At 40.4% G+C, this 144,179-nt stretch overlaps 1 long non-coding RNA gene across 1 annotated transcript; it reads right to left on the bottom strand.

Moving 5' to 3' along the window:
• Nucleotides 1–36,192: 36,192 nt before the first annotated feature.
• LOC141982223 (uncharacterized) lies at nt 36,193–107,737 on the bottom strand. The gene is made up of 4 exons (XR_012637989.1): nt 107,684–107,737; nt 50,715–50,770; nt 45,326–45,515; nt 36,193–36,214 (listed from the first exon to the last, which is right to left on the bottom strand). It is a non-coding gene; the product is annotated as an uncharacterized LOC141982223 (long non-coding RNA).
• Between the last annotated feature and the right edge of the window lie 36,442 nt (nt 107,738–144,179).

A 144,179-nucleotide genomic window follows, 5' to 3' on the forward strand; every position in this document is an offset into this window, starting at 1 on the left:
CAGAGCTTGTATTGAAGCATTCCAAAGCTAAAGTGCCCTGAAGCATTTCATAGTAAATGCTATTTATGAGGGAGTTTGGACACTTATCTTTCCCTTTCTCTTATGACTGTAAGTCTAATGGTGTATTTGTCTGCAGCTTCTGGTTGGTGGCCCTGAAGGCCCCCTCCAGGCCTGTTCAATGCCTGACCTTCATCATGTGGAGAAAGAAGAGATCTAGGGAGGATATGTTCTGTGAGATCCTCCAATTCTGAATGGCCTCAGACCATAAACAAAGGAATTGGAGGGGGCATCTCAATATGACCATGGAGAGAGTGATTGCTGCAGAAGAGACAAAATAACTGAGAGACGTTCTGGGAAATGCACCAAGACATAATGGATTTCCTCAGGCAACAATCTCAAATGTTGCAGTCACAGCATTATTGATCTACATGCCCAAAAACATCGGACTCAGCAGCCTTTCCAAACTTTGGGGAACTACATGGTGGCTGCTATCTACACTCCCCAACAAACAAGGTGGCAGCATAGTATACATCCTTACCCCTACTACTCCAGTCCAGAGAACAATAGCTCCATGTGAAAACCAGAGGTTGGTTTATATGTAATCACAGCCTACTACACTGTAGTAGCTTTTACATACATGGACATAAACGTTTACTGTTTACTTACTGTTTTTAAAGAATGGCTCACCCTGTTACAGTGTCAATAAAACTTTGTTACCTTTGTGTGTTTGTTTGCACTTTAATTTTGTTGCCTGTTTCTTTGAACACAATGAACTTCTCTTTTTGGAAACTCAGAGTGTCTTTGAGTTTACACCAAGCATTGCAGAATTCATAGCAGAAGGCAAAGACCCACCCATATTTAATCTCAGGAAGTTCACATGAGAGACACTATTTCATAAAAGCCTCAGATAACAGTACTGTGGCTGACTGTTAAAATGCTTTTGTGAGGGCCTCCGTCAGCCATATAGTTCCACAGTTGGCTCTTCTTACAGTCCTTGTGTCTGGCTCTTCAAATGCAGCAGACAGCCAGTCCACCTCTCCCCTCCATCCTGGTGGCAGCTTTTCCCCCTTCACCACACAGATATTATGGGATACACAACATGCAGCTATAACAATGGACATGTTTTTCTCGCTGAGGTCCAATCTAGTGAGCAAACGGTACTAGTTCCCTTCAAACTGCAAGAAGCACATTCAACAGTTATTCTGCACCTGCTGAGCTGATAGCAAAATCTTTCCTATTGAGGTGCTGTTGAGATGGCCCATATATGGCTTTATGAGCCATGGGATCAAGGGATAGGCTGGGTCCTCCAGAATCACTACTGGCATTTCAACAGTACAAATGATAATCTGCTGGTCAGGAAAGATTGTCTGTGATTGCAGCTTTTTGAAAAGGCCTACTTAATTAAATATGCTAGCATCGTGTACTTTTCCTGACCAGCTGTTGTGATGGATTTGTGATGTGCATAGTGACTGGACTGAGTCCCTCATATAATTTCAAATTGATTGCTGAACCACAGAAAAGGGATTGCCTTTTTTGGAGTTGGGATGATCTCTGGTAAACTTATTGCCATGCGTGTAGGTTCTTTTATGGTTTTAATGTATTTTCACTGTAATGCTTTCCTCTTAATAATAAATGTGCTTGCTTAGAAAGGGCTTATACCTGTAGGTAATTAGGTTGTTTTTAGCCTCTAGGAGAAAGCAAAGGGGGGTTGCTTAGGCAGTTTGACTTGCTGGGGAACTTACACTGAAGGCAGGGAACGGTGCAACCTGAAAATACCCTGGTCAGGAGGAAGAGAGACACATCAAAGAGAGGTTACAGCTGGAGAGCTGGAAGCCTTAGAGTGGGTGCCCTTGAGGGATCATAGAGGAGGAATACAGGTGCAGTTGCTCTGAAATGTGACAGGTATGATGGAAGAAGGGATTATGAATGGGTTAGGAGCATGGACAGTGGATCCATTACTTGTAGACTCAACAACCAACCCCCCATTTGCCCTGACAACCCCCAGATGGTATACATATAGAGAGCCAAGTGGTTCAGAGAGGGAAAATTCCATTTGCCTTGACCCTTACAGAGCACCTTTATGAGAGCTATGTGCATGGATGAAGTATTTTCCCATAAGGCAACAGGGGGTTTTCCCCCATGTATTTCCTCCCCATTCCTCTGCCATAACACCCTCCTAGATGATTTACTTTTATAAGCTAAGAGCAATCAGCTACACTTGTCTTTCCATCGTTTTTGACTTTTTCAGCTTTGATTCCACACCTGTAAATATTAACAAAGAAGACTGAGGAGGATGTGTCACAATTAAACTGTGCTTCATTTTTTGAAGCTTAAAAAGAAGGCCATGGCAAGTAACACAGAATATGCCCTAGAGGCAACATTTCTCTAAGATCACTAAGCTTTTGTCATTTAGCCTGACTGAGCAAACGTGTAGAAAAATGAACAGCTGTCACTATATTTCCACTTTGTTGATGGAAAGGAGCAATGTAATTTCATGTGTGGTTAATAAAGTGTATTTTTAGCTTTATTAGCAAAACATCATTCTAGTCTAGACCTTAAAATACAAACTGTGCCTTTAAAATGGTAAAAGTGTACAAACATTCTCTCATTAAAGAATTAGTATTTATTTTTCATATTTCAATTCTTGTAATATTTATTATAATATGCTCTGTAATTATAAATAACACGGTGACATCTTATATATCATCTTTCCCAAAAGAACCAAACCCTACCAGCTATGTTGATTGTTATTAATAATACTTAGATCATATGTAGAGCTTTTCTTCTGTATGATAGATTTCATAGTGCTTTACAAAAGAAGATGGCTGTATCAGTTTCTCCATTTTACGTATGGGGAAACTGAGGCACAGAGCACTGTCTTGTCTTACCTAAGTTTACACAGAAGGTCAGTAGCAAAGTTTAGACTAGAACGCAGATTTTTTTTGTCTTCCTGGGATAACTCTCTAACTGGTGTAAAGTGTCCATTTATTTTAATAGAGCCATGAGAGCTTCTACCAGCTAAGGATCTACTCCCCTCCATCCCCTTGGTATCCTAGCCCCTAGTATCATGCTGCCTCTCTAATCTCATATGATTAAACCATATCACAATTTCTGGCTGTACTAAGTTTCAAGGTTGGTACTTCTTTTAAGCATGTATGCTATGGATGTTAACAAGAAAGCAGGTTTTTAGAAAATATACCACTGGAATGAGTCTTGCCTATTTACACAGTATGGTCATGACTTATTCGGATGAACGGCTTTATTCCTAGACATAAGAGTACACCCTTGGCCAAATACATTGTTTGATAGCTATAATTAATTATAATTCATTCTCCTGAGAAGAGCATGTAAAGTATGACTTTAAAGATGCTCTGTTGCACTAGAAAAGGCACCAGTTCCACATGAAATATGTGGTGGTAAGTATAAGGGACTGCTGCTGACCTCTGTAAGGCAATGAAAAGTTTGATAATTATTGGAAGAGAGTTGCATGTTCAAATGACAATATTAATCAGCCATTTTCATTCCTAAAAATCAACTTTGTGGTACTGTCCATTTTGTTATTGTTAGCATTAATAAAACAATCCATATAAATAAAAAAAATCTCAGCTATAAAACCAGTGATCACTAATGATCTTTCAGGATGCTAGGGCACTTGGCAGAAACATAAGGACAACAGTGCTATTGTGCTGCCCAAATCTTTACATGGCCTGTGACATTGGCCTATATCAACATAGGGGTTAAGGTGCCTAAAGTCACAAATTAAGGCACCACTGCCATCCTCACAACCCCCACTCAGCTGCTGCCTAATCCTGTAGGCACTCAAAGGCAGCTGAGTCAACACCTACTTTTCCACTGTAAAGTTTGCTAACTGCCTACCTTACTGCCTCTGGGCATGCAGATTGCTGTTTCAGGCAGGCACCTGGACAACTGCCTATGACAAAGCCACAGAGTGAGCCTTTAACCAGTTAGGCATTCTCCTTCCTATCTCTATTTTATCTGCAAGGCCCAATCCAGTAGGCATACTCAGAGCGTGCCAAACTCTGCACATAACACCCAGGGCTAGGCAACCTCCCATTAAGCTTTACCCAGGTTATGATTTATGGTATTCGTCTGGGATGGGAAGATACCAGTTCATTTCCCCCTCTGCCTCGTAAGGAGAAGGGACTAAAACAGGGGTCCTTCACCTGTCAGGTGAGTGCCCTAACAACTATACCGTGGAATATTCCGATGTGGATCTATCACAGTATCTCTTGTTCAAGCCGTTCCACTTTGTATTAAATAACTGAACATTAAATGGGTCAGACAAAGAGTATGAATGACTCTATAGTTTCCTGGTACTCACGTGAGAGATGTGGAACCCCTCTTAAAATCCCTTCTCATCATCAGGCAGAGGAAAGAATTGAATGGGGGTCTCCCTCATCTCACATGAGTACCCTAATCACTGGACTAAAGGTAATGCTATCTACTCCCCACTGGCTATTTTGCGTGGACTTATGCATCCGCCTAAGCTGTTCTCACAAGAAACAGTTTAGGTTCCTGATTCCAGGAGAGGAGTTCCTGGCTGTGGCTCACTAGCACAGATAGGTGTGTTCCTGAAGCCCGGACTTAGGCATCTAATTCTGTGAGAGGGACAGGACTTAGGACACATCGCTATCCTCAGCCTCTGCTATTGGCCTATTTAGACTGCTCCCTGCCTAGTATGCTGGCTTTTGTGGATCCTATTCTTAGATGTCTGTTTCTCCCCACGTGTTGTGTAGGTAGCCTAGGCACCTAATTCAGAATTTGGGAATCTTAGCAATTTTCTAGGCAGTGTCACAGCTCCTAAGTTCCTTTGTGGATTTCAGGCCTTACTTACTTATGTCCTGAACAGGCTATACAGCAGTAATGAGTGAAATGATTCCGACCTATTCTGTAGAATACTTTGGGTTCCTCTCTATAAAACAGTGTAAAATAAATGTAAGATTACTGGGCCCCAATCTTTCTCCCATAATAGTTTTGCCCTTGACTTCAATGGGAACAAAATCAGTCTGCTTTTCCCAACTCAGAAATGGAGGAAGCTTGGGTTCAATGGAACTCACCAAAGCTTGCAAGGTAAAATTAAGGTTAAGGTAAGGGCAAAAATATATAGGTTGTTTTTGTATGTTTTATTTGAACCCTTCATTCAAAGTGATTGCTGTTGTACATTTATAAATGTGGTTTTTGCATGGTTCCCAATTATGGGAACAAGAGAGTTTATTAAGATGAACTGTGTAATGCCACAAAACTTTTAGGTAATTGTGAATCTAATATTGTGTAGATTCTCAGGGAACTCTCTTGTGAGAAGTGGGATGGGTCTGAGCTATGTTTCTTTTTGCCTTTGCAAAAACAATCCTATAAGATTTTCTGATGGACTAAAAGAATTTCTAGATGACTGTAAAGTAATCCTATAAACCTAAATCACATGCAACATTGTCCTACAGGATTTGCGAGGGACTAAAATGTTATATTGTAAAATCTGTAATGCTTCCTCTAGAAGCTATAAAGTGATAGAAAGCTGACCCTGTAGATATTGATATAAATATCTGTCACAAGATTCTTGGAAGAATGTATAAATAATTGGCCTTGTAGCTGTAATTCTCCAGCATCTTATGCTAACTCAAGAGCTATTTACCTTGGTTTAAAGGGCACTGTCAATCTATTTAAACCTCAAATTGAACTTTCAGAAAGAAAGGCAATTCTTCTGGATAATCTCTGGAGGACACTTTTAATTTTTAACTAACATTTTATACAGTAAAACCATTGCTTTCGTCTGCAGTCCAAACATAACTCTCTCTATGATATATAAATACAATGAAATACAAAACATCCAGATTAACAGAATTTTACAGTAATGGACTCAGCCATTGATCCTAGAATTACAGCCCTACTGGAGATAGGAAGGGAAGGAGAAGGTGCACCACTTGAGAGGCAATGTCTGGAGACATCATATCTGTGGGAGCCAAAAGATGACATAATGGGGAAAGCATGAATTTATTTATTGTCTTATATTGCAATAATTTCTAGGCACTTTAAGACATGAGTAGGACATGAGAGTTCATCAGTAGCCCATTGAAATTAATAGGAATATTTCCACTGAGTTTTATTAGCTTTGAATCAGTCCCAGAGCACCTGCCCTGGAGACTTGAATAAAATAAGACATTGAAAGATGCAGGAAGGGGATACAGCATACAAGCAAAGGGCCAGATTCTAACACCTGTACTTACATTGAGCAACACCTTGCTCCACAAGTGGTAGTCAGGGGAAGTCTGTCCATTTACTTCAAAAGGTGCTGAGTTAACCCCCAAATGTGGAAAGTAGGTTTGTGGATTAACTCAGGAAGATTTTTTCCATTCATGCCAGCGGCCCAGACTACATATTTTGAAAGGCATTGTGTTGGCTTTGTATATGACTATATCTGCAGGCTCCATTCTGCTTTATGAATACCATTTTGACTGTAAACGGTGCTAAAGCTTTCACTCTTGCACAGAAGCCTCCTATTTGTTCTGAGACGCTGTTGGAATAAAGCCCTGCAGCTAAACCTACTCAGTCTGCTGACAGCCTAATGAGCACAGCTGGGCTGCATCAGCTAGACCGCCTGACAGAATGCCTCACTTGATCAGCTGAAGAAACTAGCAGGCTTGCTCTTCAGTTCAGCTGCAGCAGTAGTTCATTGGCTGTTTAGTGCATTTGCCTGTGGCTGAGAATAGTACCTGCATGCTCCTGGCTTGCCTTCATTCTTACCTCACTCCAGGTAACCCAGCTCTGATGCCTGTCTCTGACTTTACCCACTAGGTATGACTACTCATGTCCCAGTCCCTGCCAGTCACCCAGGAGTTATTAGGAGAAATCTTAACACCTAGAAGAACAGCTAACTATGGGAAAGGCATCAAGAGTCCTTAGCTTAGATGTCCTGCATTCAGATAGCTCTACTGTAGGAAAAAAAGGCGGACTTCAGTCCAGGAGAACTAGCTCTCTCAATTTGGACCCTGGGGTGACTGGAGCAGGAGTTAAGCAACTGATCACCTGCCAAAAGTTCTGAAACAGCTTGGGGAAGGTAATCACCTTACAGAGGGGTCCAGAACTCTATTTAAGGACTTGCCCTTTGCAAGCCTGGTGTCTTTCTGATCATCCATCCAACAGTTGCCAACAGGAATATGGAGCAGGGGGAGTGATGTTCAGAAAAGTTTCCTAAAAGGGCACTAACCAAAACCTAAAAGGTTCTCAGAGAGGTGAGATTCCTGGAGAGAGGGGTTTTATGTACAGGTGTTAGTTTTGCTTAGATCTTGTAACTCTTGTGCTTTTTCTGTGAGTAAGGTGTGTATGATTTTAGTAGTTCCTTGTTTTACCTGTCATGTAGTCCCCAAAGAGTTAAACTGTAAACCAGAGTACCCATGAGGGTGGGGCTTTGGGGAGAGTGTATTGGAGCTACTGGGGAGACATGAGCAGTAAGCAGTGGGCTTCAGGCATCAGTCATATGGACCATGGTGTCCCACATCCCAAGAATGGGTACTAGACATGAGATCTGCACCCCATGAGTATGCCAGAGAAGCTGGACATAGAAACAGTGGATGGACACTGCTCAGACCCAGTAGACATAGAAGTATCTGTGATCCAGAAGTTGGGTCCAATACAGAAGCTTAAAGTCCAATCACAAGAGGGAGCTCAGCCAGGGCTGTAACAGGTGTGTCTATATTTTCCCCTGCATAACGTTCTAACTGCAAGCCAGTGTGCTAGGGGCTGTACCATAGCCACATCTGCTTGTGAAATCAGGGTTTATAGAAGCATAGAAATGCAGGGCTGGAAGGAACCTCAAGAGGTCATCCAGTCCAGGACCGCATATACCTAGACCCCATCCCTCACAGGTGTCTCTAACTTGTTCATAAAAACCTCCAGTGACTGGAATTCCACAACCTCCCATGGTAACCTATTCCAATACTTAACTATCCTTATTGTTAGAAAGTATTTCCTCATATCTAACCTGAATATACCCTGCTGCAGACTAAGCTGATTACATCTTGCCCTACCATTGGCAGACATAACAACAAATGACAGTCTTCTTTGTAACAGCCTTTTATATATTTGAAGACTTATCAGATTCCCCTTCTTTAGATTAACATGTCCAGCTTTTTCAACCTTTACTCATGGAAGATGTTTTCTAAACCTCTAAATATTTTTGTTGCTCACCTTTGTTTATATCTTTTTTAAAGTGCAATGCCCAAAACAGGAGACACTACTCCAGCTAAGGCCTTGCCAGTGCCAAGTATACTGGGATAACTACCCTCCATGTCTTACACACAACACTTTCATTAACAGAAAGACATATGCCTTTTGTGCTGCAGCACAACACTGCAGAATTATATTCACTTTGTGATCCACTATAGCCCCTACATCCTTTTCTGCAGTACTTCTGCCTCGCCAGTTATTTCCCATTTTGTAGTGGTATTTGATTTTTTCCTTCCTAAGCATAGTACTTCTTACTTATCTTTATTGAATTCCATCTTACTGATTTCAGACCAATTCTCTAGTTAATCAAGATTATTCTGAATTCTAATTCTGTCATCCAAAGTGCTTAGAATTTCTCTCAGCTTGGTGTCATCTGCAGATTTTATAGCACGCTCTCCACTCCAACATCCAAATAATTAATGAAAATATTGACTAGAACTGCACCCAGGATAAATCCCTGTGGGATCCCACTTGACATGTCCTCCTAGTTTGACAGCAAACCATTAATAACTCCTCTTTGAGTATTGTCTTTCAGCCACGTGAAAGTAATTTCACCTAGACCATATTTCCCTAAGTTTGTTATGAGAATGTCATGGGAGACCGTGTCAAAAACCTTACTAAATTCTAGATGTATCACATCTACTGTTTTTTCCCCTGATCCTCTTGGCTGATAACTCTGTCATAGAAGGAAATTAGGTTGGTTTGGCATGATGTGCTCTTGAGAAATCTATGTTGGCTATTACTTATCACTCTATTGCCTTCTAGGTGCTTAGAAATTGAATGTGTACGTATCTGTTACTTGTTCCAGTAACCTTCCATGTGGATTAGTCCGTAATTCCCCAGGTTCTCTTTGTCCCCCTTTTGAATGATAGGTATTATGTTTGCCCTTCTCCCCTCCTTTGGGCTCCTCACCCGTCCTCCATGAGTTCACACAAATAATCACTAATATTTCAGAGATTGCTTTGTTTTCCTTCAGTACTCTAAGGTGAATTTCATCAGGCCTTGTTGACATGAATACATCTAATTTATCTAAGTATTCTTTAACCTGTTCTTTCCCTAATCTTGTCTGAAATCCTTCTTCCTTGTTGTTAATATTAATTGTGTTAAGCATCTGATTTATGTTGCAATGCAGTGTATATCTGACCTCTTTGACTGACACATATCGGTGTTCTGAACAAAATGACTTGTTCTCAGGTGTCTGTAATAGGGAGCATATGAGAAGTTTAGGCAGCTTCTGAAAATGGAGAGAATTGGCCAGATTTGGGGAGCATTAAGGAGCAATGTGATATTGAAGACTCAATTTGTCTAATAAGAAATTATCAGGCTTTGGAGAGTCTCAGAGAGGAGGACGAGCCAGGAGAGTATCAAATGAGTATGGGGGCAGAAGTAGAGATTGCTGAGGGAGGGTGACCTGATAGGGGAATGGGAGTGGCCAGAAGATTTGAGAAAGTATCTGAAATTATTTTATTCTCCCAGAAACCTCCAGCAAAACTGGACAAGTTAATCCTTGGATATTTCAGCCCAGATCCTCATCTGGTATAAAATAGTGTAGCACCACATAAGCCAATTTACAGCAGCTGAGAGTCTGCTCCCTGATTAATGTGGGAGTACCACATAAGGGCATGTTATCCCATATGTTTCATTTGCTGGGAAGTCAGATAGGATTGTTCTGCCTTTAAATGTATGTGTATAGATAGATAGGTAGTTTGAAGGCCAAAACTATAACTGAGTTTAAAAAGAATGTACCTAAAAGTTCATGGAGGATAGGTCCATCAAAGATTATCAGGGACTCAACCCCATGTTCTGGATGTCCCTAAGCCTCTGACTGCTAGAAGCTGGGACTGGACGACAAGGGCTGGATCGCTCACTAATTGTTCTGTTCTCTTCATTGTTTCTGAAGCATCTGGCACCATCCATTGGCAGAAGACAGGATACTGGGCTAGATGGACCATTGGTCTGACCCCGTTCTTATGTTCTTATATCTATCTCTATACATTTTGTGCATTTCATCTGGGGTAAAGATGTAAAGATTCCCACTCTCTGCAAATTGCTGACAAATGTGAACAGCTTGTCTCTGACCTTCTTCACTCATGCAGCACAATTAATTCTGGCAGGTTTTCCTGTGGGATGGACTATTACACTATACTTATGTAGCCAAAACAAGAATATGTCTTATAATATTGTTGACTCTGAAAATGTTTTGACACTTTTTGTTGCTGAAACTTTAGTAAGGACTCAGGATCACACAGAGGTATTTTGCAACTCTCCATTAAAGTCCTGTATTCAGGAGGCATTGGGTACTTTTAGGTGGGGAAAAAAAGTCAGAATGACTATATATATAATTAGCAGGTTTTAAGTCCATCCAGACCATAATTCTCTCACTTGTACCTTATGTAGTCATTTTACACTTGAGCAAAACTGAATAATGAAAGGTTTTACATACCCATTTTACACAAGCATAGTAACTGCACAAATGAACAAGACAGTGCAAAATCAGATCAACTACTTTCTGAACTGGCAAACTTGTACTTATTATTTCCCTTAGTTTCCCCACTGTAAGAAAAAACACTATTTTGATAAACTCATGTTATTATGTTCTACACTATTTATAAGGATCTGTATGGTATCTGCAATCCTTTACGGTACTCCTGTACTATGGCTACCAGCTTTTTTTATGGCCATCCAACATCTTGACAGATGAAAGGAAACACAGTGAAGTCAGTCAGTCTGTGGTGCTTGACAGTAGTGTGGGAGAAGAGCCCAATGTGCGAGCAGCAGACCTTCATACAGTCACTACAGGTCCACTTACCAGATGGAGATTAGAGCACACTCTGCTTCCTGGCTTGCCTATGGGCCTCAGCCTTGGCTCTCTCGTTCTCTGTGATGACTGCCCCAGCCTTGACCTGGCTTGTCCAGACTGAGTAGTTATGGGCAGGGTTTACCCATTTGTCAATGGGAATGCTGAATTTCTTGAGACCTTGCTTAAACTTGACATTGTATAGGAGCTTTGGCCTTCCTCTGTGCTGTGGATAGTTCTTGAGTTGGCTATAGAGTACAGCCTTTGGCAGACAATCTTGCGGCATACACTCTACCTGTCCCAGCCAGCGAAGCCTGCAAGCATAGTCTGCATATACTGTAGGCCGGTTCTCTCAAGGATCTCTTTGTTAGTGATCAGTTGGTCCCAAGTGACTCCAAGAATTTTACTGAGACAGCAAAGGTGGAAGCTGTTCAATCTCTGCTCTTGCTTGGAATACATGACCCAACTTTCACAGCCATAAAAGAGGATACTGAGGACACAAGCGTGATAAATTGACACTTATGTGTTAGCAGCTTGTTGTTCCAGACATGTGAGGTAAGTTTGGGAAAGGTAGCAGAGGCTTTGTTGATTCCCATATCAAGGTCCCTATCAAGGCTGAGTGAATTGGTTAAAGTTGTGCCAAGATAGCAGAAGTGATCTAGTTGTCCAGAGCTTCATTATTGATGTAGATTTTAGATGGGATGTTGGTGCTCTGTGACATGACAACTGTCTTGTTGATACTGATTACCATGCTGAAATTGAGTGGGTGTGCCTCCATGTGACCTTGCTGCCACTGCTGCCAGAAAAAAATAGGCATTCAAGACTATCTGCTCACAAGCAGCTTAAAACTGAAGGACATGCTGGGCATTTTCATTGAGGATACCTGTGCTGTGTTGGTCAATTATGTCCCCCAGCAGTCCCAGTCCTTACCCACACAGGTATTGAAATCACCGAGAACCGTAAGTCTGTTCCTTATGGGGACATTCTTGATGATTTGTTTCAGTTGAGAACAGAACTCACTTTTTTGCTGTTAGGAGTTGTTGCTCTGTAGATGGACACAAGAGTCAGGGTTCCTGAGTTCATATTCACATTCAGCTGCATGATCCTCTTAGTGATAAATACTGGAGGGAGGGGTACCTGCACTGAAGACAGACTTATTGACAGCAAATCCAAAACCGTATATCCTTGCTTCATTTTCAGGTTTCCCAACCCAGCAGAAGTGGTAGATTACTTCATCTAGTGATCCAGTTTCCAAAAGTCTTGTCTCACTGAGGGCTGCAATATTGACACCCCATTAATGTAGTTCTCTATCAATTTTGGCTGTTTTCTAAAATTCAAGGTCTTTCAGTTCAAGTCTGGTTAACAAACAATGATTAGTTGAGAGCCAGGAAAGAAGAAAGGGAGGTTTTTTTAGCCCACCTTTTCTAGGGCCTTCCCTGAATAGGGGTAAGCAGGCCACCCTCGGACCTCTGAGCCGCTGCTGATGCCTGGGTCCTTCCCCACCAGGACAAGCAACCATCAAGCACACCTTTGATGTGTAAACCTAGGCAAAACAAAGAAGGAAGAGGTTGCCATAGGCCCTCCACCTTCTCTCTCATCGGGGACTATAGAACCCCAATGGCAAGATGAAGGTCAAGATGATTCATATAGCCCTGCTGCAGCTTCTAGCCAGAACATCACTCCAAATTAAAAGAAGCACCCCTCCCCTTATCGCATCCGCCAACAGGACTCTGGCTCATCCGCTTTTCTGGGGACATTTCCTTCACCCAGGGAGTCCAACTACCCCACACTTGGGCACCATTGGAGCTTCCTTGGGTGAAACAGGTTTACTGACCAGCACCTGACACTTGCAAGAAAACCTAAAATGGCAGACTCAGAAAGGTGGTGTAAGCTAGATACCTACCTTTTTAAAGACCACAGAGAAGCCACTGATGCACCATCACATATCTAAGATTGGATGTTAATTGCTGTGAAGGCAGTGGCAGTGGATGCATGTTGTCCCTTATAATGATGGAGGTAGCTTTAATTAGTCTTTCTTTAAAAAAAGAAAAGGAGTAGTTGTGGCACCTTAGAGACTAACCAATTTATTTGAGCATAAGTCTTTCTTTATTATTTTAAATGTTGAAATAACTGACAATTTTCTTGGTGCTATGCATGAAGGAAGACATAGTCCATGGCCCTGAGGATTTTCATCTGTGTTCGGAATACAAAGGGGAGCATCAGCAACAATAGAATTAAACAAGTCATACAGAGTAAAATAATGGTTTACAATAGTTTAAACACCCTTCTTTAAATGAAGGGTTACTTTTCAAGACTGTCAAAACATACTGTTTTTGTTTCTAAATAGTGCCACTCTCCTTCTTCCATTGCATAACTGAGTCATCCTGGTTATGTAACAAATTATAAAGTGAATAGCCATGAAAACACTTATATCTTCTTGCCCCAGTTCTTTAACATTTTCCTGAAATGGAATATAGAAAAGGAATTTTAACTCAGAGCCTCTTTTACTTTTAACAAAGAGCCTTTAAGCAAAGCTTCCTTCCTTCTTTATAACTGAGAGTAAAGCATTATGCAGTACAGAGGCCTTACATGGAGCTTAGCTAGCACCCTGAAATGGAATATATTCCAACTCCTAGAAAGAGAATATCGCATAGACTTTAACTCTAACTTTTCACACATGGAAAATGTAGTTCATAAGTGTGTAATGTCCCATTCTTTCTTTTGTGATTGAATCTCACTCTCTTTCTACTAGCTAGTAGCAACTGTTACATTATAACCACCAATTATTTAAATTAAATTACTCAATTAGAAACAGAGTTTAAACACTGTAGTTACAAATACTTAAGTGATAACAGATCATAAATTGACCTTGGGCTCTTATTACCACATCAATCTCCACTACACACCTGTTTTTGTAGTATATTTTGAAAACATATTTAGGGATAATTGTGATACTCATAGTGTCACAACAATACCTAAAGAGAATAAAGGGTGCATTCAAAAGCTGCAGTGGTAAAACTCCCTGTGGGAACCTGCAGAGGACCTGAAACAACAGATGTACTGGAAAATAATCTGGATTTTTAACAAGGCCCATACTATTCCTCAGAGAGAGGTTTCCATAGTAAAATCTTGAGTGGATGTGCGGGGAACAGAAGACAAGTGTATTTATTACTAGATTTGAAACTAGATATAGCCAGACAGGAGGCAAAAGCAGTCCTAGTGGAAGATAAGAGGACCTATAAAGTGTAAATCTCTGGACTGAGTCTATCAAGCTCTCCAGGCTGCCAGGACCACAGCTGACTTCCAGCCTGGTTGCTAGGCAACCCAGCAAGATCAGCTAGGTTAATAAGTCTTCTGATTGGGCACGGGTGACAGTAGACTGCTATCTGAGCCTTGCAGTGGCAGCAACACAACAGCTATTCTATCTGGACCACACTCACGGCTGCGCTTGCCCTGGTCCAGCTTCCAGCCACTTGCTCCAGCCATTGTTCCTATCCTCCTCCAGTCTGCTTCCATTCTCATTCTAGTCCCATTCCAGCCTTGACTCCTGTCTGCTCCAGTCCAGTCTTTCCCTCCCTTCCCTGCTCCTCATTCTGACTTCTTCTGTTCTGACCTTTGGCTAGGCTCCTCAACCCTGACTCTAGCTTCCTGGTGTTTGACTCCTGTACCTACACCTGCCATTACTCCAAACTGCCACTGCAATCACCAGGCAAAGTCCTGCTCCACCCATTAGGTAGGCCACCCATGCTCTGGCAGCATGCACAGCTCTGCACAGAGGTGATGCATGATTTGCTTATTTAATCTGTGGCTCTGAAGCACCTGTTCTTCTGATATGTGCTGAGAGCTTAGTGGCCTACACCTTTTATTTAGAGGGTGCAAGTGTCTCCTGTACCTTCCTCTCATCTGCCTCAACTCACAAACAGGCTCGTCATTTGTGCCTGTACCTCGACCTGCTGATTTCCTGTACCTCTGATTGCTGTCTTTCCCCTCTCGTCTCCCACCTCCACTGCCTAAATCTCTATCTTTACTCTTGTTGTGCACTTGCCTCCGAACTCAAGTGTGTATGTGTGTTTGAATAGGTGTCTATGTATATCTTGCTTCAGCCACTGCCTCCTTTAAGTGGCAGAAGATGAAAATGGAAATAGAACCTCAACCTGGGTACGATACGGCAGTGGTTATCAACTAGGGGTACATGTAGGTCTTCCAGGGGATACATCAACTCATGTAGATCAGTATTTCTCAACCTGGGGCTTGGGAGCCCCAGTGGGGGTCACAGGATGGGCTGGGGGGGTCATAAGCACAGGGCCAGCATTAAGGGGTGGCAAGGAGACAAATTGCCTGGGTCCCCACACCACAAGGGACCCCACAAAGCTAATTTACATGTTTCAGCCCTGGGTGGCAGGGCTCAGGCCTCAGACTCCTGAAAGGAGTCTGGAAAGGTTGAGATCCACTGCTATATGGAGTAAATACCCATTCATACATGTCCAACTATAGATGTGCATATGGTTTGTACATGTCTAAACAGCCCCTCTGAAAATGTCTGTGCATATCTTCTTTTCACACACTCACTTGCACATGCATATCTAGAGCTTCATGCATTCAACTTTCTGAAAATGAGACCCATGAAGTTCTGGCACTTGGGAGAGTCTGTCTACCACCCTGGTGAGCTAATATTAATTAACAAACAAAGATACGTGTCTTTTATTTATCTAGAGGTCTTTTTTTCCCTTCTTGCCCAAAGTGCTCTACATAATCATTCTAGACTGTTGTAAGTTATGATTAAAGATGTTGCACTTTGTCCTTGCCACTGAAAATACTAATGGATAATTCTCAGTGTAAACCCTGTTGAAGAGACTGGATCATTTTTGTTCAAACTAGGCTCGGTCTCTGAAAAGTGCTAGTCATATATGATGAAACACTCATTTGCCAGCGCATATCTCGGGATTTAAGTATCCTAGCACCCAGGAAAGACAGTTCTATAGAATATGTCAGTCATTGACTTATATTCTTCTTCACAGCATGATTTTTACACATTATGTGCAGCTGCAAAAAAAAAAAAGTGAAAAGAGATTCGCAGTTGATGCTGCTGCAAAAAGTTTGTACTGCTACAAAGAGAAACTCAGAGTGTGTGCTGTATGAAAGATGAGAGATAAACTTCCATCTGTGCTGCTATACTTTAAGAAGAAAAATTCTGACACAAATAATGGCATGGTGTGTTGTACTTAAAGTAGATTTTTTTGTTTGTACTCCTGATTATAAAGCAGTACTTGCAAGGTCAATTATCATCTATGTTTTCATGAAGATATGCAGTATTTATCTTGCTAAGGATTTAACTTCTCATTTACTTCATATAGCATTGAAGCATTTGAAGAACCAGGGCCCACTTGTCTAACTTCATATTCCGTGCATTCTCTAGCTGTGCACATCATAGGACACAGCCCTTACAGAGCATGCAAAGTTCTGAAATTCAAGACACAGTAACAATTTAGGGGGCAATTCTGCCACCTCTAGTCTCAGTTAATAGTACCCTCCTTTACGAATGGACCTATTGATTCCTTATGGAGTAAGGGACCGATTTTTTAAGTGCAAATAGGCACCTTATATCTTTAAAAGTCTGGCTGTAAGATGCTACTCAGAATGAGAAAGGGTGTTAAACTGGGCCCCCTAGTAACTGCATGGGAGCTCAGTTGCAATGGAAGTGGTCCTGAGTGCCTGCCCCATTTCTTTGGTTAACTTTGCTAACATCAAGTTGATGGTCTGTGATTGCGAGAACTCCTGTCTATATCACAATGGTGTCCTGGTCTATAACTAGGGCTCCTAGACACTATTGTAACAAAAATAATGTATAATAAACAATATTCATTCTTTGGTTGTTTACAGAAAGTTGCAGCAGATAGAGAATAACTAAATCCCCTGGGCACATTGCAGATATTTGTGATAAGGATATAAGAGTTCATACTGTAAACTACAAAATCTTAAGTCTGATACCTTAGGAAATGAATGCTGAACCAGTTAAAAGAGCGCTGTGTTATCGTGGCAGCTATGCTATCTCCACCATCGATATGCAAATGTATCAATTCTCAGTGCTTTGAGTGAAGGTTGTCTGTCTTATTATCCCCTATTTTATTATAACTATTTACTTACACCTGTTCTAGTTTTAGTGCCTTAATACTGAGACTTTTATGCTTTCTTTGTATATTACATATATTGTGAACCGCCTCACTTTGTCTATTTTAAGATGTATTACATTTCAGTAGATTCTTAATGAAAGGGAGGATTTTTTTTCTGAAAATAATACAACTAGACAATTGTCTGCATTTAAAATTTAAATAGTTTTCAAGGTAAGAGTGATTTTTTTCTATTAGGAACTGTAAAAGATTACAAAAATGCAGGATTAGTACAACAAGAGTTTTGCTACAAAAGATGTCAACTTATAATAGTAGATCGGCATTCAGTACTTTTGTCACATGCTTGGAAAGAAACTTAGGAATTTAGCTATGTTAAACTGATTTAGCAAGGCTCTATAATTGTTCATAGCTCATCTTAAATAGTCTTGCACCATAATGCAACAATGTTAAACTTTTAATGGGAACACGCTAGACAATTATTAAGGGAAGTTGGAAAAAAACATTTCAGGCTGATGTGCAATCATACAATATTTCTGGTTGATAGCAAATCAATTCCTCCCACTCAAAAATACTTAAGAATATGTGAACTAGTCTGAGGAAACAATAAGCACATTTCCACCTTTGTATTTTTTCAGGACTAATTCTCCCCCCACTATTTTTCCTTCCTGTCAACTTCTGCACTAGTGGTTTCCAGTTCTACTGGGAACCAGAACCGGAGAAAAGGGATAAAAAGGGCTATCCTTGAAGCATTTCAAGTTCTACCAAAAGCATTTTCTTACAAGGTTACCAACTAAATCTTTCAGATTGCAAAGCTATGAATAACATGAATAAGCACTGGACAAACAGCTGAACTATTTTTTGATGATGGCCCATCTTTCCTATAGTCTGAAGAACCCAGAGAACATGTCATTCCAGTGGTTAAGATCATGTTGGAAAGTCTCTGAATGTCAATTGAAGGGGTCAGGATGATAGAAGTGGGCCATCAACTCTGTAACTCATAACCTTCTGTGACAGAACCACAGTCTTTTAATTTTCAGGGCCTGGGTCAAGACCTATATTTGTACATTTTTTTTTTTTTTGCCTGAAGGGGTTTGTTAGCTTAAACTATTTTTGTTCTAGTTGAGTGAATATTGCTGGTTAGTAGAGGAATGTTTGTAGGTTGCTACTGTTACCATTCTTATTACTGTTTTAGTATGTATATTTATGGTAGCCCCCTGAGATCCTGATTAGGAGTCCAGTGTGGTAGGTGGTCCACAAACACACATGAAGAGATGGTACCTTCTCTGATTCACATTTGTTCTGGCCCACTAGTCAGTCCTTCAGAACTCTGGATCCTTAAAGTGTAGAAGCCAGTTTTCTCAAGTTTTTCTTTAAAAACAAAATAAAACAAAAAACAGTATATACTACACTTAGAACAGGAAAAGTCTCTGTTCCTCAAAAAATTCACCACTTGTAGCTGTTTTTTTAAAAAGATAATTAAAAGTTTGAGGAGAAATGACTCCTTTCCTTTACAAGAGATTGGTGGGCTTACCGTTTGACACCCCTTTCTTGTATATATGTAGAGAAGGGAGGACCAAGAGTAACTGGCAGTGGATTGCCCTGGCAGGAAGTGACTTTGGAAAGAGGTTTTTGAGTAGAGAGCTTCCTTCCTTGCTTAGTCTCAGGGGTAAGGGTAATAGGCAGATTAGTAAAAAGGAAGGAAAAAGTTATTTCAAGCACTCAGTTGTCTAGACTGTTTTGGTTTTGCACTGGGCAAGTGTATTGGTTTGTGTATATACTCTTTTTCATTAGTTTTATATGCACTCAATATAAATCATGAGATCCTGCTTGTTCCCGAGGCTTGTGTCCCCAGAGCTTATGTCTCCAGTACCATTTTCTGCAAATACTTATTTTCTTTCCTGAGTACTGCAGACTTAGTACAGCATATGCTTTTTTGAGAAAGGGCAAGTTGGAGGGAGGAGTAGAGGCAGAGTGGGCTAGTAAGCAGAAATAAGTTCTCTTTACATGATGACCCTCTGAAGAAAGGGCGAGTAGAAGAAGCTTTACATGCCTCAGGAATGTAGCTTAGAGACCAACTCTGCAATGAACCTGTAGGAGTGGAAGAGATGATATTAACAGAGATGTATGTAAAACTTTCCAATTTAGGGAGACACGAGGACACTGCTCTGACTAGGGGAGCTTGTAATAAATTGGGGGAAAGACAAGGCACTCCGTGACCAGGATGATCAGAAAAGGACTATGATGTGGGATAGAGGTAACTTCATTTTAAATGTTGTAAGTTATTTTTCTGGCCAATAAATAGCACAGTTGCTTCAGTTTTGTCACACACAAATAAGACTACATGATTTTTTTTTTTTTTATTTTTTTTTGCCATTCACTCTTAAATAAACAGGATGCCGGTTAGCCTTCCATTATCATTTAGCCGTTAGTATTGGTGAACATGTGCTGATTGTCTTCCCCGGGAGACAATGGAGATGCTAGTTTCATAGGAGGAAAAGCCAATGAGTGGCATCCAAGAGCAGTGCCAAGGTCACATATGGACTTTGGAGAATCTGCCGGCCCTGACCTAAGATATGCTAACATGGCACAGGCTTTCTCCTTGCATTGAGGATTCTGCCTAAACATAGGGACTCTGGTACTCCAGGACTCTCAACACTCTGGGGATAGGAGAATGGCTATCCATTCTGTAAGCCAAATGCTGACACGTACATAGTAAACATTTTGTTAGTATTAAAAAAGAAAGAAAAAGTTCATGTTTATTTAATTTAGAGAGCAAGCAAATTCTCTCACACAATGACATCATAAATGTATGACTGGAGCTAAAGCGAGTCTTGAACTATAAAAAGTCCCATTATAATGGAAATGCTGAAAATATTTTTTTCCAGGTTTTAAAGGTCTCTAATGCACATCATCTCCTCCTCCTCCTCTTCCTCCTCCTCATTTGTAGAGAGAATCTTTAGAAAAGATAATACAGCCCTAAAAGTGCAAACTGACTTTTAAAAATGCAAAAGATAAATACTGAATTGCTGATTCAACACATACAGGCAGACCTCAAGAGATGGCCCAGTCTTCCTGTATCATTCATGGGAGGAATGCTTTATTAAAAATGAACATACCTTCATTCTTTATCAAATTCTGTTTCCTTATAGATTGAAATCAATATTTTTTACTAAACCTAGAATAATATAAGTGGTTTATACGGCAGAATAAAAACCAGACATCTCTTAAAATGCTGCACTGAGATACAAATCAAAAAGGAATTACTTTTCTCAACATAAAAATTATTTTTAGTCGGACCACTTGGAGTATTTAACAACACTGCAAAGATCAGAATTTTAGTCTTTTTTTTTCCTTCTGGGTTTGTACAGCACCTCGCACAATGTGGTTCTCATAATGACTAAGACTGCTACATCATATGGTAATACAAATAATAGTTAAAAAGGCCCTACCTTATTCAGAGCACAGTTTAAATGGCGCACAGTAAATGAAGCAGGGGTCTATAGTTAAAATGCTAAGGAAAAATAATGTAATGTGTAAAACATTACTACATTATTTTTATCCTTAGCAGTCAGACTATGGATATATATTTATAGATAACTGAATAAGGTATATTTAAAAAATAAGTATAACTGAATGTCCATAGAAAAGCTAATTTATTTATTGTTGGTTGATAGTGATTCATCTTCAATGCCATTTTTCTCTTCTATTCTAATAAGTTTCAGGAAAATAAATGTTGCACATCTTCTTGTTTCACTATGCATTGTCTAACATGTGCAATGAATGAGGCAAGGGATCTGCCAAAATAAAAGGATGTGATCATGAAATTGAAGTGTGTATCATCATGCATAGGTATAAAGAGTAGAAAGCATAGGTTGTACAAGCATCCTTTACTTTTTGGCACTTCTTGACTTTTGGGTGCTTAACTATGTAATCTTATTGTTTTCCTAATCTATTTTTATAGACTAGAAATATTTACACAACAATTTGTAATGGATTCAAACAAGCTAATGATAAGTACAAAACAAGGACATTATGAAATGTGGATTTTTAACTTACAGTAATAACCACCCTTTAGAAACTGTTATAGTAAGGTATATAGAGTCAAGAGCTAGTGTCATAAATGTAAAGGGAAAGGTAAACACCTTTAAATCCCTCCTGGCCAGAGGAAAAACCCTTTCACCTGTAAAGGGTTAAGAAGCTAAGATAACCTTGCTGGCACCTGACCAAAATGACCACTGAGGAGACAAGATACTTTCAAAGCTGGAGGAGGGGGGGAAACAAAGGGCTCTCTGTCTGTGTGATGCTTTAGCCAGGATCAGAGCAGGAATGCAGGTCAGAACTCCTGTAAAGAGTTAGTAAGCAATCTAGTTAGATATGCGTTAGATTCTGTTTTGTTTAAATGGCTGATAAAATAAGTTGTGCTGAATGGAATGTATATTCCTGTTTGTGTCTTTTTGTAACTTAAGGTTTTTCCTAGAGGGATTCTCTGTGTTTTGAATCTGATTACCCTGTAAGGTATTTACCATCCTGATTTTACAGAGATGATTCTTTTGCTTTTTCTTTAATTAAAATCCTTCTTGTAAGAACCTGATTGCTTTTTCATTGTTCTTAAGATTCAAGGGTTTGGGTCTGTGTTCACCTATGCAAATTGGTGAGGATTTTTATTAAGCCTTCCCCAGGAAAGGGGGTGTAGTGCTTGGGAGGGGGGTATTTTGGGGGGGAGATGTTTCCAAGTGGGCACTTCCCCTGTTCTTTGTGTAACACTTTGGTGGTGGCAGCGTTTAACCTAAGCTGGTAAGAATAAGCTTAGGGGGTCTTTCATGCAGGTCCCCACATCTGTATCTGAGAGTTCAGAGTGGGGAAGGAAGCTTGACAGCTATATATTTAGTCACTGAACAGTTAATGGATAACTGACCAGAGAAACTGTAATGGGAAGGAGACAATCTGTTATACACATTGTTCATGTCCTCAAAAAATGAATTCCCCTCTTCATGCAAGGCATAATCCACAAATATATAATGGTAGTACCGAGAAGATCACCTGTGTTAGTCACCAGCAAGACGTAGAGAGAAGGTAGGACCATCCAAGGGCATTGAGGGGACTGGATGCTTCTTTCTGGTTAGCTGGAGACCTCCACTCTGTGAGTGCTAGGAAGTTCAGCTGGCAGATGGGATGTGGTAGTGGCATCGCAGCTGTGAGGGCTAGTTGGGTTGGGGGACAGAAGGCAAGAAGGCTCACTGCTGACTCCAGGATGCCCTAGACAGACCCAAGACCAACACCCTGCCTGACTAACAAGGCTTCCTTTCTCCCATGGAGCCCCTGAACTCCTGCCTCCTACCAGCTCCCAAACCAAAACTCTGCCCCGAAGACCTAGCAGGAGCCCCTGCCTTGTAGCCAGATCCAAGGTCACAGAGACACCCAGCCCCAACCCTTGCTTTCTAGAGAGAACCCAGCTACATCTCTATCATCTACTGTTCCTAGCCACTACTTCCCCGGCTACAGATGCTAGCCTTCCTCCCAGACAGCATCTGCCCATCTACTCCAGCACTCAAAGACATCCCTGAACTCACTCAGCCCCAGCAAAAACCAGCGTTATCTGACATCCCAGGATGCACTCCAAATAGCACTCCCCCTTTCTCAGCATGTACCTACTGCAGACTCCACCCTGGAAACCGAGATACCAGCCAGAACTCCCTCCAAACACACACCTACCCCAACATCCCTAGACACTCTGTTACCTCCCTATCTGCCCCTAACCTCATATCTTCTAATTTTTGTGCAGGCCATTGTCCTACTATAAAATGAAGTACATGGTCATGTATAAATTACTTGAAAATGTTCAGATTACAGCATGGGATTCTAAAGGCCAGTTTGTGAACTGCTTATTGCCCTGATGTGTAGTTACACAAGTAGTCCTATTGGCTTCAATGGGATTACTCCTAGGACTAACTGCTCACCACTGCGAGTGTGAAGTTCACATTCTGGACCTAAGTTTGCAAATATCGTCAGTCATCTTTAAGAATAAAAACTTAAGATTTCCATAATCTCACTTTTGTGTCAAATCCTGATTTTCTTAGTAAAATTCAGAACTAGCTGGACTTGACAAAGGTCCAAGTCCCACGTTCTTTTTATTATTATTTATTTTATTTATTTATTCTCAGACTCGCCTCCCTCTCCTCCACCTCACTATTAATACTAAAAAAGGTTTAGATAAACTGACATCATAGAATATCAGGGTTGGAAGGGACCTCAGGAGGTCATCTAGTCCAACCCCCTGCTCAAAGCAGGACCAATCCCCAATCAAATCATCCCAGACAGGGCTTTGTCAAGCCTGACCTTAAAAACTTCCAAGGAAGGAGATTCTACCACCTCCCTAGGTAACGCATTCCAGTGTTTCACCACCCTCCTAGTGAAAAAGTTTTTCCTAATGTCCAACCTAAACCTCCCATTTGTTACATTTGTTACAGTAAATTCCTCACATCCCTGCAAACACACAATAAAAGAAGAAACATGGCGAAAAAACAATAATAAAAACTTCAGTCTTTTTTGTTGTTTTTATTCCCTGTACAAGAGAAGAATGACCATGGAACTAACTTCTTTCAGAGCTCATAAGAACTGCCATACATACCAATGGTCCCATCTACCAGTAGTCTATGGCCAATGCCTAGTGCTTCAGAGAGAATGAATAGAACAGGGCAGTCATCAAGTGATCCATCCCATTTTGTTCACTCTCCGCTTCTGGCAGTCAGAAGCAAGGAACACGATGGATATAGGGTTGCATCCCTGACCATCTTGGCTAATAGCCATTGATGGACCTATCCTCTATGAACTTATCTAATTCTTCTTTGAACCCAATTGTAGTTTGGCCTCGACAACATCCCCTGGTAGTGAGTTACACGGATTGACTGCGTATTGTGAGACAAAGTACTTCCTTTGGTTTGTTTTAAACCTGCTGCCTATGAATTTCATTAGGTGACCCCTGGCTCTTGTCTTACATGAAAGAGTAGATAACATTTTTTTTATTCACTTTCACTTTTATAGACCACGAACATATCCCTCCTTAGTCGACTCTTTTCCAAGCTGAAAAGTCCCAATCTTTTAAATCTCTCTTCACATGGAAGCTGTTCCATACCCTTAATCATTTTGTTTCCCTTCTCTGTAACTTTTCCAATTCTAATATATCTTTTTTGAGATTGGGCACCCAGAACTGCATCCAGTGTTCAAGGTGTGGCCGTACCATGTATTTATATAGTGGTATTATGGTATTTACTGTCTTATTATCTATCCTTTCCTAACGGTTCCTAACATTCTGCTTAGCTTTTTGACTGCCACTGCACATTTTGCAGATGTTTGCAGAGAACTATCCACACTGACTTCAAGATGTCTTTCTTGAGTGGTAACAGCTACTTTAGACCCCATCATTTTGTATGTATAGTTGGGATTAAGCTTTCCAGTGGTGCTTTACTTTGCATTTATCAATGTTGAATTGCATCTGCCATTTTATTGCCTTGTTGCCCAGTCACTCAGTTTTGTAAGATTCCTTTGTAACTCTTCACAATCAGCTTTGGACTTAGCTACTTTGAGTAATTTTGTATTTTCTTCAAACTTTTTGCCACCTCACTGTTTACTCCATTTTTCATTTATGAATATGTTGAATAGCATTGGTCCCAATATAGACCCTTGGGGGACACCGTTATTTTATCTTTCTCAATTCTGAAAACTGACCATTTATTTCTACCCTTTGTTTCCTGACTTTTTACCAGTTACTGAAACATGAGAGGACCTTTCTTCTTATACCATGACTGCTTACTTTGCTCAAGAGCCTTTAATGAGAGACCTTGTCAAAGGCTTTCTGAAACTCCAAGTACACTATATCTACTAGATTGGCTTTGTCCATATGTTTGTTGACCCCTTCAGAGAATTTTAACAGATTGGTGTGGCATGATTTCCCTTTACAAAAGCCACATTGACTCTTCCCCCAACAAATCATGTTCATCTCTGTGTCTGATAATTCTGTCCTTTACTATAGTTTCAACCAAATTGCCTCACATAAAATTTAGGCTTACTGAACTATAATTGCCAGGATTGCCTCTGGAGTCTTTTCCAAATATTTGTGTCACATTAGTTATTCTCCAGTCTTATAGCACAGCATCTGATTGAAATGATAGTTAGTAGTTTTGCAATTTCATATTTGAGTTCCTTCCGAACTCTTGAGCAAATACCATCTGGTCCTGGTGACTTATTATTGTTTAATTTATCAACTCTACTGACACTTCAATCTGGGACAGTTCCTTGGATTTGTCACCTAAAAAGAAAGGCTCAGGTGTGGGAATCTTTCTCACATCCTCTGCAGTGAAGACTCATGCAAAGAATTCATTTAGCTTCTCCACAATGACCTTATCTTTCTTGAGTGCTCCTTTAGCATCTTGATCATCCAGTGACCCCACTAATTGTTTAAGATATTTTAGGATGTTAGTTCTTGAATCTTTTGCTAGTTGCTCTTCATATTCTTTTGAGGCCTGCCTAATTATACTTTTGCACTTGACTTGCCAGAGTTTATGCTCCTTTTTATAATCCTCAGTAGGATTTAGCTTCCAATCTTTCAAAGATGCCTATTTGCCTCTAACTGCTCCTTTTACTTTGTTTAGACATGGTGGCACATTTTTGGTATTCTTACTATTTAAAAAAAAACAATTAGGATATATTATAATTTGAGTCTCTCTTATGGTGTTTTTTAAAGTTCCCATGCAGCCTGCAGCAATTTCACTTTTGAGAGTATACCTTTTAATTTCCATTTAACTACCTTCCTCATTTTTGTGTAGTTCCCCTTTCTGAAGTTAAATGGTAATGTGGTGGGCTTCTATGGTATTCTCCCTCCCCTCCCAGATAATAAATATAATTATATCGCTGTCACTGTTATCAAGCAGTTCAGCTATATTCAACTCTTGGACCAGATTTTGAGCTCCACTTAGGACTAAATCAAGAATTGCCTCTCCCCTTGTGGGTTCCACAAGGAGTAGCTGCTCCAAGAAGCTGTCATTTATGGTGTCTAGAAATTTTATCTCTGAATCTTACCCCGAGGTGACATGTACCCAGTCAATATGGCGACAGCAGAAACCCCCCATTATTATTGTGTTTTCTATTCTTATAGCCTCTCTAATCTCCCAAACCATTTCACCATCCCAGTCAGGTGGTCAGTAGTATATTCCTACTGCTATCTTCTTCTTATGCAAGATTATATGGTACAGTTTGATTAATTTAAGATTTTGACTGTATTTGACTCTATGCTTTCTTTCACATATAGTGCCTCTCCTGCACCAGCATTTTTGGAATACTCTGTCATTCCTATGTATTTTTAACACTCCTGGTAATGTTATGCTCCATTGATTATCATTGTTCCCTCAAGCTTCTGTGATGCCTATTATATCAATATCCTCATTGAATACCAGACACTCAACTTCCCCCATCTTAGTATTTAGACTTCCAGCATTTTTATACAAGCACTTATAAAATTTGTCACTATTTAGCTGTATACCATTATCTGATGTATTTTTTTTTTCATTTAACTTTGTTTCTCTTCAGTTCCTAACTATATTTTATCAACTTCTATCCTATCCTCTTTACTAGATATAGAAAATGCATGGTAATAGATTCTCCCCTAATGGATGGCTCTGTTCAAACTGTATGCTCCTCTGCACCCTGTCAGCTTTTCTCTAAGCCTTCATTTAAAAACTCATCTTAAACCTTTTTAAATTTACATGCCAGCATCTGGTTCCATTTTGTTCTAGGTGGAGCCCATCCTTCCTCTAGAGTCTCCTCCTTTCCCGAAAAGTTCCCCAGACCCTAATAAACCTTAACCCCTTCTCCCTGCATCATCATCTCATCCACACATTGAGATCCTGCAGTTCTGCATGTCTAAGTGATCCTGTATGTGGAACTGGAAGTGTTTCAGAAAATGCTACCATGAAACATTTTTTGACTTAGTTTTCCATCAATAATTTGTTTACATGTGGATAGACACCCTTCTCATATGGGAGCAAACAAAAAGCACTTGCTTAACTTTAGACATATGAGTAGTCTCATTGACACTGACAGAACTACTCATGTTTCTGAAATAAGGGGTGTCATTTCACAAAAATTCCAGGGTGGGCATCTGGGGAAGGATGTGTCAGACTAGAGAATATGATATGTTGTTATATACTGAAAAGTCTTTGGGAGGCAGAAAGTGGAAGTCATAATGGAGCATATAGACCTATGAAAAGCCTTGGGGGTGGAGCAGGGGGAGAGGCAACTGCCCAGTAGCAAATGATAATCCTGCTTTAAGTGAAACACATGCTTAAATACTCTCCTGGATCAGAGCCAAGTAAGTCAATTGTGATACAAACTGGTGTGAGAGAAAGGAATAAGGATCTCTCCACCTTACTTCAAAGGCACCTAAGTGTTGTAAGGATCCTCTAATAAGGGCATACTAACTCTCTAAATGCAAATTCCCAGCCATTTGCTGAAGCTAAATGAATAATACCAGACTAACAATTAAAAATGAAGGTTTCCTTTTGCCCCAGACTGACAGTCCTAATTAACTGTATTTTCTGTGTGTGAATTTCTTTTTTCAAAGTTTTTTACCCAATTATTTCATTACCAAGGAAATAACTTGCACATGACTTGTTGCACAGATCAGCAGTACCAGCAACAAGCACAACAGACCTTCATTCTTGATTATATCTTCATGATAAAGGTCCTGAATCAGCAACAGACTTAAGTTTGTGCCTAACTTTAAGCAATCCTGTCAAACTTAATGTGAATACTTGGGTACTTAAAATTATGCATGTGCTTAAGTACCTTGCTGAATTGGTGCCATTTTTTTTTTCACATGTGTGGGAGAGATTCTTCAAGCTTTTTCAGTGACTGGGCACATGTTGTTTGTATCATAACAGATAACACTCCAAGAAACTCAGGACCACTTCTGATTCAGTAGCAAATGAAAGTGTCCTTTGAATTTCAACCCAACGCTTTGCAGGAAAGAACACAGAATCATAGAATATCAGGGTTGGAAGGTACCTCAGGAGTATCTAGTGTCATGTTTTATCTCAGTTTTTTTCCACCTCTATGAAATTTCATCTGACTTGGTCACCCTCAGGTAGATAATCTGTCAACAGGAATAATTTAGCTGAATAATATTTGGTCAGTGTGTATTAAGGCCAGATTCACTAGGGTTCTACCCTGCAAGGCGCTGAAAGTACTAAGTTCGCTTTGATAACAGTTGGAGAAGAGGGTGCTCAGCATTGAGAAGAAGGGCCTCATTACCTTACAGGAGCCGGCACATCAAAGTCAATGGGAGTCAAGGACACCCAACACTTTGCAAGGTCAATTCCTATGCTTGTAGTAAAATGGAGATGTTAAGCAACAAGCCACATGGTGTGGAACACTGTGATGGTAATCAGTTCTCCGTTTCAATAACTTATGCATATCCTCTGAGGTGCTGAGTGCCCGCACCTCCCATTAATTTCAGTGAGAGTTGAGAAGATTCAGCAAACTCCAAGGCTGGGTCTTGGTTCTTTGGAATTCAGTGGAAAGTATTTTAGTACCTTTTTAAATATCATCTTCAGCTTTATTCCCCTCTGGGAGTCCAAGAAGATGCATATTAAGTCTAGGAAAACTTGTCATGATAAATTAGAGAAGCTTGACAAAGTCCATCACTGTGACCTTTTTTGTAAAGCAGGATTCCAATTTAGGAAATGTTATTCTCACTTTTCTCTATTACTCTAGTATGACCAGATATTTTACTTCAATTCTACTTTAAGGCAGTCCAGCTGGATAGTAATTTTACTCCTCTGACTTTTTAAAATATTTTCTTTAATTGCTTTCAAGGGATAGAGTTGTTGTGACTGTTTTCTCCCCAACTTTTTGTTTGTTCAGTCTCAGAATTTTCCGCCATGCTTGGCTGGAGAATAAATGACTGTAACTCTACCTGACTCTGCTTTTTGTTCACTGTGGACCAGGCAGTTAGCCAGTTTCCATTCTCCTTTAGGAGGCCCTGTTTCTCTGTTCTTTACTGCAGAAAGTTATTTGGTACAGATAGAAAATGGAATGGAGATCACGACTGCCTTCCCTCTATTTTACAGCTGTTTATTCCAATACTGACTAAAGAGTTGGAGAAAGGTGGGGAAAATGTCAGGGTTTTCTTCTCTATGATGTTACTTGCCCTGAAGCTCATGGCAGAGATGGAATTTCTATTGCTGCCTTCATAATAGTGAAATTTCATTTGTTGCCAAATTCACAAATTCTGGAATAAATGGATTGGACAAATCTGAAGATTATTAGTAATATGGGTAACTATTTCAATGGTGGCATGTGCTGGTGTCACCTTAAAAATGAATTTTAAGAAAAGACAAGTCAGTATCTCAACGAGTTTCTATGTAACCCAAGGGCCTCATCCTGTTCTTATTGGAGATGATGGCAACCCCCCTCCCCCCAACGACTTCAGTGGAATCAGAATCCAGCCCTACATGAGGAGAGCATAGGATTGTAAACACAGAGATAAAGGCAATAAAGACAAGGGTTAAAGCTCTCTGGATGCTTCTTTATATAAACGTGTAGTTGATTTCTTTATAAAAGGAACAATATTTTGTACTTGGTGTTGTTAATGTTATTTACATTTAATGACCAAGGGAGCAAAGTCAGGCATGGCCAGGGAAATGGAGTTGAGCACATAAGGCTAATTAAAAGGAGGGAATCTTGAGGGGTTTGAGGGAGGAAAGGGAGGTGGACTGACATATAGGATCTGGTTTTGTGGTGTGGGGGTTGACATGGGAAAAGACACGAAGGCTCAGTCTTTCAAAGTATTTAGGTGCCTAACTTCCACTGAATTTAATGGGATTTAGGTACCTGAATACCTTTGAGGATCTGGATCCAAGTCACTTGTGGGGGAATAGACTAAGAAAGAATTAAGACATGTCAAGATGGGAGTGCAAGGCACAGGAGGAGATGGGAGATGAGAGGCAAGGGGTTCAGTCCCTGGATGTGATGGAGCAAAGTTCAGTGCAGCTAGGAAAGAAGCAAAGGTGAATCTAATCCACCTTCCACAATCTTAGTGTTGGCTGGGAGGGCAAATTGGTGCCAAGCACAGGTAAGAGATGTCTAAGGGCTGCTGTACTCTGCACTGGCTTGTAATGGCATGTGATGAACCCTTCCCATCCCTATACATGCAAGTACTCTTGTATTCACAGTACATCACAAAAAGATTCCTCAGCCATTTTGGGGGCGCTTTAATATTAATGTGTACTGCTCCCCAGTGGCACAAAGTAGTCCTAACACAGGACAAAATATTTGCCCAAGATGTAGCAATCAAAGAATCTATTGAAGGAAAGGATGAAGTCTGTGAATCTGATGCAGAAGAATATTTTAGGCCAATGCAGGAATTCAGAGAGAGGTGGAGACAACACAGCTGGTGAGGAAGAAGATCTTAGCTGCATGTTAGATGGGCTTGAAGGTTGTCTCGTGCGAGACTGTAAGGCCAAACAGCTGGAAGTTGCTATAGTTTGGGTTAGAGATAAGTAGGGAATGAACAATGGTTTCTAGCAATTTTAAAGAGCATTCAAGCACTGTAAACTTAGTTTCCTTCAGCTTTATTCCTAGGTTAAAATGTCTTAATGCAGCTCCAGTTGATCTTATGGAAGATACTCAAAGATGAGGATTTAGTTTTTTAAAGAGACTGATTCCACTGCAGTTATACTGAGAACAGTTTTGCTTATGTAACATGATGAACATCCATCTGAAAGAGTAAGTGACATTTCTTGCAAGGTAGATTTGGAGATACATTACAAAAAATCTACACCTTTTAAAAATGTGTTGTACTCATAGAGCAACTAATGAATGGAGCTTTTCATAAGCATTATAATAGAAATTAAAATAAAAAAGTATAAGCTACTGTATGTTTTATCCTGGAAGAACAACAATAAAACATACTAAAATATGAGATGGAAAAGACCTAGTCATCCATTTCATCTCTAATTTCAATGATTGCAGACTATTAGCTGGCTTTGTTCTTTCAGAATGCAGGAGGACTGACTGAAAGGAAATACTTTGTGTCAACATAGATAAGATGAACAATTGTAAATGAAAAGGTCCTTCCTTATAAGCTTTAGTCATCCACATTCCATTTTGCAAGAAAAAAAATCTAATGCTGATGTAAAAGCCATTTTGCATTCTTTTCTCCAGGAAGTATTAATGAGTGTTAATCTATAGTGACCTACATTGAAAATGTAAAGGTGTTTTTTGTTTTTTTTTTTTTTTTTACCATTTTTCATGCTAACGCAGTTTGTTTACTCCTGGTTTAATGCTGAGGAATTAGCTGTAAAACATTTCTGAATGTGACACATTTATGGAAATCATTCTTATACATATGTAATGGAGGATTCTGTGGTTCATCTTTGCTTATAATGTGTGAATCTGGTTGACATTTGTCATCTAGCCTGATATGGGAACTAATACGGATTAAATCTGCCATGTAAAGTCATAAAATTAGAAGCTTATAGAGATAAGGGACAATGTTAATTCACTGAATGCAAAGCATAATTGTTTTATTTTGATTGTTATCAAATATTTGGTTTAATCAAACTTGTACCTATTGTGGCCCTGGAAAAAAAATAAAAGGTCAGTGTAACTAACAAACCACCATAACCTTCCTGGCAAAGTAAGCAAACTTGTAGTAAAACAATTTAACACTATTTACATTAGAGGTGCCAAAGGTGGCATCGCCTGCAAGAGATTGATTTGATCCCAAAGTGCTGGCTACCCATTGTCTTTTCCTAATGAAAATATCTATGTTCATCTCATATTGTACTTGGTTTCCTTTCCTGTGAACAAAGTATTCATTGATATTCATTATCCGGCATATACTAATAATGTTGCTTGTCCATGAATATTCATAAACATAGCTTATGTGAAACTATAAATATGCATTATTCAACCATGCACGCATCAGTGTTGAGATGTTGCAGATACTAAAGTATCAAGGAACACAAAACAAGCTCATATTCTTAAACATTACTCAGACTTAGTGAAATGTTTTTTAAAGTTGGATACGAGCTATATGAAATGTTAGTGAAGGCCTGACCTAGAAAGAAAATGTAGTCGTCTTTAAGTTTTTTGCTTATGTGTCAGTTGTGTTGCCTAGTAATGGTACTCTTGAAGTCAATGGAAATTTATCTTTGGACTTCAGTGGGAAAAGGGGTCATATTTCCAGTTCATACTCAGGTGAAACTCCCATTGACTTAAAGATTTAGGATGAAATCCTGATACCAAAGAAATTAATGACAAAACTTCCAGTAATTTCAAGAGAGCCAGGATTATATCTTTAGATCTCAGAGCCAGATTCTGATCTCTATTTATGTATGTTTAATTTGGGAGGAACTGCAAATGGAATGCAGCTTTGTGCTGGTTTAAGTGAGATCAGAATCTGTTCAACAGGTCCAGGATTCAAGGAAGTATCCTGATTCAAGAAAGTTATTTAAGCATCTACTTAAATCCTGCTGAAGGCAAGAACAAGTTTAAGTGCTATCCTGAATAGAGACAAAATTTTAAGCACATGCTTAAATGCTATTTTGAACTGGGGCATACTGTCTGATTCTTGCATTATACTGTGTTAAACTGCATGCGAACCTGACCCTCTGGCTTGACACCAAAAACTTCTAAAAGGAAACAATACCGAAGTGTCTGTTGTCTTTGAAGAAAGATAACATTGCCAGCTCAGAATAAACAATCTGACATTTGTTTTTTCAATTTTACTGTATAATAATACTACATAATAGCATTTGTGATCTGTATCTTTCTGGAATGAACTATAAAGTGTCACCTTCTCCTAACGGCTTTATCCAATCCTTTCTGTTTCTGCCTGTTCTTTGCGGCAGCATGGGTAGTTATGAAATAATCACAATATGTTACTTGTTTTAGTAGTGATTACAGTGATTTAGTAATGAAAGCATCAAATAAATATTTAGAAATTTCACCCAATATTACATGTATGTTAAACTTGTTTATAGATAGTAACTTGCATAAAGATTTATTTTTTAAAACAAAACTTATTTGAAAAGATTTCCAACAGAGTGCTTGCGGTAAAAGAATAATATTTCAATAATCTAGCTTTTGATCTACAAGTTTACATTATCGGTGGTTAATTTAAGCCTAATTCAAGTAATTTAATTTATTCTCATTATCTCTGTTACTTTCATGCTACTATTAGCATTTTCATTGTAACATAGTGTTTAACATTATTAGGATTTGAATTTCCTTCATGATTTTTCCTATAATATAACTTCTATCCTAAATATGAATCATTTTGCAATAGCAACTAGAATAAAAACCCTTAAGGTCTATTTCATTAAATACCCATTCATGCTCATGCATAATTAAAATTACTCACTTTCTTTTTGCATTTCATGTCTGATACTTGCATACTCATCCCTTCAGTGCTCAAGTTACCTGAATGGTTCTCTTCGTAAAAACCCTATTTTAATATAACCATATTAAAAAAACCCAACACCCCCCTCTTAGGAAAAGATGTGTGAGGGGATTTAAAGGGTGCTGAGAAAATGGCACAGATCAGGCATTAGCTCACTCTTCCCATGTTCACTGAAAAATAATCATGCTTGTTACTGTCCCTTACAAAATCCACTCTTTCCATTTCCTGAGGCAACATTTATACCCTAAGAGCACAAACTACCCCAAATGGAAAACTATCAGCTATTTATGTTAATATGCATTGCATTTAATGTGAAGTCCAAGGGCCCAATCTTGCAAGGTGTGAAGTGCTTCCAAAGAAGTGTTGTGTGCCATCAGCTCCCAATGACTGCTGTGAGATTTGCTGCTAATTGGGATGGTGGGGGGCGGAAATCTAACTAATTCTGTATTTTGGGGGGGCGGGGGGGTTGTTTTGTTTTTTTTATAATTTGATCCATCCTTTCAGATAACCTTTATTGGGTGTTATGAAAATCTAAGTTATCAGATCCTCAGTTGGTGTTCAAGCTGAAATAGTTCTTTTGTTTTCAAGTGAATTGAGCAACATCAGCTTACACAAGCTGTGTCCCTTAAAAATCTCACCTGTAGTTTTCACTATCTGAAGGAGCGAAATAATTTCATCTCGCCTTTTTACTTTTAAACCGGTCCTCTTCCGTTCTTGTATGTTTTTATTTAAATATTTTATTTCAACTGTTTTGTTTCTCTTTGCATTACTGGTGGAGGGGATTCTGTCAAATATTCACATTCAAATTATAGGATACATTGGATCTTGATTGTTTTCCTTTGCTTTGTGTTGTACAATTCCTAACCATTCCCATTTGACTTCAGTTTTCATTTCAGATACATTATCAGGCCTGCTGACAGGAATTCCGGGCCCCAGGGCCAGAGCCAGGGCCATCCTGTGGAGGAGAGGGTGGAAGCGATGAATCTGTCACTTCTGGGACCTCCCATCACTTCCAGGACTGACCCTGCGCTGGCCTGTGGGGGCCTCAAAGCACAGGGTCTGGCCCCGGAGCGATCGTGCATGCCAAGGAGCCCTGTGGCCCACCCGGGCAATTTAAAAGCATCTGGGGTTCCCGGCTGCTAGGCCCTTTTAAATCACCTGGGGCCCTGGGCAATTGTCCCCTTTCCCCACCCCTGTCAATGGGCCTGTATGTTAGCCATCATTAGAAGTTGCTAAAACAACTAACACTAAGGCTATGTCTACACTAGCACTTTTGTTGGTCAGGAGTGGGAAAAAACACCCCCCCCCCCCGACTGATATGGGTTTCACCGACAAAAGTGCTGATGTGGACAATTCTATGTCAGCAGGAGATGCTCTTTGCCGACGTTGCTACTGCCACTTGTTGGGGGTGGTTTAATTATGCCAACAGGCAAGCTGTCTCCCACTGGCATAGAGCGGCTACACAGGAGACCTTACAGCAGTGCAGACATAGCCTAAGGTTGAAATAAAATGGCATTGATACAGTAAATATGTAAGTTGTGACAGAGTGAAATATATCTGGGGCAAATTGTGAACTTCAGTTTGATGATATAGTCTACATTTTGGATTAGGATATCAATTTTTTGTTATGTGCTGAACTCATGTTCAACCTTGCCCAAGGCAAGCTTATTTAACTGCATTCCAAATGGCCTCCCTCCCCTTGGAGGGACTTAACATCTCCTAGAAGGATGATCTCTGAGAAGACCTCAGTCAAGGAGCCATTGACTTTGATTACCTCTCAGCTACTAGCCCATCCCCATGGAACAATGGACTATATTACACAGGAGTCCCATGGGGGGGGAGGGACAAGCATACATATGGAACACATCCAAAAAGAGACAGACTATATTTAAGGGAAGGAGGAATGCTTCTCTGTGAGGGGAGCTGTCCATCACCACCAGCTAGGAGAACTTGTTGGAGAAAGCGAGATGGGGTAGACTCTGCCTATCCTAAAGTGCTGAAGACCTTAGACTCACAGAAGGGGCGAAGTCTGACTAGGAGAGGGTGCTTCTCAGGACTCTGGTTATTTGGCAAAAGTCTGTAACTTGTAACTATTGTGTTTAAAAGTAAAGTTTCTGTGGTTAAGAAATTCCTTGGCTAAGCCTATGTTCCTTGCTTCCCTGCCACGTTGTCTCCAAAAAGGGTTAAACTAGAAGTTAGAGAGCCCAGAGTTAGTTGAAACTCTGAAGGAATATTCAGTTGGTGGCACAGGTGGGGTAGCGGTTTGCTTGAAGAAGGCTGAAGCATGGGTTCTTGGGTGTCCAAAGCAAGGGATCTGATGAGGTGTCTGAGTCTGGGAATGTGCCTTTGAGAGCCAGAGCTAGGAACAAGGACAAGACTTGGCCCAGTCCCAGTTAATTTGGAAGCATGTGAGTGTCCTACAACAGACTGTTGTTCATCCATACGGGACTGATCAGTTTATGATACAAGTATGAAACACACATGCAGTCAGCAATCAAGAGTGTAATGCACAGATGTGAATAATATATCTACCATGGCACTGAAGATTTTTTTTCCCTCCTCTCTTCTTTCTTCCTTTTTCTCTATAAACTAATGACAAAAAACAAAAACAAAAAACAAAATTCAAGTTGGGTACACTCTGTAATTTCCATTAAAAAGTTACCTTTGTGTGCACCATCCAGACAGTACTGAAGGTTGTAAGTCAGATCAATATGTTGTTTTCTTTTTTAAAATGCAGCCTGCTGTTTGAGGTTCCTGTGGTAACAGATAGAGAGCATTAACCTTGGATACAAAATACCCTCAGAAAAATAATTCTTTACACAGCTATAAGGATAGGGCTGTTTTTAAATGAACATGCGAGCTCAAAGGCCTAACCTACATATATAGAGAGTCAATAAATCAATCTGTCTTGTTCTGGGCTCTGACTATTAAATTAATATCTTTCCTGATTATCTTCTGCCAGGAATTCTTTGATTTTTCTTTGGCCAACCATTATTTAGAGAGGTCACAGCAGCAAATAATTTCTTTTAATTGACCGGCAAAAAAATCCATTGGAGTAATTTGACAATTAGATTTCTGTTCTCTTGTCAGCTGGACTTATCTCCTTTTCACTCTAGGTAAGCACCACTTGCTTGTTTGTGAGCATCCATTTGTAATGCTTACAAAATGAGCTCCTGTCAGCCCGTATCTGAAGATATTACTTTTTTCCCCCAAATGTAGCCCTTTACACAAAGCACAGGCCATTTGATAAATGACATTTGTCACTGCAAAAGCTTGAGCATTCTTTTAATAAAGCATACAGGTGAACAATCTTAACGAGAGTAAGTTATTTTCTCTCAGATAAATGTTGCAGAGAAAAGACAGCACGTTTAAAAGGACACACATGCCATCATAACCCAGCAAAAATACCTTTGAGTTAAATACGTAGAGAGAAATGCTATGCTTTTAAAGAAGAAGATCCATAAGTTTCATTTATGCATTGACCCCAGCATAAGGCAGGGAAGAACTTATAGATCCTGTCCTCTCTTTCTTGAAGAACCGGGCTAAGTCTGCTATTTAGACACGGAGAATGCAAAGCCACATCATCCCAAGGGGGGGTCTGTAGGAAGGATTCTGCTTTAAGAATGGTGTTGACTTTTCTGTCATTCAGATCTGATGTCCATTTGAAAACATATATGTTCCAGCTCCATTATAAGATATGGATGAGCTTTATGGCAGAATTTCTAGGTGAAATTCTCTGGACTATATTATGGAAGAGGTCAGACTATGTGATCAAAATGTTCCCTTCTGACCTTAAAATCTATTAATCTATAAATGCAGAGGATCCTGTAATATGACCCAATGGAATGTGGGTTCTCTGGGTTGGAAGGTGCATGGTGAGAATAGGAGGCAGCAAGTCTGGGGGAACCATCTGATGTTTGTGAATGCTACCCCTTATTTTAGTAGTTAGCTATTACAGTTAATGTTACTCTAACCCCCAATAACTCTTGGACCACTACTGAACCTCAGAAGAGAGAGGAGGGCCTTTGTTCAGACATAGGGCAGGAAGGCAAATTAAAGCCAATACCAACAAGAAGTGATGGGAGTACCACTGAGCAAAGTAACTCCAGGAATAGAGGACATGGAAGCCAGAAGATTTGCCTACAGATTGGAAATAATGTTGGGTTTATAGGCCTTACCCCAGGCTTCTTCCATGGGGTCTCCCCAGAAAAGAACATGCAGCAAAACTCAGCAGGGCAGATTCACCGTTGCAGGGACAGAGGTGAGATAGCTTGAACCTCCACTTGGCAGGAGCATCCAGGGACCAGTGCAGTCCCCAACATAGGCTAGATAGCCCTCAAGTTGCATGTTTGCTCCAATGGCTGTGGTAGGCTTTGCAAGGGTACAGAATCTCTGAAGAGGATGTCTGCCCAGAATCTCTGACAAGGATAGCTGCAAAGGGACACTCAGGCAATGATGAATTAGGACCAGTGAGTTTAATTTAACAGAGGCTTCTGTGGATCCCCCCTTTCACCCTTCCCTGCTAAGATTTTTCTTCAGAAAGGCCTAATACCTTTGTTTCCACACATGCTCTGCCATTATGTGCATTGTTCCCACCCCTAAAGTCAGAATGGGCTTGCCATTCAATTCCAAACTACAAAACATTTATATATAACTATACCAGCTCCTTATCTGTGCTCTTGTGACATACCTTGTTGCTTGCCCCAGATGAAGCTGATGGCTAAACACAAACAACCTCAGAGTATTAATTAATAGTACAAAAGCATGTCACTTAAAGGGCACACATCATGTACATCTCATCCAGCTTTCTTTGTAACAGAAAGTGTTGTCAGGTCAAGTAGATAAAATATAATATGGTGTCACCTGGACATAGATTCAAACCACAACAGTGTGTGAAGTTCAATTATGTGCCAATTCCTGAAATGATGTAGCTCATCTGTGAGAGACAAGGCAGGTGAGGTACTATCTTTTATTGGACCTACTTCTGTTGGTGAGAGAGACAAGCTTTTGAGTTTACACAGAAAGCTTGTCTCTCTGTCACCAACAGAAGTTGGTCCAGTAAAAGATAGTACCTCACCCACCTTGTCTCTCTAATATACTGGGACGGACATGGCTACAACACGGCGTAGTCCATCTGTAACAAGTAAAAAGAGAGAGACTAATCTCCCAATAATCAGAAAACCTTACTCTGGTTTCATTTGTTTTCGCTTTTCCCCCTCTGCTTAGGGAAGAAAGAGTAGCTAGGGTCCCAGATCCACACCAAAAAAAAAAAAAAAAAAGGCTGAGGCATTTTGATGCTCAGGGTCTGTCTTTGTACAAGCACTTCAGTAGCACAGCAGTGACACTGCAGCTAAGCAGCTGTAGTAGAGACGCTACAATGACAGAAGGGGGTTTTTTGGGCAGTAGTGAGTGGTGGTACAGACTTGCTTCCCCAATTAAATATACACATGGGATTCAGGTGGGTTTGTACTTGCAGCATCTAGCTGCCTCCTCTGCTGCTGCCCACACTACTGCAGCTGCATGACTATTTTTAGCCTGCTAGCTAAGATGACAGCTAACAGGAGTATGTTTATGGGAGCTTGGAATCACACTCCTACCCTGTAGCGCAGGTAAAGGCTAAGGCAGCTGAGCACCTGTCTTTCATCTGGTTTGTGGATCACTCTGGAGCTTAGGTACATGAAAAGTGCCCAGGACCCTAAAGTGAGGCAGCAGTGTGCATATTCAGAGTCCAAAACATAGGCATCTAGGGAATATTTACTGCACAAACTTAGGCACCAAGCAAGTTCAGGCTACTCGAAGGTTAGGCAGCAGCCGAGCAGGAGTTTTGTGGGTTGCAGTGGTGCCTAAAATTGGGGCGTAGGTGCCTAAGTAGCTCCGTAGATCTCACCCATTCTCTCTTTCCAGCTGGAGAAAGAGAGAAAGTTTATTAACCACTTCCCAATAACTGGCTGCATTCTAGTTTTTTAATCAAAATGTTGTGTGCTATTTACAGAAATCAAAGTATATTACGTCAACACTGTCACCTTTTGAGACTCTAAATTATCAATTTAGATTCCTAAAGTGGCCGTTAGAAGCCTAAATCCCTTTGTGGATCTAGCTCTTTATTCATTTGTGGGTAAATATAATTTTTAAGACTGTAGCTTTTACATGCACTTTATTGAAGTTCTGTCTTGGATACAAAATGGTCATCAATTGGTCAACAAAAATATTTTTAAACCTTTTAACATTAATTAGGAACAAGCTGGGAAAACATTTTTTTTACCCCCTGTACAAGATGCTGTTTTCCATGGGTTTAATAGCTTTAAACATGCTGCTGTAGTGATTCAGTGCAGGATTGAGTTTTGACACTTAAGTTCTTCAGCTTTCTTAAGGTGTAAGTTATGCCTTCTCCTTTTTACCCCTAGTTCCCTGGGCAGCAGAATCAGCACAGTTCTGTAGCACAGAAGGTAAGGTGAGGAGGTCTTCAACCCCTGTTGTGATAATTGAAAGGGGGATGGGGTAGCTCCCTTTTATGAACACCCAGCCAGCCAGTAGCTATAAAATCCCTCTTAGTAGCTGTTCTCTAATTGCTCTACCTGTAAAGGGTTAAAAAGGCTCACTGCTATGCATAGGTAAAAAGAAGTGAGTGGGCACCTGGCCAAAAGAGCCAATGGGAAGGCTAGAACTTTTTTAAATTGAGAAAAGGCTCCCCTTTTGTCTGTCTGTCTGTTGTTCTACTGGGGAGAGGCAGACAGGGCAGCAGTTATGCTGTAAGAAGCTTAGGACAGGTATGAAAAAATCATCCATATCGTATCTAGAAACTACTCATTTAAAACTCCAGATATGTAAGTGGATCAGGAAAAGTTAAGGAAGACGCGATTAGGTTTATCCCTTTTATTTCATTATGGCTTGTGGATTCCTCTGTGCTAACTCCAGGTGCTTTTGTTTTGCTTGTAATCTTTAAGCTGGACCTCAAGAAAGCTATTCTTGGTGCTTAATCCTTGTAGTTGCTCTTTTAAAATCTAGCAATAGACTGAGTTCCCAGATGTATTTTCTTTTTTTTTAAATGAAATTTACCTTTTTTAAGAACAGAATTGGATTTTTGTATCTTAAGAGGTTTGTGCACATGTTGTTTAGTTAGCTGGTGGCAACAGCTGATTTCCTTTTTTTTTTTCTTTCTCAGTTCTTCCCAGAGTGGGGGTGGGGGCGGGGAAGGGCTTGCGGGTACCCCACAGGAAGGAATTCCCAAGTGCGCCTTCCTGGTCTCTCAAAGGGGTTCTGCACTTGGGTTGTGGCAGCATCTACCAATCCAAGGTCAGAGAAAAGCTGTAACCTTGGGAGTTTAATACAAGCCTACAGTGGCCAGTATTAATTTTTAGAGTCCTTGCGGGCCCCCACCTTCTGCATTCGAAGTGCCAGAGTGGGGAATTAGCCTTGACACCTGTCCACTGCAGACCACAGCTCTACAGCTCCACATGAGCTGCCTGTATAGACACAATTTTGGCATTTGACAAGTGTATCTGTGAGTAAATGGATCCATCAGTCAAATCACATACAAATCACAGAAGCCACTTACTTTGGTAGTGGGTTATAAGCACCATGAGAAGCCATGGAAGGTGCAATGTGTATGTCTACACTGCATTTAAAAACCCACAGCTGTACTGTGCCGGCTGACTCAGGCTCATGGGGTTTGGGCAGTTTAATCGCACTGTAGAAGTTTGGGCTCAGTCTGAAGCCTGGGCTCTAGGACCCTGTAAAGTGGGAAGGTCCCAGAGTCTGAGCCTGAATGTCTACACCACAATTAAACAGCCCCTATCCTGAGCCCCAGAAGCCTGAGTCAGCTGGCCTGGGCCAGCCATGAGTTTGCCGCTGCAGTTTAGACATGCCATATGTCACTCATCAGTAAGATTTCCTTCCCCGCAACACCATTTCCCCTGAAATTCTCCAGCGCATAGCAAGTTTATCTGGGCAGTGAAAGAGTCTCTAACCACATAATTTTTAAGCTAGTCTTATGATTTGCTAGGGCCTGACTCATGCTTTTTAAACAGTTGGGGTTAACAATACTGCAAGTCACAATAAGTCTTTCAGGTAAGAAACCCCAAATGTTCTCCACAGCCAAAACAATGTCAAGCTGAACATTTTTTGCAAATTTAAAACAATGCGGTTAACTTCTTTCATTTAAAAGAAAACAAAGCACCTTAGCAGTTCCATGGCCTAGCTGAGACTAAAAGCAGGGACACTATGATATTACATTAAAGGATGTATTTGTTGTACTTTCAGCTCAGCTAGAACTAAGAAGGTTTAGAGTAGCTGCCGTGTTACTCTGTATCCGCAAAAAGAACAGGAGTACTTGTGGCACCTTAGAAACTAACAAATTTATTAGAGCATAAGCTTTCGTGGGCTACAGTTCATCGGATGCATAGAATGAAACATGTAGTAAGAATACACACACACACACACACACACACACACAGAGAAGGTGGAAGTTGCAACACAAACCATAAGAGGATAATTAATTAAGATGAGCTATTATCAGCAGGAGAAAAAAACTTTTGTAGTGATAATCAAGATGGCCTATTTAGACAGTTGACAAGAAGATGTGAGGATACTTAACATAGGGAAATAGTTTCAATATGTGTAATGACCCAGCCAATCCTCACACCTTCTTGCCAACTGTCTAAATGGGCCATCTTGATTATCACTACAAAAGTTTTTTTCTCCTTCTGATAATAGCTCATCTCAATTAGTTAGCCTCTTACAGTACACTTATATGTGTGTGTGTACACCTCTCCTCCATCCACTTCCAATAACTCTAAAGCACAGTGAACAAACCGAGAAGATCCAACAGCCTAGTGCAGCCTAGATAGAATTCCACAAACTTCTCCATTCCACTTGAAGACAATTGATGTAATTACTGTTATTTTTCCAATTATCATAACCATTCATATAGTAAAGAGCTTAATTACAGTAAATATGGCTTTTGAGGTAAACCCAGAAATTACTTAAAAGACATCATTAGGATGTGTTGTTATATTGTATATCAACAGTACAATTCTTTGTAAATTAATGACTCATGTCTTATAAAAATATGTGATTAAATGCAAAGCCAAAATTGAGCATATGCAGTAAACAATTTTGAAATTCTAGTGACTCTCTCAGAACATAATATTTATTTGTTCAAGGCAAACATGAGAGCTGAATTGTACTGCTAATGCATCTAAAAATATCTAATGGAGGGATCTAATGAGGACAGAAGGAAACACAAGATAGTGGTGATGTGCTAACAAAAGGGTTTTTATTCTAAAGTTTTCTGTATCACTCAGCAATACATGTCCTTTTTGATGGTGGGTTGGAGAATTGGTCCTGAGGTGGGCAAAGCTCTACTGACTGCTATCAACTTCCCCAAGCGAGCATGAAGGATTTGGGAGGGTGCAGGGCTCCAGGTTTCTTCCAAGTACCAGCCCTTCAAACTGAACAAAAACTAGGGAGGCAGGGGCAAAAGTGAGCTACAACAGGGCAGGACTTCCACTCTGTGCAGCAATATCTTGTCTCCATTTGATCTCCTCCTCCTCATGCAGTATTAGAACTACCAGCATGGGGTGATCCTCTAGGAGAACTCCATGCTACATCCTCCAGGGTGGCAATGGTGAAAGAGACAGTTGGGGATTTTCCCTTGCAGCAGCGGCTGTAGCCAAGTCATTGGTAAGTGCAGAGAGGGTACAACAGCTCTCTGAGTCAGCAGCACCTGGCTCAGTTCCAGCCTCACAGAAGGCTGCACATTTTAACAATAGAATGCGGCCCAGTGGGAACAATATTTAGCTGCTGCACCTCAGTGTAACCAATTTGTGAGTGCCATGGTCGGAGGCCAGACCAGTGTGGGTAGGGCTGGCTTGAAGATTTCAGGGGTATGTTCACAATGAGATTCTTAACGTGCATTCTATATTTCCCTGACTTGCTTTACATGAAAAGTGTGTGTTTGTGTGATGTTTAGGGTCCCCCCTTAGCCTCCTGCTGAAGAAATGGAGGTCAGCTGCTTGCTCCTTTCCACCCTAGAGACTGTCTAAAACTCTGTCTGTCTTTTTAGACTGTCTAAAAAGTTTATCGTCACAAGGAAATGTACTAGAGATTTCCTTTTAAAAAAAAATGAAGATTGAGATTCTCCTTCAAGAGGCTCAAGGGCTATGTGTATTACTAAAAGACTCACATGAACCTCCCTGCAGGGGATAGTTTTCTTATAGATAGTTTTCAAAATTAAGATTCCTAATTATATTAATTTCAGTTGCTTTAAATACATTAGTCATTCTGTCTAGGTTCACCTACTGCTCCCATTGCAATGGTATTTGGGCACTTCCACCCACATGCAGCCACATAAAATAAGGAGAATCAAATTATTCCAACATGCAGGGGTTGGAGGTGTAACACAGGGTAGCCCAAGTTTGAGTAACATTGGACACGTGGATCTGTCACCAACTGGATCCAACTGCCATTAAGCATGCTATAGAAAAGGCCTGCAGGATCTACAGAGGCTACTGTATCCCTGATAGTACAATAGATGGGGCACTCCAGTCCAAAGCTCACTTACTCTCACTGTGTGCTGGAAACAGGATTTTGGCCTTTAAATGCTAATCCTCCTTCACCAAGATATAAACAATACATAGACGACTTTAACAAGCACAGCAGCTAATAACAAATGCATTTAATCACTGTGGGCCAGATTGACTGCAAGACTCTTACTCTCACTAATCTGTGGTTACTCACATAACTAGTTCCAATGAATTCAGTGGGACTATTTAGGTGAGTAACTGCACATCAATATGAATTAGGGGCTCATAATCTGGTTTTATGGTTGCAAAACCAAATAACCACTCTGCTAAATGAGGATGCCAAGAATAAAAGAATCAAGATAAATGACCTGATTCCTGCATTAGCTTAACAGCTGAAAAATTTAAGGAAGTATGGATAAAAATAGGATGAACTGATCAAAACCCCATTGATATAATATTTATAACTAGCATTGTGTATACTTTCTGTAGCTCATAATACATACCACTTTAACTCTGCTATATTCCCTTATCTTTAATAACTGATACCCTCCCTTTTATAGTTGGTCTAAGAAAATGCCTTGTAATGTCATCAATTCCATTTATCTTCAATGAAAAGTTAGTAATTAAAAATACTGAAGTCTTTCAGGTAATATGAATATTTATATGTTCCATTTGTTAGCATCTTTGCCCTCACTCCCAGTGTGTCTAATGTCCAGTCTCCATCTCATATCCTCCTCTCTATGTCCCCTCCTTGACAGAGAGAAGCCACATTGCCCTTGACCTCCCCGCAGAAAGATGCCCCATTGACTCCCTCTGAACCTTCCTGTTGCTGCCACCACTACCTGTCACCCAAACCAGACCCTGGCCTGTCAGGCTGCCCTAATGTTCTGTTACCACCCACTCCCATGGTCCTGGCAGAGATGGGTTCTTCTCAGTCTCAGTGTGATTCCCCTCGAAAGTCAATCCCATTCTCCCGTACAGCACATTTTATAACAAAAACTAATTTAATCACATTTCCTTCTGTTCTCCAAAATGTGTCTGCAATCTCACCTGTGGCCTCCATCTTTTTTTTTTTCTATAAATCTCTTCTCCTCCACTTTGCAGTTAAATTTTGTTGCACACACATTTTGGAACCTGTCATCCTTTCTCACTAATAACCATTAAAGTCAGTGGGTACCTTCTGTGGCCTAGAACATCTCCTGCAGAAGATACTAGAGGGATGGTTGCCTCTGTGTACATGCCCTCGGGTTATGCTGGTGTCAGTCCTCATGGGGAGCCATTGGTCATGGCTCTTCTGACTCCTCTGACTCCTCAGATGCTAGATGGTAGTCATTGTTGTCATCGTCTTCCTCTTCCCCCTTGTCTGCCTGTAGTTAAAGGTATTCCGTTTCAGTTAAAGGTATTCCACTCTGCATCACAATGTTATGCAATGTGCAGCAGGACAGGAATATCTTAGGGGTAGTGTTGGGGCTGTATTGTAGTGTACCACTGAAGACATGGAGACACCTTCATCACAGCTTTAGGATGCCGAAGGCTCTCTCAATCACTGACTAGGTGGCTTTACAGACACAGCATACTGCTCCTTTGTTGCACTAGTCATGTTGATGGTGAGGGTGAGGAGCCATGGGCATAGGGGGTATGCTCTGCAACATGTGCAGGGCACTAGCATATGACTGGTAAGATACCTGTCCCCCGGTAGGATTGCCTAAGTGGTAAGTGGGCAGTGGTGACCAGGACTGTGTATGACTTGATCACTGGCAAGTAGGGGAATGTTGTGTCTGAACATGAGCGAGGGAGAGGAAGTTGTCTGATGTTTACCTAGCAGCCACCCATGCGGGAACTGTCCCTAAGCTAGTAGTTCATTCACTGCAGACTGTGACCACATATATACATGGCATGAGCCTGAGTCCTTGTCCACAACATCTGTGAAGACTATCTTTGCATTACAGATGACCATCATGTTCGTGGCCTAGGTTCTATGCCTATGGCCATAGATGTGCACATAGTGCTGGGGTTTTCTGATATTAACATAAATTATTATGATAGGAGTCATGGGGGGAGGGATAGCTCAGTGGTTTGAGCATTGGCCTGCTAAACCTAGGGTTGTGAGTTCAATCCTTGAGGGGCCCATTTAGGGTTCTGGGAAAACTTGGAGATTGGTCCTGCTTTGAGCAGGGGGTTGGACTAGATGACCTTCTGAGGTCTCTGATATTCTATGATATTAACATAAATCCTGTCTACAGTTCCTAGCACACATGGGAAGATTGCAATGTGGTAGACATCTACCATGTTTTGCCTCTAGTTGGCTTGGTCAGAGGGGAACTGGATGTGTTCTCCCACATAGCTGAGGACTACTGGAGTACCCTTGAGGCCACAAGTCTGGATGATTCCAATGGTCTAGGTAATGATGCTATGGAAAGATCCTGAGGATAGTATGGCCAGGGATATGCTGATCCATGTGGGGATGGAGCATGTATGGCACATGCATGTGTGGTAGAGCACATTGCATCGGAGGTAAGGGGGTTGGCTTTCTGCCCTGGGGCTGGGGCACCTCTTCTTCCATTCATCCTCTTGGTGTTGCTAACAGAGCAGGTCCTGTAGGCAAGATAGGCATCTGCACTCCTATCCCCAGGTGCTTTGTGTCTCACTCAAGTGAGAGATAGGAATCCACACACATGGAGTGAGGCAACAGTGTGCAGGCCCACAGGCAGAAATGTAGGCACTTGGAGAAATTTACATAGACATTTAGGGAACATCTACCCTGAAAAGTTAGGTGCCTACGGGCTTAGGTGGGGAATTATATGCATTGCAATGGTGCCAAAACCAGGATGGTACTAAACTAGGTACTTAGGTATCTACTGCCTTTTTGTGCTTTTAGGCCATAGTGCTTATGAGACCTGAGTTAAATATGTATAAACTGTTACTATAGAAAGTTTGAGAAAACTGCTATCCTCATTTTACCCTTGTATGATCAATAATATTTTTCCAAACGCAGTTTCATCTACTTTTTATTATTTTAGGAAAACCTTAAAAAGAATTAAAATAGAGGAAGAGACTTTGTGGAGAGGGGGGAATGGGGAGAGCAGGTAGTATTGATCAGGTCTGTTAGAGTTGCCATGATATCTGTATTTTTCAGGCTGCCAGTGTATGTCTTTTCATATATCTCCAGAAAGTTTGCTCTCTCTTTTTTTTTTTTATTTGGTCACAACATTGTACAGCTTCATATCCAGGCCTTCTTCAAGGTCCTGGTACATTGTTTATTGTAGGCTGCAACGAGAATCCTCTCACATCTTGGGGTGGAGGGGAGGAGCAAAAAACTATGCTCCAACAATGCAGGGTTAGGGTTAAGAGTTACTTTTACTTCAAAGTGTGTTGCAGGTGACTGGTTAACACACATGGAGGTTAGAAATTAGAAGGAGCATAGTGACTCATGTCTCTCTCTTTGAATATAACAGGAAGCTTCTAGTTCTTAATTTTCTTGAATATGTTTTGTTTGTGAGGTCTTATAGTCTTTAAGAGCTAATTTCTGTAACTCATTAAAAGTTTCTTGATTCATATGTGCAGTCTGTGGATTTTTTTTTAATTTTGCATCATTTTAGCTCTCATTGTGCTGCATGCTATATTTCCCTTTGAGTCAACCTTGTGCACTCGTTTTTGTTGACATTTGCTTCTCATATGCAAATAATGTTATATGTCCATACTCCTACCATAAAACAAGGTAACATTAAAAAACAAAACAAAACAAAAAAACCCTGAATCTAAAGTTCTACTTTATTTAGGTTAAACTTTGCTGTGGTTTCTACAGTTCATGAGGCAAAAATTAGAAATTAATATTTATGGGTTTTTTGCCTACATAAGGCTCACACTTCAGTGAATTTTTTATCTATTTTTGTTATTCTTTTTGCAATTTGTGAAAGTCAAAAGTGATCCCAAGAGATCATGTGTACTTGTATCTAAATAGCATTAAAGCTTTACTCAAGTTTGTCTGTGTGTTTTGTTTGTTTTTAAAAAAAGCTAGAAAGGGGGTCACTGTTGTCTGACATTCATCTCTTCTGCAAAGGTAGGAAGTGTTGCATACTAATATCCAGCCAATTGTTCATATTTTCTTGTTTGGATTACCCAATTATTACTCCACTCAGGCACTTCTTAAAATATTTTGCCCTTAATCCTGGGCTGCTCTCCAGCCCCTTTGTTTCTTTCCCACAATGAACAGTGATCCTACACCTATTGGATCCAGCCCCAGGGGATCTCCCTATGCAGCAGGAACCTTGGAGAGTGCAAAGCTGCGGTAGCGGCTCCTTACACTCCACCTGCCCACTGTGGCCAGCACCTGAGGCACAGCTGAAGGAAAGGTCTATAGCCAAGACATTCCTGCACTCCATGTGAGAAAAATACTTGTGGTGTCAGATTTACAGTACTGGGCCATAGAGATGAAGAAGAACCAGAATGTTTAATCTGAATGACTTAAACTATTTGGGAGTTTAGGCGATGTTCACCCTTGCAATGAAGGAGACCACACATGGGATTAAAGGTATGCACCTTTCTAAGTGTCTGCAATTCTTTATTTTATTATTATTTATATTTATTTAATTCCTGGAGTGCCAGACTGAACTTCTAGGTGGTCCTATCCAAGGGACTACAACTGTAATGGCTGCCAGATCACTCTGACACTATTTCCCAGTAGGCATTGAGTCAGAGAGGATCAAATAGACTAGAAACTCCTGCTGAGGCCAGTAGGGAGGCTTCTGTATGGAATGACCTGGACAAGCAGTTTGCTGGGCCACTGATGAGCCAGAGCTGTTCACCACCTCAGTGGGAGGGAACAACCTGACTCAGGCTATTTGTACATTTATGGTGGCACGTAGAGTGCAGGAACTACACACACACAGCTACATGCCCCCGTGAAAGGCAAGCTACATCCACATTTGTCATTCGGGTGTGTAGCTGCATGTGGCAGTGAAAAGCTCTGGCAGCGGGGGAAGGCTCTGGCAGCAGGGAGGCATTACTTGGGCATGCAGGGAACTGTGTAGGATACATAACCTGGGGGTTCAGGCATGTAGGGCACTGTACCCTACTCTACTCACCTAAGCCATACCTCACCATCTACACTGCTATTTGTACCCATGCTAGTTGGGTGTGCAGTGTCTGTACTCCTAATGTGGCTGTAAGTGTAGACATACCCACAGGCTACATCTACGCTTGCTTGCCTGGGTACTTGTCTGTGTACTGCTAGCATGTGTACCCTACACTTCCACGGAGTGTCTATAAATGCTGTGCTGGCCATGTGTTTATGATGTGCAAAGGCATAAACCCGCATCCACACTTTCCCTTTTCAATGTGCAATAGTAGCACTACTCTTTCAGGGACAGTATCCCAGAGTCTTTTTCATCACAGGAGACACTCTGGGAAGTACCTTGCTGTCTGTTGCTGGTACTGTACATTAACTTCACATATTTGGTGACAACAGCTCTCACTGATCTCACCCTTCTACCAAACTGTGTTGAATAGTGAGGAAGTCCATGACAATATGGTTCTGCTCTTCCTGTCGGATCAGCTCATACAGTTCAGTATCACATTCTGGACTTAATGGGTCCAGAAAAAAATTGAGACACTGAAGACGGCTGACTGAGAGGGTGAATGAAAATCCACTGCGGGCCCATGGGACAGATATTTTGAATGCCAAGATCACAATGGTATTCCCAGGAGAACTACATGGTGTGGTGGAACCACATCATCTTGGAAACCTGGGATGATGGCCCAATGAGGAAGCAGACTTTCATCAAGTTGTGCAAGCAGCTTGCACCAACCCTCCAGCAGCACTTGTTTTTGGAAACCCATAGCAGTACAGTAGTGGGTAGATATTTCCCTTTAGAAGCTGGCAACATCTGACAGCTATTGCTCATTTGAAAACCAGTTTGTGGATGGAAAGTCAACTGTTGGAGTGGTGACCGTACAGGTTTGCCATACTATCAATACTGTCATCTGCCCCCAGGTGGTTGCCATAACTGAAGTCCCTTAAATTATAGCAGAATTTCAGAAGATGGGTTTCTGAACTGTGTAGAAGCCATCAACAGAACACACATCCTAAAAGGATCCACTGAATACATGAACCAAAAACATTACTCTTCACCTGTTCTCCTGAGTGGACCACAAGGGTTAGTTCATGAACACCAACTTTGGACACATGGGAAAGGTCCATGATGTTAGGGTGCTCAGCAGGTCAGGATTGTACTGGGGAGGGCGGGAAAGACGGGACTTTATTCCCCAGAAATGAAATGGTTCTGTACACTGTTTCTGTGCTCACAATTATTTTGGGAGATCCCACATATCCCCTTCTACCATGGCTCATGAAGCTGTACCCTGATATTGCCAACCCGAACAAAAGAGAATTCAACTTTAGACTGAGTAGACACAGAACGATAGTGGAGTGCACCTTTGGGTGTCAGAAAGCTTGTCAGAGATGCCAGCAGACACATCTGGATGTCAATGTAGCCAATGCACTTCATGTTACCATGGTGTGCTGTGCTTTGCACAACATATATGAGAGTAAAGAGGTTACTAGTTACCTATTTCTTCTTTAAGGGCTGGCCATCATTCGGAGATCATAGCAGTGTTCGAGGTGCTGGAATGGAAAAATGAAGTAACTTTCCTGTTCTGTGGTGGACACCCAACCAGAGAGACATTTCTGCTCATGGTCAGCCCTCTACATCTTTCTGAGTGGAGGTGTTTGGTAAGCTATGAATGTGGATCCAGTACATTTGCCCTGCTGTTAAACCTGAAAAACCAGCTTGAATTTTGACTACACCGAAAATTTGCTGAAATTGTGCTGACAAGACTGAGGGCAATTCCAAAAGGAAATTGACTGTATTGTGTTCCCATGGAAGAGGAACAGAGTACCACAGAAAATGTCCACCCACCCCCTACTCCCCCCGCCTTGCCAGAAAATCCAGCCTCTGTGTCCAGAACACAGCATTGCAAGGGACAGGGAAACAGAGAGTCACATCACAAGTGTATTGTCTTTCCTGACCTTTTGGATTCACACCACAAGTCAGTTACCTCTCCATTGCCAAGGACTATACCAATGTGTTTAAGCAAGCTCCAGAGTAGATTCTTTACCTGCCCCAACTTCTCCCGGCTTCAGTAGAGTGGTTGAGTGCAGGGAGACACCAGACACTAGGGACTGGGAACAGTATTAAACTTTTGAAATAATCACAGGGAGAATGGACTGCTATGATGTTCCTCGGAAACCAAATGCTTCCCCTTCCCTTCCCAGACCTAGGTGAACCTGCACAAAAGCAACCAAGTCCACCCCCCACCCCTTCCATGTGGCTACAATTCAAAAGGGGAAGGAAAGATGGAAGGAAGGGGAGAGGGATAGTACTGAGTCTTTCTGCAGAAAAGGACCTAGGGGTTACAGTGGACGAGAAGCTGGATATGAGTCAACAGTGTGCCCTTGTTGCCAAGAAGGCTAATGGCATTTTGGGCTGTATAAGTAGGGGCATTGCCAGCAGATCGAGGGACATGATCGTTCCCCTCTATTCGACATTGGTGAGGCCTGATCTGGAGTATTGTGTCCAGTTTTGGGCCCCACACTACAAGAAGGATGTGGAAAAATTAGAAAGAGTCCAGTGGAAAGCAACAAAAATGATTAGGGGACTGGATCACATGACTTATGAGGAGAGGCTGAGGGAACTCGGATTGTTTAGTCTGCAGAAGAGAAGAATGGGGGGGGGATTTGATAGCTGCTTTCAACTACCTGAAGGGGGGGTTCCAAAGAGGATGGATCTAGACTGTTCTCAGTGGTACCAGATGACAGAACAAGGAGTAATGGTCTCAAGTTGCAGTGGGGGAGGTTTAGGTTGGATGTTAGGAAAAACATTTTCATTAGGAGGGTGGTGATGCACTGGAATGGGTTACCTAGGGAGGTGGTAGAATCTCCTTCCTTAGAGGTTTTCAAGGTCAGGCTTGACAAAGCCCTGGCTGGGATGATTTAGTTGGGGATTGGTCCTGCTTTGAGCAGGGGGTTGGACTAGATGACCTCCTGAGGTCCCTTCCAACCCTGATATTCTATGATTTTTTGTACTCCCATCATAAAATTGTTCTTTTCAGCCATGCCTTTTCAGAACCTGCACCCTCCTTCCTCTCCCTGCACCTCCCTCTCCCTACCAGTGTGCCTGTCCCAGAGACTATCACTGCCAGAGTCCTGGCTGAGAAGTGCACAGAAACAGGGGCATGGTCACTGCTTGTTAGTAATTTGTTACAGCTTCTGTTAAATGCTTTATGGTGGTTCATGAGATTTTGATACATTTTTAACTGTGTCCTGCTTGGGGACCAAGTAAGGATGCAGCAGGGGTAGTGGGTGGCCAGGGGGGAGAATGGGACTTCAGGTATGTATTACCAGAGCAAGTGGGGATACCTCTGCAGGGTGCAGGGGTGTACTGTAACTTACCAGCCTTGGATTCTGATTCCTGCAGCAGCTTGGTATCTTCCTCAGGATCCTTGATGTGTGTATGGGCAGGAGCAGGGAGCGGGACTTCCTCAACCAGGTCTGCTGGGTAAAGGTGCCAATCACATGCTCCTTTTCCTTCAGGTCTCCGAGACCACCTTCTGGGACTTCCTCTGAGATCCCGGCTGCCTCCTCGCCCTGCCCCTCATTGACATCCATCATAGGATGAGGCTGGGGTGGGGGTTGAGAAAGGGAGTTGTGAGTTACTTCAGGCTCCACACTTCCAGCTATGTAGAGAACCCAGTCCAGCTCATCGTAGCACAGACGTGCTAAGTCCCTTCCTGGAGCAATTATTAGAAGCTGGTACTGGCGCCTGAAGTGCTTTATGCACTCCCTGGCATGGGGATAGCATTGGGTGAATGCTTACCTGCTCCAGCCTCTGTAAAATGTAGCGGAACAAAATATGTTCCTGCCGATCTGTGCAAAGTCGTGGAGGATGGTGCACTCTGATCACATGTTGATCAGCACCCGGGTATGCTCGAGAGGCCAGACAGCAGCTCTTGGAATATGGTTCATAATCACCTGTGCTGATCAAGAGAGTTCACAGGAGAACTGATCTGAGGTGCACAGAGCCGGTCACTATTACTTCTGGCAATGAGTGGTCAGGGACTTTTATACCTTTTGGGTAAGGGTCAGGCAGCAAAGAGATCAATGCATTGTGGAAATAGCCTTGGAGGATTATTCATACCCATGACCTGGTACACACTCTGTGCCCCCATTCGCACTGCACTGATTAGGTGTGAGGCCATACCACAGCAGAGGTGTGGGCTAGTCTTCAGGAATGTGCTTCAGGGCTTGAGATATGGACAAGAGGGGAGCTATGGTACAAGAACAGATGTGTAGACATAGCCCTAGAGACAAAGAAACTAGTTTTCATTTCCATTCTGAATATGGGAGCTGGGAGAGAAGCAGAGCAGCTCAGGGAATCTCTGATTAACTCCCCTCCCTACAAAGGGAGTCTATGAATTGCTGTGGGATCTAGTGCATGGGTCAGGCAGTTCCAGCCCTGCAGAGACTGGTGTATAGTATCAGAGTTCTGACCTGGTACCAGCTACTGAGATCCATCTGATAAGGCCTCCACAGGACTCCAGACCAGGGAGCCAGAGAGCCTAATTGGAGTGGACATTGCCCCATCCAGGGGCAAAAACACAGTAAGAGGACACTTTCTCTTTAAGCCAGCCAACGTTCACAACCCTGCAGCACTCGTCTCGGGACTCAACTGCAATGTGCCATCTTCCTGTGTGACAGGTTTTCACAACCAATCTGCCTGGGCCACAGTTGATCAGGCTGGGGCCACAGGATCTTTTTAGGGAGGAGATGACGAGGCACACCAAGTATCTACATTTTAAAGCTTTATTTATAAAATAATAACAGCAGAGAGTGTTGGGAATGCTCCCACGACACTCAGGGGAATAAAGAAAGCATTAGTGCCCCAAGCTCTAACCCACTTTCATACTCACATAGGCACTACCGAAGACTGGCCAGGCCTGGGTGTAATGTCAGAAGGGGGACGGGGGAGGGAAGAAGGCGGACGGGAGTGCTGTCCTGGGCTCAGGCTGTCCAAGGATCTGCTGTGTTCTCCGAATTGCTCCAGCTCTCAGGAGGGTTTTAAGCCCTGGGCTCCTTTCGGGTTCTTCCATTCCGCGACCTCTGTTACTGGTGCACTTTGGTGCACCAAACCAGCTTGCTGTGGCCTTCTCAGTTTCCCAAAACATCCCAAAACTGCAGGTAGCAGCTGGCCTTGGGCCGAAGTCAGCTTCTTATCTTTGGACTGAGCTTGTGAGCTGCACTGTTGAGTTAACAGGTTCTCTGCTCTCTTCTTTCTCTCCCCCCCTCGGCCTCTCATACTTGCAAAGGAAACTTCCACTCCCCACTCACACACCTCTGACCCTCCCCAAAATGCTTTGTGATGCTTGCAACAGAGTTAGCAATATACAGTGCTGATTTGTCTTCCCAAGGGACTTCCTAAGGGGAGGGGGCCATTGGATTCTGACACCTGTGTTGGTGCCAGAGAGGGTGCTAGGTGTTGGGAATAGTTGTATGTCTTGGAAAGTGGGGAAATGGTTTATGTATTAATGTTGAGTACTTACTAGTTAAGTTTAACCCTTTCCTTCCCCAGATGCTATTTACCTGTTCCAGTAAAGTCCCCCTTCGTTATACTTTCGGGTGTGTCATTTCTCTACTGGGGTTTTAGATCAGGCAATAGAAGGCATTTAGATCCCAAGGTCCAAACTTTGATTTCTGCTGCTGGCAACCCATCCGGGGCATGAGCATTACACATGTATTGCAGTATCTGAACTTTTCAGAAATATTATGGCAAAAAAAGATCTGATTCTGCCATGCAGTACATTCCCATTCAAATATATATCTAAGGAATCTGCCTAATAATAAAATAGAGCTTTGGTTGTTGTTGTTTTTTTTATTTAGTAACCCAAAAGACTATCACAATTGTGTCAGTGTTGGTGGACATTCATTAAAGTTTCCCATGTTGTGAACAGACATGTGCAGTCTTGCTTTCAATTATGGGACCAAGTTACATAAGGATTATTTACTCATGACTTGTTCAACAGAGAAGAATATGCATTATGCCATTTCTGTAGACTTTACTAGTCTGCTTTTCATTGTTTGAAATGTTTGCTTTTCAATTATTGAAAATAGAAGTGATAGCCACAGTCCAACATTGACATAACTGTAAAAATACATTTTTGGCTGTGGAAACAAATAGTTTTATATTTATGACATTGTGTACGACACATTTTTGCTCTTTGAAAAACAATAAGATTTATTAGATCATTTTTCCTCTGCTGACAATGCTTTATATATGGTTAAAATACAGATAAAAGAAGCTGTGCATACCAATGTAAGGAAAAATCCAATAAATAAAACAAAAGCTCCACCAAGAGTATGATTGCAGCAGTAAAGAGATTCAAAGAGTCGATAACAATAGCAGATTGATTAAGTTTCATTAAAGGTATGTCACATGATAATAAGTCATAGAATCACTGACAAGAGTTCAGGTAAAGAGAAGGTAGCTATAAATTGTAACAAACACAGTAGTTCAATATGAAAACACCTTTTGAAGCAAATGAAGTGGCAAATAACATGCAGAATAATGAATATGAAATAGCACTAAACAAAAACAATTCACAGCAAAGCTAAAGATGTACACACTCCTGAAAAGCTTACTGTCATGTAATCCAGGATTTATATACCCAACTTGGTGAGGTAACACCAAAATACACACACACACACACACACACACACACACACACACATATATATGCAACAATATCTATTACAAAAAAAAGAGAAAGAGCTCGGAGTTTCTTATCGGAAGAAATTACCCCATTATGAATACCAGATTAAGTACCAGGTTTCCTCTCATCTGCATATATCACCATACTTAAAGGATGAAACCAGTGGAGGGCGGGGTGGGAGAGACGGGAGTAACACACAAACTGGAGGGAAAGGAATAGCAAAAAAGAATGACTGAATATTTTAGCTAAATCCATGCTAGGTCTGCCACAGAATGAATGTTATGTTTTTGGGTCAGCTTCATCAACATACACACAGTCCGGAATCTTAAAAGTACCTGACTTTCAGAAAGTGAGCTTGCAGGTGGACTGGTGAGGAGCCAGTAACCTAAGAAGCCTCAGCTCCACTACAGCCCACCAGGTCAGAGAGCCGGGGAGCTGGAGAGTCTGCTTGATAGCTCACTGGCTGGCAGGCAAGTGGACTAGTCAGCCTACCTGCCTGATTTCCCTCCAAAATTTGGATGGAATCGATGCATTCCAACTGTACTTTTTGGTTCCATCAAATCAGCAATTTCTGATGGCAAAATGTTCTATGGGAAATTTCTTAACCATCTCTACTTATGATCTCCAACTCCAGAGGGCAAAAGGTGCAGGTGAGTCACTAAGGGAAATGGGGGAATAGGGGATGAGGCAGAAAGTCTTGCAGGGAAAACCTTATAACCTTCCAGGTCAGGGGGAGGCTCAAGTTAAAGTTTATGTTTGTTCTTAATTTAAGAATAAAGGAAAACTCCAGGAGGGGAGGGGTGAGTTCTGTACACTTACACAATGTATCTGTGTGCGCATGCACTGTACATCAAGGACTCAACTTGCTCAGTTGGTGTTGTTGAAAATTTAGCCCACAGTGCACACTACTGAGCTTACAGAGGTAAGCTCTAAGGCTAAACCACATACAGCAAGCAGAGAGCTCTGAGGCTATATACATACAGCAGGGGGTTCTGATGAGATCATGATAACCATGACAAAAAAATTCAGAGCCCTACAAGGTATATGCAGTATTCTTCACTTTTTCCACTGTAGCAATTATTATATTAGTTGGCTCACACAGAATTTGTTTGTTTGTTTGTTTGTTTTACACAGACACAGTGCTCCTTCCTCTTTGAAGAGTCTCCTTTAAGGAAGTTTTGTTTGTTTGTTTGTTTGATTGTTTTTGTTTTTTTATGAGAGGAAAATCAAATACATTTTGAATTATTTACAGTTTGATTTCAGGACAGGTTAATATACGATTTATCACCGAGTATGTGTATGGAGTTGGGATATGATAGAAGATAATATTTAATAAATGCAAAACTGACTGTCATTTACATAGAATACTATTTTCTCTTTGAGTATATTGTTAAATTACTTAGAGTTTACCGCACAATTCAAAATAACTTATGTGATAAGCTTTCAGAAGGGATGTAGATTAAAAACTTTTTTCAGACACAATTTGCATCCACGTTATTTTTGTTTGAAAAATGACTGTCAAGTATTTGCTTCTCCAAATAGCTGGCTTGCATTTGCAATCGGGTAGTTTGGGGGCCAATACTGTACAACGTATGGCAATGGAAGCAGGATAGAGGCCTAAATGTGCAAACACTGAGCTATGCACCTAAAATGTAAAGTTTGTTGTCCTTTCCCTTTCCTTCACTCTATCTTTTTGTCAGTTGTATATTTCTTTGTATCTTTGTATTCTCCTTCTTCTGTTTTCACCTGCAACATTTTTGTAGAGTGTTCAAATTTTCATTCCTTTCTTCTCTCCCTCCATTATAATATTTCTGTTCAGCTATGTTACATTCATACTGCACAGCACATTGGTATGGAAGTGCACCACTCCCCTTCCTCCCTTATTTCTATGATATGTGCGGCTTCCATCTCAGTCCTCCCCTTCAGGTCTCCCTCTTGTATCTTTCTTATCCCTCCATTTCTTTTCACAGCTCCCCAGTCACCCCATCACCTACACCCAATGGCTGTACACACAGATCCCATCATTCAAATTTCCCCCAGGTACACACTGCCTCCTTTCCTCTTGCAGACACCCTTTCCCTTATATAGACACACGCTGTCAACTGAATTCACTTCAATAGCAGGGTATTGATATGACAAAGAGCACAGGTGTTCCCAGCTGTGAAAATGACAGAACCCCTCGGGTCTCTGGCACAGATAGATTAAATATATTAAGCATCTCCTCAGGATAGTGTGTTTGGGGTTTTATCCTTTTTGTCCATGTGTTATTCATGCTCATTGCTGATTTTGTGGCAGGGTGCTGCATAGCACTGGTGCTAGCTTAGCAGTCTCTTTCTCTTTACACAGGGTTATGCATAGTTTTTCCTCCACTGCTTTGTGATGGAAAGTACAGGATCGTTTCTGATACTATGAGAAAAGTCCTTTATATTTTGGACCCTGCAATAGGAAAGCTCTTTCTATTTTAGTCCCTGCTCTGTCACACTGGCCTTCCAGCATTTTTCCCTCAATTTGCATTGTGCTTTGCATATGCCGGTTTTCACTTCTACTTTATGTTCATTGATTGTGTATTTGGCTAACTGCTTGGAAGCAGAAGAGGGGGAAATGTGATGATGAGCAGAAGGAACCAGATACGAAAGAGGGAGTGAGCTAAAGCTCAGAGAGGGTTTGGGATTTTTTTCCCTTGCTTTCTCTCCTTTTTCCCCCACCCTGTCAGTCTTTGTGCCATAGGCATCAAGGGCTAGCCCTGTACAGCAAATACTGTCTGTATTTCTAGTACATATAGTATGCCTGCTTAGCCTTATTTTCAGTGTGCTGCACTTCTTTGCCTTTGCCAATATCTCGGTTCTTGTTTCATTCAACATCTTCTCTTGGGCCCTGCAGCTGTTCTGCTCTTGGATCTTGTTACCTGGCATTCTTTCAACCTAAAGCTCCCGGTATCTTTTACTCTGTGCGAGATAGTGCCAGGAAATTATCACGGGAAACATGGCTGTCTGACCGATAGATGGCTGGCACAAACTGGACAACACAAGAGTGCTTTCACTTAAAGCTAAACTTTACTTAGTCTCAAGCACTTACACACGTCCGCAACAGGTTAGTAAACCCTCCCCTCTCCCCCAACCCTCAATAATAACTGAAGCTGGGTGTGGCTCTCAAGTGGCTCAGTGACAGCTTTCCGATAGCCAATCTTCCGTCTGTTGGTGGGGACCACAAGGTGCGTTCAGAGGGACAGTCCCTGTAGAGTATCTCCTGAAGAGTCCAACTACCTCAAACTTCCCCAAGGTACAAACTTTGCCTTGTCCTTGAATCCTATGCTGCCACTACCAAGCGTGTTAAACAAAGAACACAGAAAGAGCCCACTTGGAGACGTCTTCCCCCAAAATATCCCCCCAAGCCGTTTCCTGGGGAAGGCTTGAAAAAAATCCTCACCAATTTGTACAGGTGAACACAGACCCAAACCCTTGGATCTTAAGAACAATGAAAAATCAATCAGGTTCTTAAAAGAAGAATTTTAATTAAAGAAAAGGTAAGAGAATCACCTCTGTAAAATCAGGATGGTAAATACCTTACAGGGTAATCAGATTCAAAACATAGAGAATCCCTCTAGGCAAAACCTTAAGTTACAAAAAGACACAAAAACAGGAATATACATTCACTCAGCACAGCTATTTTAGCGGCCATTAAACAAAAGGAAATCTAACACATTTCTAGCTAGATTAGTTACTAACAGAAGTTCTGAGACTGCATTCCTGATCAGTTCCCGGCAAAAGCATTACACAGACAGACAGACAGACCCTTTGTTTCCCTCCCTTCTCAATTTGAAAATATCTTGTCTCCTCATTGGTCATTTTGGTCAGGTGCCAGCGAGGTTATCTTAGCTTCTTAATCCTTTACAGGTGAAAGAGTTTTGCCTCTGGCCAGGAGGGATTTTATAGCACTGTATACAGAAAGGTGGTTACCCTTCCCTTCCCTTTATTTTTATGACAGGAGTCGCAAGGTTATTTTAGGCAGGTCACGGTATTTCCACCCTTACTTCTGTGCTGCTGCCTTAAGAGCTGGGCAGCTGAAGAGTGGTGGCTGCTGACTGAGGGCCCAGCTGTGCAGGCAGCAGCGCAGAAATAAGGGTAGCAATACCATCCCATGCCATCCTTACTGCTGAACTGCTTCTGGAGGCCACTGTGCCTTCAGAGCTCGGCTCCCGGCCAGCTGCCACCGCTCTCCAGCTGCCCAGCTCTGATGGCAGCACAGCAGCCATCAGCAGCACAGAAGTAAGGGTAGCAGTACCGCAACTCCCGCCCGCAAACACACACTCCTTTTTGGGTCAGGATCCCTACAATTACAACACCATGACATTTCAGATTTAAATAGCTGAAGTCATGAAATTTATGACTTTTAAAATCCTATGGCTGTGAAATTGACCAAAATGGTCTGTGATTTGGTAGTGCCCTACCTTGAGATTTATTGGCATGCTTGAGCTAACTGTCCTCAATATATACATCAGAGCAGACTGGAATTGTCAATGGAGTGCCCTCAATCCTGGAAATCACTTTCCCAGTACAGCCCAAGTTTGCTGACCTCCAAAGTATGTTGTAAGTTCTTTTATTTATTTATTCAGGCATTTTAGAGGACATCTAGAGGAGGTTTCAGTTTATTGATTTTGTTTTATTTTGTTTACGTAGTGGTTGTGATTTGGAAGAGATTTTAATGATTCCCCTGCCCCCCGTATAATAGCAGTTTTTATGGCCTAAATGTCCATCTATTGTCAGGTACACCTCTGCTAAACTGGTATAAAATTATGGCACTCTGAGTTGGTAGCAATTTATGCTCACTTTGCACAGGTATAAATGATGACACAAGGTGTAAGGCAGTGGAAAATCAGACTCTTAGTGTTCACAATGTGCCTAGCAATTGTGATCGGCACTTATATATATTGAAATAAATAGTCAACAAGGATGAAAAAGGAACTTGGAAAATGATAACAATAGAGTTTTTAATTCATATAAACTGAATCTATAAAAAGAACGGGAGAAAATTGGATTAAGTTGTATAGGATTGAGAGACGATGATGGAAATAAAGGAGCTAAATGTCACAGAAACATTCCAGATGCAATAAGTTCAAAATCAAGTTGGGCATAGCATCTTAAGGTAGGGAAAGGACAGGGCATTAAGGGAGTTTGGGAAAGACTATTTAGGCAGAAGGTAATTAATATGTGGAATGGACTACAAACACAAATAGAATTTCCTACTGTGCACATATTTATCATAGAGTTAGACAAGCCTTTACAGGGAAAAAAATTATAAGTTACAAACATTAGACAGACTTAGATGAGCCACTTTGCTGCCTTTCATTCTGACATGTTATTGTAGGAATGGGAAATATTTTCCCACTGCAACCAAATTAAGCCACTAGTATTTAATTTATTTCCAAGCAAGATTTTCAAAAGTAAAACTACCTAATGCTCAATGTACTATAGTTTTTTTTTATATAGTTAATAAAAAATCCAAATTGTCTTTACTTTTTTTCCAGCATCATCCACATGTCCCCTGCTCAAAACTCTGACAATCAGCCTGACAACATAGTTAAACAAATTCAATTCTACAGCCCTTTCCTAGGTAACCAGCCACAGAAGTAAATTCTGCATTGTGGGGGAAGAAATGAAAAACATCAGCATCATTTCCACATTTCTAGTACTTTCCGAGGGCCAGATCTTGCCATTTTTACTCATGCTGAATAACACTTATTATGTGACTAGTCCCATTAATGGGCAGTAAAATCTGTAGATTGTACAGCCTTTGTATTTAGGAACCATGTCATCCTTTGTGTAAGTGGAGAACATAGTAGGCATGGAGTACCACTCAGAGCTGGGGCTTCTCAGTGCTACAACCACAGAAACAGTATTACTAACTTGTTTATTGGAGGGGAAAATGCTAAGGTATTAACACAGATAATGCAGGGAAGTGGAATATAACTTTTGTCTTCTTTGGCTCACACCTGAGGGGACAGAGTGCTTTGCATAACAACTTTGGTGAATTGTTTTGTTAGACAAGATTTCATTTCTAGATATATTCCATATGACCTTGGCTTGGTACCTACAAAGTCACTCTTGCAGTGTATTAATGATGGGACTGTGCAAAAGATTCACATGCAATCCTGAACACCCACTGAGATCCACATGTTTGTCACACCTGGGCTGTTGCTTTTTATACTTATCAGCTAGCTAACTGTCATGTCCACACTCATCTTTAGCATCCCTAACCCTAGGCACACCTACCCTACTTCTGTCTTACATTCATGTCTAGAGTCTTTCCCTGCTTCCTCTTGGAGCTTAGACTTCAGCAGGTGCCCAGTGCCCATTATCCTAACAGCTGGGTTTTTGAGTACTCTGTCAAGTATGGGCCACAATCCCCCAATCCAACATGTCCTCCCATCTTGACTATCCTCTTCTTCTGCACAGTGAACAACAGAAATAGAGAAACACTCCTGCCCCTTCTGCCAGTGATTAAACCTGTGGCTGAAGAGGCATAGACATCCCTAGCCTGGTATATAGAACCCCTGGGAAAATCCATAACAGATGCCTGGGAAACACTTGGAGTGTATCTAATGATTCTACAGCTTGTGTGGCACCTGTGCCCCGTTTTCTGTGCGGTAGCTACTGGCAGCAGGAGTAGGAACTCTTATCAAAGGTCTTGCTGCAGGGATGGTGGCCACTTGGTGATTGGGGAAGAAGACAAGAAGCAGTGGGCCTCCCCAACAGCAAAGTTGGGGTGAGTAGCAAGTGGGGGTGTCTTCGCCTTGAAGACAAAAATCTCAGGAGTGGGTCCATTGCCAATCATTGAAAATAGATATTTTAGGGTTCAGCTCTTCCTAATTAATGCCCACTTCCATTGTGGCCCAATGGGCTAGAGAGTATGGGGTGCATGCATACATACACCATTCTTCTAGCCAACCCTAGCTTTTTATAGGGGATCAGAAGAGAGGCACACATTGTATGTTCTACTAAACATATATTGGGTGGATTTGTATGATTTTTAAGTTGGTCATGTCTAGCTATAATTTGAATCCATCTACTTCTGAAATAAGAGTGCCTATATTTTTTCCTTTCTTTGTGTTTATGATACTCCTTTTCCAAGTACTAGAAATGTGCAGTATCTGCTTCTGGTGGGTTTAAAACATACTAATTATCCACACAAATTCAAGTTTGTTTGTCAAGTGAATCAATCACTCAACAACAATAGCCTTGAGATTGTCACAGAGAAATAGTATAGTATGTTGGCAGAGAACATTTACAAATCAAACATCAGTTTGCTGGGTATTTGGCCAAATATTCTTCTGTTATTTTTAATCTAATTAATCTTACTGCTTTTGATTCAGCAGAATAAATTGTTCCAGAGTGTTTAGAAAGTTAATTGGAGAGTTTATGTATGGTTTGAAGCTTCTGACTTGTGCTTAGTGTCTATTTTATTTATAGGCTTTTGCATATCTCTTTGTATGTGTATTTTATGTATTTGATATTTCTGAAACACAAATGATAAAAAATGGAATTAAATTGTAAAATATTCTCCAAGCCTGATTTCGTTTGGCATCTTAATGTAGGGATGTTTTATACTGTACCAAGTTGCTAATGCTTGCTCACTAACTCTCAATTTCATTATTGTGGTAAGCAGATTTCTGACAGCCATCTGCTTCGACCTTACTACTTTATCCTAATCAACCCATTTGAAATTAAAATAATGATAAAAGCAAGGAAGTTAAGATGAGAATTGTTAAACAGTTGAAGCTATAATTCTGTTGTTTGCTGTTTGGTTTGCTGCTGTGTTTACTGATACTGCAGGAAGACATTATATTACAATGCAGAACTGCTGCAAAATGTGGGCATAGCTTGCTATATGAACGGAGAATTTACAGAGGCCTCTAATATATATTCCCTTGTAATTAGTAAACAAGTATTTTCAATTCTTTGTATATCTTTAAAAATACTGAATATATTTACTATAGAAACACAGATATAATATTTATATATAATTATATATAATTTATATAATATATATAATATTATAATAATAATAATACTGTAGATAGAATATTTTTTCACCAAATACATTATTCTATCAAATCTTGTGGAATTAAGTAAAATATGGGTTAAACATCTTTGAGCAATTGATCTCCCCAGACCCTGCCATGTTTTTGAAACTGTAACTTTTTGCAAAAACAACACATGAAAAATAGTTAGTTTTTAGTAAATGGAAATATGTAGAGATTAAATTGTCTCAGGTTGTCAGAATGTAAGGATGCTGGATGGTTAGTGACCCATAACTACACAGTGCATTCTCATTTATGTGATTCTGTGAACTCAGTTTGGTTATGAGTGACTGATTTGCATAATCACTGTGTGCTTAATTCTGTATGTGCGTCAATGCCATGTGACCAGAAACAAGCATTCACAGGACAGAAGCAGGATGTATCCTTTACTCCTACAAACATGTCTGAAATATACAATGGCTGTGTTTAATGAAGGCAACACACACATGGAGTGGTCCCACTCAAAATGTTCATTCCATTTGGAAAGATTCTACAAGCTGGAGAGCTGTTGACTCTACTGAAAACGTAGAATACCAATAGAACAGATCTTTCTCAAACTACCAGAAACTTCCAGTGAACCCACTGCATGTAGAAAAGCAGTTCTGACAAACTGATTACTGCTAGTGCTAGATTTTCCTAGATGCATTCTCCAAATGCCAGTTCCAGCATACTGAGATTAGTACTCTTTCCCTCTTTCTCTTTTTCTTTCTTTCTGTCCCATCCTAAAGATAACCCAGTCCGATGTTTTTCAAGCAAAAGGCAGCATGTGTATTTTTGAAAATAAAAGAGATCACTGACAGGTTTTCTCCCTGGAACACATTAATGCTTGAAGAGGCCACTTGCTTCCCTCCTCCACAGCCTCTATTCAACATTTTATTTGTCCTTGCTGCAACTAATGAAATTATCTGGCATTTGATAATTGCATAGAAAAAGGTGGTGTAATGAAAGACAGCATATCCTGGCTGTGAGCAGTCAGGCATGCTGTGGATGGATATTGCACTTACCATGCTAAAAAGTAAATACTTGAGTGGGGACAGATTGGATGTTGCACAACTACATGGAACAGGGCTGGCCACAGATCCTTCATGACTTGAAAATATAGAAATGGGTTTGTACCAACAAACCCGACACTGGTACTGCTGATATCCATCCACCATCTGCTCAACCCTAGCTTCAGCTGAATACTCCAGGCCCTGATGGGTGACTTTGACAAGTTCAAGGTCCTCCAAGCTGTTCTGTAGGGAACTCCCACACTCTGAACTGCAATTGTCACACTGTTGCTATCCTCTTTGCTGAGTAGCATGATGCGATCTGGCATTTGAATCAAAACCTGCCTGACTTCACTCTACCACTCTGTCACTTAGGTTTAGTTTCATTTGTTTGTGTACTCTTTCTAGACACCAGTCATGACTGCTACTTGGAGCAGCTAGTCCTGAAACCCACAAGGGGAGAAGAGGCAATTCAGATCTAGTCCTAAGTGGCATGCAGGGTCCAGTCTAAGAGGTGAATACAGCTGAACTGCTCCATAATACAACCATAATGTAAATGTGGGACTACTGGATGATCAAGGTGTTAAAGGAACACTCGAGGAAGATAAGGTCACTGTGGAGGAGCTCGATGAATTCTCTGCATCAGTCTTCACTACAGAGGATGTGATGAATATTTCCACACCTGAGCCATTCTTTTAAGATAACAAATCTGAGGAACTGTCTCACATTGAGGTGTCAATAGAGGAGGTTTTGGAACAAAATTATAAACTAACATGTCACCAGGACCAGATTGTGTTCACTCACTAATTCTACAGGAATTCAAATATGAAATTGCAGAACTCCTAACTGTGACATGTAACATAACACTTAAATCAGCCTCTCTACCAGGAATTTTCCTACATCCCATTGGGGGGGGTGTACGCTTCCCCAGGATTTCCCCAACATTCCCCCCTCCCCTGCCCTCTGGTTCTCAACAAGTTATATGCAGTATGGCCAATTTAGTCTGGTTGGAAATTTCAATTGAAATCAAAATATTATTACACACTTTAAAAGCACACACACTATATGATAAAATACTTTTACCTGAGAAAGCATAATAGGTTTGAAAAGTATTGAACAAAGTATTTGAACAAAGATTAGCTTCCTCACACAGCTATTTTTTTGACAATGTTGACAGTGGAGTGACATGAACGGTGGCATGACAAACAACAGCGACCAGAGTGAGTGGCAAGCAGCTGAAGGAATGAGCAAGGTGTTTTTCTCCTCCCACCCCGCCAGGTGGGAGGTGAACTCAGGAGAAAGCAGCTCTGAAGTCTGTGTCTTCACTGACCAAGGACAACAACTATGAGTGGGTTGTGGTGCCGAGAGAAGGGAGGGGCACGTAAAAGGAAACTTTGTTTGTTGGACTAAATGTTAGTGACTGTGCTCCAGAATGCTAGATTTGTGTCTGGGAAACTTATATACATTCACACTTCCTAGTAGGCCAAGATTTTTAAAATGCATTATTTGCCAAGGTTATCTCACAATATCTCCATCCTGGAGAGTTTCTGTGCTAAACCTTTTTATTATTCTATTAAACTTAATTTTTACATAAGAATGGCCATACTGGGTCAAACCAATAGTCCATCTAGCCCAGGATCCTGTCTTCCGACTCTGGCCAATGCCAGGTGCTTCAAAGGGAATGAACAGAACAGGCAATCATCGAGTGGTCAATCCCCTGTCGTGCACTCCTAGGTTCTGGCGAACAGAGGCTAAGGACATTCAGAACATGGGGCTGCACCCCTGCCCATCCTGGCTAATTGCCATTGATGAACCAATCCTCCATTAACTTACCTAGTTCTGTTTTGACCCCATTATATGTTTAGCCTTCACAACATCCCCTGGCAAAAAGTTCCAAAGGTTGACTGTGCGTTGTGTGAAAAATACTTCCTTTTGTTTGTTTTAAACCTGCTACCTATTAATTTCACTGGATGACCCCTAGTTCTTGTGTTATGTGAAGGAGTAAATAACACTTCCTTATCTACTTTCTCCATATCAGTCAAGATTTTGTAGACCTCTATCACATCCCCTCTTAGTCATCTCTTTTCCAAGCTGAAAAGTCCAAATCTTTTTAATCTCTCCTTATATGGAATCTGTTCCATACCCCTGATCATTGCAGTTGCTCTTCTCTGTACCTTTTCCAATGCCAATATATCTTTTTTTGAGATTGGGTGACCGGAACTGCCCGTAGTATGAAAGATGTGAGCATATATAGTAAAAGTGCCATGGATTTATGTACCATGGAGCTTGGTTTGCTAGACCTATTAGCAAAGCCAATGCTGACAACCTACATGAAAAGGCTGTAAAACACCAAGCCCTTGAACTGCATCGACATGCAGAAAGCCATATAAGCCAGTCACCACAAAAGCCAATTTTAAAAGTACTTAATGAGACAGTTGAGAATTCTGGATACACAAACACAGTTTACATGAACAAATATGGCTGTCGCATCATACTTTCTATTTAAGCAAGAGATATCACACACTACAAACTAGAGGCCAATGTTAAATCTATTGTCACTTTTAATCCTGAATCTGGACACTGGTTCCGAACAAGACCGGAAAATGCTCACTATCTTTCTGCAAGAAGCTCAACTGACTGGTAAGAAGCATGTGGTGCAACAGTGAAAGACTCAACAGTTGAAAAAGTGAAGAACTCTCTCACCATATTCAAAAAATGTACATATATGGCTGATGAATGCACTGAGGCAAATTGGCATCAAGTATTAGGTCACTGTGGTGATCTTCATGTCAGGGGTAGGCCAGTAGATGCATTTTTAGATGTTCAGGTTATAGAAGACACATTGGCTGCATCTGTGACAACCCACATCTCACAAGAGTTAAATGCTTGTAAATTGAACCCCGCACAGATGGCTGCTTGTGCAATTGATAGAGCTGCAAACTTCTCTGGAAGACATAGTGGAATACAAGTTTGCTCAGAGAAAAATGTAACCCTATTCTCTCCTGTACATGCTGCAAAGGCCACCTATTCGAACTAGCACCACTACAAGCTGCAGAAACTTCAAAAGACTTTAAAAAAGCCATAAATGTAATGCCTTCTTTATACTCTTTTCTTTTCAGCAAGAGTCCAAAAGAACTGAATGTCTTAGGGAAAACAGAAGATACACTGGGACTGAAGTTCAAATTAGTCCAACCTGGGAAAACCCAGTGGCTTTCTCCTGAGCGATCCTTGGCTGTTGTCTTAAAATTACTGTAACTGTAATTACTGGCTTTGGAAAGTATCTACAGAGATGGGACGGATCTAAGTAGTGAGGCTGGTGGACTACTTTTACTACTAAGTTCAAAGAAGACTATTGACATTCTCTCTCTTGTAAGTCTACTGATGAAACCACTTGGGTCATTAAACAATGCCATCCAGTCATCTCCTCCAACAGTAGTAGATCTTTGTACAGCAAATTGAAGCTACACTTGGATCAATTAGAGAGAGATCCATTCAAAACTTACCGGAAGAAGCAAAGGCTTCAGTCCAGAAGTTGACTAATGAAGTCAGTACGTTGAATCCTTAAGTGAAGAGGACAAGAAGTATTTGTTAAGCCAGCTGAAGAAGTACACAGACTTGATTCTTACAAATCTGCAACAGTGACTTCTGCATTCTACTCAACTTCTAGGTAGGTTTTATCGATGCCTGTCTTAGAAAACACTGAGCATTGAGTGGAGTGAGGCACTATCAGCAATGGGACTGCCATCTGATCAGGACAGACTAGAGAACTTGAACACAGAGGGGAATGTCATACGGTGAATGAACAAAGATTTTACTTCAACTTTTTCTTTATCGTCACTAGTGGTTTGACCCAAACTTTGTGCTATGTTTCCTGGGATGAAAGAAGTAGGAATACATCTCTTGCTACTCCCAGTCACAACAGCTACAGTTGAGTGTTCTTTTTCCTTATTGAATAGAATTTTGTGTTCTGAAAGAAGTTGCCTTCTGCCTGATCATGAGCATATCGGGAAGGACTGGAAGTACTAGACACATGAGAAGCCATCAAAGATGAACGCACTGCATTTAAGAAGTACATTAACAGAGTTATGCAAAATTACAAGAAACCAAGAAGGATGTAGATATAGTGCTTCATAGTAGGCTTGAGTAGCCAACTTTAATTTGTGTGATGATTTTAAAACATGAGTTAAATCTAATAAAATGGTCATGAAACATTGTTTAGTTTTTACTGTGGTGCCATAAAGACCACCTTCATCCTCACAGTGTCACCCTTTGTTGGCTCTCATCCCCCTGTAAATTAGAACACCCCCTGGGGAAAACACTGTTCTGTATCAGATGATCAGAGGATAACTAATGTAAGGCTGATTTTTAATAAAAGGCTCCAGACACGATCCCGGCAATTACTGGTCAGAAAACTACCAGGCAAATTAGTTGAAACTACAGTAAAGAACAGAATTTTCAGACACATAAATGAACACAATATGCTGGAAGTCAACATGGCTTTTGTAAAGGGAAATCATGCCTCACCAATCTATTAGAATTCTTTTAGGTTGTCAAGAAACATGTGAACAAGGGTGATCCAGTGGTTGGAGTGTACTTGGATCCTTTGACAAGGTCCCTCAACAAAGGCTCTTAAGCAAAGTAAGCCATCATGAGATAAGAAGGAAAGTTCTCTCATGGATCAGTAACTGATTAAAAGAGAGAAAACAAACGATAGGAATAAATGGTCAATTTTCACCTTGGAGAGAGGGAAATAGCTGTTCAACATGTTCATAAATTAGTTGGAAAAAGAGATAAACAGTGAGGTGGCAAAGTTTGGAGATGATACAAAATTACTCAAGAAAGTTAAGTCCAAAGCTGACTGTGGAGAGTTACAAAGGGATCTCACAAAACCGGGTGACTGGGCCATAAAATGGCAGACGAAATTCAGTGTTGATATATGTGAAGTAATATACATTGGAAAACATAATCCCAATTATGTAGACTCATACAAAATGATGAGTCTAAAGTAGCTGTTACCACTTGAGAAAGATTTCAGAGTCATCATGGAAAGTTCTCTGGAAACATCTGTTCAATGCGCAGTGACAGTCAAAAAGGCTAACAAAGATAGCAACCATTATGAAAGGGAAAAGTAATAAAACAGAAAATATCACAATGCCGCTATATAATCCATGATATGTCCAATCTTGAATAGTGCATGCAAATCTGGTCCATTCCATTTCAAAAACTGGAAAAACTACAGAGAAGGGCAAAATATGATTAGGGTTACAAAACAGCTTCAGTCAATGGAGCTATGACAATTTACTCCAGCTGAGGATCTGCTTGTTAAGAGTGACAAGTCTGCTGGTGTGCAAAAAGTAATCTATTTCTCTTCTGGGTCTGGATGGAATTGTGAAAGTAGAAAATAATAACAGATTGTGTCTGCTTCATTTGGTAGCAGGGAAGTTGACCCCTTCACAGATCCTCCTGGATATAATTTATGCATACTTTAAGAAGAGCTGAAGTGGGTGTAGATCAATCTGGCAGTGTAAGGAATGTGATTCACTTGGACAAAGTAATATCCCACTAGACTGAGGCACCGTTTGAGAAGTGGCCATCATGCACAGTCTCAAATTTTGCCTAGGGCTTGAGGCCAGAAACACAGGGAAGAGAATGAAGTTTATACCCCACTCCATAGGAACATGCAGCTTACTCATGCAATTAAGGTACATCAGCACAGAGTTCAATTGTAAATGAAAAGACCTACTGGAATACACTGAATTACATTTTATTTTATTTTTTAATATTTTTTCTATAGAGTCATTTTTGAAGCTTTTCTTTTGCCCTCATATTTTTATTACTAAGGACATTTGCTCACACACCTGATCTCTCGATTTGGAGTTAACCTTTCCCTGCCATTTATTCTTCACTTGAAGTAGCAGGGTTAAATTTTCAAAAACACCTAAGTGTCTTTGGAGTTAAAGTCCCATTTTCAACAGTGACGAACACGTAGGAGTATAAGACTCATTGATAGTCAATGAGACTTTGACTGTCTAAGTCACATTTTAAAATGATACTTTGGCTGTCCCATTCAAGCTGTTCCATTTTATGAAGTAAGTATAGAATCACTGGGTCAGGGAGACCATGCGAGTGGCTCTGTAGCCTGGTAATTAGGATACTCACCTGGGAGACCCATAGTCCACTCCCACCTCCAATGACTATGTCACTATCTTATAACAAGTTGGTCAGCTTCAACAAGAGATGGAGAAAAATCCACTCTAGAATATCCCATAGCCCAGTTGTTAGGGCAGATATTTGGGTTCAAGGCCCTGCCTAACATCAGGCAGAGTGGGGATTTAAACCTAGGTGTCCTACTTCCTGGGTGAGTGCTCTAACCTCTGGACTATTAAGTAAAAAGAGGGTGGGGATGACTCCTCTTCCCATGTTTTTTTTTCCTCTGAGAAAGGGCTAACCTGGCTTAGGTGCCGAAGGAGGAGGGGAGGGAACTGCCTCCTGTGAGACACTTAATGCCCTTTGAGGGTCAAGTCTTAGGTTCCTCAGCATTTCCCATTGGATAGCTTAGGCAGCTCCCTGCTTAGTATTCAGGTATTTGTGACTCCCAATCTCAAGTGCCCTGTCTCCCCATCCATTGTAGAGGGACCCTGGGTGCCTAGCTCACTGTGCATTCCACTAACATCAGGCCACCTCAAAGTGAGACATTGCAACGCTGAGTCTGAGTCTCCTTTGCAGCTGTAATGCTAACCTGATTCTGAAGCTTTTACTCATTTTGTGACACCAGCAGCATCTTCACAGAACTAATTGTGATGTCATCATCCTAAGATTATGAATCCAAACAAGCACTAAGCAGCCAAAACAAATGAATGCCCATGCAATCAGAATCCTATTTTCATGCAATTATCTCCAGTCATAAAAATCCAGCACATGAGAAATACAGAAAATATAGGCTATGTCAGCAGAACGGTCTGTAAATACGAAGTTTTTTTCCCAGTGTTTACCATGATTACATTAGAGAATTTTTAAGTACTATAGTAGTTCTGCCACAGTCTGCTCCAGCATGAGGCACTAGTGGCAAGTTTGCTAGGCTGGCGAGTAAAACAAGAAAATTTACCATCCGCCTCTTGATATTGTAGAGTGGTTACTCCATTCCCATGATATTCCAGCTATCCATTTTGGAGCAATTTATACAGTGGATTCAAAGACAAGTTTAAAACCATTTCCAATTCATAATCAATTGAAATAAAATGGGCCTACTGCTGATTTTCAGCAGTTCAGAATATGTTAATTTAGGTTCTTACTCCACTGAAAAGCAGTTGTGATTGCTAAGTCATGAGCACTGATAATGTGTCCTCCCAGAGCCATGTAAAAAACTCATACAGAAAGCAAAAACAGCCAAATATGCATATTTTGTATTTTGCTGTGATATGCTGTGCATCATGCTGTTATATTCTGCAACTCAGCAAGAAAGGGTATCACATTCTAGGAAGGAAAATGAAAAAAAAATCTATAAAGTAGTGTTCAAGCACTGGAGACACAAAAGAGAATTTTGTTATAATCAATATATGTTCGTGTGAGGAGCAAAGCTGGAAGAGAAAGAAGCAGGAAGCTAACCCAGGATTTTGGTTAATATCTAGTTGGCCTCAGAATTGGTTTTATAGTAATTTGCAAGCTATGCTAGAAATGTCTGTACATTTAGATGTCTCATGAATGTATAATACTTAAAAGCTCAATCAAGTGTTCTCTTTCTGTCTTGTTTTAAATTATTTTTGGTTAAAGTTGTCATAAGCCTTTAAAGAGAAGGAACATATTTGTGGAGGGAGGGAGATACAAGGTTACCACTCAAATGTCAGAAAAAATACTACATAATTCCTAATATTAAATAGTTTACCAAAATCAAATAACAAAATAACATAAATAAATAAATAATAAAATAAAAAGAGGCTCTGCTATGAGAAAATTATACCAAAAGGCAATTCTTTATTATAAATACTAGTCATTTGTACAATGACTGGACCGATGCTATCCCACTGAAAACACCCTTGCCTGCTCTTAATTATTTAGTAACTTAGTTATTATTAGTTACTTACAGGGCACCATAGATGCAAGCAGCAATATACAAAACAACTAAAGATAGAATCCTAGCTTTAGCTCTTTAAGAGTTCATACTATAAGGCTCTGCTCCCACTGAGGTCACAGGCAAAAGTCCCATTTTTGTGCTGTGAGAGAAGAATCAAACCCTAGATTCAGAGCAGAGCAAGTAAGTGTGAGTAGAACTTGCCCATTGTTTTAACCTACTTCTGATCAAAACAATGTCAAGGATTAACACTTTAACATTAAATGTTAAAACTCATTTAACTCCGAAGAATTAGTCAGGAAAACAATATCTTGGCCACCTTTCTTGTCTGGACACAGGCCATGTGCCCAAAATGTCAATCTTCATACTAATGCTCCTAGAATAAAATTTGTTTTTTTCTATACAGTACAGCTTCTTGAAATTACTTTGAAGGGGATTGATTTAAATGTGGTGTGTCTAAGGCTCTCTTTCTAGCATGGAGCCCTAGTCTAGCCCCACTCTTTGAGCAGCAGTCCCTTTGATGTTAGTTATCAGTGTTTGTGGTTTACAAAAGGTATGGGCATGTCAAAGCAAGTGAAAGTGTCAGAATTTAGATACGGGAAATTATTTTGTTAACAAAAATAAATCACATTAGTATTTAGGCTGACATTGCATTCCTTAGTCCCCCACCACAGACACATTCAAGTGAATTCCTTCCACAAGAGGCCACATAAAAGCTAGCTGTGGTCTCACCCTAAGTAATTGACAAGGCAAAGAATAATGAGACATATCACAGTTATTTTTCAGGATATTCAGACCTACGACAGAATCCCACAAGAGCAATTCATAAAGTCAATAAACTTTATGATGTATGGTTGAAAGACTGAAATTATTTTTTCCCTCAATAAGTCCAGTGTTCCTTAGCATATGTGCTATGTGATTTCCAGGTGACAGTTCATGGCTGGCAAAACTGACTAGTCATCATTTCTACTACTGTATGTGTTAATGGATTTGAGGTAATAGAACATCTTCTACTATTAAATATAATTATAGGTTTAGCAGCAGAGCAAATAATGCTGGTGACATGTTCTTAATACTAACATTGGGCAGAAAATGGTTTTCCCATCCCACAAGAATTTTTTGACGTTCCAGACTGTACAGACTCATGCTTTCTGTAAAACGTTATCTTTTAAACTCTGGAAGTAACCTGAAAATGAAACAAAATGTTTGGTTCACCAAAAAAAAAAAAAAGTTCTGGGTAAACGCCCCAATTTTTTTTTTTTTTTTTATTTTTCAGTTCAGCTAGCAAAGTGAAAAACCACTTATTCGCAATCTCTAGCAAACAGTAAGCAAAATAATTTGTGAGCATGTTGGTGAGGTCTAAACAAAATTTTGCTTCAGGTGTATTCCTGGCCCTTTTTATTCACTTTTTCCATATTCATGCAAACATTTGCTTGTATGAGTGTTCACAGAGTGCAAATTATGGCCCATATCCAAGATTTACACAATCACAAAGAATAACATTTTTAAACTACCTGAATGGCTTGACTCAAATGTCTTTTTCACTAGATTTTTAAAGTTATTTGATTTCAATAGGAATTAGGCACCCAGTTGTATTTTCAAGGGCCATTTATGCACCTATCTGGCTCTTTAGGAGCCTAAATACCTTTTTAAAATCTAGCCTTTAGGAAGAAGGGCCAGTCCACAAAAATACTTAGGCTCTGCAGTGCTCAGAGTTGCAATACCTAGCCAACCCAGCACCTCAGGAATTTTCAGCCCTGTATTAGGTGCCCAGGTTCCCCATTTAATGCATGGGGAGATTTGGGAACCTAAGGAAAAAAAATGCAGAAGCCCTCAAGCCAAATTAAATATATATTAATTAGGTCAGGCAGAAACAGTCATAAAAGCCCAGTGGTTAGGGCACTCATCTGCAATGTGGCAGAATCAGGTTTAAGTCCCTGTACCAATAAATAATTATGTATACAATACAGAAAAGATCCAATAGAAGAGCTTGAGAGACCCACTCCAGAACAGCCTAGTAACCACTATCTGGCACAGGGGTTCAAGCCTCTGCTTTAAATCAAGCAAAGTAGCCACTGTGCTATTGCTGTATTATGGGGTCAGGCTCCTGCTCTCTCTCTTTCCCCTGCCACTTTGCTATTGACTGTTCAGGCATTGGGGTCTCTCTCTCTGGTTTTTCATGACAAAGGGATGTCCTGACTTAAGCACGTAACTCCAGGAGAAGGGCACACATCTGTGGACCCTACGTGGAGGGATGCAACTCCTTCTAACCCAGATCAATGGGAATTAGGCACCCAAAAACCTTTGAAGATCTGGGCCTAAGCCTGGTTCCTTTCCGCTGCATTTCCAATGGTTAATTTTGGCAGCTCCTTGTTCAGATTACTGGTTCCTGAGAATCCATTCCTTAGGCACCTACACCTCCCCATGCATAGTATGAAGAATCTGGGCACATAAGTCAGGACTGAGAATTCCACTAGGCACCTAGGAGATAGGTGGTGTAATGCCAACAGTACCCTTGGAAATCTGCCTCTAAGTGCCTCACTTTTGAAAATGGGAGGTAGGCCCCAAATCACACTGGTGCTTTTGAAAATGCTACCAAAATTAATTTTATTTTGTTCAGAATGAAAATAATTGATAAATATTAAGGAAGTCAACCAGCAAAGCCAGTCCCAGGTTAACAGAAAACCTCACATCAAAGAGTTAACAAGAAATCCACACGCTGACATTTGTTCATGTTACACATTCAAACAACTTTAAATACTGAACTAATCTGTAAAACTCACACTCTGGGGGTGACCAATTTGTGAACATCAAATTTGCCAAACTCATTGTATGTTGTTAATTGTTAACTTTTGCCTCATTTAGAAGGTAACACTGACTTTGAACTGTAGCACTAAATAGAAGTTAGTGATTGAAACAAGTATTTTTGTAACCAATCCACAAAAAAGGCCAAAGTTGGTGGCTAAACTGGCCTCTTGCACAACCAACCAAATTCTGCAGGCAATCAAATTAACTTTGCAAACATTTTGAAAATCATCTGTGTGTGTGCCAGTTATAGCATATTATACAGAAATGGAATTGCTCTAGCCAATCAGAACAAAGAGAAGATGTATAGCTATTGATGCATAACCATATATTTTCCCCTTAGCTAGGCAATTCTCTGCACACTGGTTGGTTGTGGTTATCTGATTTGCATAATCACTGTACAGTTATTTCTCAATAGTTCAAGCTGTTCAAGCTGTGTACCAGCAACAAAGATGCACTTTCAGCTTCTCATTCTCTTCAACTGATATAGACACATTCTAAAACTTCAAACAAACAAACAAACAAACAAACAAAGAAAATGGAGCTAACACCTGAAAAATAGTTAAATCCCTGGACTTAAACCCATCCCCACAAGCATAAAAACACCCCCACCCTTCCCCATCTTCTTCTTTCCCATACATATTGACAAGGGTCTAGTCCTCACAACAGCTGTTATATTTCTGTTTCCACTCCTGTTTGCACATTGGGAGAATCCTAACCCAGTTTTGAGAGATAATACAAACAACTCAATTATTCTGGAGAGCAGAGAAGGGCCTTGCTGATGGATGGGGAGGCAGAAAGTAGACCTGAGGAGGGGGTGGAGAAAATGAATGAGATGAGGATTCAGAAACACTCAAATGATAGAAGTAGGTGGGCAGCAAGGGCCAGAAAGCTATCTAGTCACCCTGTTGCATTTGGATTCAATAATAAAATGTTTATCCACGACCATCAATTAAGCTCTGAGTTCATCTTAATCCTTTAGGTTCACTTAGCTGCTTTCAGATGTCTTCAACTTCGCTGCTTGGTAGGGGCTAAAGTATTTTAGTGAGCCATTGTTTTCCCGTTTAATTCTATGCTTCTAATTAATCTCTCCCCTCCATTTTGGAAACGTAGGCCTAGATTTTGACTGCCCCATATGGGTGCACAATAGAGAGGGAGAAGGCCCAAGGTGTCCATTTCCCCCACTTGCAGACCAGTGCGGAAGCCAGTTAGAATGCTAGTGCTTGCAACAGCAGACTCAAGGCAGGAATGTGCTACACCCTAAAGATGAAGCTGGATGGTGTGAGGGTGAGTCCGCACCAATGCACTGCTTAGTTGTCAAAAGCCAATTCTTGTGGGAAGCACCCAAATCACCTCCAATAAGAAAACATAAAAACCCTTACTGTGCAAATTCCTCATCAGCATGACTGGAGGCATTATGTTTGCCTTAACAATCCATATGCAAAATTCCTCTGTCATTGATGCTCAGAGTCTGCATATCTACACTTTCTTAGCCTTAACATTTTTATGGCTGCAAACCCTAGAACAGACCCCTTAATGGTAACTGAGTATAATACTTTCATTTTGTGATTGGTTATTATCTCTTGGAAGGTATCCATATACTCTGATGATTGATTTCATTTTGAGAATTTAAAGACAGCTAGCTGATCATGTAAACACTTTTTAGATTTCTCAACTACACTGTGTTTCTATTTATCCTTTATCCTTTTCCCATTTACCCAAATATTAAGGGAACTACATCTCTCATGAGAACTGTTCCCTAGAGGATCCAGACATATGGCTAAATCCCATAAAATTGACAGTCCATAAAGTCAACAGAAGTGGTGTTTTTCCAAACCAGAGTGGATGTTCGTCTTTAAAAAAACAAAGAAACAAACAAACCTGCATTTGCAAGCACAGATACTGTTCTAGTACTTGCCTTGCCATTGCCTCTCAATAGAATATTAACTCTTCCTTCTTTGATGCAGCAGGTACTTACTGTCATGTTGACTTTATGAAAGTGTTGGCTTTCCCTCATTTGCTTTTCAGCTTTTCAACAATACACAATGTCTACTGATGTTTAAAATTAATTTATTCTTTTGATCTATAAAATAATACTTTGTGGACTACTTTAGAGGGCATATTGAACACATTTTCAGATACACTGCTGAGTAGCTCTTTTCCCCTCATTTTTATTTGCCCTGTCAATTACTTAATTAACATCTTTGTCCTGTACCACAATTTTAGTTCCTTTAATCTTTCTTCTCTCTGTTTTAGAAACTATATGCAGCAGATGTATTGTACGTGGGTTTTATTCTCTTTTTCACAAAATCTTTCATGAAAAAATAATTCAAACTGTTTTGGAGGGAAACACTGTTGTGGGTTTTTTTGTTTGTTTGTTTGTTTGTATTCTGTGTTGTTTTGTATCGAACCATAGAATTCCTTATGTGTTTCTACCTTTAATATTACAGAATGGCAGCAGCCATCTAAAATTTGTGTTCTCTTTGGAAAAAAAAAAAGATAATATAGAAAATGTGTGTTGCTCACCTTCAGCAGATAACTTTTCACAGATTCAGAAGATATTCAGTCTAAATTTCCCCACTCATAGTTTCATCCCAGTACTCTAATATCTAAGATTCTATTTATTATTATTAAATATGTATACTTCAATAGCCCACAGAGAGCCTAATCAGGCTTGAAGTTCCATTGTGCTAGGCTCTGTACAATCACATACAAAGGCAAACCCTTGCCTCTCAAGACCTTACAAACTAGGATTCTATCCTATTTATGATATCAAAACCTTTCTTCATTTCTCTGCTTGCATTAAGCAGAGAGGTGGGGAGGGACATCGGAAAGTGGGTAAACATAGCTGACATTCAAACGAACAAACAAATGAACACTCAGAACCAGTTTATAGAAACAAATAAGGACCATACTCTATCAATCAATATAGGGTGAGCAAATCTTATACTGTACCCTGATTAGTTTCCATGCATTATAGTTTCTGATTGTTTGGTCTTTCAGAGAGGACATTTTTTTCTCCTGGCTTCCTCATCTTACGCACTTTTCGGCAGTTGTTCATATTCTATTCTTTCTTTTTTAATATTGGCTCTTGTTTAATTCACAGATTTGATTTGTTTATGGCTCTCTAGCTCATAATCATGTTTTTTTCTTCAAGATCCATGCTAATTATTTCCTCTCGTGAGTTTCTGCTATTCTATTTGAATGCTTCCACTAGTTTGTGACTTTTAACTTCCTATGGTCACGTCTAATATTTACACAGGGGAAGTTAGACATGTACTATAAGATATGCACTTTGTATTTATTATATTCTCCATGAAGATCTGGGGGTTTCTTCATGTCCAGTTCCTTGATTTTTTTTTAATGAAGAACATACTCTTTGTTTTTAACAAATTCCAGAAACTTCCCTTTTTTATCGTACTACTCTGTAATTAACTATTCCATCAATGTTTTGTTCTTTTGCTGTTTCTTGACCATACAGATGCTAAACTGTGTTCTTCTTTTGTTTGTAAATCAATCTAGACTTCTATGCAGAATGCTGATATCTTTATTAGGTAATTAGTAGTTGAGGACTAAACTTGGAGGATCCTTTTGTTTTGGCTTTGTAAAATCATCTGGGTTAAATTAAGCAATTATTTACTGTGTTACTTTGAAACACATGATGTATCTTGCCAGTGAGTTGCATCATTTTTGCTCCTACTTTTGGATAGCCTATGCTTATATTAGGGGCTAGATTCACAGTGGAACTTAGGTGTGGGGACACCTTGCATTTAGGCATTTAGAAAATCACTGGGATTCATAAAGCCTGAGTAAAGTGCATAGGCTCCCTATACAAAGAATGGGGAGAGATAGGTGCCTCAGAATGGATTCACAAAAGCTAGCATGGTACGTGGCTCCCCCTCTAAACTAGCCAATTGGAGTTGCCAACTCAAGGGATGTGTCCTGAATCCTGCTCCGCTCAGAGAGTTCCGTGCCTAAATCCAGGGTGAGAGTATTCTTGCAAAGAATATATTCTAATCTATTTGAGATTATTCACTGCAAATTTCTCTTGGTGTTAGGCACCAGTGCCATTTTTGCAAGAAGCCAGAGGTGAGGAAGAGTGACTGCTTCTTCGTAACTTTTAGCCCTGTGGTTAGGGTGCTCGCCTGTGATGTGGGGAAGTCCCCAGTTCAAGTCCCCTCTCTGTTTGAGGGGGGGGAAAGGGATTGGAATTGAGCTCTGCCATGTCTCAGGCGAGTACCCTAACTTTTGAGCTATAGGATAGTCCAAGCTGCAGAGCTCTCAATCTCTCCTGTTAAAACTGCTTCACTATGGATCACTAATGAAAAAGCATTGGGCCAGAGAGTAGAAGGGAGCATGAGAATGACTCTGTAGCCTGGTGGTTCAAGCACACACCTAGGAGATCAAGCATATAATCCTCCTACACCAATGACTTTTAAAACTGTTTATCCAAAGTGGAACAGCTTAGCAGGAGAGACTGTGGAGCCCTCACATCTTCACCTGAAGGGGAGAAGGACGTGAACCAGGGGCCTCCCACATCCAAAGTGAGTACCCTAACCAGTGGATTAAAAGTTATAAAGAGGTCCTCCTTCTCCCCGCAAACATTTTCTGTGAGCTCACTTATGGGGGCCTGATCCAGTAGATGATCGCAGCGTACACTTACTGGATTGAGCCCTGCTGGCAAATTAAGAGCCCTGCCCTTCCCCCCTGGTTGTGAATTGCACTGGTGCTTAACCGGGAGATAGGCAACTAGTTGTTTAGAGTGATGCAGCAGTGTGCATGTGCAGAAGCAGAAACAGAGGCACCTTGAGAACTTTTACTGCAAAAATTAAGATAATAGCTTGTTTAGGCACCTATAGTGTTCAGCAGCAGCTGAATGTGAGAGAGGGAACTGTGAATCCCAGTGGGCCCTAATGGTAGGATTTAGGCATCTACAGTCGGAGTTAGGCGCCTAAGTCTTTTTGTGAATCCAGCTCTAAGCATCTTTATGCGCATCATCTTTAATTTTTCTAGTTAATTAACCCCTCTGCTTGATGCCCTATGTTTCTTTCTGTAGTTTACTTGTTATTATTTATTATTATTAATGTAACCCTTCTGCTAGGTGTTGTCAGCACAGCAGCAAAAAGGGCCATGTTCAATTTTCTAGCGGGTTCCTTCTGAAACTAAACACCAGCTCGAGCATGAACACCAGAAACCTGTAGAAGTATATATACCTCCGACACACTTGAGAGGTAATACTTCCCCACCTGCAAGTACTGATTTAAAATAAAGAGAGCTATCTTGGGTGTGTGGGGTGGGGGGAAGAGGGGTGTTAAGGGAGGACAACAGAATAAACTTGAGAAAGCCAGAAGTTAATAGATGAGGTAAGAATATTTGGTAAGACACACCTCTCCCCAGGGTGTCTTAGTAACAGTCCCAACCTCACTGCTCCTTCGCATTTGTGAGTGGATAATGCATTCCAGCCACTTTCTTCCTCTCCAGCTCCCCCACTCATATCCCCTAAGAGAAGTGCTGCCTGGTGCCTCTGCCACCTGAGGTGATTTCAGCTTTGATTGCTTGGTATGAGGACCCACACCAGAATCCCTTGGGTAGACTGCTGCTCTCTGCAGTTTCAGCCAAGAACCCAGTAGTGTAGCTGAGGTTAAACACAGGAAAACTTCTCATTTGGGAAATATGGAGTTTTCTTTAGGAGGTGCTTTAGGAAGTGCTGTCGTCATCATGAATAGGTCGGAATATGAACAAGAGGCTGCTCGGCAGCTCTCCAACACCACTTTCTACAAGCCATTACCCTCTGATCCCACTGAGGGTTACCAAAAGAAACTACAGCATTTGCTCAAGAAACAAGAACAAATCCTCACAGACACACCTCTGGAACCCCGACCTGGGGTATTCTATCTGCTACCCAAGATCCATAAACCTGGAAATCCTGGACGCCCCATAATCGCAGGCATTGGCACCCTGACAGCAGGATTCTCTGGCTATGTAGACTCCCTCCTCAGGCCCTACGCTACCAGCACTCCCAGCTATCTTCGAGACACCATTGACTTCCTGAGGAAACTACAATCCATCGGTGATCTTCCTGAAAACACCATCCTGGCCACTATGGATGTAGAAGCCCTCTACACCAACATTCCACACAAAGATGGACGACAAGCCATCAGGAACAGTATCCCCGATAATATCACGGCAAACCTGGTGGCTGAACTTTGTGACTTTGTCCTCACCCATAACTATTTCACATTTGGGGACAATGTATACCTTCAAATCAGTGGCACTGCTATGGGTACCCGCATGGCCCCACAGTATGCCAACATTTTTATGGCTGACTTAGAACAACGCTTCCTCAGCTCTCGTCCCCTAATGCCCCATCTCTACTTGCACTACATTGATGACATCTTCATCATCTGGACGCATGGAAAAGAAGCCCTTGAGGAATTCCACCAGGATTTCAACAATTTCCATCCCACCATCAGCCTCAGCCTGGACCAGTCCACACAAGAGATCCACTTCCTGGACACTACGGTGCTAATAAGCGATGGTCACATAAACACCACCCTATACCAGAAACCTACTGACCGCTATTCCTACCTACATGCCTCCAGCTTTCACCCAGACCACACCACACGATCCATTGTCTACAGCCAAGCTCTATGATACAACCGCATTTGCTCCAACCCCTCAGACAGAGACAAACACCTATAAGATCTCTATCAAGCATTCTTACAGCTACAATAGCCACCTGCTGAAGTGAAGAAACAGATTGACAGAGCCAGAAGAGTACCCAGAAGTCACCTACTACAGGATAGGCCTAACAAAGAAAATAACAGAACGCCACTAGCCGTCACCTTCAGCCCCCAACTAAAACCTCTCCAACGCATCATCAAGGATCTACAACCTATCCTGAAGGACGACCCATCACTCTCACAAATCTTGAGAGACAGGCCAGTCCTTGCCTACAGACAGCCCCCCAACCTGAAGCAAATACTCACCAGCAACCACACACCACACAACAGAACCACTAACCCAGGAACCTATCCTTGCAACAAAGCCCGTTGCCAACTGTGCCCACATATCTATTCAGGGGACACCATCATAGGGCCTAATCACATCAGCCACACTATCAGAGGCTCGTTCACCTGCACATCTACCAATGTGACATATGCCATCATGTGCCAGCAATGCCCCTCTGCCATGTACATTGGTCAAACTGGACAGTCTCTACGTAAAAGAATAAATGGACACAAATCAGATGTCAAGAATTATAACATTCAAAAACCAGTCGGAGAACACTTCAGTCTCTCTGGTCACTTGATTACAGACCTAAAGGTCGCAATATTACAACAAAAAGACTTCAAAAACAGACTCCAACAAGAGACTGCTGAATTGGAATTAATTTGCAAACTGGATACCATTAACTTAGGCTTGAATAGAGACTGGGAGTGGATGGGTCATTACACAAAGTAAAACTATTTCCCCATGTTTATTCCCCCCCACCACCCCACCCCCCCGTTCCTCAGCCGTTCCTGTGAACTGCTGGAAATGGCCCACCTTGATTATCACTACAAAAGGTTTTCTCCCCCCCCTCACCGCTCTCCTGCTGGTAATAGCTCATCTTAAGTGATCACTCTCCTTTCAGTGTGTATAACACCCATTTTTTCATGTTCTGTGTGTATATAAATCTCCTCACTGTATTTTCCACTGAATGCATCCTATGAAGTGAGCTATAGCTCATGAAAGCTTATGCTCAAATAAATTGGTTAGTCTCTAAGGTGCCACTAAGTACTCCTTTTCTTCTTTAGGTTAGTTTATCTCCCCCTCCCCCGTTTTAACACTATACCACTGCTAAACACCTCAGTGCCACCTCTGTACTGTCTACTGCCTCCGCTCTGTTCACCAACTTGAATCCATCCACTATCTTGGAGTTTTCTCTGTTCTGAGTCTTCAGAGAGGGATCAGTGGCCTATAGGACTCCTAACATAGTTCTTACCACTAGGCAGGCCCTCCCAATGGAAGGCAAACCAGGCTCTCCACTCTGTACTTACTGATGCTTGTTCAGGCACCACTATTCGACTGTGCCTCACTGCAGTCTCAGAGTGACCCTTAGCCCCAGGCACATTTGGTGAACCTCTTTCATCTTCCATTTCTCAACAGGGATAACATTTTATTACTCCCAAACTCAAAACATAACTATATTTTTTTTTAGAAAAATGCCCCAGACTATCACATAACTGAAATGCAAATGAGACCTGGCCCATTTCCTCTGGCTCACGTACAGATACCAGCAGCTATCCTTCTCCTATGGTGTCTCTTTCCACCTGGCATTCTCAAGCAGTTCTTCTCCCTGTTCACCAGCTGTGACCAGGGTGACTGGCAGGGCCACACTGAAAATGCCACACTCAGGGAAAACTGAAAGGAATCAGGCAGACAATCCCCCAGACTGGTGGTTTATTCTATAATTATTCACCAAGCCAGTAACAAAACAGCTCCTGTAATACCACACTGGTTAACAAAAAGCCAAATACAGTCCCCTTTAAGCCTTCCAGCCCTTGACTCTCATCTAGACAACCAAGTCTAATATAGTGAGAGGTTCCTGAAAACCTGATTCACCATATGTGAGGTCCACCAATTCCAAAGGACCAGACATTTACCCCCAGGTCAATAAGAGTCTCAGATCTTACCAAATAAACACACTGATGCTAATTCTTTAGTGACAAAAACTAAAGGTTTTAATAAAAAAAGGAAAATAAAGAAAAGAGTTGCAAAAGGTTAAAAGATCAATATACACACAAATATGTGTAAAGCCCTTAGGTCAGTTTAATAGGAGAGATGGTGAGGCTGCACATTTGTTAAAAAGTATTTATGGAATCAATTTAAAAGGTTATAGTCCAGGTGTAGAGTCTGTTCAAATTCTCCCATGGGAATTCCAGAGTAATCCAGTAATCCACGATTGTGACATACAGAGTCATCACTGGGAACCCCCAGATGAGTGGATCCTGACTGGCCATCGGGTGAAATTTCTCTGTATATTGGAAGTGGAGAGCATAAGAGATTTTCTTGGTATATGTATTCTGTGTGTGTTGCTAATAAATAGATGTTTAGAGCACAATTGTGTAAGGCTCTTTCACTGGGAAATGGTTTTGCAAACCCATAGAACCCTGAGTCTGAGGGAAAGGGTGGGTAATTAAATTGACCAGGTTTCTTCCTGAACCCTGTGAGTAAGGAGGGGTGTGTTACACCCTGAGCACTTGGAAAGGAAAGGGTGGGGGTGCCTAAATTGATTGGGTCACGCCTTGAGCCCCCGGTAGGGTATAGGCGGGGTGTCCTAAATTGATTGGGTCATGCATTGATCCCTCAGCAGGGTATAGATGGGGCACTCTAAATTGAACGGGTAACAGATGTAACTGTGTAATATTTAGTAAGAACTCAGGGGGCAGGTTAATTGGAGACAAGATATTTTTTAACAACTGCATGAGCAGCCAGCTCAGACTGAGTTTGTGCAGGCTCCTCAAAACTTCTAATTCTGCACTGGGTATATTCAGAGGCTCAATGCAGGCATTAGTATAGTCATTTTAATCCTACCATTACATCATCTCATTAGCACAGTCACTCCAAGACTTGTAATTTGATATGTACACTTAAGGCTGAACCCACTGACAGATTTATCACTTTATTCTTCATTCGACTCCAGACTTCAGTTCAGCTAAGAGAACGGGAATCTCTGTGGAATGGGGGAAGATTATTTTGAATCTCTTATACACCTCCCCTACAGACAAAAAGGGTCTGTTTATTATCAGCTAGTCATTCTGATATGTCATAATATGGATAAACAAACCAGATTTCAGGTTTTTCAGTTTTTTGATCCAGGTCTGCTAAAATACATCTTTAAGTCCCGCCTCCCCCACCAAAAAAAAACACTATTTGAGTTTGATTTTCTACAGCAAGCTAAAGAAAGCTAGGATCTTTAAAAATGTTTGTTAAAAGTAAAAGTAAATATTTATTTTTCACATCCAGTTACTCTTTTAAGTAGAGATAGTAGCAAACCTACTGCATTGTGGTCCAGTTTCTCATTAAGCTTTCTTAGCCTCAAGAAGAAAGACCAATGCAAAAGGCAACTAAGCTGCACAAGACATAAAAATAAAACACATCTCCCCTTAAAAAAAATTCAATGGAATCAAAGTACCCACATTAAGCATTATTCTTCTTCACACTATTCAGGCTTTGCAAGCACATTGTTAGAAAACTGGGTCATGTTGCTTAAAAAGTAAAATTGTATATTGCAACTGGAAGAGATGTAGAACATTATAGCCAGAAAATATATCAGTTAGCTGCGAGAACGTAGGACAATTATACTTAGTTTCTAGTCCTGACTAAAATGCTTATAAACCATACAAGTCAAGAATTACCTATTAGCCAGAATACAAATCTTTGGAGCACATCCCTATCTCAGGCATGTGCTGAATCAAGAATTTCAAAGCTTCTAAAAATTAGTAACTGGCTTTGCTGGATATAAAAGAACAATTCCTCTCAAACCTCTCTGCCTTTTTTTTACAGAACTCTAAAGTGCTTATTTACTCACAGATCCGGAAGAGTCTATATCGACAAAAAAAAAAAATTATCCTCATGAAGAATGGCTCTACCAAATTGCTTTGAGCACTGATGGTGTTTCTAAATCTGCAGTTTGCATGTTGTGAGCATTGTTCTTAGAATCTAAATTCTGTTTCCCAATATTACAAACAGATATTTTGCCATCATGTTTTCAAAATTACCCAGTTGCAGATGTTCTCGCTAACCAACATTTCAAGCAGTTTGAATAGAGCACAGTACAAAATAATTTACATTCCCTTTCTCCCCTCACCCCACTTACAACACAATTTCATAACCTGAATCATAGTATTTTGTTGTAACTTTCCTATGAATCATTACTAAATTATAGGTCACTGGTAAAAATTTCAGTAGTAAGACAAACCTCTTTTTGAAGGCTTGTCAGCTAAAATCTCTACATACACTAAAGAATGAGGAAAACTCAGAAAAAGCATCCCTGATGTAACTCAATCGATTCATAAATTTGGCCCATTATGTATTTTACAGTATGTATAACTGGCAATTCAATATTTTAATGTATTCCACACAATTTCATTTTTGGTGGGAATGGGGATGAGGTGTGGATTAATTATATTCATTTCTCTCAGTTTTCACATTAGCACCCATCAGCACATAGCTGAGTGTCTGTTCTATTGTTTGTATGTAATTTCTATTCTTAAGGTGGTGGAACACATCAAAAAGTCACTGACTGAGAAATACATCATTGCATGATAAAATCAGAGGAAAGACATAAAAGAAATCTGACAGATATAGAGATAATAGAAAAAAGGAAATGACATTAGCATATATGACACAAATATTAGTCAAATCTATTGTTTTCTTTTAAGATAGCACAACAATTTCTTAAATTAAAAACTGACATTTAAAGAAGTACTGTACTTAAATAAAACTTCTGTCTGAAAAGTGTTCATCTACTTTTGTTACAAACAACTCTGGAAGTCTCAGCTCTGTAAACACAAAATGGTTAGCTTAAGTATGTTAGTAGTCCAAGTGATTTTTTTTCTTCTATTTTTAAATGGGCAATTCCCCTGTAAGGGTCAGGTCCTCAGCTGATATACATTGGCATAGCTTCACTGCACAACACCAAACACCTTTTTACAAAATAAACATAGTTAAGGAGTCCATCTGGTTCCTCCCAGGCATGTAATCCTTCATTCATTCACTCTCACTTTGGATGATTTATACCACCCACCAAACATCAGCATTCCCCAGTTTTGTTTAATTAAAATATACGGCTAGATAGTCATTGTGTTTGCAAAACTTTCAGCCAATCAGTAATCAAGAAAGTAACAAAAGCATGTGTCTGATATTGCCTCGAAAGACTTATCAAAATTAAGCTTTTAAAGGTTCTAAAATTATGAAGAATACTATGGTGAACATCATTTTGGATTCTCACAAGAGATCATCCAAGTGTCTGTTCTATAACCTTTAAATTTTTTTTAGAATAGAAATGTTAATACAAAGCAAGATTTAACTGTAGCAATTATTTACAGCAGCTTAAAAAATAAACATCTCGGATACCAGAGTTATGGGTGCCCCAAAAATACCTATATATTTTGATTTATCTGTTAGCATACCGATATTGACCACAAATATGTATTCTGTTAATGTTCTTCAATATGTCGTATGTGAGTTGCCAAATAAGATGGAGAGTCATAGAAAGAGAGGAAATGTAAATACAGTTCAAGTATGTTAATATTGTGAACACCATGGATGAAAAAAAGACATATAGTACTTTAAAGACTTTGCTTTATATAGACTTGAACTGACTTCTAAAGGAAAATGACAGCAATGTTAATTATTTGTTTTCCAACATTTAAAGTAAACACTAGTAAATATATGTATGCCACTCACAAACATAGTGATTTGTATATACATTTTCATAATGCCTCACTTCTTTACATGTTCCTGGGCACCTATAATATGGATGAACAATTTGCATTAGAGAACTCCTAAACTTGATGCTTGATGCTTTTTCTTTTTGATGGCTGTGAAGTGAATTTAATAAGAAATAAATGATGGAATATTAGATTTAGGGTATCTGAATAATGATTCAATCATACATAGACTCTCCATTTTATAAGCTTGCTGACTGGCTGAATAGCAGTTCTCTGCATAGCAAATCTTGTGGGAAGAGGTACTTTAATTAAAAAAAACCATTGTCAAGTACCAAATCTCTATTGGGAAACTGAAATATTTGCAATGGAAAATCCCAGTAGCACAGATCTGAGCCCCACAAATTGAATTAATTTCTATTATCCAAATAGAACAAATGAATTAGAAAATCTATATCTGGATGAAAACTGCAGGGGCAACCCCAGTACACGTATGATGAAAAACAGGTATAATATTTTTCACATCAAATAATGCCAGGGTTGCTTGATTCGATGATGCATCCCTGCTTCAATAAAGCCATTAAGCTGACCTATCAAACTGCAGAAAATATAGGAAGTTTTTGTTCCTCCCTTTTTATCAGGTCTAAACTCCACTGGGTTGAGAGAAATCCATACTTGGTATGTAAGAACCGAGTCTCACCACTTGCTTTCATGAAATGTAAAACCCCATTTCATAGAGTACTATGAAAAAATAAAACAGTGAAAGAAAGACTTAAAAATGATAGTAGGAGAGAATATAAAAGGCAGCACAGCTGGTGACTGAGGGCACTGTTGCCCTCTGTGGAATTTCCTGACAACTATTGAGACAAAGCTGGTAATGGCCAACATTAATGATATAAAGAAGTTTTATAGGGACCAATCCTGCAAGGAGCAGAGCACCTTCAACTCCTACTGATTTCAGTGGGAGTTGAGAACACATAGCTCTTGGACCCATATAATATTAAATTATTATTACTATAAAGTACTGCTAATGGAATAACACAATATTCTTTCTTGACACACAGCAAGCCAACAGTACCATTTGAGGATCATATTTTAATAGCTGTATTTTTTCTGAGTATCTTACACCATGAGTAGCCCTATTCATTTAAATGGACATACTCACAGAACAAGGTACCACTCAACGTGAGCAAATGCATCAAAATCTGCCCACATGCGTGATTCTTTATCACCAAGATTTTCTTACTTAGTGTCTTCACTTCATTAGGACAGTGGTGGTAAAACTTTAATTTCCTTGACTACCTTGGTAGTAAGTATTGCAATGGCATAGTAATTTTATGGACGCCAGTAGTGTGGCAGCAATAGATCATTGATAAGTAGGCCTCAATAGGCATTACACCAATATGTTTATTGCCTACATCACCTGGGATATCTTTCAGTGCCGAAACATTAAAGAATTAGGGGAAAGAATTATGTCACCATATGACTTTGCTCACTCAAGATCAAACAACTTTATCAATGTTCAGAAAACAGCCAAAGAAGTTGCTAAAAATTCCCCTGTGATCTACATTATAGTGTCTTTAAAACAAGACTGGAGAATTAAAGGCAAATATTTTTTAAACCTGAGAGGCTAAAATTAGGCACCTAAGTCCATATTCAGACAAATGTAAGTGGCCTAATTTGCATAACTGCTGAGCACACACTAATTCCACTGAAAGCAATGGAAACTGAAGGGTCTCGGTACCTCTGAAAATCAAAACAAGCGGTGCTTGGAAAATGTGAAGATATATAAATCAGCTGGTCCAAATGACATGCATCCTGTGAGAATTAATGGAATTAGCAAATGAACTTACTGTTACAGTGACACGGTTTATTTTATTTCATTATCTTGGAAAACTGGAGAGGCACCAAAGTCTGAGAAAAAAATATCTAGACCTGGAAAATCAGCATGCAGAAGAACCCACATTATTCATTGTGTCTTCCCAGAATAATGCAAGAGCAGTTCTCCAATAGCAAGTCCAATTGTCACTACTAGTTTATAACTATTTCCAAATGATACACTGGCATCTGGGTATCATTTGCTATTGCAACCTGAGACAGCATGTTGTGCCAGCTCAGAAAACAAAGTGTAGCACAGTTTCTCAAAAAGAAAAGGAGCACTTGTGGCACCTTAGAGACTAACCAATTTATTTGAGCATGAGCTTTCGTGAGCTACAGCTCACTTCATCGGATGCATACTGTGGAAACTGCAGAAGACATTATATACACAGAGACCATGAAACAATACCTCCTCCCACCCCACTCTCCTGCTGGTAATAGCTTATCTAAAGTGATCATCAAGTTGGGCCATTTCCAACCAGCCGGGAGCCACCTGTGGTAGGTGCCTCCCGGCCAGAGCCTGAACCTCGCACCCCTTCCCACACCCCAACCCCGTGCCCCAGGTCAGAACCGCCTCCTAAACCCCAAACCCCTGCCCCAGCCCGGAGCCCCCTCATGCATCCTAACTCCTTCCCAGACCTTGCACCATCTCCATTAATATAATAGAAATGTGCGGCCCATGATGACTTACCAAAATTCGTGGAGTGGCCCTCCTGTGAAAATTATCGCCCACCCCTGCATGATAGAGTGATACTTTAAACCAGTGATATTCAGACTCAGGATCACGAGCTGCAAGTGGTGCTTTAATGCATCTCCTGTGGCTCTTTGCAGCACATGATATACAACACTCTGGGATTTAATTATTAACCAAGCAAGATGTTTTTACTATGTTATTAACCAATTATAGCTGATAAAATAAAAATACTTGGTCGGTCATTTTTATGTTAGAATAATATATAACACTAAATATTTCCCCTGTCAGACTGTTTAAATATGAATACATAGAACTGTAGTAAGTGAAACAATAAACTCACACTACTGTGGCTCTTTTGGCTCCTGAACCACCACTGAGTACTGAGTAAACCAACCCCATGTATAGGACAAAAATTCATAAGGCATCGTAAACTGAATTCTGATCTGTAACATGAGAGTTAGGACTCTGATTTTTTTCTCATTTTGTTCCAAAATTAGAAGTGAAAAGGGTGAGAAACAAAGAATAAATAAAGGGCAAGGTAAACAGAAGGGTAAAGGCAAATGAGATAATAACACTTTCCCTACTGGTCTTCTTCTTAGCATATGCACAATGTAGCTCAGGTGGCACGTGACCAAGATACATCACCAAATTTGGTCTGCTGGTTGGTTCATTAGCTTCCCCAGCTTGGGCCAGTTACTGACAGGGAGTGCAACATGAATAAGTGAACTGAAATGCAATCTCTGCCATACAACTTCTGAGTCCAGTTCAGTAGAGCATCCCTATATAGGAAAACACTTAAGCTTATTTGCTTAGCTTGAAATCAATGGGACCTTGGCATGCACTTTCTTAAATTTAAGAACATGCTTAAGTGCTTTCCTGAATAAGGGCTTCTATGTGCTTAGAAAACAAACAAACAAACAAAAAACAGTACAATTATTCAAAGACCAATGGGAGATAAGTCAACTCTTTCCAAATGTTATTGAGGACTGAGAGTGCCAATATACTAGACATACTGTGGAAAAGATATATTTCACCCCAAAAAATCATTATACAAAACAGTTCATGAGTCTCATATAGGAGAGACAGTGTATCATTAATATACATGATGAGCATTATCAGATGCATAATGAATATTCTGTCTAATTTATCAGTGGCAGTTTCATGGAAATTTGCTTGGTCAGATCCTGAAAATCCTGTAAGTGATTTTGAAAAGGAAGATCAATGCTGATTTTCTCTAGAAGCATGCTTTTAACTTTGCCTCATACCCTCCCCATCCAACTTTCCAATTTGAAGCAAAGAAGAGGAAAGAAGAATTCTGTGGCAGGTTGATCTGAAAACAAAATTGGTGGCTATAGGGATCTGTTCAGAGACTAGGAATGTTGGAAGTAGTCCCAGGGGAGAAGAATTTGTATAGGCGCAGTGGTCACTGGTACATGAGATTATGTGAATAATAAAACAAGCATCACACCACAACATCTGTGGATATGCATACACACATGCTTCATACACATATATAATACTGTTAAGAGGTCATGCAATGAAATAATGGATCACTAGATGGAAATAACAAATTTAAAACAAATAAAAGCAAATACATCATATAGTATATAGTCAGTCTGGAAAACTCACCAGCATAGATTTAAATCCAGTAACTGGATTTATAAAACTGGATTTATTTTATGATCAATAACAACATTTGTAATTATGCTCACTGAAAAAGGGGTAAACAGTTCCATGCATCAGCACATAAACTGATCAAAACAAAGATCCTCAAGTAATTTTGTCTCATGACAACATTGTGCAAATTGGCCTGGTTTTGTGAGGTTATGGGAGTAAAGGTTACCTTCCTCTGAAACTTCAGATACAGAATATCCCATTAAAGGATTTAGGATGCTAAACTTGAAAAAAAACAAACAGTCATTTTATATCTTTAATGCCAGCCAACTTGGGGTAAACCACACAACTGATTGCCTCAGAAACCTCTGCCATCACTTTACTCACAGTCAAGTTTTCAACACCAAACTGGTTGGCAATGGACCTATAGCAGCCTGCGGTAGCCAGTTTCCAGCTGGTTATAGCAACCTGCTTCTGAAACAGCAAGGGTGTCCTCAGTTGTGTCTTTTTATGCTGGAGGGTGGGGGCAAACTGCTCAAAGATCCAAAAATGTAGTTTTCTTCATGCAAAAGTTCTGGACCCATTGCTGGCCATCCCAGGTCTGAATGATGATGTGATCCCACCAGTCAGTGCTTGTGTCCCTGCAGCAGAAATGCCAGTCTACATAGGGGGCATCAGCGGTTATGCCAATTGTACTGAGCAGCATTCTGCCAGTGCAAGTCTGCCATGCCACGGCATTCCTCCTCTTTTGCCTGCTACTCCTCCTCTGCCTGCTGTTTCATCATTAAATCCTTCAGATGCCTTTGGTGGACATAAAATGCCATTATAATGTCCAGCAGCACCACCAGCACACCTGCCGGTTTCCTGACACAGGAGTGAAAGCACAAACAAAAGAAGTTCTTCAGAAGACACTTCCTCATTGTTGCTGGTTCCGGGAGCTGGGAATACACAGACAAAACCCACTGATCTGCTGACTGCATTAGCGGGCTGTTCAAACTTCTTGTAAGTGCAGGGTGGGCAGTAAAGTTTTCCCACAGTGCATTATAGTTAAGGGGCTAGAGTGGCCACATTTCAGGAAGAAGCTAGGGATTCTGTGGTATTGTTGGTTTGACTTGGGTCTGTATGCAGGGAGTGTTGACACCAAAACCCCAGGTTTGAGCACAGGTTAGAGAAGTCTTAATGTAGGCTTAAGAAACAGTGTAAATGCTCAAGCCAGGGTTCTTTAACATGGGTCTGCTGACTCAAGTCCCACTAACCTTGTGCTTACACTGCAGTGTAGACATACTCATAGAGCTTGAATAATATGCCCAGAAAGCCCCAAAGAAAGTCTGTGGCAGGGCTCCAGACCTCCTATGTTTCATTCCAGTGACACAGCCACAAGACCATCCTGTCATTTTTTTTCTTTTTAAAAGCACTTTTATTATTTATTGATCAGCTCATGGTGATTTAAGATATGATTGATTGGTCTATACTTTGTTTGTGGTCCCTGACCCATTCATTCCTGAAACAACTGTGCACTTAAAGCATTCTTGATTAATGAGTAACCCTGGCTACAGTACATATATTTCTGACTGTTTTGATTCCGAAACAAGTATAACCTGAGCATATTTGAAAGGACATTATGTCCCTGCATGAAGCAGATCATTTCCCTGTCTCTGTGGTTTCATTGTACATCTATATGAATAGTAAAGTATTTGATTCATACCTTATCTTCACTGATAGGAAAAAAAAATCTTACAAGTATTTTGTATCCTGCTCATTAATTATTTAGCAGTGACAAGTAGTTAAGAGCTGTTAATAAGTCTCTAAAATTGACAAAACTTAAATCCAGTACACAGCCTGAGGTACAGGGCCGTGTTCTGGAAAGGCGGGCAAAGGGGTAAGAGTGAAAGACCTTTCCCCAAAGTTGCATGAAAGCCACTAGTAGCCCCCACTGCTAGTCTGCCCTTCACTCCATCCAGGCTGGAAATACAAGACAGTTCCATCTAGTCACAAAATCACTAGCTCCATCCCCACTCTCCCAATCCCCCATTGCCTTGGGCACAAGATGCTTCTGAGGAGCTGAGCTCCACTGCAAACAGGTGATTCTGATCTCCTTGTGGGACACCCAAATTCTGCTCCACTGAGGAGCAAAGCTTCATCAGTTCTGCTGTAGCTGAGGCCCTATCCACCCACACAGGGAGTTGGGCACGTTTGCCCTGAGAATGTATTTATTATTGGACTAGAAGGTGCTCATTGTAACTTCGTTCTTTTGCACCCTCTCTGCCTTTACTCTATATGTGAAAAACATAAGAAAACTAATTTCACAAAACTGAAAAAAGGTTCCAGAAGTGTTATATTACATCGTCTCTAAATCCTAGATTGTGAATTCTCTGGAGTCAGGACTTCTCTTTTGTGTTACCTGTTAGTACAGTTGTGTCCTTACTGTGTTCCTTGGGCTCCCATATCAGCAGGAAATAGTAAGACCTTTTGTGAGGAAATAGTAAGACCAATGCTGAGAATCCCTGTCCAAAGTGGCATTCAATCTTAGTTTTAAATACTTGAGTGCTGCACTTAAGGGGAAACCTTCCTCTCCGTTCCAAGGTCAAGTAGCTGGTGTCACGCAGGCTGAGAAATCCCCATCTTCTGCACAGTAGCAGTAGAGCCACTCTATGGTCAAAGCTGCAGCTACAGCAGTTTCCATTCAGCTTGTATTCACGCTTAGGAGGGCATGTAGACAGCAATTCCATGAACATGCAGATCCTTCTACCCTTGCCCCTCTCAATTCCCCCTTTTTGGCTCTGACCAGCAAGCCTTGCTGAGCTGACCTACATCGTATGTAAGAGGTAAAGACCGCATCAGCAGGCTCATCAAATCTTGCTTCCTCGTGCAACAGACCTATATTAGTTATAATGCAGCCAGGGCTCTCCAGAGCTGTGGAGAGGCTGAATAATTCATATTTGAGACTTATTTTTCCACTATTTTCTAGAAGTAGAAGCCACTGAAAAGTTCCAAAGTGGCACAGTGAATCAAAGTCATCCTTGTGACACAATCAATGTTTCTGAATTAATGCAAGATGCAGATGACATCACAGTATAAAGCAGCTTTTCAGTGACCCAGACTCTATTTCAGGCACTGTTTCCTATTTATAAGTATCCTGAATTTCAATCATATTATCAGTTATCTGCTGAGTCTGGCAACATATCTAATTTCATGTTAAACCACCTGGCTGCCTTTTCTGTAAGAAACATTTTCCTAGTGTTATTGTCACTGACCTAGCAAAAGTTAGCCAAAAATCTCTTTCTCGACAAGGGTGCTGATAGTTTAAGAGCTTCACTGATAAACAATACTATATTTCCAGGCTCATAACCAAAACAGTCTGAACAGTCATATCTTCTCAAACAGTATTTAGATAGGATTGTGTAAGTCCAACAGGCTAGTGTATGAATCTGCAGAATTTTTTTGTATCTGGGTCTGCTGGAATATTTGTCTTACTTGAATACATGCAGCCATTTTTCTGTTGTTATTGACTGAATATCCATCCACATTACCTGCTGATACTCATGACCTGTTACTGCTTACCTGTACATTAAGGACTCTAGAACTACTTGCACTTAGCATGAAGGCCCTATTTATTTTAATAGAACAGCCCTCAAACTTTTGCTATGAAAAGGATGCTAAAACAATTTCCTTGGTATATCACAGAATTTGGAAAATAGTACCTGGGACACAATCCTTAAAAACAGAGAGTCCAGGATTCAATATCAAAAGCCAAAATGTTGCTCCCACTTGAGACATGTACCCCATATCATTATGGAATTCCAAGACCCAGTATCTGAGTTACAGCCCAAGTGTCATCTCTATTTCTGTCTGGCTTACATGGACCCATTCACACAGCATCTGAGTAAAGACAGAACTGGATAATCTGAAAACAAGGTCTCAACAGTGAAGTTTCAAACCCTCAAAGAAAAATCAGTGCTCATATATTTTTAAAATGTCGGATTTTTTGATCGCTCATAGTGTCATAGTAGGAATAATGTTCACAGAACTGGACTATATTTAAAATAAATGGCTTTTGTGGTTATCTAACATCTCAGCCTTTAATCACTTGAAAAAGCCATTTAATGTTTCTTGTACTCCAGTATTAGGGAACAGTGGCTCAAAACCCATAATAAAAATAACATGAAAAAATGAAAATACCCCACTCTTCAGTTCACGGCATGGCCATTTGTATGTTCCAAAGGCACAGTATATTACCGTAATTTAAAAAAAATACTGTACCATATACTGCTATCCATTAAATGGATATAAGTCTGGAGTGCATTGAGCTGGAAATCTCAGGGACTTCAATGAAGATACTCCCAATTAATACTGGTGTCACTAAAAGCGAGATTTGGCCTCATTTTGGGTTTAATTCTATCACCCTCAATCACAGTGAGTAGCACCTTACTCTACAAGTATTCCCACTGAAAGTATTGCTTTCAATGGAACTGCTTGTGGGGAAAGATAATATTAAGTGTAAGGCAACAGAATCTGGCTCTTAATGGCCTTATTGTCACTAGGTAAAATGGTATATTTTTAAACACATATTACATAGATTTACTTCAGCCAGTTAATGTGTTAAATCTATGACTTTCTTTTTCTACACTAGGATTTTAAGATGTTAGTATACTAAAAATACACATTTTTTCCTCATGTACACATGATCTATGTGTTGCTTTAAAAGTACAGTTTGAATCTAGTGTACATACATTTTTGGACACCTCTAAACCAAATTCTTAATTAGGAGAAGAATGTTAAGATTTTATGTTTAGCTTTATTTGGAGCTTGATATTCACCATTTCATCCATTCAGACAGTATGAACTAATTTTATATAACTGTATAAATCAAATGAGAATTTTGAAATCATAAAGAATGTAATTCAGGCCTAATGTGGTTTTTACTACTTTTTGTACCAAAATTAACCAATTGAATACAGCATGAGGTACTAGGTATATTCATCAAAACTTATTTTCAGTGCTATCCTATATATAGGGTACGCCACACAGACGTGCCAACATTCCATTGAAAAATTTGTCCTTCAGATGAATGCCAAATCACTTTGTTGCAGCAAAGAAGCTGTAGTGGAAAGCAGAATCAAGAAGGCTGAAATTTCAGGAGCCTACTGGATTGTGAAGTATTTTGGAACTCTGGGGAAACTTGCATTGCAGCACTGAACTTTAGCCAGAGAACTGAAAAAAGATTTTAAACTATCTTGCTGCTGGATGGCACTCCTGTTCCCATACTGATGGAACTGCTGTCAGACTCATTGGAAACAGGATCAGGTGCTTTAAGATAATCATCACTTTACAAACACCTGTTTCCCTTTCATGAAACGGTGATTATTTTAAAGCACTATCTCCCATACTAGGTACTGTGTTTCTATGGGAACAGGGATAGAGTAGCTGCAGAGTTATAGGAACTCCTGTAAATTTCAGTGACTCATGCTAAGAGAAATCCATTTTGAGTAGAAAGAGAAGTCCAATCTGAGTTTACCTGTAATGTCTTCGCTCAAGGATTATGCCAAAGGGATGAGGAAATATCTTCCCTGACAGGTGCTGGAGGGTTACATTCCACATGTCACCATCCAGAATAAATTTTATCTAGGACCATATTTCTGTTTGGAATTGAAAAAAAAAACATATTGCTTGATCTTGAAGAGTGGCTTCTAATTTTCATTAAGCTGCAAATCATATAGTTAGTTACCAAGGGTTAATATTTGCACACATATTTACTAGCACATTGCACACACACAAAAAAGTCCTTGCTGAAGAGTTTAAAAGTAAGCCCATACTTTCCAAAATTAGGAGAAAAAACCTACAGCAGTAGTGATTTTCATCATTCACTAGAGACAATTTAAAACAATTTCAATGGGGAGTTCTGCTTTAAAACAAAACAGAACAAAAGGATGGCATGAAACTACATGACTCTTTGTCCCTAAACAATACCCCTTAATTCCCAAGATTCTTGAGAGTATGTAATGGAGTTACTCTATGGAGAAGTAGGCTTACTGATTTTCCAAGTTCACTTGTGGAACAATAAATTCATTGAATGAATCTTCAGGCTTAAGACATATTGCTACAGGTTTGCTAACGTTGAAGATTGTGTATCATCATAATCCCATCTTTGGTCTCAGGGTCTCATCTAAATTCATTGAGGTCAACAGAAAGGTTCCCACTGACTTCAATTAACTCTGGATCACACCCACAATACTTAAATCCTTGAATGCTGCATACAATGAATGCTGGAGGGCCTTGCACAAATATTACTGCAATTATTACAGTATTATTATTACAAATATTTCCAGGGGCCACATGGGCAGCACTCACTTTACTCGTGGCATATGTCAACACGTACGTGTTTTCATGTCATATTACAGAAAAAGTCATCGAACAACAAAGGGGTTAATTCAAGTTGGTCAAAAAATCAAAATTTGTAAATTTCATATATTTGAAAATTAATAAAAATAAGGAGTGAAATCCTGGTCCTGTTGAAGTCATTAGCAAAGGAGCTTACTAATTCTACCTCAGAATTGAGTGTAAACTATGTAATAATCAAACAACAGTTGAAATAATTCCTTTTGTGAGACTAAGCCTATGCTATACATTGTATTCTAGTATGTATTATAGAATGGGGGTGGGGAAGAGGAAACGAGGGTTAGAACATGATCCCGAGGAAGAATGCAAGCACATTAGAATGCTGCTTGTTATCTAGCATGTTATTTTTAAAAATAACTATCCATATGGGTTTCTATTTCTAGCCAAACCAATATATGTGTAAAATGGGCCCAATATGGCACCCTTTAAAGTTAATGGTAACATTCTGTTTGGGCCAGAATTTCCATTTACTCTGATGAAAACACAGAGTAGCTCTAGCAATGGCAATGGAGTTACGCTGGGTTGACACTAACGTAGCCAATCTAATCTTGAATTGAACCTGAACTTCCCAGTTCCCTGGCTCTTTTTACAATCTGGAAGACCCTTGAAATTTCTTTTCCACCTGGCCTTAGGATTGTCACAACCTGGCCAGTCCTTCCCTTTGGATGAACCCCAGTTTGTTGTGACTGGTCTAAACACTGACTCCCATGTGGTTCTAAATCCTCTGGCTTGGGGTAGGGACTGGTGACTATTCCTAGTTCTGGGTCTCTCAGGCCCACTTCCAGGTGAAGACCCCATGCTTGATCACCTTCTTGGGCAGTGGGACCCTACCATCCAGATGTGTAGGCCCTGGAACCAGTGACATATCCCTCCCTAGCTCCAATTGCTTATATACATTCTCCCAAATGTATTGTACTGGTTGTGGGAGCTCAGGTTTCTAGATAAAGCCTTCAGGGACAAAGTGGCAGGAAAGCAAGAAACACAGACTTAAAAGGAACTTTTTTTAGACACAAACACTTTACTCTTAATAAAAGAACAAGAGAGTTACAGATCTAAGGAAAACAACAAACAATCACAATAATCACATTCTGCAACAGCCTGCTTAAATAAACATTAAATTAAAACAGACTGGTGAAAATAGTTGAGACTAGAAATGTATTAGACTTCCTGGGATCCTGTTACTTTTAAATGTTGCTCATGTTTTGAGCACGATTTTCTGTTGGGGGTGATAAATTAGCACATCCTTGACTGACTGCAGCTTAGAATGAAATGAGAGCAAGTTGTTGGTGTCAAAAACTCAGGTCATAACACACCTTCAGAACAAGATGGAAGCTAGAGAAAAGAGAAGATGTGGCCAACATAGAAAGGAAGAAATCAGACAAGTACTTCAACAGTGATGACAAATAAAAAACAAACCCCACCAGAGAGAAGAATTTCATTCAATTATGAAGTTCCTGAAGAAGAGGAGATTTCCTCACCTTCAAGAAATAAAGTTTTGACACAGTTGACACAATTTATTTGATGTTTAAGAAAGAGGAGTGTGTGACTTAGATCATTACAAGAAAGGAGAGGGGAGAGTAACATGTGTGAAACAAGGTTGCCTCAGAATTAGCATTAGACAGGCCCTGAAAAGAAGCAGAAACCGGATATTATAACAGACTGCTGTAACCCATTACCTCTATATTAACAAAAGTTAAGAACTGATTGGGTACATAGGAGTTTCAACAGCTCAAATGTCATGAAATATAAAGACTAGTTAACCTTCCAATCAGCTCTAGGGAAAAGTTTTTGTGACATCAGGAAGAGGAGGGCTACATTTTCAACTGGATGATTTTTAAGCATTAGAGCTAGATAAATACTGCAAAATAGTGTTTACACTAAACAGATGTATGCTTCTATTATATTTGTGCCCCTTTTCATGTACCATTCATAAACATTTAGTCAAACAATTTTAGGTTTGCATGAAAAATAGCTGATCTTCTTTTAAATGCCTGTATTCTCATGTGAACATGAATATTAGAGTGTGAATAAAAGCATGTTACAGAGGCCAGGTGGGTGAGGAAATATCTTTTACTGGACCAACTTCTGCTGGTGAGAGAGACAAGCTTTCAAGCTTACACAAAGCTCTTCTTCAGGACCTGAGCTCTGTGTAAGCTGGAAAGCTTGCCTCTCTCACCCACAGAAGTTGGTCCAATAAAATATGTTATATCACCCACCTTGCCTCCCTAATATCCTGAATCTGACATGGCTACAACAACACTGCATACAATAAAAGCATATGGTATTCACTTTTTTAAATATATGCTATACTATTCATTTTTCAGATATTTAACAAGCTTCACTCAGACAGTGAGGGAGGAGAAAAAATGCCATGTGATATAGGTGACCAATCACAGACCATGAAGAATTAATAAATCATTGTGAACTTTTTGATTATTCACTAGCAACCAAGGGGCAGAAATGTGTTCACATAAGATTCCTGTTGAAGAATAACAATAAATGAACCAGAGTCTCTTCAAAATTAATTCATTAACAGAAGAGAAGCTAAGTTCACTATTTGCTATGACTATTTTGTAAAGTTCTACTAAGCATATTCCTGCATAGATTGTATTGTAGTAGGAGCTACTGTACACTACAAAAATTGGACTCTCTTCATTCCAGCATAAAAAAAAATGTTTGCATTGTGATTTGCAATGGGAACATTTTTTGATATCTTGAAAATGTTCATGGGATGGAAAACCTGTCTCCTGCCTAGTATTAATATATAGTTTGTAAATCTGTCTCATAGGAGCCTAAATCTCTTTGAAAGTCAGTAGGATTTAGACTGCTTACCCATATAAACGCTTTTTAAAAAGTTATCCCCAAATCTGAGAAAACCTTTACATTCTAAAGGTTACACTTTTAAATAAACAGATTAGAAATTTGGTAAATGCACAGTCACATATACATTTATATATATTAACTCTGATTTATATGTCTAACTTCATGCATCCACATTTGAAAAGTTGGCCCATTATTAGTTATTGAGATTGTACCATAATACAATGTTAGCACATAGTTAATAACTGTTTTGATAAAAAATAGATTGCATGTGGTCCTGGTTAGCTATATGTAATTTTGTTACACATATTTTTAGGACCCCCCCAAAAAAGTTGGAAAAGGTTTTGGCATGCACATCTAATCCACTTGTGATATCCTCCTGGTGCTAAAATGGAGTCATTCCAGGTGATGTAATCTAATAAAGATCTGCATTTTTATCATCTCTCTCTCTGGGTATGCACAGGCACCCATCCATGCTCACAAAGAGATAGCTGGATGTCCAGCCTCTTGTAAATCTGAATGAAGTACATTGATTTTGATAAACTGAGCTATTGAGAAGAAACACTGTCTCTACCTGGGAAGTCCAAAAACAGTCAGTAACCTGCCACTCAAAGAAGCATAAACACTTATATGCATTTTGCTTCATCAGAAAAATTAAGTTTCCAGAACTGCTGCATCTGATCTTATAAGGAAAACAAACTCTTCCACTGCATAAACGAAAGTCTGTCTTTTTCTACCCTGTGCCACAACTAAGATATTGTTCTGTTATCAACTTATTTTGTAATGATACACTTTCTAGTTCTTACTCCTCCAAGCAGAGGTAGATAGCTGCAGAGAAACACCACACCTATTTCACGCAGAACTGCTAGCTTGTTTTAAAAAGTATGTAAACTGTTGTAACTAACTGAATCATGACATCTCTAATCTGTTTTGATTGCAAAGTCTCTACCTTGTCAAGGTAGATAAGAAGAGAGAAGATGATGTTGTTTTATTTTTGTTTTTTTCAGAATAGTATACACCTACTTTGATTCCAGATTATTTGTATCCTGTCCAAAGCTTACCATACACCATGACTCATGACCTTTTATTTTATATCTACTTTCCACAAATTTAGGACAAGCAAATATAATAAAAAACTCTGACATTCAAATTCTCGGTACTTAAAAAACTTAAAAATCTTAGGAGCATAAGCTGCTTTAGCCTTTAAAAGCAAGAGGCTTAAAACTCCAAATCAGTTTGAATTCTCTGAGCGAATCTTTGTCTGTTAGAAAAAAAATGAACAGAGGCACAAACTAGATAACAGCCTTTTATGGGGTACAAAAATTAAAGTAACAGAATTACCTTTCACAGAGATCCCCTGGGCTTTTATGTAAAAATAGCTATTATTTTATTAGACAAGGCTCTAATCCTTAGTCCACTCAGTTATACTCCAGACTTCTAAAAGATAATCAATGTCTTCACTGGAGAGTGGCTTGACAGAAAAACAATATATCTGAAGAAGCTGGGGAGCCATCTTGTGGTGATTGTGTTTAATCCTCCAAAAGGGGAGCTCATTTTGGAGTGAAATTGTTTCATTATCAGGTCACTCACAGAGTAACTATTCTATCCCTTTATCACTCATGACGAACCACAAGTTTTGCTGGTATTATGCCTGAATGTCTTAAGAGTGGTATAGTGGGAAGGTGAATGGCACAGAGAATGGCTAAAGTCATTCCATGTGGTCACTTTTCTGACTTTGCCGTTGATCTTTTCTGAACGATTTTTCATACACACTCTTTCTTTGGCAATACATGGTATTTACCAAATAGAGACAGTCTTGAGGCAGAAAACCATTCCTTGGGAGTTGATTTGCAGTGCTACCGTTTTCATTGTGTACATCCTTGAGTGATTATTCAATTTTCATGGAAATTTTCTGTAAAGAGGTTAAGCTCTGTTCTTTCTCATGGGAGGAGCTTAAACCAGTTCAGGTCTAAGGGGAGAGGCTGAGGTTATATTTTATGTTAGGTGAGGTGAGGTGGAAACAGTGGGTTAGAGTCAGGAGAGCTGGAGGCCTAGATAGAAGTTTCATCCTGCAATCTTATGAAGGAGCAATATTAGGAATCCCAGGACACAATCAAGACCAAAGGGAAAAGATATATCTGTGCACTAGTTGAGAGAGCAACTCTGTTTGAGGTTAAAAAGAAAAAAAAAGAAGAGTAGTCTCCGTGTAACACTTAGCTTGTCCCTTGGTGAAGAAAGCCTACTTAGTGATATCTAGCCAACACCTTACCTGCCTTGGTAAGCAGCAATCATCTTTATGAATCATTCCCGGAGGTCAGTACTTTGACTGTGAGGGGCACACTGATGAATTATCTGTATTTTTAAATTCCCTGAAGGAAATAGTTTCTCCTACACAGCATTTCTTATAGTCTAGTTATCACTGCAGCACATCAAAGGCAAAGAACGAAGGTACCAAGCTATCAAATAAGGCACTTTCTTAAGTTATACCATAGAGAACATACCAAACTATCTTCCCATATCTATTATACTGTACAACTGGTCAACTGCATTCCAAGAAACAATAAGCACCTGACAACATCTAATTTTATTTTCTGTTTTGGGCCCTATGTAGATTTTTTAAATTCCATTCTATTTAAACTATTTTCTTAGATATGCTAACATTCTAATTTGCTGAGCATCACACATATTTTTAGCAATGCATTCTATGCAGCTCCTTCTGCCTGAATTTTGCAAAAAAAAAAAAAAAAAGAAAAAGAAAGAAACGTCCTGTTCAGGGCTGGTTCAGACAGTGAAGCCAGATTTGCAGCAGCATGGAGATCAGGGCAGATTGAAATTCTGGTGTTAGGTTTCCTACTCATGCTATGGTGTTGCACAATGTTAAGGGCAAAACTTGTTGGTGGCGAATCAGGGTGCCTCTCCCTTATATCACAGACGTGTCTTGGACCCATTTTCTCCGATCCTCTTTTTTTTTTACCAGAAGAACTCCATCCACTCTTCCCCTAGTGATCTTTACAAATGCACTAGATTTGGATACATTCTATTTTCCTCATCACCCCGCAATGGAAAGAAACACACATGCATACCCAACTCCATAGCTTGCTAAGCAAAAGAATTTGAAGCAGATGGAATTGTAGGAGGTCGCAGAGTGAATTTTTTGCCTCACAGTCAGTGGGCTCAGTTTAAAGAATTTGCAGGGACTTATTTTCTTGAACCGGTACTGCTCCTGTTGCCAGGCTTTTCTACATATGCTCAAACTCATAAACTGGCAATCATCAGATGTCATTGAGCAACTGCATTTTGGGTTTTATTACCCCTTTGATGTTCACATGTATCTGTCATTAAACTAAAATGGAAAATATTCATATTGTGTGCTTATGGTGGTCCATCCCCTTTCTCATAAGCAGCAGATGGACAGTCCTTGCAATAAGCATTCTCCTCCTTGGTTTGGCAAAACTGTATTAAGATGGAAACATTTGAATGAGACTCCATTTATATTCTGAATACACCATATTTCTAGGACTAGTTTGCTAGATGATTTCCATTAGGAAAAACAAAACACAAAGGAAGGAAAATGAAGAGACTGAAAGATGAAAGGAGGTAGAAATAGAGGGAGCTGAGAGCAAGGGGAAAAACAAGGATATAGACAAAAAACTACTGGGAATGAACATGAGAGCACATGGAGAAAAGAAAAGCAGAAGAGACTAAACTAGGCAGGAGAGACAGAGTGGAGAAAGATAGAGTTGTCAAAGAGCACAGTGGATAAACACAGAGACAAGGGGAAGGAGAAAGAGGCATACAGCCGTGAAAAGGAAATGAATCACAAATGTACAGAATGAAAAAGAGAGACTAAGGCAAATATAAAAGCTACAATTAAATAGTGCATGTAAAGATGGACATAACTTACATTAGGTGACACCTAGATAGAAACAGACTTTGGGAGAAAAGTATAGGAAGATAAAACATTAGAAAACAATACACACAAAATAAACAGGCTATGGAGAATAAGTGAGACTCTAATACATTTTGTTAATTAAGTTTTTATAACAGGGAAGTGGTGAATTTTATTTTGACTGCTTATTGTGCTAAATTGTCTAAAGCTGCAGAACCAGTTTGGGTTAAGTCTTATAACTAATTTTATATTTATAAATCCCTACTTTCTATTTAGAACCTCAATTCTCTTAAAATACCACTCTTCCTTAGGATTTGGTTTCCAATTCGTTTCTCTTATTGCTATGTTATGCTTATAATTATATAGTCCCTGGGGGAAGAAAAGTGCACATTACAAATCAACAACACAATCTGTCATAATTTGGCACGGTTGTCAATCTTTGCTTAAGGGAAGTGAAGGAATGGAAAAGCAGGGGTGTTGCAGGTCAAGATAAAAGTGAATTGTGGAAACTTGCAGATCACTTCTTCCAGTCTGTCTGAATCTAGCTAATGCTACAACAATGTCTAATTCTAGCTAGTAGTCTTACAACAGTCATTAACTTTTATGAGAACCAATCTCACCCCCATTTTTTTTAAATTGCCTTCATTAATGAAGCTCCATACATACCTTATATGGTGGTTACAGTGTGCTGAAATTTAGATAAACTTTTCACCTGATTAGGACGACAGGCTCCTTGTACTAGAAAATCCATCACCATGTTTAATTGATTTTGTTTAAATTAATCATTTATTTTAATTTATAAAACTCTATTGGCATACATCCTACAGTCTAGGCAGCCATTGCAGAAATATATACAATTGACTGTTTATACATAAGAAGTGGCATATATCCTCCAGCAAATACAATAATAAAATGAACTCCTAAGAAACCCTTTCTGCAACTTTCAACCCATCTGACTGGGCCAAGAAACCTGGGAATAAATATGGACTTTGCAGCATGGCTGGAAGGTTAACAGGTCTGGGATTTGACCAACCAAATGTTCACTAGAATTCTGATGGCCTTACTTACATTACCATGTGGCCATTCAAGATTACCAAAATACACCTGACAATTATCTTCAATGTTTGAACACAGTATATATTTGGATTTAAATTTCTAAAAGTAACTAGTGATCTGGGATGCTGGAATTTTTGAGTGGCCACAAAGGGACACCTTAAAATGACCTGAATTTGAGTTAAAAGTGTCTCAGATTAATCAACCAAAATTTGAGGCACTCCAAATCATGAAAATTTAATAAATATGGTTTCCTGTAAGATTCACAAAATTTACTATCATTTGAAATTTAGGGTCTAATGTAGAGACTAGCATTCACTTCAGCACTTGGGATTTTTGATTGACTATATATATATTTAAAAAAAAACCCTGCCTCCCCCCTCCCCCATTATCTGGGCTCTATCTACATTATCAAAATATCATTACTGGTCTGCTAAGGACATATTCAGTCATCTCTAACTGCACCCCTCGCACTAGGAGTCATTTCACTAATTTGTCTGGTAATAGATGCTCCCATATACAGTTCTAGTGATTAATTCATAGAACTAGTTGCAAAAAATGGTAAATAACTTCACGGCATTTTATATAAAAACTATCTTCACTCACAAACTGTCATAAGAATGTTGATACAGCATTAAGTAAGGCAGGGTGAACCACAGACATCTGATTATAGTTCATATTTATAAAACCAAACTGACCGACGCATATATATGCTCAATAAAGAGCTGTGTGGCCTGATTTTCAAAAGCACCAAACATCCAATAGCTTCCATTGAGCTCAGTGGGAACTAGTAGGAGCCCAGCAGCATGACTTAAAATAAATAAAGAAACAAACAAAAACTGTACACTTCTTTGTAAAAAAACAAGCAAACCACTTTTGATACTATCACATTTAAGGTTGTGAGAAACTCGGTAGGATTGTGAATAAGGGATTAAGAAGAGAGATGAATGTTAAATTTCACTTCCATGATTTCCCCTGAGAAGCCAGTACCCAATTTACATAAAATAAAATGAAAATGACAACAGTACTTAGGTTTTGGTATTCAATATTACCTTTCAGAAGTAGCCATCTCCCAAGCTGCTTTGAAACGCTTGCTCATTATGACCATTTTTCTCCTATGTATCTTATAATTAATGTCTTGCACCATCAATGAGAAATAAGATTGCAAACCATTGCTCCTGAAATATAAGGATCAAGAGAGGATTTTCCCTTCTATTTCTTATTGCCATGGCAGAATGCAGGCTGCAAAGAACTTCAGCAGGGATGAGAGATGAAAGTCTATGATTCAACTTGGAGTGCAGATTGCCTCTCAGTTTAGATTGTTTGCAAGTGACAGCTTTGCTAGCACTGAGCCAATTTATTATTATATTTGAAGTAATTAACTTTGAGCATATGAGCCCTAATTATACAGGACAGAAATATTTATTCTTTCAGTACTCATTTCTTTTAAAAATGAAAAGAAGGGGCAGCTCAACTGTAGCAAAAACGTAGAGAGACAGAATTCACTGTTACAATTAAAGTGTTTCATATTGATCATACAAAATGATTCGCATATCAAATCACAGACAGTATCATCTGTGCCTTTATGGGAACCAGTCTCTTACTGCAAGCAACATAGAAAGGGGCAATATCATGTAAACAATTCCTAAGCAGAGCACGTCAACACATTTGCTTTCCTGCAGGAAAAGTCTAGATCAGTGACTCTCAACCTTTCCAGACTACTGTACCCCTTTCAGGAGTCTGATTTGTCTTGCATACCCCCAAGTTTCACCTCATTTAAAAACTACTTGCTTACAAAATCAGATATAAAAATACAAGTGTCAGCGCACACTATTACTGTAAAAATGAGAAAGTAATCAATTTTTCCATATAATTATGAAATAAAGCTATTAGAATATAAATATTATACTTACATTTCAGCATATAGTATATAGAGCAGTATAAACAAGTCATTGTATGAAATTTTAGTTTGTACTGACTTTGTTAGTGCTTTTTATGTAGTCTGTTGTAAAACTAAGCAAATATCTAGATGTGTTGATAAACCGCCTGGAAGACCTCTGCATACCTTCAGGGGTACATGTACTCCTGGTTGAGAACCACTGGTTTAGATTACCAGTAGGTAATGGTACATGAAATTAAAGAAGAAATCCAGAAAAGCTCTGGGTGAGCTCTATAACTTGTCTCTCTCACCAACAGAAGTTGGTCCAATAAAAGATATTACCTCACCGACCTCGTCTCTCTAATATCCTAAGACCAACATGGCTACAACAACACTGCAAACTGTATGAAAATGTCAATTGAGTCTCTTCCTAGGATGAAGATTTTCCAGCTTAGAAAAAGTTTACATTGGCTATTGCATTCTTTAAAACAAATTAAACCTTTTTGCTGCACCTGTCAAATTTAAATTTTACAATTCAAGCACACTGTTGGCATATTTAGACAGTCTACTGGTTGGACCACAGGACAAGGAATTAGGAGTAAGCTTAAAACACGGAGGGTATGTCTCTACAGCAACTTGACCTCCATGACTGACCCGTGCCAACTGACTCAGGCTTGCAGGGCTCGTGCTGCAAGGTTGTTTCATTGTTGTGTAGACATCTGGGCTTGGGCTGGAGCCTGGGCTCTAGGACCCTGTGAGATGTGAGGGTGTCTAGTTGCCATGTAGACATACTCTGAGGGTCCATTTTTCTGCGATATTGAGCACCTGCTGTAAGAATATGAGTATAGTTTATTTAAAACCTAGCAAGAAGCCAGACAACAAGGGTCTGCGGAAAATTCTAGGCAGATGCTCTGCAGTAAAGAAGTGATTGTGTAGCTTTAGGGATAATAATATTTTTATCATTCTAATTAAAAGTTTTTGTTCAATGTCACAATAAGGTGATTTTTTTGTGATTCTTAACAATGGTCACATGATATCCACAGTTCTCACTGACTTCAAGCCCAAGGTGTCAACATTAGGGCATCCAAAATCTGAGCTCCTTAAAATTTTGTCCTAGATGTCTACGTACATCAGTTTATGCGTCTGTAAAATAGAGGGTGTACTGTAATAAAACATACCACAGGACTGTTCCAAGGTTTAATTCAAGGTGGTAGAGTGCTTTGAGGTGCTTTACCACCTGTTGTAAATCGCCATTTGCCTATATTCACTAAAGCTTGCTAGAAATAATAATAGTGGGGGATTTCAATTATCCCCATATTGGCTGGGTACATGTCACCTCAGGACGAAATGCAGAGACAAAAGTTCTCGATACTTTAAATGACTGCTTCTGGAGCAGCTGGTACAGGAACCCACAAGGGGAGAGGCAACTCTCGATCTAGTCCTGAGTGGAGCTCAGGATCTGGTCCAAGAGGTAACTATAATAGGACCACTTGGAAATAGTGAGCATAATGTAATAGCATTTAACATGCCTGTGGTGGGAAGAACACCTCAACAGCCCAACACTGTGGCATTTAATTTCAGAAAGGGGAACTATGCAAAAACAAGGAGGTTAGTTAAATAGAAATTAAAAGGTACAGTGACTAGAGTGAAATCCCTGCAAGCAGCATGGACACTTTTCAAAGACACCATAATAGAGGCTCAACTTAAATGTATACCCCAAATTAAAAAACACAGTAAAAGAACTGAAAAAGAGCCACTATGGCTTAACAACCATGTAAAAGAAGCAGTGAGAGATAAAAAGGCATCTTTTAAAAAGTGGCAGTCAAATCCTAGTGATGTAAATAGAAAGGAACATAAACACTGCCAAATTAAATGTAAAAATGTAATAAGAAAAGCCAAAAATGAGTTTGAAGAACAGCTAGCCAAAAACTCAAAAGGTAATAACAAAATGTTTTTTAAGTACATCAGAAGCAGGAAGCCTGCTAAACAACCAGTGGGGCCCCTGGATGATCGAGATAAAAAAGGAGCACTTAAAGATGACAAAGTCATCGCAGAGAAACTAAATGAACTCTTTGCTTCAGTCTTCACGGCTGAGGATGTTGGGAGATTCCCAAACCTGAGCCGTCTTTTGTAGGTGACAAATCTGAGGAATTGTCACAGACTGAAGTGTCACTAGAGGAGGTTTTGGAATTAATTGAGAAATGTAACAGTAATAAGTTACCAGGACCAGATGGCATTCACCCAAGAGTTCTGAAAGAACTAAAATGTGAACTTGCGGAACTATTAACGATGGTTTGTAACTGTCCTTTAAATCAGCTACTGCACCCAATGACTGGAAGATAGCTAATGTAATGCCAATATTTAAGAAGGGCTCTAGAGGTGATCCTAGCAATTACAGACCGGTAAGTCTAATGTCAGTACCGGGCAAATTAGTTGAAACAATAGTAAAGAATAAAATTGTCAGACACATAGAAGAACATAAACAGTTGTGCAAAAGTCAACATAGTTTCTGTAAAGGGAGATCGTGTCTTACTAATCTATTAGAGTTCTTTGAGGAGGTCAACAAACATGTGGACAAGGCGGATCCAGTGGACATAGTGTACTTAGATTTCCAGAAAGCCTTTGACAAGGTCCCTCACCAAAGGCTCTTATGTAAATTAAGTTATCATGGGATAAGAGGGAAGATCCTTTCATGGATTGAGAACTGGTTGAATGACAGGGAACAAAGGGTAGGAATAAATGGTAAATTTTCAGAATGGAGAGGGGTAATTAGTGGTGTTCCCCAAAGGTCAGTCCTAGGACCAAACCTATTCAATTTATTCATAAATGATCTGGAGAAAGGAGTAAACAGTGAGGTGGCAATGTTTGCAGACGATACTAAACTGTTCAAGATAGTTAAGACCAAAGCAGACTGTGAAGAACTTCAAAAAGATCTCACAAAACGAAGTGATTGGGCAACAAAATGGCAAATGAAATTTAATGTGAATAAATGTAAAGTAATGCACATTGGAAAAAATAACCCCAACTATACATACAATATGATGGGGGCTAATTTAGCTACAACTAATCAAGAGAAAGATCATCGTGGATAGTTCTCTGAAGACGTCCATGCAGTGTGCAGCGGCAGACAAAAAAGCAAACGGGATGTTAGGAATCATTAAAAAAGGGATAGAGAATAAGACTATCTTATTGCCCTTTTATAAATCCATGGTACACCCACATCTTGAATACTGCACACAGATGTGGTCCCCTCATCTCAAAAAAGATATACTGGCATTAGAAAAGGTTCAGAAAAGGGCAACTACAATGATTAGGAGTTTGGAACGGGTTCCATATGAGGAGAGATTAAAGAGGCTAGGACTTTTCAGCTTGGAAAAGAAGAGGCTAAGGGGGGGTATGATAGAGGTATATAAAAACAAGAGTGGTGTGCAGAAAGTGAATAAGGAAAAGTTATTTACTTGTTACCATAATATAAGAACTAGGGGCCACCAAATGAAATTAATGGGTAGCAGGTTTAAAACAAATAAAAGGAAGTTCTTCTTCACACAGTCCACAGTCAACCTGTGGAACTCCTTGCCTGAGGAGGTTGTGAAGGCTAGGACTATAACAGGGTTTAAAAGGGAACTGGATAAATTCATGGAGGTTAAGTCCATTAATGGCTATTAGCCAGGATGGGTAAGGAATGATGTCCCTAGCCTCTGTTTGTCAGAGAGTGGAGATGGATGGCAGGAGAGAGATCACTTGATCATTACCTGTTAGGTTCACCCCCACTGGGGCACCTGGCATTGGCCACTGTCAGTAGACAGGATACTGGGCTGGATGGACCTTTGGTCTGACCTAGTATAGCCATTCTTATGTTCTTACGTTATGTTATGTTGAGATTTGCTGCTAAATTCACTGAATATTCCATCTGCACTGAGCATGTTTGCTAGTGTCTCCAGCATCAATTTGAAGCAGACACCCTGAACTGAACTGCATGGGTTACAGACAAAACTGATTTTCATTCTCCATGTACTCTTTTAATTAAGGGTGTTTTACTGGGCTGGTAGCCTGCAGATTATATGTTCTGAACTGACCTATTTTCCTAACTTTTAATAATTGTATACAACTCTTATTAGTGAGAAAGACCTCACAGCACATGGAGAAGTTATACAAAGTCACCACTGGCAGAGCTGAAAATAGAACCCAAATCTATAGTTTAGCAGACCCAACCTTCATCCACTTAGCCCCCTCACCTCTCAGATTGTAGCTGCTATATCTATGTGCTTAGCTAGGTTATCAATAAAATAGTGCTATTCATCCATGTGTAACATACTGTTTCAGTGTGTTAGGTGTCCTCTAGTGATTGGTTAATAAAAGATAAAAGCCATCTTCTGCTACTAGATGTTAGAATCGTGTTTTTAGTTCAAGTGGGAGTGGTGTGTGCTAGAGTGCTGAAGGTCCTGGGTTCAACCCCTGCTATTGATGTGCTGAGGAGTGAGATTATTACTGTTGCATATTTATTTTTTCTTCAAAATAAATACTAGAAAAGTACCTGAAAAGTAAGAAACAAGTATGGTATATTAAAATTTAGAAATCAAGAATCCAAGAGCTAGGAAAAATGTTAGACTAAAGATTGCTCATGTACATAAAATAGGAAGCATAAGAGATATACCAGTGGCTCCATTATGCCAGTATCTGGTCTCTGACAGTACTGGTACTACATGTTTCACACAAAGGTGCAACAAACCCCAAAGAAGACAATTATGGAATAAGCTTCCTATAGGTATAATCTTCCTAACCCACTTCAAACAGAGTTTACTCATGGCCTGAAGAATAAGGGTTGACATTAGAGCTGGCAAAAAAAATGATTTTTTGAATAATATTTTTGGTAATTTTGAATTGTGCTAAAACAAACTGACTGAAAAAACCCAGAATGAGGTGGTTTTGTTTGTCTGTTTGTTTTGTCTGAAAAACACAAGAAACCATAAACAAATATTATTTTCTGACCAGGTTTAGGGCATTTCCCATATATACTCTTTTTAAAAGAAATTTGATATATCTATGTTATCATTACACATGTAAACATGTAATCCTTTTTTGACTATTACTAAGCTCTTGGTCTCAATGGTATTCGATGGTGTCAATGAAATCAACATATTAATTAGATATTGTGATACAGCATAGCCAAAAGGCAGCAGGAGAGTGATATAGGAGAGATATGTAAGTCCCAGGCTGGGAGAAGCCTTATTCCCTGTAGAAGGAAAAAAGGTTTCTATAGATTAATTAAAAGTACCTGAAGCCAATTACAGCACCTGAAGCTAGTCACCTGATAAAAAAACCCTGCTTCAATCAGCCAGGGGAAAGAGTTGGAGCAGAGTCGTTTGGCGTTGGAGCAGAGAGCAGTTTGAAGGAGTTGAAGTAGAGGAGAGTTTGGAGAAGTGCAGTGGCTGGCTAGAAGACCAAGACCCTAGGTAAAGAGATACCCGGCTTGTGCAGAAAGAGCGGGCAGGAAGCCCCACAAGCTGAAGAGCAGGAGAGGGAAGTAGCCCAGGGCAAGGAAGCATTAGTTCAAATGGTTTACCACTATCCCTAGGGCCCCTGGGCTGGGACCTGGAATAGAGGGTGGGCCCGGGTTCCTCCCTCTCCACTACCCTTTTCTGGGTTACTAGTGGGAAATTAGATACCCTAGTTCAGGGGCAGGAAACTGTGCCTTGAACACACACACCCCCCTTCAAGAGGAGGAAGTGCGGGACCCATTGTAATCATACCGGCAATTTGCCACAATATCATATGAAAAAGTATTTCCTTTTATCAATTTTAACATACTACTTTTCATTTACTGTCCCTTCATTCTTGTATTATGAAAAAGATATATAGGAATGCCTGAATTATCTTCTCTCACATACCTACACATACCGCTGTCAGAGCCTCTCTTATCCATCTCCTCTCTAAATGAAACAATCTGTCTTTTTTAATTTCTCTTCATATGAAAGTCATTTGATGCCTCTAGTCATTTTTCTCACCTGCTTCTGAGATCCATGTATTTTTCTCCTCTATCTTTTTAAGATACGGTAACCAGAAATGAACATAGTATTCCAGGTGAGAGTATATAATTGATTTATGTATTGCATTATAACATTTTCAGTTATATTTTCCATCCTATTCCTTATGCATCCCAACAGTTAGTTTGCTTTTTTCGACTGTCATTGTACATTGAGTGGAAGTTTACATGGAGCTGCACACAATGATGGTCTTTCCCCTAAATTACTACACTTAATCAAGGACTCAGTGGAGCGTACAAGGTATTTGCATTATTTTTTCCAATGTGCATTGCCTACATTTGGCAACAATGAATTTCACCTGCTATTGTGCTACCTCTCTGGGCTTTGGAAACCTTACTCAAGTTTTTGAGCACTAGCTCACACAAATGGGTCGGCTTGTGTAAGTGCTTCAGAGTCATCTATAATTTACTCTTCCAAGCAGGCTCATTAACTTCAATGGGACTATGTGTGTGAGTTAGTGCTCATCAACTTGAAGAAAGTTTCCAGAATCTGGCCCAAAGCCCTTACTCACATGGAGTAATTAATAACTTATTTCATTCACAGTCTATTGAAATCTGTGATAGTATTTCAGGAACAACAAATTCCTCAAAGGGTGACAGAATCTAGCCCTAAATGATTTTGTGCCACTTTTAAATGTTCACCCCATTGCTCTGCACTGTATGCTCTCTCTCTCTTCCAGATCATTATTAAATGTATTTTGAACAAACGGATATATCTGCAGAATGAAAAACTGTGTATCATTGCTAAAGTATAACTGTAGGGCTTTTGTGTTTACTCAGTGACTGATTCCTCAGGGGGTCTCTAATCGGATGCAAACTATTTTGTGTCTTACTTTTTCCTTTCTTTGCTTGCCTACTACTTAACCAATTACAATCAGACGAGTCCAGGTGGTAATCAGTTCAGTATGAAATTGTTTTCACACTATAATTTTGATAGATGTTCCATGGTAATTACCACTGTAACATCAGAATTAACAGCAGGGATAATTAACTATACTCACTAGCCCCAGAGCAAGATGACCCTGTGTATTACCTTCTTGAGTAAGCGAAATGGTTCTTCCCTGGCTTGACATTCATGCACATTTGAAGTACTGAGCACTTTAAAGTAGGAAAACAATTCAATTCATACCAAATGTATCAGACATGGATAAATAATAAATGAAAGTCTATTTTAAAACCTAGTCAGAGAATATATTAATTTGAACAGATTAAAAATGCTAACCTCTTGTTTACAGAAACATAGTAGTTAGCGAACATATTTTCCTCTAAAAATGATAGAATATTAACTTCTTGGGGATGTCTCTCAGACTAGACCAGCGGTCTCAAACTCAATTGACCACAAGGGCCACATGAGCACTAGTACATTGGCCCGAGGGCTGCACCACTGACCACCCCCCACCGCTGCCCCAGCCCTGCCCCCACTCCACCCCTTCTATGAGGCCCCGCCCCTGCCCTGCCTCTTCCCACCCCTTCCCTAAAATCCCCACCCCTAACTCTGCCCCCTCCCTGCTCCCAGGAGGGGTGCAGGGTGCAACAGGGAGCTCAGGGCAGGGGGTTGGGGTGCAGGAGGGGTGTGGGGTGTGTCAGGGGGCTCAGGGCAGGGGATCGGGGTGCAGGGTGGGGCAGGAGGTCAGGGTGCAGCAGGCGGCTCAGGGTAGGGGGTTGGGGTGCAGGAGGGGTGCAGGGTGCAGCAGGGGGCTCATGGCAGGGGGTTGGAGTGCAGGAGGTGTGTGGGGTGCAGCAGGGGGCTCATGGCAGGGGGTTGGGGTGCAGGAGGGTTGTGGGGTGCAGCAGGGGGGCTCAGGGCAGGGGGTTCGGCTGCAGGAGAGGTTCAGGGGGGTGGGTCCGGCCCGGCCCGCACCGGGGCAGGGCAGGCTACCTGCCTGCCTGTCCTGTCCCCGCGCTGCTCCAGGAAGTGACCGGGACCTGGGGAAGTGGGGGGGCACAAGGGTCTGTGTGTTGCCCTGGCCGCTCCTCCAGGTACCTCCCCTGAAGCTCCCATTGCACACAGACCCCTGTGACCCTCCTCCCCCCAGGTCCCGGCCGCTTTCTGGAGCGGCACGGGGGCAAGGCAGGCAGGGAGTCTGCCCTGCCCCCGGTGCATGCCGGGCCGGAGCCGCTCTAGGTAAATGTGTGGGGGGGTGTGCCATGGGGAGCTGGCAGGCTGCAGAAAATAACCCTACAGGACCCAGGCGACCCATGGCCCGCATGTTTGAGACCCCTGGACTAGACCGATTTCTTGTGTGAGGGCTGCATTCATACATTTCAATTAAAATATTACATCCAGACCCTGATCTACAGCTGTGGAGTGTTCAGAATAGCTCAGGAGAAAAGGAATGTGAAGGTGGCTTCATGACATCTTTGTGCTACCCCAGTTCTGATGGAGTCCTGTCACTGGGCTAGTCCCTGCCTAAAGGCTACTCTAATGCTTTCCAGCTGCTAATGTCCTCAGTAGGCCTTTCCAGTAGTTAGGAACCACCAAGACATAAAAACATCATGGTTATGTCTCTCCTGGCCACATATCCTGAGCTAATAGCTGAGACGATGACTGACATAGGAAGCCTTCAAGCTCCAGCCAGCCCCAGTCCTGCTTGTTTTTCAGTGTTCAGTCTAAATTCAGCTTCCATTAACTCCAGGACTGAATGTAGGTCCCTGTAGTTTTGCAGCCTGTCTGAAAAAAGCAGTGACAGATTAAACAAAGGCTTGTAAAGATGTGTGCAGCTAAAGGTTACAAGGACTATTCTAATTTATTGTAGCATGCAAGATGAGAGTTAACTCGAAGACTCTGTGAGAAATTCATTCATTACCATGTGTGGTGTGGCATGCAAACATCCCCTAAACTGCACGTGCTGCTTTTATCATTTATTTCTATTGAAGTCTCTCTGCTTAGATCATGTCAAGTTATAGCACATTCAGGGGTAAAGCAAGGATTTCTAATCTACTTCTCTCCACTTTGTGTGTCTCTTAAAACAGCCTATCTTGAGGTCACAGATACTTCACAGATAAGGCAGTTTATTTCATTTTGGAGGTTTATCTATACAAGGTCACTTATTTCTTCTATAAGTAAGATGTTACCATGTAGCCAATAATGGAAATGTTTGATAATAAGCTGCTTAATGTTACTCACCACCTGATTTATCAGAAAAATATCTAATCCCTTATTTATAGGCCACCTGACTTTGTTGTTGTAGGACATTTTTCTCTTGTACTGTACATGCAATCAATGTCCTTAATAAAGTCATTGGATGAAGTTTTCTCTTTGAGAATACATTAAATTGTATTCTTCTCCTTAGGAAGTGCCCATTTTTGGTGGCTGAGCTTATTCTCACTGACTGAATTAGCAGAAAATCCGGGTTGAATAGAGTACCAGGGTTTACGATTTCCATCCTTGAGTTCTCAAAAAGAGAATGAGTTGTTACAGTCCTGATGTCCAAACAGATGATCATTGGGCATTGAAAAAGATATTTGGTTGCTGATTTGTATGTGTTTCTAGCTAGAAAATTCATGAGTCATTAGTTATCTCCATAAAGAGCTCTCTTGCACATTAATTAAGAGTCAGATTCTGTCTGATCTTTCTCTGGGTGCACTGTGGGGTGGGCAGATGGAACCATGGCCCAAATCCACAAAATGATTTAAACATTGCAATATCTACTGTTTAGGTGCTTAGAAAATAACTGGAACAACAATGGGATCCACAAAGCCTGAGTTAGTCTCCTGGGCACACAATGCATGGGAAGAGACAGGTGCCTTAGAATAGGATCCACAAAAGCCAGCATGCTAGGTGGTTATCTTGCCTGTGGGACACTATCTGCTAGGCATGCTCAGAGCACATGTAATTTCACACAAAACTGAGGATGAGTACTCAACTCTCCCTTATAACCTTTACCCACTGTTTTGAGTACAAAGGGCCATAACTAGGGTAGGGCAAATGGGGCAGCCACCCAGGATGCAGAGCCAGGAGGGGCACAAAAATGGGGTAGAGCGCAGGATCAGGCCCCTCAGTGTCACCCTCCCCCCCCCCCACAGGATTGGGCCCAGTGGTGTCAGCCCCTTCTCCGCCCACAGGATTGGGCCCAGCAGCATTGGCCAGAACCTGGAATGTTTAGTGCCCCCACCTCCCTGCAGGATCGCAGGCCCATTGACCCTGGCCAGAGCAGGGTAGGAGCCAAGACCACAAATACATACGATGCATGCATGCACACACTTGCCTACACAGAGACACTTTTTCATACACTTTCTCAGGGCCCTACAGGAGAGGGGTCCCAGGAGTCCCCACAGGGCCCCAAGAGGTGCAGTCTCATTCTCCTCCTCTCCCTTCCAGCAGCCCCATTCCCAGCACTCGGAGATGGGGATAAATACCTCTAACTCCTCGGTGCCAGTGATGGGGTGACAGACCGTGGGTTGCCACAGGGGCAGGTGCCGCAGCTCAAGCCCAGCCACAGGAGGAGCAGAAGGAGGAGAAGAGGACCAGCAGCAGAGGGAGAGGTGCTCTACAACTCCTCAACAGCTGCCTGCTGAGCACTCGAGAGTCGCGCTAGGTCGTCCCCTGCCCCGACATGGCCAATGGGAGCTGCTCCTGCGGGCTGGGTGGAGACAGAACGCAGAGCCTCCTGGCTGCCCCTAAGCCTATCGGACATGCCGGGGAAGCCACGCAGCATGGAGGCTAGCAGGGAGCCTGCCAGCCCCACTGCGCAGTGCCACCAAATGGACATTCAACAGCCCGGTTAGTGGTACTGACTAGAGCCACCAGGATCCCCTTTTGACTGGGTGTTCCAGTCAAAAACCAGACACCTGGCAACCCTAAGGGAGGCAGAGAACAGAGGGGAAAAAACCCAGCACAGGGAGACACAGAAGGGGTAACACCCCATGGGATGAAGTACCTGCCATGTTAACAAAAATAGGGTAGGAGGGAGAGGGACTTTTTTATTTAATCTTCTCCAAGAGAGTATGTCTCATAATCTGCTTCCCAGGGCTCTGTTCTTAAAGGCACAGACAACTCAATGCTTAGACACAGCAGCTTCTCTCTATCTCATATAATGTGCTGAGGTGCTATAGGAGACTTTATTCAATCAAATATTTTACATACATCCCCCCAAAAATATGTGTCTCACAGTCTGAGTATTTAAAAGAATCCTTTATCAGTTTATATGTCTGCATAAAGTCTCACAGCAGTTCACAAATGTGTCTTATCTGCTGCTGTAATTCCCTGAATTGCACTTCCTTTCTTGTAATCCATTTTAAATATAGTTTTGCTCCTTCTAATGGTTTACTTTAATAAAAATAACATTTTAAACTCTTAACACGCCGTCATTTACCTTTGTCAACATTGTGCAAATGGACGTCACTGTGCTATTTGGATATTAGGAAAACCTTTTTCACTAGGAGGGTGGTGAAACACTGGAATGCGTTTCCTAGGGAGATGGTGGAATCCCCTTCCTTGGAAGTTTTTAAGGTCAGGCTTGACAAAGCCCTGGCTGGGATGATTTAGTTGGGGATTGGTCCTGCTCTGGGCAGGGGGTTGGACTAGATGACTTCCAGAGGTCCCTTCCAACCCTGATATTCTATGATTCTATTTAATTTATATTCAAATAATCATTGAACATATTTATAAGTAAATAGCTGCTAGTAGTTTTAGCAATTACATCTGTGATTCTAGTATAGCACTTCGTCCGTTTTTACTGTGATTTTTAATTTAGAATTTTTAATTCTAATTTTTTTCTTTTTATTTTTATAGCACACATTTAATGTATTGGATCAGGTGACTTCCAATCTGACTGATTTCCTAGCCTGGGGTCAAAACTTCTTCATTTTCCACTATATGTCCACAGCTTGAATACTGCATGCAGTTCTGGTCACTCCATCTAAATAAATAAATAAATAAATAAATAAATAAATATATATATATATATATATATATATATATATATATATATATATATATATATATATATATATAATATGAATTGGAAAAAGTACAGAGAAGGGCAAAAAATGAGGGGTATAAAACAAATTCAATGTGAGGAGAGGTTAAAAAGACTGGGATTGTTCAATTTAGAAAAGAGATGATTTAGAGGGGATATGATAGGTTTATAAAATCATGAATGGTGTGGAGAAAGTGAATAATGAACTGTTATTTGCCTCTTCACATAGCACAAGTATCAGGGATCACCCAAGGAAATTAATATGCAGCAGGTTTGAAACAAACATAAGGAAGTATTTCTTCACACAACGCAGTCAACTTGTAGAACTCATTGCCAGGGGATGTGGCAAAGGCCCAAAGTATAACTAGGTGTGAAAAAGAATTAGACAAGTTCTTGGAGGATAGGTCCATCAAAGAGTATTAGCCAAGATGGTCAAGGATCAGCACCATGCTCTAGGTTTACTTAACCTCTGATAGCCAGAACCTGGGACCAGATGACAGGAAGGGGATGGATCATTGAATAATTGCTCTGTTTATTCCCTCTGAAGCATCTGGCACTGGCCACTGTCAGAAGACAGGATGCTGGGCTAGATGGAGCATTGGTATTACCCCATATGGCCGTTCTTTTGTTCACTGGTCCTTATTATGAGCTATATATAAGTGACACAGTAAAGCCCTAAGAAAACAACAAAAGAGGACCTATTTAGGGCATAGAACTGAGACGTAGTTTCATATCTGAAAACATTATCATTTTTCTGCATGGCAGCAGGGGAGATGGTTTTGGTCTGACAGTTGAAGTCCAGCAGTGGTTCTAGGGCAGAAACTGAGAATACCAAAAACAAAAACAAAAAAGTTTGAGTTGAATGAGTTTGTTCCTACAGGAATATATCTTAAATGTGCAATGCCCTCCAAGAACATCTTCCTTGTCTACCGGATTTGGAAATACCTAGAGCTGAAAAGATGGACAATATGGTTCCTTAAACAAATTCACTTCCCTCTTATGGTATTATCAAAAAGGATATCTGTTATTGTTAGAAAAGGCATCTTATATTGATTTTCAAAGATCTACTATTTTTTTACTCAGAAAAATGATCTGAACATTGGCCTTAAATTCCTTAGTATGTTGTCAGATCTGTATTTATTTGTTCTGTTAAAAATATGTTGTGTCTTTCGCTCTTTGTACAACAGTAATGATATAAAGAAATCACATGTCCAAATAACCATGTTTACTAAATATATACCACATGCAAGGGCTATTTATATATATACACTATTACTTTGGCTAGTTTAATAGGAGCTGTTAGATTATAGATTTTAACCCTTGTCAGTTTCAATAAAACTGCCACCTTTCTGTCATCAGTTATTCCAATACCCATTTTATATTGTTCCACTTTCTCAGTATATGTGTGGTAGTCCTCTCTTGAGCTACCAAACAAGTGCATTGTTCCCAAATAGCCAGACATTTTTAATCCTTATCTTTTGAATGAACAGTTTACTCACAGTTAGAGCTAGACCAAATTTTTTCAACATTTTTTTTTTTTTGAAAAATGCATTTTTGGGGCCCCAAAATTATTTGCTGAATTAGGGTCAAAGTCAATCAATAGTTTTGATTGGAAAAAAATGTCAAGAGTCAAAATATTTTTTAATTTCAAATTTGGCCAATTTAACCCTCCTCCACCCACCTTAAATGGCCAAATCAAAATGAAAAACCCAAAAAAGTTGATTTTGAGTTGACCAAAATATTTTGTTTGATTTGAAATTAATCAAAAAACAAAAATAATTTTGGATAGATTCAAAATGTTTTGCTCCACTTGAAACCTTTTTTTTTCTAGTTTTTTTTTTATTTGAATCTAACCATTTTTTCCCCTGATGTTTAGTTTCAGATCCTGAACTGAGAAATCCATTATCTGCTCACCATTCCAGTAGCTGAAAGCTGCACTTTCCTTTAGTTTCACTTTTACTGGACCTCTGCAGTCACTGAGTGCAAAATTAGCATGCCGCACATTAAATGGATTAAAAACTGCCTAAGTGATAGGTTTCAACTATAACTGTAAACAGAGAATCATCACTGAGCAGATGTATTTCTCGTGGGGTCCCAGAGGGATTGGTTCTTTGCCCTACACTATTTAACATTTTTATCAATGACCTGGCAGAGAACATAAAATCATCACTGATAAAGTTTGCAAATTACACAAAGTTATGTCCACACTTGAAGCTTGAGGTGTGATTCCCAGCTCAAGGAGCTAGCTTAGTGTCACAATGCCTAACTTCTTTTGTGCATCTAGCATGATCCTTTTGGCTTTGAACTCTATTTCATTGTATTCCTGGATGAGGACCCCATCCTTGCTACCAATTATTGTGCTTTCTGTTTGACCTCCAGTTTATTTATTGCACAGATCACATGATGCTGCTGCAGCTCCTCCCTGGCATCATTAGTAGCTGTCTCCATTGATACAGCAATTGCTAGTGCACATTTTAGGACCAAATCAGCCTCAGACAGTCTCTGAGTTTTGGGTGCTTCATTTTGCATACCACGCATTAACCGACCCCTTAATGTATCGTTTACAATCTCTTCAAATTCACAATATGCTGTTAATTTCTGTAGTACATCCACATAGTCAGTAAATGTTTTGTTTCCATTTTGATTCTGTTTACAAAAGCAGACAAGCTCTGCAGTGACCAGAGGCTTTGGGGATAGATGATTTTGTGGAATTTTCACAATCTCAGCAGACCTATGAATTATTGCACCTCGGCAAAGGAAGAAATTGTGACGGGAAACAGAACTAAGGGTGAAATCCTGTTCACACACACACACACACACACACTTTGCACAGAGTTTAACACATTCATGCTCTTCTACTTAATCATCTCAACCACAGGAGAGTACAGATCATATAAAACAATAAACACTACATGCATATCCCTGGTTCAGTTTCCTCATCATCCAGGGCATTTGGGGGGTTAGACTCCCATGGGTTGTCCAGAGTCCTTCTGCTTCAGTGTATGGCTTATAGGCTGCCTCATACTGGTTTGCTTCTCCCTCATGGACTGGAGGAAGATGCCAGTGAGCTAACCATCTTCTGTCCTTATAAAACTTTCAGCTCCCTGTCTCAGGTGACATCCTTGTCAGCTTCCTCACATGAGCACAACTTCACGCCATGTGACTTTGTTGCCAAGGTGTCCTCCCCCCTAGTCTAAAGCAGTCCTTCTGGGCAGGGATCAGTCTTTTGTCTAGAATGACTAGATTTCCAACAATTTGGTACTTAAAGTCAACTACTTTATATTGTCAGCCCTGTATCATTACATGTTGGGACTTCAGCCCAACATGAAGGGTAACAGACAATAGAGAAAGCAAAAAGCTGTACAGTCCAAATGCAATGTGCAGCCTGACATAGATACATAGAGTTTACAGTTCATAAACTATACAGACATATTCCCAAATCATCACAGCAGGCTGCAGCAGAAGCCAGGGAGCTGTGTGGAACAGGTTCTGACTGTCAGATACTGCAGCTCGGAACAAGTCTGTGTGAGATTTATGGGGAAGCAGGGCACGGAGCTAGTGGAAAGGGGCCTAATCCTGATCCTAATCCTAATCACTACCTGATCCTGTCTTGGAAAACTAGAAGGTCCTATTTGCTTTGAATAAAGCCGGGACTGGAGAGGGCATCCCGGGTACCAGGCCTGGAAAGCGTTAAACTTGACAGGACTGTCCCCAGAGGCACAAATAAAAACTGTTAGAGTTCCACTTTGAGTCGTAACTGTTTAAGCCACTGTACCTAGGGTACCTGCAACCCTTCCCTTTTGTGCCAGCCCTAGTAAAACACCCTTTCACTTTAGTCATGTGTCTGACAGCTGATTGGGGCAAACCAGAGTTAATACCTGAAGGGCCTAGCAGCTGAAGTGCCTTCAACACTTGTCTCCAAATTGTGGTACACCTGGATGCTACTGGTACTTTAGAGGTTTGGTGTACCACAGCACTGAGCAGCTAAAATAGTTACACCCAATCACCTGTGTATACTTACCTCAGGTCCTTGGCTTCTTTGTTGTGGTGGACTGCTTCCCTAGCATGGTGTTATAATTGTTTCTGTGTCCTAGCGCTCATTACATCGTTGGGCTTCAGTAGATGATTCCTCATGGTTGACTTTGTATACAGACTCAGTTCTTGTTTCCATGTTTACGTCCCTCCATACTGCCTGTTTCTTCTGGTTTTTGGGTGCTGCTTTGTTTTCCTGTTAATTACACTCTTCCTTTCTGTGAGTTTCACTACACTGACCACTGCCATGATGATGTTTCATACACTGCACGCTGGGTAATCATGGGAAAATGTGGATTTTTATATTTTTTAATCAGAGAATTTGGGGGGGGGTTACCATGGTAAACTAGGATCCCAGGTAATAACACAGGAAGATTCTATGTTTCTAAATATAAAGTGGCTATTTAATAAGATGACTATTTATAGATATGCTGCAACTGCAGCTAGCCTTCAAGCCATGTCCAGACTGACTTCCTAGTGCCTTCTATAAACTTTTCTCTCTTGCAACGTGTGTTCCTCTCCTCCAAGTTCCATGCAGATTGCTAGACCACCTACACCCTCAAAGTGGATGTACAGACCTTGCTCCAGAACTCAGAGTCTTCATGACAAATCCCCACATTTTGGAAATAATTTATTTTAGAATAAAATATTTTATTGTTTTCACTCAGGTTTTTAATACTATTTTGTGTGTCTCCAGTGGAGAGGAAAATATTTGCAATCAGAAGTATGAGTTTTTGAAAGGCTCCCTTTGTTTTCAGTTGTCACTTCACTGCAGACCTGGATAATGAAGAGAGGGAGAGAAGCCCTTTCAATCAAGAGGAAGCTCCACAAACAAAGATAGAAGGCATCAAAGAACACATTAGGAACCACAGTGGGTGTAAAGTCAGAAAAAAACAGAGATGAACAAAAGTATTATCATAAAAACACTGAAAAGATCAGAAAGATGTGCAAGGACTGAGAAAAGATAAGGAATTTGAAAGATCAAGGAGCACAAAAAAGAGAATCAATAAACAAAATCATTAAAAATTCACAAAAAAGTGTACAACTTAACATCAATTGTCAGGAAACTTACAACACTTCTATACAGAGATTATAAGGGGCTGACAGTGAGACAGGTTATATTTTCAGGCATGTTTAAGAGACAAAGTGCATGAACAAACATAGTCATTAGTGTGATCATGAAGAAAAATATTAATATAAAAATAAAGATGATGTAGACACCATTACAGGTATTATCTCAGTATGTGTCCAACACAAAACTCAACACAATAGTTATGTGAAACACTCGTGGATTGTAGTTCTTTAAATAAAGGCAAGGTATGTTACTGTGGTTACATAAAGGGTATTTTGAAGATTTCTTCTGAGTTTTGTTTTAAAATATTTATGAACATAAGCAATGGTCTTATTGTGCTTCATGTTGTTGTTCGTCACAGAACTATTGAACATGAAGACTTTGAAATAGGGTGACCAGATATCCTGATTTTATATGGACAGTCCCATATGGGGCCATTTGGGGCTTTGTCTTATATAGGCACCTATTACGCCCCATCTCTTGTCCCGATTTTTCACACTTGCTGTCTGGCCACCCTACTTTGAAATAACTTGTGAATCGCCATCATTATTTATTGTCTGAGTGCCAAGAGACCTCACTCACAATTAGGGCTCAATTGTGCCAATCAACAATTTGTACAATTAGAACTGATAGGAAAATGGAATTTTCCTGTGGAAAATTTTAGTGAAAATGGAGGAACAAAAAGGAAAACATGTGTGAAATTTGTTTTCTTTGGAAAACTGACTTTTCAGTGAAAAAATGAAAAAAATTGAACTGAAAATCAAAACATGTATATTAAGAAAGGCTGTTGTGATGCCTTATGTGACATGTAGTTGTGGGGACCATACTCCCTTTTCTCCTGTAAGTTTTAAATGCCCTGGCAGATTACATCTTCCATTATGCTATTTTTTAAGCTTCCCTTCCACCACCCCTCCATTTCCTGTAATGTCAAGTACAGTACAGAGGGGCAGGTCTAGAGAGCTGGGTCCCAAGTCTCAGCTAAAGATAATAATCTAGATCCACAAATGAATTTAGGTACTTAAATCCAACATTTAGGCACCACATAGATCCTCAAAAACCCTGTTCAGCTGCTGTCTAAGCCTGTAGGTGCCTAAAATTCCACACGTAAAGTTCCCAAGGTACCAAATTTCTGCCAGTGGGCATGCACAAAGCTGCCTAAATCTGACACTGTTGAGCTGCTTGGCACCCAAGCCTCAGGGAAATTCACAAACTGCATGTTTCCCTTCCTCTCTCATCTGATCCAGAAGGTATTCTGGTGTTGGTAGTATTTTTGGTGCCAGAATGCAAATGAGTAAGACTTAGTAGCTAGGCTACTAGGCTACTGTGGGGGGATTGAGAAACCTCACTGGAGGGAGGTAAGTATTATACCGCTGAGGTGCCTCCCTGTAGCCTGGACTTAGATATATAACTTCCTGACATTTCCTACTGGAGAGCTTAGGCAGTCATTTTACTGGCTTCTATGAATCCCATTCTTAATGTATGTATATATAGCATCTTGGAACGAGTCTCTCAGCCTGGGTTGACCAACTTGGGTTCATATCCTAAAAATAGTTGTACAGAGAGTGCTTTGAAGTTGTGGCTCAGGCTGGAGCCTAGGCTGTAAAGCCTAGGGTAGGCTTTAGAGTTCAAGCCCAAACCCCATCTTCAAAGTGCTGTCTGTACAACTACTTTTAAAGCACAAGAGTAAGCCCTGTTAGGCCTTCTCTCTCAACCCAGGCTGGGAGGCTTTCACCAAAATGCTTTGCAAACATACCCTTAACCACCTCACTCTCCCAGTGCATTGTGTAGGGAGCCTAGGTACCTAACTCAAAGCTGTGAATTGTATTAGGTGGCAAGGTGCCTAAAAGTTAGGTTAGCTCAGCATTGCAACACCTAAGAAACTACTTCATAGGCCTCAGTCTTTACCCGAAAATACACTATCCCTTAGCAGTTGCAAGTATAGCCAATAGAAGCAAATGTAGATTTATGCACATTTTAAGCTGTACTGCTTTTTTGGTTTGAGAAGAGCAGCAGAAATGGAGAGTGTTCTACTATTCATGGGGCAAAAAGGTTAATTTTAAAACATGCTTTTCCTTTAATTATATGATATTATGCTCTATCAAACCATGAGGCAGGGTGGGATACGACACAACCTAATGCAAGACATTTTCACAAAATTTGCCAGATTTCTGCTGCAGATTTCATGCATTTTTATAGCTATTTCTCTATACAATCAGGCCCTACAAATGAGAAAGTAGAACTATTTGCTGACTCAATTCTAATCAAGTATATTAGCCAACATCTTATCACTACAAAGCCTTATCCAAAGTAATAATTTACTTTGCTGAATGTTCAAATAAAATTTTGACTCAATCTACAGAAGCACTGCTTTATTCTATAGAAAGAGGAAAATACAGAACATGCTGACACTTTAAGAAAATGAAATCCTTTAACGCTTTTATCCCTGAACTCTTTGTTAACTTTAGCCTACTTTGAATGTAGTATCACTTAGAGATTAACTATATAGAGTCACATTTCCCCCACCAAAAGGGAGTGAGAAATTCAAGTTTCAACTCAGTGAGTTTCCTGTGATCTCCAGTCATTTGTCTAGGGCTTGTTCCCCTGAAGAAGAAATTCAGAGATCTCAGAAAATCCCTCTGAGACAAGTGATTTCCAGGTAGAGGCCCTTTGCCTCCCCAATGTTTCCCAGCCCCACTGGCCCTTGGGTAGCATGACTTCTGCAGAAGTCATGCCATCAAAGAAGTCCGTGGACAATGGCCACCCCCGGACCCATACTCATGGGTGGAGAAGTGATACTATTTATGGATGACTTAGTCAGCAATAAGTGAAGATGGGTTCTGCCTTATTTTTATTTTTTGAGGGAGGAAAAAAATCTAGCAGAGCTTCTCTGACAATCCTGCTCTACCTGCCTCCATCACCCCTTTTGCTGAACATTTGACCTCACTCCAACTTTCTTACGTTTAAGTTGTCCTGAGTAATCAGTGAACACAGTCTTGTAGTGTCCCCTCTTGACACTCTGTACCTCAAAGTAGCACCCTGGAATCCCCATATTCACCACTATCATATAATTATGACATGTGTTGTACAAAGTATGCCTTGTGAGGTATCATTTTAAAAGTCTTAATCTGATGACCATTGATATCCTGTTGGATTATATGTACTATCATTGTATGTGAAGTTATGAAGTATTGCTATATATGTTACTGAAATATGTTGTGAGGTTGGGAACCCCCACAACCAGCCTTTCAGTTAAAACAAAGGAGTTCCCATCACTGGCCAGATTGGTATTAATGGCTCATCAACACCCAATTCACTATCCCAGAGACCTCTTGGAGAAAGCATGTAGGACATGGGGGCAGACTAAACCACGTCACAGCAAGGATCTTTCTACCAGCTGGAAGAAAGTATAAAAGAGGGATATTGACATTGTCACTTGGTCTCTCTCTCTCTCTCTCCCACTCCATCTCAACAACTGGAATTACATCTGGAAGACAAGGACTTTGAACTGGGGAAGACTGGTTCCAGGCTGGAAAGTGGTCTGGTCTGTATATTGAGAAACTGTAAGCTGCTTGTACCATCTGTTAGGGTGAAACATTGCTTGATCCAAATCTTGCTTAGTCTGTTTAAATTAGAATTTGGACTGCAAAATTATTTTATTTCTTAGGTAATCAACTTTGATTTCTGTGCCTGCTACTTACATTCACTTAACATCTATCTTTCTGTAGTTAATAAACCTGTTTTACATTTTACCTAAAACAGTGTGATTTTGGTTGAAGTGCTAAGGGAATCTCAGCTCAGGTTTCAAAGGCTGGTGCATGTCCACTTTCCTGTGAAGAAGTGGTGAACTTATTAATGAGTTTGCACTGTCCAAGGGAACCTTGATCAGTGCAAGACAGTATATTTCTGGGATGAAAGCCTGGAGAGCTGGGGGGAATTGATCGGAGCCTCTCTGTTGATGGTTCATGAGTGGCAGGGAGATCATTCATGTAACTATATTGGGTGTATGCTTGCCTGTGGAAGGCTGTATAAGTGCAGTGCCTGTCAGAGATGTGTAGCTTGACATTAGCATCACAGTCTGAGAGTCAGGACAGGTTGTTGTGTTTGGAGGGCTCAGCAGTCCCACAGTCCAGGTTACACCCCGGGGACCCCGTTACACCCTCCCCTTCTCAGGTAGTAGGAGAATGTTATTTCTGTGTGAGGACCATTTCTGGGACTTTCCCCTCCACTGATGGTCAAATAGACCTGACCCTATGGAGACACTTTCACAGTGGAACTTTCCCCTGAGCACATCCCAATCTTGGATCCAAGAATGCAGGTTCCCCATATGTGCACTGAGTCTGTCTAGATCTTATGTGGTCACCATAGTACCTCAGCACCTCACTTACATTAATTAATTTCTGCTTACAACACCTCATGATATACAGAAGTATGTTATCCCCATTTTAAAGACAGGGAACTAAGATACAGAGAGATGAAGGCCTGGTTTATTGACTTCAACAGGACTTGAGCATGTGCTTATGTGCACTGATGAACTGGGGGCTAAGTAGAGCTGGGCAGAAAAATTCCACCAAAAGAAGTTTGTGAAGTTGTCAAGAGCAAAACATTTTGCAGAGATGGTTCAATTTCAATGAATTTCTGACAGAATCCTGGCAGGCAGGTTTCTGTTGGGCTCTTGCCTGGCTTTCCACCAGGTCTCCTACCCTGTTCCTTGGTAGCCTTCTATGAAGACTGCTCCAGAGCAATGGAGTAAATTCATGGAGAATTTCTAAATTTTTGGTTTTCATTCCAAATTGGGGGTGGGGGAACCAGATTACAAACTATCCAAATCCTCTGCAAAAGGGAATGATCTTTTTCTACACCAAAGTGACTCACCCCAGGTCACTACACCTGTGGAGGTCTAGGAATTGAACTCAGCTCTAAGTGCTAACCCAGCACCACAACTACAAGACCACCCATCCAACCCGAGTGTGGGTTGTTTTATGTCTTCGAAGGTCATAGATCCTGTCACTTACAATTAAACACACATATATTCCTCTCCTTAATTTCTGTGTGCTGGTGCTTTTATAATAGCTGCCACACTCCACCCCAGAGAAAGCTGCACTTTGGTAGTTGAGCCCCATCATAGAAACTTTAGCTCAATATAGTTTATAATTCAATGGTTGCTTAATGCAATAATCATTGTCCTCTTAGTGTTACCTTGTGCTCCCGTGTCTGCTTATTATATCCACGTATTGTGTCTCATCATATATGGAAATTGTAATATATTTAGACTGGGAGACCAAGTGCAATGAGACCCTAAGAACTGATATGGGCCTCTCATCATTATCACTATACAAATAATTTAGATTGAAATACAACTTCCATTGTAAATTTAATCTTTAATTGTTCCTAAATTTTCAAATACATTCCTTTTGGTCTTAAACTTTTATTTTTGGTCTATTCTACACATTTATTTTTTGAAAGTTTCAGTAAAATGCATTCAGCCATCTTTGAGTTTTGCATATGAGTTTCCATCATGTTCTGATCTCAAATTTTGCACATGCATAACTCAAACACAACTGAACACATTTTGTTCAAAATTGGCTTATTTTGTAGATCTCACATAGCTCTATGCAGCAAGCTGGGTTAAAAAAAATTGGCTCAGTTTAAGGAAACTGGTCTAAAGTTACAAAGTTTGTATAGGTTTTTCCACATATGCAAAAAAGGATTTACTAATGGGTTTCCTTTGACATTATAAAGGTTAGAATGTTGAATCCTGATTCCTTTTTAATGACTGATCTGTTTTGGATTATACTATTTTTTAACACCACATTTCACCTTTTTCTCAGGATTTGAGTATATTCTGTACCTATTGTGGGTACTGGGATGGGCATGATTAGGCCTGCCCAAAACTAAAGGCCCCTTCCAAGTGAGAGGGAGGATCCACTATGCCAAGTTGGCAAATGATTATAAGGGACACCAAATTTGATCATTTCTGTTCTCTATGCAACATACTATGTGTCCAGCAAAAACATGGTTAAAAATATCTTCTTTGTTTTTCTTGTAGACACGTATGCATATCTAATTACTGATTTGTTCCACAAGGTAAATTAAGAAAAATTGGAAAAAGAATGCTTTGCCTTTAAAAATATTAGTGTTGTGTGCTAGAAAAGTATTGATTCTAAAATGTTGGTACAAATACAACATCATAGAAATGGAGAAAGGTTATTAAATTATATTGTATGTATTTATACCATCAGATTTCCTATTGCTCTTTTATTATTTTGTGCATTATACTGAGATAATTTATGTGTCACAACCCAGTTATTTATGTAAAGAATGTTGCATCTAAGTAGAGGAGTTTTGTCTAGTGTTCCAAACCTGACTCTCATTTGCAATTATTTACACCCACTTAACATCCCCTTACAATGAAGTGGTGTAAAGGGACTTTTGTGTTCCAGTCAGGTTCTGTGTTTCATTCCTGACTCTGCCACTATCTCCTTATGTGAGCTTATGCAAGACTCTCAACCTAACTACCCCTCTTCCCAATTTGTAAAATGAGAGTAATAATTCTTAAGTAACTTTGGAAAGTACAGCAAGATCTTTGAACTAAAATAGCTAGTCTTCTTCAAGTGCTGGTCCCTATGTGTTTCCACTGCAGGTGTACATGTGATTCATAATGTGATACTGGAAGATTTTTGTTAACAATGCCCTTTAATCCATACCTGCACTCTTCCTTCCCTCCTTCTCTGAACCTACGGTATCAGGGGTGTTGTGGACTGACCACTTCTCCAGTTCCTTTCTACATCTACATGGTCTGTGACAGAACCTCTTCAGTGTCCATGGAGCCGAAACTTCAACTTCTAATCTCTAAATATGTTTACAATATTTACAGATTAGAAGTTGAAGTATAGTATAGAGACTAGTTTAGTTAGTTTAATTTAGTCTAGTTTAGTTAGCTACAATTCACAACCCCTTCCAGGTCCCCTACCAGGATTTCAGGCTTCAAAAATTGTATCTTATGCCTAGGTCCTTTCTGGTCAGCAACAACCAACAACCAGAGGTGCCTATACTGCCTCAGAGAAGCACATATTTTCATCAAGTGCAGAATCTGTCTCCCCTTTCCCAACTGAACCTAGCAAGCACCAGATTGTAGACATAAGGAACATCTGAAGGAGCGTGCAATGCGGCATCAATGGTCCATACAGACCCCCTCCTTCCCTTCCCTTACATGATTCTATGATAAACAGCATATTCAGACAATGGGGACCTCCATCCTGGGCCCTGTTTGTGTCACAAGAAAACAGGAAATGCAAGATATGCTGTTCCAATGGCGGATCAAGGTCAGTACACCAGGAACAATATCCTCCTAAACTTGTGAATAAGACATGTAACAATATGCTTCCCCCCACCTCCTAGCCTACTTTCACCTTGAGTTTTCAGGAATATCCAGCAGGACAGGGCAGTGATTATCCTCAGTTTTGTTTCCCCAGCTGTAAGCCTTCCCACCTATCAGTATCCAATCCTTCCCAGACCTCTTGACACAGAACAGGGACAAGATGACATTCCAACATTTAACAGTCCCTCCATTTCACGCCCAGTATTTGGATAGGCATCGAACCTAGAGAAGATGTTTTCGGTAGTCATTAGGAATTGACCAGAAAGAGTTACTTAGCTAAATGTAAGATATATTCATCTAGGTCTCAAGAGCACCAGATGCCCCCAGAAGATTAGATAATCCTATCATTTTAGACTACCTTTTGCCTGAAGACCCCAAGTCTTTCCCTTAACTCTCTATGAGTACACTTTGTGATTAGCACCTCTCATCATCCAACTGACAATCACTCCATTTTCACCCATCCAGTGACTGTACATTTTCTGAAGGGTCTAGTCTCAACTTTCCCTCTCATAAATAAACCTGCTCCAACATGGAATGTTAATTTGGTGCTATCGGCATTAATTGAGTCCCTATTTCAACCTCTAGTGACACGTTCACTGATGCATTTAGCTGTGAATGTCATCTTCCTAGTGAACATCACTTCAGTACAATGGTAGGGGCCCATATGGCTGAGCCACCATACACAATATTCCATGAGGATAATGTTTCGTTGAGGCTGCACCCAAGATTCACCTGCCAAGGTAATCTTGAACTTTAACCTAAATCAGATAATACACTTACCCATGTTATTTCCCCCTCCCCGCCCCAAAAAACCCAAAAAACAAAACACATTCTATCAATGAGGCTCCAATCCTTGGACATATGCTGGGCATTGGCTTTCTACCTACAGAGAACAAAATCATTTAGAAAATCATCTACACTGTTCATGTCCTTGGCAGGACAGAAAAGGGGAACAGCTGTCTCTTCTCAGTGACTTTCTAAGTTGATTTCTGGCTATATTCTGCTCTGTTGCCAGTAAGCAAATACTCCTTCTCCACAAGATGTGAGGTTGATACGAGAGGCATTTTGTTTGTTTCTTAAAGCTGCTCTGATACTGTGTACAAATTTGCAACACCCAGGACAGAGACCTGCTTAGAGCTACTGACAGGCATCTGGAGAGGGAGTGAAACATCCTGAAAAACTTATCTCCCCCAGTTAGAATAACAAAGGTGGTGACAGTATCATAGTGCTTTAGCTCGCATGAAACAGTAGTTAGTTTTAGAATTAAGGCTTTAGAGCTGAAAATGCAAAATGGACGACTCAAGTGGAGTGCCCAGAGGGTCGGTCCTGGGGCCGGTTTTATTCAATATCTTCATTAATGATCTGGAGGATGGCGTGGACTGCACCCTCAGCAAGTTTGCAGATGACACTAAACTGGGAGTAGTGGTAGATACACTGGAGGGTAGGAATAGGATACAGAGGGACCTATATAAACTAGAGGATTGGGCCAAAAGAAATCTGATGAGGTTCAACAAGGACAAGTGCAGAGTCCTGCACTTAGGACAGAAGAATCCCATGCATTGCTACAGACTATGGACCAAATGGCTATGCAGCAATTCTGCAGAAAAGGTTACAGTGAATGAGAAGCTGGATATGAGTCAACAGTGTGCCCTTGTTGCCAAGAAGGCTAACAGCATTTTGGGCTGTATGAGTATGGGCATTGCCAGAAGATTCAGGGACGTGACCATTCCCCTCTATTCGGCATTGGTGAGGCCTCATCTGGAGTATTGTGTCCAATTTTGGGCCCCACACTACAAGAAGGATGTGGAAAAATTGGAAAGAGTCCAGCAGAAGGCAACAAAAATGATTAGGGGGCTGGATCACATGACTTATGAGGAGCGGCTGAGAGAACTGGAATTGTTTAGTGTGCAGAAGGGAAGAAGGAGGGGGGATTTGATAGCTGCTTTCAACTACCTGAAGGGGGGTTCCAAGGAGGATGGATCTAGACTGTTCTCAGTGGTACCAGATGACAGAACAAGGAGTAATGGTCTCAAGTTGCAGTGGGGGAGGTTTAGGTTGGATGTTAGGAAAAACGTTTTCACTGGGAGGTGTTAGGGGGCTTATTCCTTCACCCACTTACTTCCCTGGTCCTTCTTGCATGAACAGAGAGCAACAATACCCGAAGTCCAAAGGTGCAAACAATTTGATGTTTATTGGGGTGAACTTCCAGCAAGCATGATTCCAGTTTCCTTCCTTAGTGTCCCCCTTCCCAGCTCTGACACCACAGAGCCTTACACCTGTGTCCCTGTTCCCATTCCTGCCCTTAGCCAAACATGATTCCAATTTCTCCACTCCCATTCCCTGTTCCCATTTCCCCCTTTAGCAAAACATGATTCCAATTTCCTTACCCCCATTCCCTGTTCCCATTTCCCCCACCCACACACCCACCCCCCACTCCCACCCACTCACTTTCTGGTTGACTGCAGACTATATAGTAAAACTTGAGTTCTGCTTAGCTATAGCCTAACCAATCATTTTCCTGAAATTTAACTAACCAATCCTAATATATTGTAACATGATTATGTAACCAATTATATCCCACCACCTTAATTAGTTTACACCCAGCAAAATTAATTATACAGCAGACAGGAACAATCACAGAACCAGACAGAGATTATACAGACAAACAATAGAGAAGTGGGAACTATTGACAAAACAATACAGAAATGAGGATTTCACATCCCAGCTATTGATAAGTGAGTTCTTGCCAGACAGGATGCTATCAAACTAAGTTTCCTTTTACATCTTCTAGGCACTTCCCTTTCTCTGGAGGTGATAGGAACTATCAGGACAGGATTGTATTCCTAACAGCCCAATAGCACCTTATTTCAATGTAACTAGTTTGGAACGTGAGGAGGTGACCATTCACTTCCCAGCTTATGGCTGCTTCTGCTGCTTAGCCAAAGGCCTTAGCCTAAGAACAGGGCCTCAGACTGTCACAGTAAGAGAAGGATCTTACACTGGCAGACAGTGATTTTGATTCTTTCTTTTATACCTCTAACTAGCCAAGTGATAAGAATACACCTAAATTCTTCGAGTACAGGCCTTTACCGACAGGCCTGAATATCTATATGCTAACAGGAGGGTGGTGAAGCACTGGAATGGGTAACCTACGGAGGTGGTGGAATCTCCTTCCTTAGAGGTTTTCAAGGTCAGGATTGACAAAGCCCTCGCTGGGATGATTTAGCAGGGGATTGGTCTTGCTTTGAGCAAGGGGTTGGACTAGATGACCTCCTGAGTTCCCTTCCAACCCTGATATTCTATGATTCTATGACTCAGATCAAATCAACCAATAACAGATAAGAAATAGGGGTGAAATAAAGTTCATCAGGTACGACTCAGCTCACTCCAAAATACCTGAAGGGAGGGGAAAGGAGGAGGTTCAGCTCAAGTGACAGGCAAGACTGATTGGCTGATCAGTTGCCACCCACACAGGGAGTACCCGTGCCTGTGTTCAAGTGCAATCCACCTTACCCATTCTGTGATCTTTTGGCCAGCGCTCACAGGATGTCAGTGTTAAATAGTAGATGCTTCATTGATGCGTAATGTTATAGTGTTCTCTTATGCATATTGTGATAGACTTAGATGAGTTGGGTACAGGAGTCTGGTAGAAGGCAAATATACTGGCCACTGGATGAATAGTTTTCTGTTCCCTGAGTGACCAGAGCAGGGGCTGCGCTATAGCAATCAGGAACCTGCTAGTATCAGTTATGGTAGGCAGACTAATCAGGACACCTGGTTTAAAAAGGACCTCCCATCAGTTAGTGGAGGGCGTGCCAGGAGTAGGGAGTGAGAAGGCATGCTGCTGGAGGACTGAAGAGTACAAGCGTGATCAGGCTTCAGGAGGAAGATCCTGCAGTGATAAAGAAGGTTCTGGGGGGAGGCCAGGGGGAAGTAGCCCAGGGAGTTGTAGCTGTCACGCAGCTGATACAGAGGACATTGTAGACAGCTGCTATCCACAGGGCCTTGGGCTGGAACCCGGTGTAGAGGATGGGCCTGGGTTCCCCACATCCAGCCCAACTCCTGATTGGACACAGGAGGAGTTGATGTGGTCTGTGAGCAACACCAGATGGAAAGGTCTAATTTGGAAAGGGTTCTGGCCTGTCCCCAACCCACTAGGTGGGACAACAGAGACTGCGGAGATTGTTCTCCCTTTCCCCCATGCTGGACAGTGATGAGGTTAGCTGAGTGAATGGCAGGTTTGAGCATCTAGCAGAAGCAGCCAAACTGAGGGCTGTCGTGAGCAAATCCATCAAAAAGTGCAGGACCCACCAGGCAGAGGAGGAACTTTTTCACAATATGTATAGAAGTTTTGCACGTTACATTGTAAGAGGTTTAGTATGGCATTGTAGTAAGGCTTCATGTATGTATGAAGGGTCTCTGTGTATCATAAGTATTACATTGTAACTGCTGTATAGTCTGTGTATCTTGTGTATTTTATTCTATTTGCACTGCTTTAGTGTATAATTTCTAAATGAGGTGAGGTTTTTCCAGTAGAGACAGGGAAGTGTTAGTACCATTATACAAGGCACTAATACAGCACTCCTCATCTGGAGTATTCTGTGTGCAATTCTGGTTTACCATGTTTAGGAAAGATGAATTCAAATTGGAACAAGTGCAGAGAAAGGCTACTAGGATGATCTGAGGAATGGAAAACCTACCTTATGAGAGGACATTCAAAGAGCTTGGCTTGTTTAGCCTAACCGAACAAAGGCTTTGAGAGATATGATTGTTCTCTATAAGTACATTCAGAGGGATAAATACCAGGGAGGGAGAGGAATTATTTAGGTTAACACCTAAGCACTTTTGTTGACACAAGAACAAATGGATATAAACCGGCCATCAAGAAGTTTAGGGGTTCAAATTTGATGAAGGTTTCTAAGCATCAGAGGAGTGAAGTTCTGGAACAGCTTTCAAGAGGAACAGTGGGGGTAACTGGCTTCAAGACTAAGCTTGATAAGTTTATGGAGGGGATGGTATGATAGACTGCCTAGAAAGGTATATACTTGATCTGCAACTGCTAGTAGCAAATATCCCCAATGGCTGGCGATGGGATACTAAATGAGGAGGGCTCTGAGTTACTACAGAGAATTCTTTCCTGGTGTCTGATTGTTGGGTCTTGCTGAAATGCTCAGTGTCAAACTGACTGTCATATTTGGGATTGAGAAGGAATTTTCCCCTGTCAGATTGACAGAGACCCTGATGTTTGTTGCCTTCCTCTGCAGCATGGGGCAGGTTTAAATTAGTGCAAATGGTGGATTCTCCGTAACCTGAAGGCTTTAAATCATAATGTGAGGACTTCAGTTACTCAGTCGGAGGTCTGGCCTTAAGGTCAATGAATCTGTAGAGAGATGCCTGGAGCCAGAAGTAGGAACAATATTATGTTATACGTATAAAAGAAAATGTTTATAATGTATTTTTAGTAGTTAGTAATTACCTGATACTGTAAGACTTCACACACAACTTTGCGGTAGGTAAAATATGTTGAACAAAGAACAGACTCCCTCACTTTAGAGATTACAATCTAATTGCATGGTTCATTACAGTGAACAAACACAAAAGATAAAGTGGCATGTGGTCTTAAGGCTGGAATGATTTTAGGAATAGATAGATTTTCAGTAGTTTAAGAAGTAGGGGGGAGAGGGTGCTTTTCTCTAAACTAATGAAGCTTAAGAATTTGCCCTTTTCATTTTATATGTCCCAAAAATTGGGAAAAAATGGATCAGCATAAGGATTATTTGAGGGCAGATTCTTTGTGCAGGAATCAGTACAGTGTATGTAAGCCAAAGAAAGTAAGCAAATATTGTTTCAGATGTCCTTCCATATTTGATGTAATACTACTTAGCATATATAGGGTTTGGTCATGCAAATTGCTCAGTGCCCTCGAATTCTGTTTGTAGTCCATGGGAATTGAGAGTCCTGAGCATCTTACAGGATTGGGTCTATACAGAACTTTTCTGCAGAGATGGTCAAAACTTTCCCATTTAAACACATTTTTAAAATAGTTTTTTTATCAAATGGAAATTTTCATAAAAACATTTTCTCTTTTGTTAAAATCTTCCAGTTTATCAACTAACCTCTCCCCATTGATGATGATGATGATGAGGATGTTGATAATAATAATGTTGTCTTTGTCAAAAACATTTTGTGAGGGGGAGGGGGAAATAATTTCCTGACCACTACTGACTACATTTTGTCTACAGATCAAAATTAGAGCTGGTGATAAATTTGAAATTGTCCTGTAACAAATCCTGATATTTTTATGTGTGTTTTTAATCCTGAATCAAGATGAATAGTTGAAATATTAAAAATAGAAATACAGACATATTTTGTGGAATAGAAACTCTGGAAAAAATATTGATTCAGAAATATCAAAAAAATTCAGTTTATTGACCTGAATTAAAATATTTCATTTTGGGTAAATTTTACATTAACTTGTGTCTGCCAGAGCTGCCCTAGTGCTTCTTGGGACTTATCATTTGGGTGCCTTGTTATCCCCATGATTTTGGGGGTAGCTGATCAGCTCAGACTTTCTGTCTCATGGTGTGCTGCTGTTGTAGAGTGCCCAGGATGTGCTGTGGCAGTTCATCCACAAGGGAAACCAGGATGAGAAATGTAATCCAGACAGAGAGCCCAGCTCATGGAGTAAATTGGGAGCTTGAGGCACCAGAACCACAACTCCGTTGAGGGACTGCAGCAGTTTAGGCAGATTCAGATTAATGTTGAACTCACCTGCAAATAAAAAAAATGATTCAGTTTGACAAACTGAAATCTTTTAAGTGAGGTTGGCCAAACCCAAAATGGAATATTTTGGATTTTCCCGATGGAAATTTGGGTGATGGGGGTCAAATGGCAAAATGAAAAATTTCCCACAAGTTTGTTTGTTTTTGGTGGAAACTGCATTTCCCATCCAATAAAGCCTTTCAACAGAATTTCCAACCAGCCCTAATCAAAATGATTTATAAGGAAGATAATGTTAATTTAAATTTATGACAGGCATTTGTATAAGACAGCACTGAAAATCACTCTCAGAATATTAGATGTTATAATGGGTGCCAAGGTGGTGGGGGTGGGTGGGCAGGGAACATTACGAATGGACTGCTGAAGGGCCTGAGGAGGAGGCAGCCTGCCCTAGGACAGAAGAAAGGTATCAGACCACAACTTGTCCCCTCCTTCTCCCCCCCCCCCCAAAAAAAAGTTCAACAGTTTTAATGTGTGAGGGAGTGGTTGGAAGGGGCTATTCTTTGGTCTAAGGCTAAAGGTGGCAGCTAGGTAGGCAGCTAAAGGAGGAGTCATTAAGTGATGGGAGGTAATGGAATGTCCCCCATGTAGTGCTAATAGACATGTTTCTGGCTGCTGTCCCTTGTAGAACTAGAACCCAATCTGATTTCAGCTGGGTTCATTGTTCTCAATGAGCTTTTCAAGAGCCTGGTGATAAGTCTTTTTATGGACTGCCTCTATGGAATACTCTTCATCTTAATATTTGGCCAGAGATGTTCGTGACATCCTACAGAACAAGACTAAACTACTTGTTTCCCTTTTGGTGGATGATGGCTTTGGGGGATGTGTGTTATTTTTTATTGGGTTCAGGGATTCAGTTGTTTGCTAGGGTCTGAGTGTCTACTGCAATACACCTTTTGCAGTCATCTTACTCTGTACAAATTTCAAGGACTACCACTCTGATTTTGAAGAATCAAGTCCCTGGTATCTATTGGGCCAAGATGTGTTTTTTTAATTTATGGTAAAAATATTTTGTTAAACATTCTGAGAACTTCAGGTATGGTGCTTACTTTTTGGGTTGTAAAAATATACCAAAAAGTAAAATAAAATAAAAATAAAAGGAGTTCAGTCTCTTTCTGTGTGTGGGCAGGTGAGGGGGTGGGTATTTTTGTTGTTGTTGTTGTTGTTGTTTGGGGGTTTTGTTGTTATGGTTGTTTTTTGGTTTTTATGTTTTAGTTGGTTTTGGTACTGCATTACATTATCTGTTGCTGTGGAAACACAGAACATGATGTAAACGGAGACAAAAATAGAGAATGAGAGTTGAAACAACTTTAAAATGTAGAAAATGGAGTTTTACCCGGTTTACCTGCTTATCCCTGTAGGTTTAATTTCTTAAAATAGGCAATAATCGTTATTACGATACCATGAAAGTGAGATATTCCATGATTTCAATACCAGGTTTTCTTTTTTAGTAATTTCCTACACACACTTTCCCCTCATTTGGATCTTCTTCTTATCGTTGCTAATTAACTTCAGAATAATACTACCTTTTTAGTGCAGTTACATTCTGGCATGAAAGAATCTAATTGCAATTTGCACAATTGGGATATTTACTTCATAATCCAGATTTTATTTAATCAGAGTTTACTAAATGAACAGTATGTAAAGTCCCTCACAAGCCTAGGATTTTGAATTAACCAATAAACTATGCTTTAGTTGTCCCTTGAGGTAGTCAGCTTTTTTTAGTGAATAAGGAGTTCTCAAACAAGCTGTATAATTATCCCCAGGAAGCGAGAAGTTAATCCCACTCCCGACCCAGTTGTGCTAGCTGCTGTACAAACACAGATTAAAAAGACAGTCCTGCCCCAAGGATCTTACAATCCAAGCATAAGGCATATGTTGTTATAAACAGATGGGAGAACAGAAGGAAATAATGAGACAATATTGGGCAGCATGACAGGCAGTCGTCTCTGCACACCAATAACCTGGCCATTGTGAAGTAACTGCAAGGGAGGCTAGCACAGTACTGCCGACTTCTGGATAGAGTTCAAAAATTTGGGCTCAGTCCTACTCAGGAGTTCAAAAATCATGAGAGAAACCTCCCACCAATCGTAAATTGTCTTAAAAGACATGTGATTAAAAAAACACTATATTCCGGGAGGAGATAGGGAGGGAAGCAGGTGTTTGGCTTCTGAGTTTTGAACTCTTAATGAGAAGCTTCCTGGCAATCATTTCTGTGTGTGTGTGTGTGTGTGTTTTAGGATGAAAATTCTGCCTGACATGAACACACACAAATGGAAAGGGAGCTCTTGTCTCAGTCATTGCAATGTCACTTCCACACTCAGCATTTCCATATTTTTACCAATTCCTGCAGTTTTATCACAAGTCTTTTTCCAGAAAGCCCCAGCTCCTGGTGTTATGGGATTACATGAGAATCTCAGCTCAGGTTCTCTCGCCCCTCCTCCTCCCACACTTGTACCCCCACCCCTGTAAGTTTCTAGCCTTCAAGGTGACAGAGAAAAGCCTGAAAAAATGCCAGAATGTACCCTATGGGCTCAAAGCAGAACCAGTCCCCACATCATTTAAAAGCTCATAATTTTTAAGCCAGTCCTGTGAGTTTTTTGGAGGGGAGCAGTCTGGTGGCATTTGTAGGCCTGGTACCAGCAGTACTTTTTCCCTCCATGAGCCCCGGTACACTTCAGCCATCTACCTCACATCAGTTAGTAATTCAGTGATGTATGCTGGGAGGAGGCAGTAGGCCCCAGCAACAGTTGCCTGAAAATAGCAAAGATAAGGCTTGGGATGGGGGCCGGGGGGGTGGGGGGAAGCATCTCAGAGAGGGTACAGGTAGGGAGGTCTACCAGAAAGAAGTGTGTGTGGAGTGTACAAACACCATGTTTATATCCACCACTACTTGTTGGACAAGATCTAAGGTCTGTGGCCTTGGTTAGTTGTCATGATTTTCAGTGGGATTAGGGCTCCTACTGGAACCTTTTACAGTGCACTGCTTTTCTGTAGCTTATCTGAAGTGGTGAACAGTGTCTTATTCCCCCTTTAACAAGTTATTAATGATTTATTTATTTATTATATGGATTTTGTTTGTGAGCTCCTCTGTGCTTCTACTGTTCATTCCTTTGCATTCATGAAGCACCTAGTATGCAAGTGTTACAAGAAACAAATAATTTATCATAACAGCATCTAGCCCTTATATAGTGCCTTTCATCTGTACATCTCAAAGTATTTTAAAAAGGAGGTAATCATCCCTTTCCACATAGTACAGATTGGGAAACTGTGATACAGAGGTGACTTCTCCAGATCAAGGTCACCCAACAGGCCAATAGCATAGACAGGAATAGAACCCACATCTCTGGAAACCTGTGCACTATCCATTGGGGCACACTGTCTTCCCATTACTCCACTAAGGGAGTAGGCTTGCAAAATGAGGAGTTGGAGAAAATGGAGGCGGAATGCATAAAACCAAACAGTTATATATGGTCAAAAGAAAAAGTCTAAACATGGACTGCAGTTTCCCAAATGTTTAAGCACTTCCAATCTCTTAACTTCAGCTACTAAAATTTCTACTGGTTCCTAATCTCTATCATCCTACTCCTTTGGAGTTCTTGTCTGAAATAAATCCAAAGCTTCTGCTGAAGTACATTAATACAGCAGAATACCCATGCTGCTTCTGTTCCTGCTGACTGATTATTGCTACACCTGTGACCCCTCAAATTAGCCACAGCTGGGCTGGATGGAGCCTAATAGCAACCAATTGTCAGAAAGTAGCTGACAGATTCAGTCTCTCCTGCTGGATCAAGTTGGAGAGGGAACAGATACAATTCTCCCTTCTGCTTCCAAGGTAAGGGATTCTACACGCATCATCTTGGGGGGGGGGGACAAATTAAACTACAGATTTCTTTTCTTTTTCTTCCAACTGTAGCTAAGATGCTGTCACACCGTATGACTTAATTAATCCCTTAAATATAGTAATAAACAAGGTTCCAAAGCCAGCATTCTTCAGCAGCAGAAAGAAAAAACAGCAATAGTTTAAATACCTTTCATAGATCATTCATATGACCTTTGCTCTCACATGCACACGCACACATACACATTCACAGTGTAGAGAAATAACTAAAAATAAAAAGGAATATTCCCAGGGCCTTGGGTAGGGTTAAGAATATTGCTTCTTTTTCTTGACTTTCAAATGTTCTGATTTCAGGGAACTTAAAAACATACATATTGTTTGCCTTTCCACCATGGATTCAAAGAATCTCCAGTGGGCTGGGGAAGGTTCTGTATGGAAGTTCTAGCCTGAAGAAGAGAGATTATTAGGAAGAAGATGACTTCCCTTATTTTAGTTAAAACTGAACAAGGAACTTAGAGGAAAATGACTTTTCTGAGCTTCTGTACCACTGTCACACTACAGGTGTGTTATCAAAGAAGTAAAAAAAATGGCAAGAAAACTCA

This window comes from Natator depressus, chromosome 1 (assembly GCF_965152275.1).
Source record: "Natator depressus isolate rNatDep1 chromosome 1, rNatDep2.hap1, whole genome shotgun sequence".
NCBI lineage: Eukaryota > Metazoa > Chordata > Testudines > Cheloniidae > Natator > Natator depressus.